At 38.9% G+C, this 104,770-nt stretch overlaps 4 protein-coding genes across 6 annotated transcripts; 2 read left to right on the top strand and 2 right to left on the bottom strand.

Moving 5' to 3' along the window:
* The first annotated feature begins 23,001 nt into the window (after positions 1-23,001).
* LOC129770111 (uncharacterized) lies at positions 23,002-70,266 on the top strand. Of its 2 annotated transcripts, none has more exons than XM_055772746.1 (6): positions 23,002-23,530; positions 39,243-39,383; positions 62,088-62,238; positions 62,300-62,517; positions 69,338-69,537; positions 69,626-70,266. In XM_055772746.1, exons 1-6 carry the CDS (start codon positions 23,428-23,430, stop codon positions 69,881-69,883), a joined length of 1,071 nt encoding a protein of 356 aa, XP_055628721.1. In that variant the 5' UTR covers positions 23,002-23,427; the 3' UTR covers positions 69,884-70,266. The 2 variants fall into 2 exon arrangements, with proteins under 2 accessions (XP_055628721.1, XP_055628720.1); XM_055772745.1 differs by having other exon boundaries at positions 23,004-23,530; positions 62,300-62,580.
* Positions 70,267-78,217: 7,951 nt separating this feature from the next.
* Positions 78,218-79,645, bottom strand: LOC129766691 (uncharacterized). Its single transcript, XM_055767279.1, has one exon. The coding sequence runs from the start codon at positions 79,643-79,645 to the stop codon at positions 78,218-78,220; it is 1,428 nt and encodes a 475-aa protein (XP_055623254.1).
* A 3,746-nt stretch (positions 79,646-83,391) lies between these two features.
* On the top strand, positions 83,392-84,060 carry LOC129766690 (uncharacterized). The gene has a single exon (XM_055767278.1). It carries the CDS (start codon positions 83,392-83,394, stop codon positions 84,058-84,060), a length of 669 nt encoding a protein of 222 aa, XP_055623253.1.
* Positions 84,061-91,721: 7,661 nt separating this feature from the next.
* On the bottom strand, positions 91,722-94,232 carry LOC129767536 (PR domain zinc finger protein 5-like). 2 transcript variants are annotated; one of them, XM_055768542.1, is made up of 3 exons: positions 93,715-94,232; positions 92,410-93,671; positions 91,722-92,340 (listed from the first exon to the last, which is right to left on the bottom strand). In XM_055768542.1, the coding sequence occupies exons 2-3, from the start codon at positions 93,664-93,666 to the stop codon at positions 91,768-91,770; spliced, it is 1,830 nt and encodes a 609-aa protein (XP_055624517.1). In that variant the 5' UTR covers positions 93,667-93,671; positions 93,715-94,232; the 3' UTR covers positions 91,722-91,767. The 2 variants fall into 2 exon arrangements, with proteins under 2 accessions (XP_055624517.1, XP_055624516.1); XM_055768541.1 differs by having other exon boundaries at positions 92,410-93,657.
* Between the last annotated feature and the right edge of the window lie 10,538 nt (positions 94,233-104,770).

The raw sequence follows: 104,770 nt of genomic DNA, 5'->3' as shown, positions 1-104,770 counted from the left end.
CTGAGAATCAAAATGAAATGCCTTTGATGTTTAAATAGAAAATGGCAAATGTTTAGTCCATGTTCAAAGAAATAACGAAACTTATAAAGAACAAGTAAATAAATTGGACAAAAGCCATTAGAGCGATTCTAAAGATCGATTCTTTGATACAGATTAAATCAGTTAATCGATTCCTACGCCGTTATAAAATCGATCCATTAAGATCGATCTTTTTCTAAAGATCGCCCAATCCTAGCCAGGACTCATGTTTACTCTCTTGCTTTACTTTGCTCGCAGATGAGAAAATTATGTCTCCGTAACAACAAATTACATAAAGCTAAGGATTCTATCCTACACCTAATACATCATTCCAACCGATCTCTACTATAATTCAAGAAATTTAATGGTTCTATAGGTATGAAACATTGTGTACAGTGTTAATGACCACCAACATCGTGTAATCATCGACGAAAAAGGAATTTCAACAGAACACAGCTCATGTGAATCTGAAACATGGCATGGCTGAAATAAGTTGAATGAATGCAGTGTTGTTTCACTTAATCAAATCATCTCTGTCGACGGGTCGTCTCCTAAAGCTGGAAAGATGATCGAAGGCATATGACGACGATCAACTCTTGCGAGATAATTATTATCAAATACTTCTCGAGAAGGACAAGTTTTCAATGCATTGCTCCTAGACTTGTTTCCAATTTAAAGAGGCTGGTGTTAAACACATCGCGACCAATTATCTGGGCACTACGTCCTTATGTGTTCATTCGAAAGTGGTAAAAATAATAGTGGATAATGCATTTTTGCACCTGCTGCTGGGGAGTCTGCATCTTGACCGATCAACTTAGTTTCTATACTGGAAGATCGAATTCCCCGAAACTCGTTGGTTTTGTCTCACTCTGCACAACAAAACACCTATGAGCAAGTTGATCTGTTTATGTATATGCGTGTATATGGTTTTCGCGATAGCTTTCAATCGGACAGACCATAAACTATAGCTTGGGGAGGCTTGACCATCAACACGGTTCGGGTGCGTTGACAGCCCCTACACACAATGACCGTCTGCATTGCTATGCGATTTTATTTTTGCATCAATGTGGCAATTGTTTGTAATAACCAATTGTTAAATACTGTACGTAATAGTGCGTAGTTCGCGTTGGCGACGGAGAATCAGAAATCGTTATACTGATTACTATTGGTTCATGATTTACTCGATAATCAAAACGTCCTCCGAAATAAAAGATGACTTCATTTCTTAATCATAAAACATGGAAATTTTAAATAAATCTAATATAAGTCAATTATAATAAATGGTTTCCTAAAAATAATGGCAGGATTTAAAATTGAATCATAACATAGAAATCGGTCAAAAAAGGGTTTAATAGATGGTTTTGGGATTTGATGACATTTATGATTTGAAAAAATATTATTCAAATAATCACCATGATTATTTTTTTGCCTTGGTGTGTACGCGTGTTCCAATTTTCGATAACTCGGTGTACCATTTCTTCTGGAATGGTGGCTCGAACTTTACCTTAAGAGTTGCTGGATTGTTGATATGAACTTCAAAATTAACATAGTCACACGTGTATCATTTTGCGATATTATCGAATTACTGAACTAACAGTGCGGTAAACCCATCGCAACTGGAGCTGTATGGCACCATTTTGTTGAAAGAAAAATGTCGTCATCATCGATTTCATCAATTTTTTAAAGAACCAATTTGATCAACATTGCACGCAACGGGTAAAAGTGTTTAAGCGAACCGAACAAATTCCTATTGTATGACTTCAATTCTGTTGGCTACTTTCAGTTTAAGTGAGTTCCGAATCGTTAAACAGTTTACCAGAATCGAGCGAACTGAAGCACTGAACATAGATTTCAAGCTGTGTAAACGTCAGCCATTCCATGCCAAACCGATATAGTGACTCTCAGATTTTCGTGAAAATTGCCATGTGCATAGTTAGAAACCATAACATTGTCTTATCAAAATATTGAATCCAATCAAAATGGATATCGTATGAAGTTTCTTAAAGTACGGGAAAGATGTATTGCCTAAATTCAATCTAATTAATATATTAGATACAAAAGCAATCATCGAAACTGATTCAAGTCTCCGCGTATAACATGATAGGCTTGGATTAGAAATTATAATAAGTGTTGACAATGTAATCATGTTACAATCGCTATATATCAACCATGTTCAATGTAGTTTAGTCGCATAGGAATATTGAACGAAGACTGAAAACTTTAAAGAATCATAGCTCAAAAAATATGTATACATTATCAAGATTTACATGTTCTGAAAACTTTTTTCTATTTAGAAACATGTCAAGAACATGTCAAACGCGAAAATCCACCCTCAAAAATGTTACGAATAAAACATTACATTATACAGGAGTCTTCATACAAAAATGCCATGTATTCTAGAAACTATAAAAGATAGAAAGCTGATGTCTTCGAAAAAAGTTCATATTTTTAATTTAATTTATTTTCAACTGGCTCAGCAACGTTAAGCATCAATGAGCCGTGTTTATGTATAGGGAAAAGCCTCTGTGAGTAGAACTATGCAAATGTTCTTTCTCATAAAGGCATAAAAACCCTATGATTTTTTCAAGAAATAGAACAATATAAATAATTATACAACAATTCATTATGAAATATTATTCAAGACTTCTTCTTGAGGATTTTTTATAGAGAAAACCACCTCCTTGAAGATTGCGAGCAATTGCGTGCATCTGAGTATTTTTGAGTTCTGAGGAAAATAGTTGAAGAAAAATGAAAACGTTAATAACCATATATTATTGATAAATAATAAAAATATTCATAACAAAAAACAAAAAAGTTGGAGAAGTAAACGATAATCAAAAATAAAAGAAAAATACACACATACTCATACTTGAAAGTGTATGGATTTGAGGAAGTAATAAATCAACATAATTGCATCGAGATTACGAGTAGCCAGAACGTCACGGATCGAAACATTGAGTGGCATTCCCTTTTTGCGAAAATTTTCTATTAAAGATAACCTTTTATTTTGAAATTCAGAGCAATACCATACAATGTGATCAATATCGTGGTAACCTGTACCACAAATACATAGGTTACTATCACTGATGTTAATTCGAAAAAGATGTGCATTCGAGGAATAATGATTAGACATGAGTCTGCACACTACTCGAATGAAATCACGAGAATAATTATATCCTTTGAACCATGGTTTGAGGGAAACTTTAGGAATAATAGAATACAGCCACCGACCTTTATCACTACCATTCCAACTTGTCTGCCAACATTGAAGTGCACGTTCACGAGGAAAATGGAGATATTCATCAAAAGTAATTGGCCTATGAAATAACAGTCCTTCCGTAGCGCCCTTCTTAGCAAGAAGATCAGCTTTTTCATTTCCTGGTATCGAACAATGAGAGGGAATCCATACAAAAGTGATATTAAATGATCTACTTATCAAAACACTTAAAAGATGTTGGATTCCAGACAAGAAATACGAAGAATATCTAGACCTTACCGAACGAAGTGCCTCTAAAGAGCTGAGACTATCAGAAAAAATGTAAAAATGTTCAGGGGACAAGGTCTGAATATGTTGTAATGCAGTGTATATTGCAGCCAATTCCGCAACAAACACCGAACAGGGTAAACTAAGCTTACGGAATATGGAGAAGTTAATATTAAATACCCCAAAACCTGTGGAACCATTAAGACTGGATCCATCAGTAAAAAAAAATTTGGTTGAGTCAATATGTCTATATCTTGACAAGAAAATTGCAGGCATGACTATTTGGCGGAGATCACTGGAAATACCACTCACATAAACTTTCATTGACAAGTCAAAATTAATAGAATGATTGAACAAAATTGAAGGAATGGTCTGGAAACCAAGTAAAGCAGATGGGCTTTCCAGGGTCAGAAATTCAAGATATAGCAACATTCGCTTAGATTGAGTGCCTAAGGTTAGCATTTTTTCAAAGTTTGTTATCATTATCGGATTGAGTGTTTCACAACGTATCAAAAAACGAAATGATAACTCGAAAAAGCGCACAGAAAGAGGAAGGATACCAGCTAAAATTTCTACGCTCATTGTATGTGTTGACTGCATACATCCTAGAGCAATACGCAAACAGCGATATTGGATCCTTTCCAGTTGCATAATATGAGTACGGGCAGCGGACCTGAAGCAAAAACTTCCATACTCCATAACAGATAGAACGGTTGTTTTATACAACCTAATCAAATCGACGGGATGCGCCCCCCACCAAGTCCCTGTTATGGATCGGAGAAAATTTATTCGTTTCTGACATTTTTGTTTCAAGTAACCTATGTGTTTACCCCATGTGCCTCTAGAATCAAACACAACTCCTAAATACTTGAATGACGGCGAGTGCCTAATTGTTCTATCCAAAAGTTTAAGTTGCAATTGTGCGGGACGGTGTTTTCTTGAAAACACAACCATTTCTGACTTTTCAGAAGAAAACTCAATACCCAATTTACAAGCCCACTCAACCAAATTATCAAGAGAAATCTGCAAGGGATTATACAGATGAATACTGTCTTCGCCTGTTACCGATACTACACAATCATCTGCATATTGTCTCAAAGTACAGTTTCCTGATAAATAAACATCGATGTCATTAACATAAAAGTTGTAAAGGATTGGACTAAGACATGAGCCTTGAGGAAGGCCCATGTAGCTAATCCGTAAAACTGACGAAGAACCATGGGAAAAACTCATATGGTTTTCACGCATTAGGTTAAACAAAAAACTATTTAATTTTGGAGAAAACCCATTTAGATGAAGTTTTTCAAAAAGAACCTCAATGGAAACTGAATCAAACGCACCCTTGATATCTAGGAACACTGATGCCATTTGTTGCTTACTACACAAGGCTATGCCTCTGATGAAAGCAGAGCAAGACAATCATTAGTTCCTTTACCTCTACGAAACCCGAACCTCGAAGGTGAGAGGAGGTTGTTGGATTCTATCCAGCTGTCTAAGCGACATAGAATCATTTTCTCTAATAATTTTCGAATGCAAGAGAGCATTGCAATTGGTCTATAAGAATTATAATCAGACGCAGGTTTACCAGGTTTCAGAATAGCTATAACTTTAATCTGTCGCCACTCATGCGGAACAACGTTCTGCTCAAGAAAAACATTGAACAATTTTAACAAACGTTTCTTCGCATTATCAGGTAGATTTTTCAATAAGTTGAATTTGATCCTATCTGACCCCGGCGCCGAATTGTTACATGACAGAAGTGCAAACGAAAATTCAGCCATACTGAACGGAGGCGCAATATCATCAGATGTCTCCAAGAAGGGAGGTGGAGCAGGTGCTGAGTCTGGACATATCTTCTTGGCAAAGTCAAAGATCCACCTTTCAGAATATTCAACTTGTTCATTTGAATGAGTTGAATTTCTCATTTGTCTGGCAACTCTCCAAAGAGTGCTCAAGGAAGACTCTCGGGAAAGCCCATTCACAAAATTACGCCAATAGCCTCTCTTTTTGGCTTTTATGAAGCTTTTGAATTTACGCTCCAGATAAATGTAATTGTCGTAACGTTCGCAGGAGCCTGATTTACGCCAATTCTTGAAAGCATTCGATTTTTCTTTATAGAGATTTGTACAATCTTGATCCCACCACAGATTAGGAGAACGTCTGCGAAACGAATTCCCAGGAAAACGTTTCGTTTGGGCATCAATAGCACTGTCATGAATTAAACCAGCTAGAAAATTATATTCTTCTAACGGGGGTAACTCATTAACTAATGCCACTGATTCTGAAATAATTGAAGAATATCTCTTCCAATCAATGTTTCTAGATAAATCATGCTGAACATTTATAGTTTCAGACGATTTAGAATAATTTGAAATAGAAACGGTGATCGGCAAATGATCACTTCCATGTGGATCTTGGATAACCTTCCAATGACAATCTAATGATAAAGAGGAAGAACAAAGGGATAAATCTAAGCGACTTGCGCGGCCTGATGAAGGAGCAATTCTTGTTATATCACCTGTATTTAAAACTGTCATGTTGAATTCATCGCAAAGATCATAAATAGAATTAGCTCTTCGATCATCAAAAGATTCACCCCAGCCAATGCCATGTGAGTTGAAATCTCCCAAAATAAGATGAGGTTGTGGAAGAAGCTCAATTATATTCACAAGGTTTCGATAATTAAGCATTGTACTTGGTGGAATATAAATAGAAGCAATGCACAAATCTCTACCCTTGATGCGTGCCTGACACGCAAGAATTTCAATTCCTGTGACTAAAGGCAGGGGAATCCTGTAAAATGGATAACATTTTCTAATACCTATGAGAACTCCTCCATAGGAATCATCACGGTCTAAACGAATAATATTGAAATCATGGATGTTTAATATATTGTCCGAACGAAGCCATGTTTCAGATAGAGCAAACACATCGCAATTCAAAAAATGGAGCATTTGCTTGAAAGAGTCAAGTTTTGGAAGAAGACTTCTACAATTCCACTGTAGAATAGTAGAATTCTCTGACTCATCCAATAAATTAGGCATCGAAATTAATGAAGGAGAGGAGGGGCCACTTTGCAACCATTTGTTTAGCTAACTGACTGATAGCAGGAAGCCAAGCAGAAATGAGACATTTCAATGAATCTGAAATTCCGAAAATATCAAAGATCCATCTAACAATTGAAGAAAAGCAAATACCTCCTGAAAATGATTGGGGTTCAGGAACCGATCGAGATGCAAATCTGGGATGACTGCCGGAATATACACTCGATATTCAGCAGTGAACAAAGAATTATTTACAACTGCGTTAGCGTATTTACAATCCGAGAGCACAACACGAAGTTTGTCTTTATTAACTTTTGTAATCTCCAAGACACTTGAGTAATTAGATTTCAAGTCTTTACAAATTTGGGTCACTCTTAACGGTTTCCCTTTGGGACGGAAGAATACCACCCAACGATTTTTCGATGAACCCGAAACGTTCTGGTATTGTCGTATTCGAGAAAGATTCTTGGGAGGAATATTCTCAATGATTGGATGTTGAGGAGAATTAATTAGATTTTGAACCGAACTGAGTGAAACAGAATCAATTGTTGGCTGTGTCGAATTTAACTGTGATTGTTTTTTATTTTTCTTCGAAGGACGAACTTCAGAAAAACAATTACTAGGAGAAGCTACGATGCTCATATCAACATCAGAGGGATCGTTCCCCTCCATTTAGATAGAATTGTGTAATAAAAATGAGAGCAGAGAGAGCATAAAATGCCTAACACTCACAGAAAATAAAACTATTATTTTTGTATATATAAAAAAAAATAAAATAAAATTAATTAATTAATTAAACAAAAACTTAGCTGTTTTATATTTTCCAGAGGCAGGGTATCTTCAGAAATCCTGCACCAAGGTTCAATACAGCGGGAAGCTTCACACACACACACCGAAAAACACTTGAAAATTCAAAATTCGTATATCTTCTTCGGGGAATTCCACTCGCTAAACAAATGGCTCCAATAACTTCACAACTTCTTCGAGAAATAGTCTTCAAAACACTGAAATGACCTACAAGAAAAAAAAATCACGAAGAAAATCTGCAATATTCGTTTTGATGAAAATTATACGTCACCTTTATTCCACGGCTTGCTGATGTATATAAGTTCATATTTTGATAAGATCTATAATGTTGTTGAATACACTATATCGCTATCTACACTTAAAACAAAATTAGAATTAGTAGTATGTTACAAAGAAAACATGAAAAAGTTGTTATCAGAAAAAAAATCCTCTGTAAAAGTGCCTACCCCCCGATGTATGGATAACTTATTGAAAATTGTAAGAGCTATTCATATAATTTTTTTTGAGAATTTGAAAAAAAAAGTTTTTAATTGATGTCTTTACACCCACAACGTTTCACTGCAATCTGAAATGTTGCTGCCAATTGCCAGTTGAGCTGGCATGAAATTCGTCATGTATTTCAAAGTTGCGTTTGGAGTTCAAATACGCTAAATAGGTACACACAGTCGAATTTGGTCAGCGGAATATAGTCAAGATTGTAAATGAAACGGATAGGACTGATTTTGACGTAGGACTACGTCTTTGATTTCTATATACGGGGGTCACTCTACGAAAAATGTAACGTTTATTAAGAGTTTTTAAATGCATATTACGCAGAATCGTTCTTACGATATATGTTATAATATATACTATTAGACGGCAAATTTATCCACAATTTTTTTCGCCAGAGACATCAACAGTGGAAATAATAAGACAAGTAAACAATTTAACAAATAAAAGAGGTATGTTTTGCGAGCGGGTGCGAAGGTAAATCATTCGGTATGCATTCTTTCTTCCAACTTCGCTCCCATGAATGTTGTATGTAATACAAAATTGCGTGCAATGATTCTTTCTATCTAACAAATTAGCAAGATGTAAAAGTAATCAGATGTTAGATTTCATGCATCACTGAAACTTCATGCGAGATTTAATCAAAACTACGAGGAAAGTGTCAACCATACAGTGATCGTTCATTAATTAGGAGGAGGCAGCGATTATCATGCGAAGATTTATTGAGATATTAATATTCTTCATGACTCATATTCATAATTCTCAATGATTCAATTCCTTCTATGATAGATTGAGCAGTAGAGCCAATACAGCATGATTGTGATAGTCTGCAAACGAACACTATTTCACAGAAAAAGCTACTTCTTTCGATGCCTAATAATAAGAATAAGACAATGGAAAGAAATCACAATACCATAGCTACCCAAATGAAGCAACTTCATGATTTCATGTGTATTTTACCTCAAAATATCATGATATCGTGAGAATTTTCAACTTTTTTTTCGTTTCTTGCCCATAAAATTCATGTTCAATGTAATCAATGACGATATAATTTTGTACCGATTCACATATACTTCATCTACCATTCCAAACTGTTATGTGTCCCACTGAAATTCATTAATCATTTTCAATTAGACAGTTGAACAACCTGCCAGAAGCTTATTGTCTTTCTTTGTTCGTTATAAACCGTTTGAAGGTTATAAATACAAACAACGAACGGCCCTTCTCAGGGCTACTTTTTAGAGTTTCAAAAATTTTTTTTCATTTTCATTCAGTTTGTCATAGTCATGTCAGCTTCCTCAAAACAAAATTTATCAGTCTGTGCAACCGAGACTGTGAGAGGATAGATTAAAGGAAAAACATAAGTCATACAAATAAATATTCAAAGATAAATCATTTTATCAAATAAAAATAAATATCTTTATTGTCTGAAAAGTGTCATCAAACAATATCGTTGATTTTTTCAAAGATATCGTCATTTATGAACATGCAAGGCAATGATTTTCCATTAAAATACATCAGAGATGATTATGATATTCCTGAATTCCTTCTAGGTAAAAGTAAAGGGTTATTTATTAGTGACTTGACAGTTTTGTGTCTTCGTGTGACCGAACCCATAAAACATGTTAATGGTTTATCAAAGTCGATACGTTAGTTAAAATTAAAATTTTCATTTTGGTGAAGTACACGTACGAGCAACGCTTAATAATTGTTAAAAATTACTACCGAAATTCGGAGTCGGTGCTTAATTTTGTTGCCAAATTAGAATCCACATTTTCGCTGTTGGATGTTGCCGTGTCAATGAGAAGCCACCCCGCACAAAGCAATGAAAACATCGCAGGTGCAAGTAGTGAATCCATCCGAAATGACTCAAATCAAAAATTTCATTATGGCGGATTTTGCGAAAAGATCTTAGGATACATCCTTACAAGATTGTTTCAAGAACTGAACCCACTGCCTGACAAGATTGACTCAAGAACTGAACACACTTGACCATTTGAAGCGCCGAAACTTCTTCTATTGGGCTCTGAAGAATCTTGAAGAAAATGATGATTTTTATCGTAAAATCATCTTCTGTGATGAGGGTCATTTCTGGATAAATGGCCAACAATGGCCACAAGCATAATATACGTTATTGGTCAGATGCAAACCCACATGTGCTTCAAGAAGCATCATTGGATCCGCAAAAAATACTGTTTGAACATGTGGTTTTAATGCTGGAGGAGTGATTGGGCCGTAACAGTCGATTCAATCCCTATAACTTTAACACCGAACAAATTTTCATATTTTGTAAATCGATAGAATGTTATCGAATCGAGTTATTTCACGAACGTCGGCGAATTGATTATTTCGGAACATTGCTGGAATTTTCCAAAAGTAAACTCGAAAAGTTATTCTGAAATTATTAACTCGACTGTTAAATAGAGCTAACGAGCAAAATCCTGTTCAACTTGAATCAAATAATAGAACCCAGTGTTTAATTTTAGAAATTTCTAATTTTTCATTTACTAATTGCTCTATTCATGACTATATCTCTCGAAACATTACATTACTTATCATAGTTTTTTATTTGAAGTAATAATACTTCATTAAAACTCGCGGTCGTAGTCTTCAAAGGCGAAGTTTTCTAAAAAAAAATAGTTTATAATAATTATAAGGTTTCGAAAATGAATAAATACAAAATTGTGTTTGTTTACGGATGTTTCCAGCATTTTCAATTGGTCATTTAACAAATTATATGCCTGGGGAAAACATTGTTTAAATTGTTCCTAGTTACATTTTTTTTTGCTTTATTACAAGTTATGGTGGAATAACTGGATGTGTTAATATTAAATAACAAACAATCGGAATGAAAATATTAAAACGGAAACTTTAATGAAGAAGTATCTACTCTTTCAACTGACATGTTTTATTGAGGTAAGCATAAACACATTATAAAATGATCAAGAAAAAATGTGGAAGGATATTTAATACATTGCTTTTGGAGGTGGCACTATCCTAGACCAGCTGGCGGGCACCTATGAGTACCTACGCGGGCGACCGGTAGACCGCGGACTACCGTTTGGCCATTCCTGATATAGACAGTGAAGGAGAGTGGAGAGCCCTCCAGATTTACGCCATTGAAGTGAATAAGAAACATGAATACCACTCAAACATTCAGCCAAACAAAGCCCTTTAAATCTCCAGGATCATACGGGAGTTATCCAGTGCTATTACAAACTGACAAGGATTTCTCTGTTTGCTTTTCTGACGGAGATGTATGGAGCTAGCGAATAGTCCGGGTTATATTTATTCCCAAGGCTAGAAAACGTGACAGGACAACTCTGAAATTGTATAGGCGAATCTGTCATTTCGAAAATCATAAATATTCATATCAAATTACACTGATGGGCGCAAAAAAAATCCACTCCCATTTGAAGTCAAAGTATCAAAGTATTTCAATTTTTTTCAAACTTTTCGGTGTTCCAGTCAATATTACGTAAACGTAGGTAATTAGTAGAGGGTTTTACCATTTCTCGTTGAATCATTTAAGAAAAGGTGGGTACTTTTAGGATATGATATAGAACATTCACTTGCGTAAATTTATTTTGCCGTGTTTTCTTCATCAATGCACCCGTCGGGTTTGACACCTGGTTGTTTACATCTGACACACACATACTAAAGGGTGTGTCACATCAAATTGCATCACGGAAAAAACGCTGTAGAAATTTAATTTTTGGGAATTATATCTTCAGCTTTCGCTTATAATCAGATAAGAGTGTATAGATCACGTTGGCCATGCTTCACTGTCAATTTTTCGTAAATTTGGAAAAATGTCGTCGAACGAAAAAGAGCGTCGTGAATTAATCCTGTGCACTCATTTCGAGAATCCGGAGTTGTCACATCGGGACATCGGTAAGATGCTGGGAATCGTCCAATCCACGGTCAGCAGAGTACTAAAACGATACTTCGAGAACCTAACCATCGACCGGAAGGTGAAAAACGGCAAAAATGGATACTCCGTCAGTGAAAAAGATCACAAGCGCGTAATTAAGCAGTTTAGACGTGATCCGAGAAGTTCGGTCCGGGATGTCGCCAATAAGCTGAATTTGTCAAGTTCATTCGTCCAGCGGACCAAGCAGCGGGAGGGCCTGCGTACATACAAGGTTCAGAAGGCTCCTAACCGCGACGGAAGGCAAAACATGGTGGGGAAGACGCGAGCCCGGAAGCTGTACACCGAAATGCTGACGAAGCCGCATTGCCTGGTAATGGACGACGAAACCTACGTCAAAGCGGACTTTCGTCAGCTTCCGGGCCTGTTGTTCTTCTCCGCAGAGGACAAATTCAGCGTTCCGGAGGAGATTCGCAAGCAGAAACTATCCAAGTTTGCCAAAAAGTACATGGTGTGGCAAGCGATCTGCTCTTGCGGAAAGCGGAGCGCCCCCTGACCGGCACGGTATACGGGCAGGTTTACCTTAAGGAGTGCCTACAGAAGCGCTTACTACCACTATTGAAGCAGCACGAGGGCCCGACGATCCTCTGGCCGGATCTCGCTTCGTGCCACTATTCAAAGGACGTGTTGGAGTGGTACGAAGCCAACGGGGTCATCTTCGTGCCAAAGGAAATGAACCCGCCCAACGCGCCGGAGCTTCGCCCAATATTGGGCGATTATGAAGCAGGCCCTCCGGAAGAACCCAAAAGTTGTCAAATCGGAGGCGGACTTCAAGAGAAAATGGATTTCTGTTCAAAAAAAACTACAACCTGACGTTGTACAGAACCTTATGGACGGAGTAAAGAGGAAGGTGCTAGCATACGGGCTTGGGCTCGAAGTATGAATAAAAAGAAAATGCCAAAAGTTGTTTAATAGTTTTTATTTTACTGTCTAAAATTTCAAAAGGATCGGTCTACTGGGCGAATTTCTACAGCGTTTTTTCCGTGATGCAATTTGATGTGACACACCCTTTACATGGACTGAAAAGTCCCGAAATTTTTAATGAAAACAATCGTTTTTTTTTGGGCAAAACTGTATTTATTCCTCAACATAGTTTCCTCCGAGGGCAATACACTTGGTAGGGCGAGTTTTCTATATTTCGATTCCCTGTTGAACAAAACGTCGAAGTCTTCGAAATATGTCTCTTTGGACGCTTTGCAAACTGCCTATTGGACTCAGGAGAGTGGTAGTGGATCCATATTTCATCCATTGTCACAATATGTCAAAAGAAGTCCACTCCATTACGTTTAAACAACGCCAAACCGGCTATTGATTCATCAACGCGCCGCTATTTTTGAACGACGGTCAGCAAACGCGGCACCCATCGTGCGGATAGCTTTTTTATGTCTAAAATGTCGTGCAAAATGTATCCACTCGTTCTTTGATATACCTATGGCCTCAGCTAACTAGCGTACACTTTGATTTACGATCGTTCAAAACGAGTCGATGTACTTGTTTTACGATTTCTGGATCTCTCTTTTGGCCTTCCAGAGCGAGCTGTCTCTGCGGTGCTTGTACGGCCCATTTTAAATTCACTAAATAAATAAACTGTTGTTCTCGAAAGAGTAAAAGTGACATTTCGTCAACCCCTGCATTAATTGTTCAGGAGTTTTTCTCATCAAAAAACAATGTTTGATCAATATACGATATTCCTCTTTTTCCATTTTCTGTACGAATGCTCAGGTAGTGAAACTTAACACGTTGAGTGCCACGGTTTTTTATAGCGACTTTATGAAAATTTTTAAACGTACTAAGGCCATAGTTTCTTATCGGGGGAGTTTCACTCGTGCAGTCGTCGAATACAGACGTTTGTTTTCGGTAGAAGTGCTCGTTTAAGAAAAGTGCCATCTCATAAGTAACCGGAAAAAGATTCTCCTTTTAATAAGAAACAAACAGCACAACACGCATAATTTGGAAAAAAAATTGTAATCAAGTGAATTAAAGTGTGCTGTAAGCAGAATTCCAATGTTGAAAAAGTGATATGCCATGTATTTTCACGTTTCGAGGTGTATTGAAATTTTTGTGCAGGAGAACGGGTGCTTGTGTTTGGCATCGGAGTTTTTGGAAAATATAACGGGATGTGTCTTCTGCACTAGTGAATTCGGTAGAATATGTATAAATATACCTGCATATACTCTAGACAAACTAAAAGATGCGTAGTTTGGTGCTCTTAAAAATTGGGCGAAGCCATTTTTTTTTCGCTTCGGGTGTGTTAGTGAGAGTTCGGTTAGATCGTTTCGGCTCGTTCCTAATCGTCGCGCGTTCGATTTCATATTGTGCTAAATCTCTTCTCAACGCGTTTGTTTGTGATTTACATTTCCCCTAGCTTCGTCTGACCGATTCAGAGTTGCTAATGAATATTTTCTCGTGCTTTTAAACGAATTTAATTTTGATAAGTCCGAAACTCCTGCATCGTAGTGGTGGTGAGAGAATTACTGTCATGGCTTGCTGGGCGAGCGGATACGCTAAGTATTATGTTTTCTTCATCTCTCTAACATGTGTCGTTCGATTTGCAGTTTTGTTCGATGGTAGATTCGAAGTGGGGAAAGGTGTTCTCATGTATATGAATGTGTTTTTTTTTCAGTTTTTTTCTGTTGCAGCTTTGATTTTTATATGGTGCGTCATCTTTCGTTAGGGAGTTGGATTCTGAATTCGGATTATGCATGCAGAGTGGGAGCTGGGGTGATGGATGTTACTGTTGGATTCGTTCTCCGGTGACAGCATGCGGTCTCGTATTGAGAGTTGAAAGCTGGATTCTTTTTTTTTCTTTTTAGACTTGAGATTTGGTGCTTCAATTTTGAATTTTGGTTTATACGGGGACCTTCTCAGGTTTCCCAAAAATAACTTTCCGTCGTCGCGATCGAAGTGTGATATAGAGAGTCTCATTACGAGCGTCGCCGCTTGGTGAGGGCGAGATGATTTGTATGCAAGGTTATATACACCTCATCTTGTTTTCACAGTGAGGTTATGTTCGTGATCAGGCTCAGAGTAGGTGTGACGAATAACGGAACATATCGCCAAACTCCTCCAAGGCCAACGATCGGTTGGCCTTGGAGGAGTTTTCTTGGTTACCTTCTCAGGTTTCCCACAATTGAATCTCCGCCAGCGCGATTGACTTTCGATGAAAAGTACCTGCAATGAATACTAGAATATATTATTATAATATTTTATATAAAATGTATCGATTTTACAGGTTTTCCTTCTCAGGATACCTAAAGATAATCTCTGCCGCGTGTTGTAACACATAAGATTTTCGGATTTTTGTTTTGTCGAGAGGTCAATTTTAACATTTACATAATCACATCACTTACCGCAGTGAATCCTGATTTTTCTTAACCATTCCCACTAACAACTATCCCTTCCATGATAAACGCTAGGGAACCACGCTATAGAGGCGACCCTTCTGGCCTTCGGGCGGCGAATATCATACTAACGTTCTTCCCTTCCTCTGGTGACTGTAAGGACGTGGCCGGCGTCGTTATTGACCATTTAAAGCTCGAATCACCGAAAATTGCACAACGAGAATGATTTGCTAGTCCCAAGCGTCATTCTGTGTGTTCTTTGTGCAATTTGGTTGGTTCAGGTCAATCACGGAGAGCAACTACGAATTGTACAGTCTACCCAAGCTCAAGCTAAGGCCATAGTTTCTTATCGTAATGGAATGTATTTTTGTTCGCTTATAAGTTTATATGCTTCTATTAGTAACTTTTATTATCATATGTTATACAGTCAGTCACCGGTGACTGACGCAGCCTGAGCGAAAATTCGGTGTCCGTCACCGGTGACTGACGTGGCAGCAGCGGCGTAGTGAAGGTAGACAGCGTCCCCGGCAAACTGTGAAAAAGGCGCCCCCAGAAACACCACTTTTTTGGATTTTTCCACTTGTTTTGAGATTGTGTTTTTTTAGAGATCTACTCGCTCACCTACCAATGTTCACTTTGAGCAGTTTTTTCGTATTTAGAAGGATAGAAATATAATTACCAGCTTCGCTTATTCTCTAGTCAAATCTTTGCCTTGCATGCTTTAGTTGAAGCAAAATGATCCACAATTGCATCTAAATCAAGATCTGCTAGTGATTCTTTCCGGATCGAAAGAATTGCCAGGTTCATTTTAGAACACAGATAATTTTAAATTATTTCAAGCTTTCTGAAACTGCGTTCGCGCGATGCCACTGGAAGCTTCAGGTAGCTTCGTAGCGCTGTCTCTATGTTAGGATACACTGCTTCGAGAGAATATCTGAGAATAATATTCAAGATGCCTAAAGGCGTCGAAGAGTTCAGGACAGGGAATAGGTCCTTCATCTGCGTCTTGAACATTTTCACCTCTGATGTAAGTTCCTCTGTATCAACGTCTGAAGAATACTTCCGTCCGAAATTTGACGCAGCCTGCTTCGATTAATCGATGCTAATAGATGGTAGTCCGTCTCCCGCTATTAATGAAAATTCCAACTGCAATATTCTTTTCTCGAATACAGAGAAAACCTCTAGCCGAAAACTATTTTCACTCGTTTGGGGTTTCCATTTTTGTTTGTTTTCCGTGGTCGTGTAGCTTCAAAAATGTCAGGGATACTAAGTTGAATACATTTTTCTTTCCGTACTGAATGACATGATTAGATGCATACTTCTTCATCTCCTCGAATGATGCACGCGAGGCTTTAACCCTTTATAGGGCCATGCAAACCAGACAAGGAATCGACTCAAACTTCATACTTAGCTTTGATAAGAAAAATAAACTATTGAAACAGTTGAAAAAATTGGTGGCAATATAGGTGGCACTATTTGCCGCTGCCTTGTAAGTTCACTTTATTGCGATGCAAAAATTAAAACAATATTTCTAGTACAGCGAAAACAAACATTTTTTTATATACAGCCATTCCATGCCAAACCGATATAACGGTTCTCAGAGGACCACCCTAAAATGGAAATGGCCACCCTAATAAAAAATACGAATCTAATGTTTTGCGATAAACAACAAACTTACAACTTTTGACAAAAATCTGAGAACCACTATATCGGTTTGACATGGAATGGCTGTATAGACTTACAATGAAAAAATTGAAAATTTGAATTTTTCTTCAATTACACCATTTATTTTATTGATAAAACTGCATGATTTTACCTAGTAGATCCTTAATAGAACGCTTACAGTGAAAAACTTATCAATTTATTCCATATTCAACGAACATTTCTGCCGGCGCTTTAGAATCGCGATTTTTCCACATAAAAATGTCTCTCAAATTAATGTCGTACATTTTTAGCAGCCCTGAAAAAATTTAAGTAAACACCACCGTCAGCGTCTTTGCCTCGCAACGGCAAATTATTGCGAGCGTAGAACAGAATAACGTCGACTGCAATTTTCAAGATCGTACGCCATTTTCTATCTCTTTTTGTATCCCATCCAAAAAGTCAGCGGAAAATCAAATTGGCGATCTAACGTACAAATCTACACCTAGGCAGCGCTGCGGTGAAAGTGATGATGATTTTTAATTTTCCAATGTGAGTTTATGGAAGGTTTGTAGTTATTTCCATAAATCACATTTTCAGTCATAAAAGATCATTTGATTGCGATAAGTTTGGAAGAAATTTAATTCTGCCCATTTTTTTTATATAACATGTTAATCTCTTACCTCTTCCAGTAGTGAAGATTGTATAAATGTTGACAATGGTTAAATCAAAGAAGGAAATTTGATGGATGTTTTTTTACTCAATTGAAAGATGAAATGAGGGGCTCAGAATGAAAGAGGTGTAAGTAATTTGATCGATTTCTCTTTATCAACTTTTTCTTTAGTTTATAACTCAACTGCAAACACGTTCCAATTTGAGTTTGCTAAAGTGTCCTATAGATAAGGTTCTGACCTATCTTCCGCATTGTCAAATACAGCAGGGAATGAGTTTGCAGCTATATTATGACCAAAAGAGAGAGTCGATGTAGAGAAATCGATGATGTCACTTATACCCCTTTCATTTTGAGCCCGTCAAATATAATACGGGGAAAAACTTGCTATTGAAAATTATTGGATTTTGGCGCCCAAAAGGGTCAGCGACCCGGCAAATGCCGAGTTTGCCACTTGCACACTACGCCGCTGCGTGGCAGTCAACGTGTTAAACAACAGTATTTTGTGAACAAATAAACGAAATGTCATGAAACTTCACACATAAGCTAGTGACAGATGAACCTCTCGAAATAAATCTTATTTATTTTTAGTAGCGCCATCTGTTGAAAAATCCCGGGGCTTTTCAGCCCATGTAGTATACTATATCTCTGTTCAAATAAAAATGTAATGGTCGTAAAGAATAAAAATACGTCAACGCATGGAAAGGGAATACAATTTTTCTATCAGCCTATGCTATGTTCTGATAAGATTTTTTCATTATAATTAATAAATTAATCTAGCATGTTTTTATTTAAATTTATATTTTTTATTCGATCTTTCATCGTTCAACCATTCGACGATTCAACAGATGGTCTTATAAGATATCTCTCGTCCAGCTCTGTAGCTTCTGTTTCTACAGCTTCAACACCGACGTAGGTATTTTAAACCTTTTTCCGATGCTGTTCCTGCTACCTTAGATTTGATCTTTTATTTTGGGCATATATAAAGTGTTCTGGTTCCCGAATCAACCTGAGTGAATTTGGGTGTTTCAGTTCGTTTTCCTCAACTCAATAGTCAATAGCAGAATATAGTTCAAAAACCAGTAATTTTTTTGTTCATCGAGTGGTTCCAATGATTCAATTTTCACTGTTTGGTTTCGGTCGTAGTTGATCTTTTCTAGGTTATATTCAACAACGTATTCCAGTGAAAACCATCTTCTTGCGAGCAAATTCAGCATTTTCAATGGTTTCAATTTATTGTCATTTCAAAGCTTCAATATTTCCAGGATTAGGTTAATCTCTGTTATTCACTTTGAACCGGGTGAGAGATAATTATAAATGTCTAGGCCGCAATACGTTTTCCGTAGTGGTCTAGTCCATGTTAGGGAAACGCTTTGCGGTCTTCACAAATATATAGAAAATTAGCACATCTACCGTTCTGAATCATATTTCGGACGCTTAAGGCATATGATGCAGAAAACTGGTCTAAACTTTATGCACAGGTATTATTTGGTTGATATATTTAATAAATTGGTTCAATATGCTTTTAAACTTTCTATTTTAATAAAAAATATAAAAAATATAAATAAATTAATAAAAAAAATAAACAAAAGGGATAAAAAAATAAAGCCATAACTAGTTTTGGAACGTGATTTTTCAAAATCTGTAAAATCTGTATGAAACTCAAACAAATTGCAGTCTGTATTTACAGATTCATGGTTTCAAAAAGTCCAAAAAAAATCTGTAACCATGCCATGGATCGAGTTTATGAGTGGCATACTGTGAATAAGATCCAATCTCTCCCTCCTGGAAAGTAGTATCATTGTAAATAAAATAAAATAAATAAAAAATGATAGCGAATACAAACCTTCTCTTTTTTAGTAGCAGATCCGTCCTGCTCTCACGGCTGTATCGAAAACGCGAGTCCCTTTCGGAAAAAAATGAGATAAGTTCAAAAGAAATACATGCTCAGCACTATTCATTTTATTTCAATTAATGAGCATGACAAAATTCATATTCACTGAATTTCTCAACACTTTATATCGCCTAAAATTAAATCCAGTTGCATTACTTCAAAGAAAAGAAAAAAAATCTTACTGCTCCATAATGAAAAACATCCATTCGAACGCATTCTGAAAATTTATCAAATAGAAATGATTTAGCAACATTTTTTACGCTGTTTAACGCAAGTAAAATTACGTTGAATAAGTGTTGTTCTTCTGAAAATTTTCCGTTTAAGATGAAAGATACGATTTTTCTGTGTAAAATACGGTTCACGTTTTCGATCTCATTGATCAAATAGCAGGTTTGATAATCATGAAACAGACTCTGATCTGAATCTTAGAATAATATTATCAGGAGAATAAGAAATTATAATATGCCTTTAATTGCAACGTGCAGTATCAAACCTTTCCCGCTCCTTCTCGTATCTTTAAAAACTGTAGATGACTGTAGGACGTAAACGCTCCTCAACCTAATCGAAATACGAGAATCTTCTCGCCCACGCGAGAACATTACCTCTTGAATATCAGGTGTATCTGACGATTTTTTGTTTCTACTGATCTTTGTATGGCAGACGCTCATACAGTAACTGAAACCAGATTGCAAATCAACGTAATTCTTCAACCAGTTTCAATGAACTCGAACCTATTAAAAATTAAAAAGAAGCATGTATACGAAGCAACTTGTTGCCAACCGGTTGATATGCAATTATAAATTCATTGGAAGTACTTAACACGTCGAGTTATCAATAATGTGAGCAACTTTTTTGCTGTCGACATTTTTTTCTTTCTACTCGCCCACATTTATGTTGCACCTTCTTCGATGATAATGAATCAAGCAAGTCGCAAGTCATTATGATGAAGCATAGAAAAAGTTGTAAAGTAAAATAAAGTTCGAGTTTTCTATGGAACATTGACTATGAATTCACGAAAAAATACTTTCAAATGATTTTCATGCTTAATTACTTCAGATTTATGCTTGTTGATTTTGGCACTATTTTGTTATCATTTGGATTATTCATAGAAGTTCCACGAGTCTCGCGGTAAAGAAGGTCCGCTGCATCAGTGACCGGCTTAATGCAGCAAGGGCAGACGATACTGCGGAGGGTGCCCTGGTGCTCCACAGGCTCCGTTATCGGCAGGATTTAGACCACCCCTACCATTCATTTCTCGGCACGGGTCGCTTTACACCTTAGATTAGGGGTTTATCCATTACTTTCTTTCCATAATAACCATGGATAACAGCTATTACAACCATCCTCCTTTACTGGAGCTTTGGACCCACTGCTCTGGTTCTCAATAATTTCAGGTTCTTATTCGGACATGCTAAAGTCTGCTTCATTTAATATTGGAACAAATTCTTTTGCTCATTGTGGCGCTCCTAGTGGACGGATTTGGAAACTTTTTTCACCCACGTGTCGGGAAATTCATTACCTTTCACCATGTATTTATGTCATAACACCAAACGATAGCATTTTGTAAACAACCGCCATGGAAGCCGAACGGAGAGATAAAATTGTGCACAGTTTTCTTGAAAATCCATTGTTGTCGGCATCTAAGCTAGCTAAACAGCTTAAAATGCCCAGAAATACCATATGGCGTGTTATCAAGCAGTACAAGGAAACATTGACGACGGCTCGGAAGCCGCATTCGAAGCGTCGGAGTGGAACTGTCGACCGGAAACTGCGTGGGAAAGTCATCAAGGCCGTCAAGAGGAATCCCAATCTTTCAGACCGCGATTTGGCCAATAAGTTCCAGGCCGCTCACAGTACGGTGCGACGAATTCGTCTCCGGGAAGGAATAAGGTCATTCCGAGCCAGCAAACAGCCAAATCGGACGCTGAAGCAGAACAATGTGGCCAGAATCCGTGCTCGAAAGCTGTACGACCAAGTGCTGACCAAGTTCGACGGATGTATTCTGATGGATGATGAGACCTACGTGAAGGCGGACTTTGGGCAAATCCCAGGTCAAAAATTTTATTTGGCGACGGCTCGGGGGGATGTACCTGCAAAATTTAAGTTCGTGTTTGCGGATAAATTCGCCCACAAGTACATGATTTGGCAGGGGATATGCAGTTGTGGACAGAAAACCAAAGTCTTTCTCACTGACAAGACAATGACATCAGAAGTCTACAAAAAAGAGTGCCTACAGAAACGGATTCTGCCGTTTATTCGTGCCCACGACCGTCCAGTAATGTTTTGGCCGGACCTCGCAAGCTGCCATTACAGCAAAACGGTTATGGAATGGTACGCAACGAACGGGGTCAGCGTAATACCGAAGGACCTCAACCCCCCAAACTGCCCCCAGTTCCGGCCGATAGAGAAATACTGGACAATCACGAAGCGGAGGCTTAAGGCAAACGGGAAAACTTGTTAGGAACATAACTCAAATGAAGAACTGGTGGAATCAAATCGCCAAAACGGTGGACGAAAAGGGTGTGCGCCGCCTAATGTGCCGTATTACGGGAAAAGTACGAGAATTTCTTCGAAACAGCAATGAATAATTTTTTTAATTTTTTTTTATGAAAGAGTAAAGAAAATGCTACATTTGTATGAAAAACGAATTATGAATTCGTTAATAAATGACTGAACTACACGCAATTGTTTGTGTTCCAATATTAAATGAAGCAGACTTTATTATTGGGATCCGTCATTCACAGGCGGAGTTATTTTGGCACTTAAAAATTTTTGTTAGGCAGTTTTGATGCATCCACCTCATAGTACGTACCTGGATCAAGTAATTACTACTCATAATAGTACATTTTTCCCTAATGGTCGGGCGACATTTATGGAATTATTCATTGAACAGGGGTTTCAAATGCTGAACTGGCCAAAATGAGGATTCGTACGAGAAGAGTATGCAAAAAACGTGCAGTATGAAAATGTTGAAGAGTCACACAAATTTCAGAATGCTAAACGAGTTATTTGCATTGATTGATTATAAACATGTATTATAAACATGATGTAATGCATGCAAACTTAATGTTAATTTAGTAAAAGAGTAATGAATTTTCATCTGGTTGTATGGCTATGAAACACCAGTCTTATGGTTTTTTGAATGTCCAAAAAAATTACCATAACAATAGAGGTTATGAAGCAAGTCTTAAAAACGAAGAAACTTTTATATATCTTTATTTTATATGTCTGGAAACTCACAAAATGAGCATAAAAGTTATTGAACTCCTAACGACATATCGATCATTCTACATGATGTCGTACTACATACTACATCAAAAATATCACTCGTAAAAACTACTACATAATTCACATAAAAGTTGTCCAAATTTCACTTATTATCATACTATTTTAACGTGAATTATCAATTTGATCAATTTTTTCCAGCGATTGCATTTTTCGTACACTCCGGATATTTAATACATTGTAGTGACTCTCACCGACCAACCAAATAAACAGAAGAAAACGAGCGTCTTTAAACTCGACTAAACTGTCTGACCGCCAACCATATGGATTTCTTATGCTCTCCCCAAGCATGGCATGGCAGCTACCTTCGTCACGGCGATGCCTTATCGAGGCGTCTCGGGCTTGAGAGAGTTTGGCCTTCGCTCAGTTGGTTCCAAGTAGTTTAACCATATGGGACTCCAAACCGGCGAGCGAGTGCATCAGACAGGGCTCTTGTCGGCGTGGTATAAAACTCAATGTTTGTAAGAAATCACGTTTAATATCACCTTGATCTTGAATCGGTATAGTTGCGGCTGCGAGACTCCTGATGAAATTGACCAGGAGATAGTAACGGGTTCGCGAGAGCTACGCAACGTGTGCGCCTTGAGGTGATAGTGGATTAATGAAGGCAGTAGTGTTCAAAGTGTGAAATAAAAAACTACCGATTAATCACTAATAAAACGAGCTAGCCCAACAAGCGGTTTAGTGGGTTGCAAAAAGTTGGAGTTGTAACTCCACGTTTTCCCCCAGCGGACCAGTGGACCAAGTGGCAGTGACTTGAGCGCAGAAGTGCGGAGTGAAATTTTTGCTTTTCTGTGTTTTGGCGTTTCGTACGATAAACACAATGATAAGAAAACGACCAGTGATATCGATGATACTAGTGGCGGCATCCGTCTGCTGCAGCAGTTTGGCCCTCGGAGCCCAGCCCGAGAAAGCAGAAAATCGAGGTATGGCAGCATCCCACCGTCAGCCGCACCTTCGTTTGTGCGTTCATTTTTCTCTGTTGGAACAGATACTCAGTAATGTGTGAGATTTGGAGCATTAGCCCAAACAGAAAAAAGGTTGTCTGATCACGTACGCGAGGAAGAAAATATCAAATGGAAAAGATGTGTTATGAACACTTGAAATGCATAATGTGGGTTGCACAACTCGTTGAAGGAAAATGTTTTCTACTTTTGTTTTTCTCGGATATGCAATGCGCATTGAATTCCGATCGCTGTCCAAGCGTTATCAATTGGAAAAGTTGTTTTGTTTTCGCTCGTAGTCGTTGTTCGTCGTTCAAATTCAATTCAACTATTTACGCATAGTGTTTCTATCAATACTAGTTATGAGTGCTTGTCGAAGTTCGTAAGGATATTCATACTCTAGTTTCCGAAAAGAGAAATGACCCTTGATTTGAGCCACAACGTTGCTCAAGTGGAGTGCATTTTTTAAATATTCCATTAGCATATTTCAATATGATGTGATGACTTCATTGAATATTCAACACAAAAGAGCTTGTGCAAGAGGCCTCGTGAAACGAATTTCAATCGGAACTCTTCCTTTTTGATGTGCTGAATGAAATGAATTTCCGAATAAGTTACGGTCATACGAAATTATGTTGAACATTCATGTCGATATGTTTTGGAGTCGAAATCAGCTCTATAAATTTGTCTACGTCGATGCAATTTTATTTATCTTTTCCATATGTAGGGTAGGGCGGGGCTAGTCGGTCATTTTTGAATAAATTTGGTTATAACTTTGTAGTACGAAGTTTTGCGTTAGAATGTTATGTACCACAATGAAGCTTACCTTTTACCCTTCCAATGAGAAATAACCAGATAATCAATTATTTGACATTTTTCTTTTATTTAACGTCTTTGTATTTCAGAATAAATTGACCAACTAACCACACACACGGGGTAAATTTGTCAATAATAGGCATGTTATTTTTGAGCAAATAATAAGCGTTTTTCCATTAGAAGTTTCCTTCATTATAAATAAATTAATTAAATCAAAACATAAACAGTTAAATAAAGCAAATTAATGAAAGTTTCAAATTATCATCGTTGAAAATTAGTCAGACAACCTTTTCTAGCGATTTCGTCTCTCTTCCACTTTGTGGCGAACCAGAGATTTTGTGAAGACATTTTGAAGACATTATGAAATATGTGAAGAAATTTCAGTATGATAGCGTACGTGGATTTTTAAAAGATATTATTTCCATGAAATTCTAACTATTGGCCGAAAATATCGTCAAAAAAGTAGGGCTTTGGTATCAGCGAACGAAGCGGTCTGAATACATATTGTCTCTAGAAAACATTAGTTCATTTGCGCTCGAAAATTCGAATGATTGTGACATTGAATTTCTATTATTGTGGCCCTGATATACAATAGAGTAATCTAGATCTTTCAAACGACCACTTCACAAATCGAAGGTTTTCCGGTTACATACCTTTTCTACAATTAGTTTCATGGATATGGTTTGAGTTACAACCAAAATTTTAAAGCTGAAATCAACAAATAGAGTTGTCACAGTTCTGTTTGTGTGAAGAATTTTCCTCCGATATTATAGTGAAGACATTTGCTCGTACCATGTCAAGACTTTTGAGAAAAAAAATACCTGGCATCCCTGCGACGCACAACCGCTTGCATTCTTGCTTGCATTTGTTTTGATGACATTTGTACCGTTCGCCCCGAAATAGCCTCCAGGTATGCTAAATTACTCAATGCATTATTGTGAGTTCTGATATTCAATGTGAGCGTATATAATAAAAATGAAAATTTTACAACAAAACATATAAATATGACAATTATATTGCAAGTGGTTTGTGTGGTGGTTGACTCGTTTCAAATACACAGCATATGCCTTCTATATTTGTTTATAGCTTGCGTAATGAAACACAGCATACCTGAAAATATATGCGTTGCTCCCAAACGATCAATTTGTGTGACCAACTAGCCCCTCTATATATGAAAAAGAATATTCATGAAAATTCAACAAAAATAGTTTTAAAAGCGATTTTCATTAACGCTTAAAGCTAATACGTACAATAAAGCTTTGTTTTACGTTTGAGCCGATTTTTTTCATGGTTATTAACCAGTTTTAGAACACATTTTATAATGCGTAAACCGTGAATGGTTTTTGGCGAAATCGGAACCATGTCCGTATTTTTTAACCTACTTAATAAAAAGTTTTTCCGATTTACTTATTTTTTTGTATCAGCAATTCGCTATTTTTCATCCATAGATCATTAGTTTTTTGGACGCTCAGATTCCAAGATATCGTCTCTGACCAACTTACCCATATGACCAACTAGCCCCGCCCTACCCTACGTCACATAAATGACTATAATTATGATCGTGGTTAGTTTTATTTTTTCAACTATAGAGGCATTTCGCGCCATCTCGCATATGGCATTAGCAGCACTCTCAAAGAGTTTCATTAAAATTAGGGGTGAGGGGGCAAAGTGGTCACCTGCTTGTTTGATAGTATAACTATTGACTATTGACCCCGTATTGATAGTCACCTTATGTTTGAAGAATTTAATGACTTTTGGGTCACCCTGTACTTCAGTAGTACTGTCACATGCCAAAATATAAATAAAAACAGAAATTGCTCTCACGACAGCCATTCGGCCGTAGTTCTGTGCGCATGGTATCTAAGGAATTTCTCGTGAAATTTAGTTTATTCAATCTGATATTTTGAACAATCTGTCAGTTTAGTCAACTGTTCACATATTCTAGGAGAGGTGAACACATATTTCGTTCAATCTCAGCGATAAATTAACATAGAAATTACTTTGATTTTTGGGGGCAAAGTGGTCATAGGTGCATAACGACTTACAATGTTCTGTTTACTAAAGCTAATATACCTCATCACATTCTGCTCTTGAAAAGGTTCCTTTTGTGGCTTTGACCCTGGAAAAATCAGCAATTCTTTTTTAGTCACTCCAACTAAACCAAGCCACATTTTACGGAGCGTTATGTGTTTCTTACAAAGTTTTTGTATGCATCAGAAACATTAAATTTAGACTCTAGGTGAATAGACCAAGCTTACTTCATAAATGTACCTACTATATCGAATATGATTTGAACAAATTTGGACGAAAAAAACGCATAAATCTATCACATTTAGCTTGATATGTGCAAGTGACCACTTTGCCCCCGCTAGGTGACCACTTTATCTTCAAGCAAAAAAAAAAATGATCGATTTTTCACATTTTTTCTAATGATGAAAAATGTACTATTTTGAATTTTTATAGTGAAAACCGTATGTAATCCTGACCAACAATGAGTTGAACTATAATATTCTAAGAAAAACGGGAATTGTAGCTGTATGTGGACGCTGGAAATGGGCATATTCCTTTGAATGACCACTATGCCCCCACTTCCCCTATGTGGGTTGGAATCTTTGCATGCTTAATTTTTTCAAAAAATCAACCTTGATATACTTTTTGAAAGGGCAAAATTAATTCTGCCTTTTTCCAATTGTGTTTACGAATGTGACCTAGGAGTGACCTTTAGGGAATTTATCCGAATTATTGAAGAAAATATTAAGACAAAATCGTAGTGTGAAGAAACAGTGAAAAAATGCATTTTAAGAGTTAAAAAAGGGTTAAAACCAGTCAGTTTAAGAACGGCTGAATTTTTATACATTAATGACAATATACTTGATCAAAAGTGCACCCGTGGCCGAGTGGTTCGATTCCCGTTCTGGTTGGGGAATTTTTCGTCAAAGAAAATTCTTCCGGCTTGCACTGTGGTCACGCGTATTCTAGAGCTTGCCACTCTAGAGTACATTCAAGGCGTGTTATTCGGCATAGAAATCTCAACCAAGTATTAATGAACGACGCTAGTTAATGAATACGTTGAGACGGCAAAAGTTCCACAGGGAACGTTAACGCCATTCAAGAAGAAGAACTTGGTCAAAAGTATTCCTCACATCGCATATTTGGCCTAATGTGAAAAAAAGTTTCTTGTACAGCAACTTTTTCGTATAAAGTAAAACTGTTGTGATTTTTTTTTAAATATTAAACACTTCAATAAAATTAAATGATCATTGTATGTTGAATAATATTCTTATAAACAACTTAAAATTAATAAACAGTCGTACATCCGATACAAAAGGTTTTGCATCCTCAATAAAAAATCGTTCTATAATCTGCGGTGTTGCGTACTCATCATACCTACTGAACCAAAATCCAGATAAATTTTACATAACTGGCTTAAAATCAACCCCCTTTTCAAACTAAGCCGGGGCTTGCTGAAGGGAGGGCCTGCTTTAGGGGATTTCAAAAAGACGTTTAGTTTTATGTTTTAGGATGGAAACAATTATAGAGCTTTGTAAAATCAACAGAAAACAAAAACATATTGAGCAATGCCATGAAATTCCATGAAATGTGATTGTTCCGAGTTCGCTCAATCCTTTTCTAAATATTCCATATCGGAAAAACTTTAGATCCTTCTTTTTTATTTCGGCCCTGTGGGCCTAAAATGTCCCAAATGTTAATATTTTATATTAACTAAACCTTTCTGATTTTTCTTTCTATAGAGGTTGTGTAAAAAAGTGTGAGCTTTAGACACTGTGGTCTCGACACCTACAAAACAAAAAAAAAAACAAAAAAAAATCGAAGGAATCCCTTAAAAATATTTGATGTGCAATTGAGTATGTTTCAAAAAGTTCACTTAAAAACTGCTCTCTTGCCGATAAGGAATCGAAAATCGGTGCAACGTTTTTTTTAATTAATAAAAAGCCAATTTTTTAGACATACAAGCAAACCTTTTCTTGTACGGGGGATAAGGACCGCATAAAAAAAATCGTGCAAAACTTCACCAGTAGCTTCAAAAACCCGTGTTCGGTACACATTTAAAAAAAACTTTTTCTGTGCGGTAGATAGGGACCGCATAAAAGATGTTTCCCCCAAGAAAATAACTCAAATCCACGCCGTTCACCGTTCAATTTCCTTTTGTTTCCCTGTTTTGCGATGGGACAGTTTGCCTCTTCGGTTGCGAGTGGCTGTTTTGTGCTTTTAGTTCGTGTCGAAACGTGATGTTGTTAGATATCATGTCATACAAAAACTTAGAAAAACTTAGTGCATTTGATGGGAGGAGGGAAATGATTTTAGAAGTGGATAATTGAGACGCAAATATGCTTTTTTCGCATTGAAATGCATATTAACCATCGAAAAAAAACTAAATGGACGATAACTTCGTCAAATATGCTTCTTTACATATACTGCACAAAAAAAACCGCACAAGAACAGAAAACCGTACAAAAAAATCGCACAAAAACAGGTTTTACTGTTTACCCAAAATAATTTTTTAGCACATGTTTTGGCATTGAAGCATTAAAACTTTTCGAATACTTTGCCACATACAAGGCCTAGACCGAAAAAGATATAGATTCACGTTTATGTTCTCCTTTTTACTCTTAAAAAACACTTTCCAACTTCGACCTTGGCTCTCGATTTCCGCGTGACATCGTTTGGACTTTTTTTTTCTGAGTACAATCCCAAGCTAACGTACAGTCTGAGAGAAAAATATTCCTTTTCCCATACATACAAACATTTTAAGCTTTTGAAAAAACTTGTTCATTTCACTCTTCAGCAAATGAAAAGGCATTTTTTTCTAGCAAAGATGAAACGTTTTCTGCCAACGCTTGTTTGGGTGTACAAGATAAATATACCAGGTTTGAGCAAGTCGAATCAAATTTTATTTCGAGGAATCCCTTTGAAATTCCTGTACAAACAGAATATCCCAAGAAAGTGTCACTAAAGTGAAGTGAATATCCGGTAACGATGACGACCACTCTTCGCTAGTGATGAAATCGGGAAAAAATTCTGCATACCATGCCTGTATCTTCTTTGCCTTATGATTCGAGGAACATTGACCTCCATACAAGATAGGAACCTGAATAAGCAAATGATTCTTCAAAACCGGATCAATGTAATATCCTGTGTTTTTTTACGGAGTAAATTCGCCTTTTCGCGATATGCGATACTATGAGTTCTAACACGTTCTAAACCATTCTACTGCAAGTCTATCTCTCGGTTTATCCGCGAGACTTTTGAGAGACACGATCATTCTTCTGATCATGACAGTCCTGTACTGCCGTTCTGCGCATAGTTGTCCCAAAATCAGCAGCTGAGTAAAACGCATTCAAAGTTCTCTAGCATATTTGTCTACCAAAAGCTTTAAGCATTCCGGTTTAGCAATACACTGGGTTTTTTATAAGCATAGAACTATTGTTTTTACGAAATGTGAGAAGATCTTCTCATTTGAATCAATCAATCTTGGATACAGGCATCAAAATGCATGGTGGGACAGTTATGCCTAGAATACCAAAATGGGACAAATGAACTTGATGTTGTTTTTTGAAATACTGGGAACAAGCAATACATTTTTAGTGTTTTTTTCCGATAGATTATGCATAAAAATATTGTTTTATGAAGAAGGGAGTAATCTGCAATACTTTGCAGAATATAAATCTCGTTGTTATTAGGCATTCGCTAACAAGGTTCACACGTATTCTGTTAATTTTTTTTTTATTTGTTTGAGAATTAGTTCATTCTTCTAAACCAAAAATAAGTACATTAGCCCTGCTGAAAGCGTGACATAAAATTCTTGTATTTGAACCGACTTATTCGATATGGATCTAAAAAAAAATATGTGGTGGGACAGTTATGAAAAGAATATCAACATGGGACAATTAGGCTTGATGTTGTTTTTATAAAAGCTTGGAACAAACTATATCGTTTTTTGTGTTTTTCTGACTTTATGCCGTTTTATGTAGAAAAGTGAAAATTGTCAAAAAGTAACATGGGACAACTATGCGTAGAACGGCAGTGTAGTAGGAAGAGTTTTTCATCTGAAAATAAAAATACATATTCTCCGTGCACGACCAAAGCATTATATTCCTACTTCTTACGCGCTATCACTCCATGTACTAGGTGTTAGTGTTTCTATTACAGTACAAATCCAAGTCCAAGGGTGTCTCTGAAGATGCTGTGCATCAGAATTTCAAACATTTTCTTCTAGTTTCCTCGGCTTACAATCCGATCTAGCCGGATTTTGTTTGATTCACTCCTCCATGCGCTTGTTCTTTATTTCGTTTAGATATTTTTGTCCACTTCCTTTTAACACATCAAGATAAAAATGAGTTCATAGAATATTCGCAAACTGTTGCAAAGCTGAAGCGTTGATTCTTCACAAAGTTACAGCATCTCAATAATCACTTAAAAATTTCGACTTCGCGTATTTTCCCCTTTTTGTCGAGTGTATTCAAAGCCCTTATAAAATAGACAAAGAAAGAAGGAAAGGTAAAACTATTCCAAATGACTTCTATCGTAATGATTCAGATTCCGAATGGCTTTCTAATCCGCACACTTTATCATTATATTCAATATGATCACAAATCCAAAACATCATTGGCATATTCAATAGATGCGACTGATAGTTACTATTTAGACAATTTAGTGTAGTGGCAGATATAGTACCCAATTGTTGACATAAAATGTCAAAAATCAAAACAGATAAAACAAGAAAAAAGCGAGATGGCCGGAATAAAAAACACATTAAGAAGATTATTCTAAATCTGCACGGATCAAAAGCTCACGATTAAATTTCTTACTGCAGAAGTTTCATAAGAGTATGTTACAAGCCCCAGAAAGAATGGTGCAAGGATATTCGATATTTGATGTCTGACTTAAGATTATAATAGAACAACAATGAAATAAAAAGCTTTACAAAAATCAATAACTAATTTCTCTCGAAGAAATGCTGCTGTCAAAATGTGTCCGGATATTAAAACCTTGATTGAAGAAGTGTCCGTACTTTAAATCACGGCACAATGAAGAAATTTACAAATTTTGAACAAATATAACATGATTTTGTGGATTTCTGTGATTCATAACTTACATGAATGCCTTCAAATTCTGTTGGAATAGTACTGTTCCATGCTATGCGATAGCCATTTTTTTAGTAGCTGTTGTTATCCTCGTGAATGCTTAGGTGGCCGGATTCCGATGCATTACAATATAGACGACAACTGATTCGTTTGAAGTAAACACTGACCAGGAAAATACTATATACGATACAGCTATTTGCCATCATAACCACGATCGACCCTTATGTTGCTATACCGGTTAAGAACTATTATGAAACACCTGAAAAACAAAAAACAAATGTCGCATGTTTTTAAACGACACAAAGCGTTCTCATTGGAATGCGCCTGACTTGGGGGTTGAAAAATTGGGTTGGTTCTTTTATCAGAAAATTATCTTGGGCCCTCATTCTAAAAAAGATAGCAAAGACCTCTGCATTACCTCGATATATACATATTCCTCACAGAACTATGGTAGGCCGCCATCAGTTTTTTGATATCATCGAGACATTGCCGGAACCGCGGCTAATCTTAGGTTACTTAAACCTGATGGCAACCGTTTCATGTTGATTTATGATCTGTGTGACCATTTCAAAATGACAATTTGGAACACTGGGGAAGCAACTAGGATAGCCATCCCCCTGCACGAACAAACACTCTAGACATATCTCTCTGATCTTCTTTCTGGGTAATCCGGGATCACCACCTACGTGCGAACGTTCACGATGTTCAAGATAAATCTGCTGTGTATGAGCATGTGGTCGATTTGAATCGCTGTCCGTTGATCTGGTGATCTTTAGGTTGTTTTGTGGATATCTTTACGATGGAACAAGGTGTTTTCCTTCATCATTCCCTGGGAGGCTGCGAAATTAATGCACTGTTGGTTGATGTCGTTTGTCGGTATGTAGGATGTTCGGCCCAACTACCAATCTATACATTTCCTCCCTTCTAATTTGAGCGTTCATGTCACTAATGACTAGTTGACGTTTTTCGTAGACTTGCTCAAGCTTTCTTCTTCTTCTTCTTCAATGGCACTAACGTTCCTAGAGGTACTTCGCCGTCTCAACTATTACTTGCGTCATTTTTATTAGTACTTAGTTGAGATTTCTATGCCAAGTAACATGCCTTGAATGCATTCTGAGTGGCAAGCTCTAGAATACGCGTGATCACAGTACAAGTCGGAGGAAATTTCATTGACGAAAAATTCCCCCGACCACTTGCTCAAGCTGTAGATCCCTATTTCGGTTCTTCCTTCGTGTGGGCAGTGCATGTTCATGCGATCTACGGTTCAACGTCCCGAGCTCCAGTCGGTGACCATTATTTGTCGCGTATGTCTTTGCCGATTATTCCTACACCCAAACAGAAACACGTAAACAAGCGTTAACAGAAAAAATATCATCTTTGGCAGAAAAAATGCTTTTTCGTGCGCTGAAATCACCTCGCTAATGAACATATAAGCATCTTTTTCAAGAGTTTGAAAAAATGTTTGTATGTGTGCAAGCGGACCTCTCTTTCTCTCAGACTGAACGCCAGCTTGGAAAAAAGTCCAAACGATGCTAAACAACGGATCGAACCAAGGCCGACTGAAATGCAAGGCCATTTTACACGATCACGCAAATCACATAGCTACACCCAAAATTAATTTTTAGCACATGTTTTGTGATCCCGATTCATTACTTTAATTAACCCAAAAATTAACAGAAAATGTGATCGCTCTCAAATACTGGTATAACATTTGTATAATATATATGGTATAGCAATATAAGATCAAGATGAGCGTGCGAAACAAGAGACACATTGCAAATAAGCTTTCCGCATACTTTGCCACACATGGCCCTGACCGAGATGAATATAGCTCTCCTTCATGCTCTTCTTTTTACTCTTAGAAAACACTTTCCAACTTCATTTTACAATGAGGTGCAATATAATCACGGATTTATGCAACAGCACCAATGGCTATGTGGATAGCGTGGTCGTGTAAAACAGCTTTTTATTCCAGGCGGGCTTAGTCCGTCCTCTGTTGACATCGTTTGGAATTTTTTTTTTGTGCGATCCCAAAATAGATGAAAAAAGAAAAAAAGAAAGAGAAGTCTGCTCCCATACATACAAACATTTAGGAGCTTTTGAGGCAGATGATTTTATTTGCTCATTTCATTTGCTTCGGGACACGAAAAAGCATATTTTCTGCAGAAGATGAAATATTTTCTGGCAACGCTAGTTTGGGTATACATCCAAAACAAATTTTTAACGCGTGTTTTGTCATCTCGATTCATTACATTAAATGAGCTTAAAAATAACAGAAAAAGCGCTACCGCCCTATACTGGTATATTATTTGTATAATATATGCTACTCTCCCATACTAGTATAGTATTTGTATAATATACTAGCTGACCCGGCAAACTTCGTCCCGCCCATTTACTTGATTAATTCTCGAGTAATGCAGAAATTTGTGTTTTATTTGTATGGCAGCCACCCCTAAGAGAGGGGGGAGGGGTATCTAACCACCATAGAAACATTCATTGCACCCTAAAGTTTCCATATGCCTAATTTGGTTTAATTTGCTTGATTAATTCTCGGGTAATGCAAAAATTTGTGTTTCATTTGTACGGCAGCCCCCTCTAAGAGAGGGGGAAGGAGTATCTTAACACCATAGAAACATTTATTGCATCCTAAAACCTCCACATGCCAAATTTGGTTTCATTTGCTTGATTAATTCTCGAGTAATGCAGAAATTTGTGTTTCATTTGTATGGCAGCCCCCCCATTGAGTGGGGGAAGGACTGTCTAACTATCATAGAAACATTTATTGTACCCTAAAACTTTCACATGCCAACTTTGGTTTCGTTTGATTGATTAATTTCCGAGTAATGCAAAAAATTGTGTTTCATTTGTATGGCAGCCCCCTCTAAGAGAGGGGGAAGGAGTATCTTATCACCATAGAAACATTTATTGCATCCTAAAACCTCCACATGCCAAATTTGGTTTCATTTGCTTGATTAATTCTCGAGTAATGCAGAAATTTGTGTTTCATTTGTATGGCAGCCCCCCCTTTGAGTGGAGGAAGGACTGTCTAACCATCATAGAAACATTTATTGCACCCTAAAACTTTCACATGCCAACTTTGGTTTCGTTTGATTGATTAATTTCCGAGTAATGCAAAAAATTGTGTTTCATTTGTATGGCAGCCCCCTCTAAGAGAGGGGGAAGGAGTATCTTATCACGATAGAAACATTTATTGCATCCTAAAACCTCCACATGCCAAATTTGGTTTCATTTGCTTGATTAATTCTCGAGTAATGCAGAAATTTGTGTTTCATTTGTATGGCAGCCCCCCCTTTGAGTGGGGGAAGGACTGTCTAACCATCATAGAAACATTTATTGCACCCTAAAACTTTCACATGCCAACTTTGGTTTCGTTTGCTTGGTTAATTTCCGAGTAATGCAGAAATTTGTGATTCATTTGTATGGCAGCCCCCCCTTAGAGAGGGGGGAGGGGTCTCAAAATATCACAAAAACCTTCCCCGGCCCCAAAAACCCCTACATACCAATTTTCATGTCGATCGGTTCAGTAGTTTCCGAGTCTATAAGAATCAGACAGACATACAGACATCACTCCATTTTTATATATATAGATAGATATGCCATAGCAATATAACAGCAATATGAGTGAGCGAAACGAGAAACACATTGCAAATAAGCACACATTAAATCTTTTCGCATACTTTGCCACATACACGGCCCGAGAAGGATATAGATTCATGTTTATGCTCTCCTTTTTACTCTTAGAAAACACTATCCAACATCATTATATAATGAGGTGTAATATAATCACGCATTTATGCAACAGCACCAGTGACTATGTGGACAGCGTAGTCGTCTAAAACATTTCTTGCATTCTAGCCGACCTTGGTTCGATCCCAGTTGACATCGTTTGTACTTTTTTTTGGGTACAATTTCAAGCTGAGGTTCAGTCTGAGAGAAAAAGATGTCTGCTCCCATACATACAAACATTTTAAAGTTTTTGAAAAAGGTGCTTTGTTAATTTCACTGTTCACCACACGAAAAAGTATTTTTTTGCCGAAGATGAAAAGTTTTCTGCCATGTTCTTTGAAATGTTCTCTGGATGCACTAGTGGTGTTGCACAGATACGTGAGAATATTACACCACATTATAAAATGAAGATGGATAAAAGAAAATCATAAACGGGAATCTGTATTATTTTCGGTCGATGGCCGTGTATATGGCAAAGTATGCGGAAAGAGTTAATGCGTGCTTATTTGCAATGTGTCTCTTGTTTTGCTCGCTCATATTGCTCTTATATTGCAATGGCATATAAGAGGGCGGTCCGATAAGTACTCAGCCTCATCGCCAGTCCGTGTGTGGAAACGGGCGTGTCCGCGGATTTTAGGAATAAATGGAAATTCCCCCGTCGGACCACTGTGAAAATTTAGGCGACCAAAACCCAAAAAATGAAGTTGCATAAAAGCACAAAAATCCTACAGTCCCTTATTCTAGGATGTTCAAGGCATCTAGGATCACGTGTTTCACCCCATTTCGCGCTCGCATCATTGCTCTGGCAACGCGATAAGATACCAGTTTCGCATGCTTGCCGGTGCCATTATTTCGCATTTTTTGAAGCATTTGAAGCATTTTCAACGGAGAATTTTAATTTGTTTGGCTGTCGGTTATTTGGGGGCTGTCGGTTAGCTTGGTTTAGAAGGGATTGGTAGTAGATTAGATGAGGGACCCACTTGCATGTATGTGCCATTTTAAGAGCAGCGCCCTGCAGACGGGTAACTGCAGTTTCAGTCTACCAGATTCAGTATCACACATCACAGTTGCTCCTTTGGGACTCGCGCCGGAAGTCCGCGCCACAGGAATGACCCCAAAAGCGCTGTGAGAAGGCAATATGGTGCAAGATTTGATGCCACGTACCAAATCTCCGCTGTGATGTAGACATTTAGTACTACAGTGGAATCCGTTTATAATGACATCGAAGGGAATCAATAAACGCGTCATAATAAGCGGACGTCATACAAAGCGTTTTGTTTCTTACAAAGAAGTTGAAATGAAAACTAAACTTCGTTTGTAATTACGTCATAAGAAGCGGTTTGTCAATATAAACGGAGTCATACTAAACGGATTTTACTGTATTATTTCCAATGCGCAAATTTTGTTAGAAGAGCATCCCAGTAAATTTTGCTCATTTCTCGAATAGAGTTGGCGAAGAACACACCCAAAATCTTCACTTTATCTGTTGTATTAAGCCACGGCACTATTCGCAATTTGTGGACCCACTCGGTCGCTTACAGCTCAGCCGTCTGACACCTCTGTCGTCAAAGACCAATAATATCGTACACTGTATACATTGTTCGTAACGAACTTTTACATATCGGTCAAAAAATGGGGTGATTGCAACATTCTTCATTTCAGCTTTCGAATATTCTCCGAAACGACAAATTTGGGTTCGTGATACTCCTGTACAGGGAATTGAGAGTTTCCGGGCACGAAATTTTGCGGTGGATGTTTTGCATCTCATTCCGGTTTGGTGAGTTCTTCACTTTTTAAACATGTAATCCAGAACGTTTCATAGTTTTCTGGGCAAAACAGAATTTCATTTTTTTTAGCGGATGAACATGTTCGGCTGGCGCTCGAATTCTGCCAAAATTTTCTCAGCTATATCTCTTTATTTCCTTCAGTCATCGCATGGAACACGATGGTATTTGCGATTCTTCTTCTTCTTCTTGCTTATCGATGAATTGATGAAACAGCAAAAAACTAAAAAAGAAGAGAAAGGAGCCAATTGTAGGGCTTCTTATCAGATCTACGCACAATTTCTAGTCCTGCGGTGCATCAATTACGTGCAATGGCAAACAACGGAATTATTTTCGACTTCACTGAAACGCGGCGATTCAAAAGTATTTACTCGGTTTCACACCGAACAATTAGTTTCACGTTGTTGAAACTAAGCATGTGAGTCATGCGCGGCACAGCCTCGACCCAACCTTCCGCGTAACTCACGCAATGGTCTTTTTACCTCGCTTTCATTAACTGTCCCCGATCGATTATTTGTAGGAAGCGTAAAAGCGCCTCAACGACACGCCATCGACCACTTTCGGCCCAAACGCGCACAAATGAACCGTCGTCGACTTATGAAGGGCATCAAGATGAAAGTTAGTCGCCCAGCTTCGAAGATATTTAATTAGGGATTCATTATAACGCAGTGAATTTCAACCGCTCATGGTGTGATTGAACGATGTACAACGATGGAATCTTCGGCCGAATTGTGAAAGCCCCCTGCGTAAACGATTTGACAGCAATAGCGGAAGTGTTTCACGTCATACTGATGTAACGCAATCGGTCAACTTACGGTTAGGTGAATCGAGAAAGTGAAGTGACGGTTTCTTCCATTGAAGGTGAATATTTATGAAGCATTGCTGCTGTGTGTAAGAAGAGAAGAGGGTTAAGGTGGTATAAAAACATTCGGGGAAACTGAACCACTAAAGAGGAGGACTGAAGAACATTAAACGCGTTACGCATACGGTGTGGAACGAAAGTAAAATCACAAAACGTCATGGATGGACATAGCCAAAGAGCGATTGTTTCATCAACTTGATGGATGTTGAATGTATGAAGATGAAATTCTTTTCTGGATTTCCATCTATGTATTGTATCCTCTATCAGAGCTGATGTAAAGTGGGGTTTCATATTAGTAAGTAAATATATCAAAAAACTAAATACGTTCAATGCTATTTTTTTCCTCGCAGTGCAATTGGGTAACTGGTTTTACATCAAAAGCGCATCTATAATGAAGTACTAGAAGCAACCTTAAAATTCAGTGCATGCCATGCCAAGTTGTAAAACATTTAGAGTTATCGAGACAGTCTTCGAATTTTGTTGAACTTTCACTTCGACAATCAAAATCATTATTATCATAGTGTCTCAATTAATTCCTGCGTCACCAGAGCACGGTGAGACGTCTCTATAGATGCACAACCATCTCGAACACGCTGGCTAAATCTTTGGAGAACCCACCTAATTCATTTTTGATTCGTTTGAGGTTCTCGCCAGCCACATACGTGAACACGTCTTAAATCGAGTTTGGCAGTTCTTTCTATTTTTTTTTTTTTCAAACATCTCCATCTACCGGATTCCATGACCGGCACATGCACAACTTGTTTGCAAACAAGTCTGATGTATGTTTTCCGCTACATAAAGCATCATCATGCCCCACGGCAGCAGCAAGGGGATGCATCGATATGCATGTACGTGCACCACGGGTGCATTTTGGTGGGATAGTGCGGAAGAACTACTGTTATTGCTGTTAAAGTAAGCTGAAATGGGCCACCGGCTGTGTTGGCGCATAGACACTTGAATCGTTATGTGGGACATCCGACCCATCTTCATCTTCAAGTTAGTTAGTAGAATGTACACAAGCTCTCTCCCTGGAATAATTAAAAGTATATTATATACCTTAAGTTGTATCTATTATCAAAAGCATCAATTATTGTGATGATAACGGATACATTAAAAATTCATCCGTTCACAGCTTCAATTATTCTTTTAAAAACATCTAGACGAATAGATCGTCATCTATTTCTCGAATGGAATTCTCACGTGTTCAAAGGGTTATCGGTTTATATGAATCGATTTTATCCACAATTCCGTGAACATAAAACCCATAATGATACCGCTGTCGCTATGTTCACAATTTGAACTATCGCATACTATCAAATGATCGAATGCTCTCTATTCACTACAATCCATATAATTATCCACTTCTTCTTTGTTCACAGTTTCAGTTGATTCCTCTGCTATCTTGGAGAGTATGATGTGCGTTGTGAGGACAAATCCATGGGGATGCATACGGCAACAGGCCGCTCGGATGTTGGACAACTGGGACGATATTCTCAATGCAAAGAAGCGTGAAATTATGGGTAAGTTAATAAATAAATAATTACATAGCATGTCACACTGTGAAACGTAGACTGGAAAAATGTACCGGGAATTGACCATTCAGAAAGCCCACTCAAAGTAAATGTTGAAATTCTCTTTGTCGCTAAGTTGGCACAACTATAATCTATTCTTACACGAATTTTCAATACAGTGTGAAGTCTATAATTTATTAACATTCTTGTTTTTGCCCGTTCATGTCAGGAATGTTTCACGGTTTTTACAATGAGTTATAAAATCGTACAATAAATATGTTGCAAATTTTGAAACACAATACAATTTCATGTCTAGATAACTGAACATGTTACAGAAAGCCCACTCCGAACCGATCTTATCAAACACACGTGCCTAACTTAACCACAGTAAAGTTATTGAAAATGCGTTTTAAGCATACTTAACAACTAAAATGATGCGACAAAAATTAAGGCCGGTTTTAAATTTCATGGTAAAATAATTAAAAACAAAAAAAAATCATACCGTGAAAAGCGTCTAGGGTTAGTACTTGGTCGTGTAACCTTCTCTACGCATCACTTCACGCACCCAGTTCGGCATGGATTTCACCAGTTTCTGGCACGTAGTGACCGGGATTGTTCCCATAGGTTCTCTATAGAGTTCAGATCCGATGATTGCGCTGCCCACTCCATGACGTCGACTTTGTTATCCTGGAACCACTTTTTGACGGTCTTGGCGGTGTGCTTGGGATTGTTATACTGCATGAACTGCCATTTCAGGGGCATCTCCCACTCAGCGTGAGGCAGCTTAACATCTCTTAGGATTTGGGTGTAGATATACTGATCCATGACCTTATCCACCCAGTACAGGGAGCCAACCCCGTACCAGGAGAAGCACTTCACACCAAAATGGTCTCTTTTCCACGTTTGGTGATATTCTGTGGCATGTAAGTGCAGCCTATTGGGCGATGGACCCAAGTTTTTCCGTACAAGCCGATGAGGTTTATCTTCATCTCATTCGACCACAGTGTATTTCACGAACTCAGCCGCGTCTTCAGATGCATCGGCGTCAGCGTCAGGACCTTCCGGGCTCCTGCGCCACCAGCCGCCGCCGAACAGTCCGGGAACTCACTCAGTCCGTCCCGGATCTTTTTCGAGGCCTTGAAGAAATCTTTTTTGGAGACTCGCTTCATGGCAAAGCCATCCTTCCTTGGGCGTCCAGTCGTTTCGATTTTTTTTTTGTTGTCGTGGAGGGCATTAAATGCAAAGCTTTGTATCCTCCCAAGTACTGTGCGATTTAGCGTTGGCTGCTGCCTGCCTTGGACATTCTGCGGTTGACCATCCGCATTATTTCCGTGCAAGCATGTGCGCGACCTATTTTTCGCTGACTGCAACCAGAATTCGAGAATTAAAACCTTACATACTTTTTGTTTACATGATAATATTTAAATACTTTACATAATAAATACTTACACAAAATACCACCGAGAAACAATAAAATTTCTTCAAAAATCGATAGAAACAGCCGAAACGAGGAACTGGTCCTAAATTTTGTCGCGTCATTTTAGTTGTTATTAATGATTACAATGCTTTTTTAATGAATGGCCATTGTTTTAACCACAATTATTATAAATTTTTCCGAACAATGTAAATAAATTATTAAAAATGGATTGAAGCACTGAATTGGATTATTGGATTTTTCTCATAGTTTTGTCACATTTTTTTTGCTTGAGCAGTGGTCTTAATTTTTTGTCCGATACTGTATATTCTAGTAAATCCCAGTAGTATCCTAGTGAGCAACAGGAACACGAAGCCGGCGATAATCATTAGAGATAACTTCAAACTGAATCAAACCCCAAACCTTTTCGTGCGAAATGAGACCAAAAAGATTAAAATATTATCGTCTTACACCCAAGAAGTACAAGTCGAGTGAGTTAGCTAAAACCGGAACGATAAACAGGAAACCATTGAAAAAATAAGAGCATGGATGCTATATGACTCGATGCTCACAAAATTTAACTATGTGATGATGAATGACGAAATCTCTGATATGCAAGTAACATTAAGCCATTTTTTACTGTAAGTTTTCTTTAGCTAAGATATGCTGTGCACATAAAATAACTGTCACAGTGTTTCAAAAAATGGTCGCAAAGTGGTAGACTGCGGTATTTTGACTGAAAATCATGATTTAAGCTTGTTAGGGATCGCTGTTAAGCTTTCTGTGTCGCATATTGTTCGATGTAACACAACGGATTGGCGATGAAACGCACAACACTTGCAAAAAGACCTGAACGCTTCGCATGTTAACAAATCAACAAGCTAAGGCATGGCCCCTTCCAACTAAGTTTAAACCGTTTAAAAGTCAAGGTCGAATGTACATTTAAGGAGGTCTTCTTGTATGACATTGACTTTCCCAGTAGAACTTCTACCCTCTCAACATACTTGCGTCATTTTTATTAATAGTACTTAGTTGAGATTTCTTATGCGAATTTCACGCCTTGAATGCAGAATAATAATGTGCGACGTTAACCACTCAACCACGGGAGCACACTAAGTGTGAGAAGGTCACACGGTAAATAAAGAATATTATCTAGAAATTGAACACCGATTGCTAGAACAAATTCTTCGGAATTCAAGTATTTTTCATTAAGATTTCGGCCAACAAATTTCTGGTCAAAAATAAAACAAAAAGTACCGAACAACAAGTTTACTCACTTGTTATGGCTCCGGATAACGGAGTTCTATTTCGAGACCTCAAATTACAACTGAAAACGGAAGCTTTGACGTTTTCGGTCGACATACCTCATTGTTGAAAAATTTGTGAAGCTAAAACAATAGAACAAATGTTTAGTTCATAAAAGTTGTTTCTATATCATCTCCTTAGTTGAATACACTTTCACCATCGATTCTTCAATCTACGTATCGCACACTGAAGAGTATACTACGAGACGAGTGTATAATACTCGTCTACAGCTGCAATAATTTCTTCATTTGATGAAAAACACTTTCCATGCAGATGTATTTCAGTGTTTGGAACAAGTGAAAGGTGAAAAGAGGCATATTTGGCTTCTGGGGTAGATGTTTCAAGCGTTCGTACTTCAATTAGATCATTTTATGGTATGCAGGGACGCGTTCACATGATGATAGATGATTTTTTTGTAGTTACTAGAAATCTAATATTTTGTGACGATTTATTTTTTATTAGTAGGTTCAGAAGATTTTTCTAATGGTTGTCTTATGTTATTTTACCTATTCGAAGGCAACCGACAAAATGTCTTTTCTAGAAAAACGGATGCCACAATCTTCTTGACGATTTTAACCGCTCTGCTTAAGCCAGGACTGAACAACAGGGTTAAAGAATATTGTCGTGTTTCTACGTTGTCAGTTACTCGATGCGAGCGGGACGTCAAACGAACTGAAGACTGACAAACGTTCCCATACCACAAAATTTAACATTTGATTTGTATGTATTGGGCTGTGAAAGTGGCAGCATATTGGTCATTCTATGAAATATGCCCATTTCCTGCGTTTAGGTTCCAATTTTTCGAAGAATGTTGTGGTTCAACTTATTGTTGTTCAAGAGAGCAAACGAGTTTGATGATAAAAATTTAATTAACATTTTTCATCTTAAAAAAAGTAGAAATTTTGGCGTGGAGGTGAAGTCGTCACTAGGGTGGCAATAAAGGGTGTGTCACATCAAATTGCATCACGGAAAAAACGCTGTAGAAATTCGCCCAGCAGACCGATCCTTTTGAAAATTTTAGACAGTAAAATAAAAACTATTAAACAACTTTTGGCATTTTCTTTTTATTCATACTTCGAGCCCAAGCCCGTATGCTCGCACCTTCCTCTTTACCCCGTCCATAAGGTTCTGTACAACTTCAGGTTGTAGTATTTTTTGAACAGAAATCCATTTTCTCTTGAAGTCCGCCTCCGATTTGACAACTTTTGGGTTCTTCCGGAGGGCCTGCTTCATAATCGCCCAATATTTCTCTATTGGGTGAAGCTCCGGCGCGTTGGGCGGGTTCATTTCCTTTGGCACGAAGGTGACCCCGTTGGCTTCGTACCACTCCAACACGTCCTTTGAATAGTGGCACGAAGCGAGATCCGGCCAGAAGATGGTCGGGCCCTCGTGCTGCTTCAATATTGGTAGTAAGCGCTTCTGTAGGCACTCCTTAAGGTAAACCTTCCCGTTTACCGTGCAGGTCATCACGAAGGGGGCGCTCCGCTTTCCGCAAGAGCAGATCGCTTGCCACACCATGTACTTTTTGGCAAACTTGGATAGTTTCTGTTTGCGAATCTCCTCCGGAATGCTGAATTTGTCCTCTGTGGAGAAGAACAACAGTCCCGGCAGCTGACGAAAGTTCGCTTTGACGTAGGTTTCGTCGTCCATTACCAGGCAATGCGGCTTCGTCAGCATTTCGGTGTACAGTTTCCGGGCTCGCGTCTTCCCCACCATGTTTTGCCTTTCGTCGCGGTTAGGAGCCTTCTGAACCTTGTATGTACGCAGGCCCTCCCGCTGCTTGGTCCGCTGGACGAATGAACTTAACAAATTCTGCTTATTGGCGACATCCCGGACCGAACTTCTCGGATCACGTCTAAACTGCTTAACTACGCGCTTGTGATCTTTTTCACTGACGGAGCATCCATTTTTGCCGTTCTTCATCTTCCGGTCGATTGTTAGGTTCTCGAAGTATCGTTTTAGTACTCTGCTGATCGTGGATTGGACGATTCCCAGCATCTTACCGATGTCCCGATGTGACAACTCCGGATTCTCGAAATGAGTGCGCAGGATTAATTCACGACGCTCTTTTTCGTTCGACGACATTTTTCCAAATTTACGAAAAATTGACAGTGAAGCATGGCCAACGTGATCTATACGCTCTTATCTGATTATAAGCGAAAGCTGAAGATATAATTCCTAAAAATTAAATTTCTACAGCGTTTTTTCCGTGATGCAATTTGATGTGACACACCCTTTATATGTTGGAAAAAAATCATCATCGAATTTGAAGAATATACCATGCACATTTTGTTTATTGGCCCAAAATTTCAGCTCAATGGAACATAATTTAGGAGTACTTCAAAGCGCTCAAAGTTTTGTTTTTATGGAATATGTGAAATCGGGGTTTCAAAAATCTTGGAAGCCAATTGTCTTCAATGCATGAAACGTCGAGATCTACTGTCATCTCGAATTTTTGTTGTCAAAAATAGACACTCTGGGACTCACGAGGCAAAACGCAGGGTACCATTGAAAATGATTTTCATACTTCTTGCGAAATGTTGATTTGCACGATAAAATACGCTATACAAAACCGGTTGAAATTGGAGTTTTTTTGAAAACCGAAAAATCACCCAAGGGAGGAGTAAATGGAATCAAGGTTTTAAAACAAAAATTTATGTCGAATGTCCCAATATTTCGTGAAACGTCGAGATTTATTGTTATCTCTAAAAAAAAATTTAGTTAAAAATTAACTTTTTGGCACTTAGTCAGTCTTCCGTCAGAAAAGTCGAACTTTGACAAAAAATATTGGAATAACAGTATATCTCGACGTTTCATGCTATATATATACATTTGGCATCATAATTTTTTTTAATACCCCGATTTCGTGTGGTGTTCAAACGATTGTGTCTCATTTACCCGAAAGACAGTTACCTGAACGACAGCTACCCGAATGCGACATTTATCCGAATGCAACATATACCCGAATGTAACGTTCATCCGGATGCAACATTTACCCGAAAGTAAAAATGTATCCAAAATCTCGTATATTGCGTGGGTAGAACAAAAACGAGAGAGAGCTGCGTTGCGCACTATATTTTTCAAGGTTATTGAAAAGATATATAGTTTGACTTTTATATTTATTAAACTATTAATTTTGTAAGAATAATCAACTTTCGAATTTGATTATAAATACTATCCAGTCATTTGGATCACAAGGCGGCCCCAAGCTTGGTCAGATCTAACTAAATGATCACCTCAAACTAACCGAGCAATCGGTGGAACACAGGTTTGCTTGCGAGAGGCTGCCGCTTCCGACGGTAGGTTGCTTCCTCATCCTCTATAGATGGGGACTTCGTCCCCATTATGTTGACTTCAGAGTAAATTTCATTACGAGAAAATAAATACATAATAAAATTGCACTGCGGTGGCGTTAATAAGTAATTGCCATTCTTCTCTTGCTAATTCTTTTCACATTTACAAGGCATTTAAGGTTTACTATGTTTATGTTAAAATTGCCTGCTTAATTCTCGAAATATTCCATAGTCCGTGATCATTTCTAAATGAGCTCTTAGCCTCAAGAGGCAATACGGAAAGGAAAGAAAACGGCATGTTAATTGTACCTATTAGTGCACCCGTGGCCGAGTGGATAGCGTCTCACATTATCATGCCAGTGTTCTTGTTCGATTCCCGTTCGGACCGGGGGATTTTTCGTCAGAGAAATTTCCTTCGACTTGCACTGTGGTCACGCGTATTCTATAGCTTGTCCCTCGGAAAACATTCAAGGCGTGTTATTTGGCTTAAGAAATCTCAACTAAGAATTAATAAATGACACAAGTTAATACATACGTTGAGACGGCAAAAGTTCCACAGGGAACGTTAACGCCATTCAAGAAAGAAGTAGAATTGTGCCTATACTAATTTCTAAAAATGACACAGTGAAATCTCCAGCACCTCAAATTTCATCATTACAATTTTCGATTTTTCGTATTTTTGTTGCTCTCTCATGTTGTTCCGATTTAATGATGTTTATCAACAAAGTATTCGACAAAACTCATAATATGATTAGTCAGAATTTAACCTTCTTCTTTCCGGTGAATATTACATTCGGGTAACTGTCGCATTCGGGTAAATGGTCATTCAATGTTGCATTCGGGTATTTGTTACATACAGGTGAATGTCATTCTGGTATGGATTACATTCGGGTTTGTGTTACATTCGGGTAAATGTGCTTTGAGTAAACGTGTTTCGGGTTAATGTTATTCGGGTGACTGTGGCACAACCGTTCAAACGACTTACGATTCCTCCAGTTAATTGCTCTGATGATCGATTTAGTTTTTTTTATTTACAACGATTCTACATCCCATTAGGAGTTTGAATTCACGATGTTCCGCCAATGCACCCAGTTCATGGCTTCAGTTCTTTAAGCCTCGAGCTGTACTAATTCTTGCACTGCCTGGTTCTACAGCCTTGCTCTCTGGACTCCTTTTCTCCCTCGATGCTAGAATCATCTTTACGAAACTATTGTCCTGAGTTCTAGCTACATATTCAACACATGCCATAGTTGTGTCAGTTCATTATTCGCCTACTCCCCACTCCGTTTTCCTGTAAACCACCGTTAATTATTCTGAGCAGGGCTCGACAAAGTCATATTCAACTGAGGGTATTCAGGGGACTATGAAGAAGCCTTCATATTCAATTGGAAATGAGTTTTGATTTCTTCCAGCAGATTCTCCGTCAACATTACTCAACAGTAATTCGGATGTTTAGTTACTCAGCCCTATTCTGTATTCCGGCGGATTTCCATTTCGTTCTAAACCGTTATTCCGTTCGAGTTATGATTTTGTCCATTTATTTTTATGTCCATTTAATGTGAACGAAATGCAAAAACTACTCGAACGGAATACAGAATGGAGTTTTATCAAGTCGTTCGAAATATTTCGAATCGATCGGAATACAAAATAGGGGTGACTATCTCACTCTACGACTCGACTATCTTATTTCTTTCTTCCCCGTCGAATGGACTTCATTGCGTATTGTAGTGACTCCCCCCAAAATGAATTCGTTTCTCTCTCTCATGTATCACGTATACATGTATCGATATTTGAGTTCAACGTGGTTTGGCATACAGGTGAACTTGATTTGTTTGTAACGTGTAAGGAAATTACTCACACATACTAACGCAAGTACTTTTATAGCATACCTATTAACTGTCTAAGTTCGTTGGTTTAAGTTCACGGTTCACATCGGTGAGTTATCCCCTATATCAGAAATCAAGATTTCGTTTCACTTTATGTGGACGCTAAAATAAGATTGTGTAAGCGGGTAATGATATTCGAAAAACCAAATCCGGATGGCATTTGAAAGTGATACTCAGTTGAAAAAGTACAACATGCTCGAACTGGTATCCATTTGAATGATCTTCACGACTTTTAACGAGCTCAAATGTCTTAAACTTCTACGACACCGAAGGTGAGGAAAACAGCTCTGTCCTCCCGGTGATGAACAAAAGTGCTGGTGGTCATTATTTTTTTTCTCAATGAAAAATTCGCTAAAAATTATTGTCGTTGGGATTTTCTAAGGCGAAAAATCGCTGGTTACGTCTTCCCTCGGAAGGGAAGTAAAGCTGTTACCCCGGTACATGAGATGTTGGGTCTGAAAGGTAGGGTACAGGTGGAGTCGTCTCGATGATTGGCACTTAATTGACGGAAATAGGCCGACGGGTAAAAAACCGTAGATAAAAAAGGTCTAAAATTGATTTATTTTATTAGTTTCAATTGTGATTTTACTCACACAATTTAAATTATTGATATTTGAACGTAACCTTAATTGGACTTAAAGTTGTTAAAAGGTAAAACATATAATTATTTTTAGAGTGTCATGTCTTAACTTTCAGTACGAACAAATACTCATGCCTATACGAATAGGATATACGGTTAGAGCAAGATGCAGCTTACCCAATTTATCTATATCCTAAATAGAAAGACAATTGATAAGATACAAGAAGGGAATGAACGTCGGAAAACCGGAATAGGTTTCATGCAAGATTTGTATTTTTAATAATTTAATCATTCCTCGCCAGAATATAAATCCTAAGTCTTCGGTTGTTTTATTGCGGAATTATTATTTCGAAACAACCGTGGATCTGTTGGCAATCTCCAACGCGAACAAAACCATAAATATCGTCTTACTGTTTGACTAAAAAAGACTTTTCTTTATCGTTCTTGACTCATTGAGTAAACGCTTCTTCACTGCGATATTCGATTCTCATTCCAGCTGGGGAATTTTTCTTCTAAAAAAGTTTCTGTGACCTGCGCAAATCAGCTCAAAACTAGAAAAGGCACATACGAGGTCTGTTCAAAAAGTATCGCGATTTTTGATTTTCCACGGGTTACGTATATTCGATTTTCATTTTTTTTGTGTGGCGTTATATTGGTACTCATGTCTCCCAATTATGCCGACAAGTTCGGCCCCTTCGAATGTTCAGTTAATTTTTGAAAGTCGCTTCGTTTGCACGTGTATTGGCTCGTCTTCGATTTTTGCGTATTCCAATTCAGCAGCTGCAATTGGGATCGTGGGAAACCCACGATTCGTCACCAGCTATGACTCTCTGGAGCAAATTAGGTCATCGCGGAGTCCAACAGCTCATTAGAAATGTTCATGCGATGCTGTTTTAGGTCGAAATTGAGCAATTTTGGGATGAATTTCGCGACGACCCGTCTCATGCCCAAATCATTGATCGAATGGTACGATCTAATCGACATGTCTAGGTCCTCAGCAACTTCTCTAACGGTGATTAGACGATTGGCCAATACCATTTTCTTCACTTCATCAATTTTTCGTCTGTTGTCGAAGTGCTCGGGCGTCCAGCACGCTCTTCGTCTTTTACATCTTATCCACCTTATGTGAACATTTTGTACTACCGATAAACGTTGCTTCGGTCCAAGGTAGCTTCTCCGTACGCCACAGTCAACACTCGGAATGCATCCGAGTACTTAATTTCGTTTTTCACACAAAATTTGATACAGGATCTTTGATCCATTTTTTGAATAGGTAAACATCGAAGACGAGCCAAAACACGTGCAAGCAAAGCAACTGTCAACAATTAACTGAACATTCAAAATGGCAAATTGCCGGCATAAGTGAGAGACCTGAGTACCAACATAACGCCACTAAATAAACGAAATTCGAATAAACGTAACCCGTGAAAATTCTAAATTCGCGATATATTTTGAACATTTCTCGTACACATAGTTCAATTCCGTATCTAAAGGGTGTGTCACATCAAATTGCATCACGGAAAAAACGCTGTAGAAATTCGCTTCAATAGTGGTAGTAAGCGCTTATGTAGGCACTCCTTAAGGTAAACCTGCCCGTTTACCGTGCCGGTCATCACGAAGGGGGCGCTCCGCTTTCCGCAAGAGCAGATCGCTTGCCACACCATGTACTTTTTGGCAAACTTGGATAGTTTCTGCTTGCGAATCTCCTCCGGAACGCTGAATTTGTCCTCTGCGGAGAAGAACAACAGGCCCGGCAGCTGACGAAAGTCCGCTTTGACGTAGGTTTCGTCGTCCATTACCAGGTAATGCGGCTTCGTCAGCATTTCGGTGTACAGCTTCCGGGCTCGCGTCTTCCCCACCATGTTTTGCCTTTCGTCGCGGTTAGGAGCCATCTGAACCTTGTATGTACGCAGGCCCTCCCGCGGCTGACAAATTCAGCTTATTGGCGACATCCCGGACCGAACTTCTCGGATCACGTCTAAACTGCTTAACTACGCGCTTGTGATCTTTTTCACTGACGGAGCATCCATTTTTGCCGTTCTTCACCTTCCGGTCGATGGTTAGGTTCTCGAAGTATCGTTTTAGTACTCTGCTGACCGTGGATTGGACGATTCCCAGCATCTTACCGATGTCCCGATGTGACAACTCCGGATTCACGAAATGAGTGCACAGGATGAATTCACGACGCTCCTTCTCGTTCGACGACATTTTTCCAATTGACAGTGAAGCATGGCCAACGTGATCTATACACTCTTATCTGATTATAAGCGAAAGCTGTAGATATAGTTCCTAAAAATTAAATTTCTACAGCGTTTTTTCCGTGATGCAATTAGATGTGACACACCCTTTATGTTGCACAAAACTTATTTTTCTCTGACAATGGCCAAAAATTCCGTTTGCGGCTGATATTTCAGCAGTCAACACACGGAATTACCCATACAAGATAATCAAGAGAAACTGATCGTTGAGTCACCATTGTTGAGATTGAAAACAAAATGAAATCTCAATACAAATACCTTTACTATCTTTTTAATTATGTCACATGTGTTTTTGGATACCAAAAACAGGATTCCTGACCTGTCTCACCAAAACTTTCCTTCGTTCAAGCTTAATTCCATCCTCTCTGTGAATGAAAGGGAAATCGTGTGAGCAGAGAAGTCTCCGCTATCCGTATCCATATCGAACCTATGAAAGGGCAATAAAACTTTCCCGAATCATATTGAACTTCGCTCCAATCACAATTTCCGTCTTGTGTGTTTTTGCTATATTCGTTTTGACGCTTACCTTGAATTTCGAACTGGCAGCGCCATTATTTAAATAATCGTGAACATGGGAGATACAACGGATTGGAATTTCGCATCGGGGAATTCTCGCAACCGAGCCTCTTGTACGTGGTGGATAACGATTCACCAAGCCCAATGGAAATACGTTGATCCCGCGATGGGTTTTCCAAGCAACGAAACATTAATCTAACCAATTGTTCCCTTCCTCTGTTCCGCTCTGTCAGCAACTTATCAGCAGCAAATGATCTTCTTCGGTAGTCGTCTTCTTGAAATCCGAGGGAGGAACATAAGCATAAAGGTGAAAATCGTCGCGAAAAAGCGAAAAACAACTCCCGGATGGCATTTGAAAGTGATACCCACAGTGGGAAAAGCACGACATGTTCGAACTGGTATCCGTTTGGATGGCCCTCACGACTTCTAACGAGCTCCAACGTCTGAAACTCCTACGACACCGAAAGTGAGGAAAACAGCTGTGGAAGGAATGATGATCATCATTGGGAGCTGGGAACAGTTTGAAAAGTGAAAGACATGAGCTTGGGTGCATGATCGAATGAAGATTCATGTGTTTACGAAAGGCATAAGTATTCGTTGACAGCGATGGTAAACATCGTTTGCGCTATAGCGAAATTTCCTTTTTTTTGCTTGGGATGGTTGAGAATGGATATGCAGACAGGTTTCCCGTATGGGCAAGCTATTTACATCATTAGGTATAAACAAAATGTTTTCAGTCATTTATGCAAGTAACAGAAATCGACACTTGAATGGGATGCCAGATAATGTCCAGCTGTGATGTTAATTCGCTTGTGCCAGGGACGTATATCCAACACGTGAAGTGACAAGGCTTGTAATAAACCACCATTCAGGATTTGTCCATCTTCACTGAATGAGCTAAAATAATAAATGCACGATTTTTAGAATCCATTAAATTGTTCACTTGTCAAGTTGTATTATAATTTGGCATACCTCAACTATCCTTTCCAAAATATGCCCATATTAGTGAGATTTTCCAGTTCAAAATAACGTTTTGAAAGTGGGGTTAGGTTCCTTTCCCAGATCCTTCAATAACATGCGTTTATTTTTTTCTCAAGTGATGGGTTACTCAGTGCAAATATTTGAACGATTCACGCAACATACAAGACTACATGGGCAATTTTGACAATAATGTCTTTGCATCGCTGCTCAAGAAGAACTAGAAGAAAAAGTTCCTCTTTAGTTCATGTAACATGTGGCAAGTCAACGGAAGAAGCATTTTTGTACTCATTCAAGATGAAGTGTCCAATATGCAGATCCCAAGCAACACAGTTTGTATCAAGGATTGAATGAACTAAAAAACAGTACAGATATTCGTGAAGTGCCAGGATCAAAGAATTCTCTGCCAACTTGGAAGTGTTTCTCGTGTTTGATACTATCCAAAACAACGCCAACGCCGAACAAATCAATCAATTTTGGAAATCTCAAAAGTCTTTGGCGCTCTCAATTAGCAGATCAATACTTTTATCATCAGCATAGCATACCTACAGCATACCTTGTTCCATGTGACAACTATCGGGCCGGGCAATTTGGCGACTGCGTGATTATAAGTTCAGCCGGGACTAATACAAGGCTCCCAATTTGTTGAGATTGGCTAACAAGACTTGTCTGGTTGTCTGATCGAGTGCCGATTTGCAGCCGCTATTTTGGAACTCTTGAAGGGATATCAGGAGATGATAGAAGAGCTGAAGGTAGAGATAAAAACTAGCCTTGTCGCTGAGTTGAAGCAAGAAATTCAAGAAGCTTCATCAAATTATCTATCTCTGTACTTACACCAATTCCAGGTCATCTCCAGTTCAAAGCAACCAACCTTACACCCCCCCCCAACCCCCCTATGCGCGCTCCTGATGAGAATGCGTGGGATTCAACGAAACGTCGACACTATGTGGACTTTTAATTACGATACTCATCGTCACTCAGCTGAGCTATTCAGTGGAACTAGTTTCGCTTCTGAAGTTACGTCCTCCATAAGTGTTCCCTTGAACAAAAACTTTACTCCTAAAAACGTCCGGAAACTCTGTACAAAATCAATCGAACTTCATCTTATACTACGTTCGTGCGACTAGAGGTTGTTACAGACAAAATTTGATCGACTTAAACTTGACGCATCTCCTTTAATTGAGCATTTTAAATACCTGAATATCCCACATTTTTATAGCATTACTAGCTGGCCCGGCGAACTTCGTCCCGCCCGAAATTTTGAGTTTTCTTACTATGAGAAAGTTCATGGGTGCAATCGCAGAACTGTTCATTGATTGATCTTCTAATCGACCCCGTTGAATTTACCTTTTACTATAGAATTCCTAGTATTTCTAACAAAATTCATCATTATAATATCCGAATATTTTCAGACACAATTCTCGTCCAAGATTTTTCAACCCCTTGCAAATAACATGTTTCTCCGATACATGGAATAAATTTTTTATACAGAAAATATGATAGAATAAAGACAGCCCTAAATCGTTAAATTCCTTCCTCGAGTTCTGCTCGTATCAACACATGCGGCAATCCTTTTTTTTTTGTATAGATAGAAGAAGATATAAAAGTGCGTTTTATCACATTAAAATCCATTTCCAGTTTCGAACAAAGTTCAATTTCGCTAGTCCAAACATCAAACGGATTAACAGCCCTTGTCACTATGTAATTGTGGAACATATGGGAATTTAATTTTCCGAATGTTCCCTTTTTCCTTCAGAGTTTTCCGAAAATTTTCAATTGTCATGTTTGGTTCGAATATTTTTGGTTTTGTATTATTTCTATGGGACCCCCTCACCATTCCAGAGAAGGGAGGGGTGTCATACCATTATGGAAACATTTATTGAACCCTAAAACCTCCACATGCCAAATTTGGTTTTATTTGCTTGATTAATTCTCGAATAATGCAGAAATTTGTGTTTCATTTGTATGGCAGCCCCCCTTAGAGAGGAAGGTGGAGAGTCTATCCATCATAGGAACATTTATTGCACTCTAAAACCTCCATATGCCTATTTTGATTCCATTTGCTTGAATAGTTTTCGAATTATGCAGAAATTTATCTTTCATTTGTATGGCAGCTCCCCCTTAAAGAGGGCGGTGGAGTGTCTTACCACCGTAAAAACATTTATTGCACCCTAGAACCTTAGTTTCATTCGCTTGATTAAATCTCGAGTAATGCAGAAATTTGTGTTTCATTTGTATGGCAGCCCCCCTTAGAGAGGGGGTGGAGAGTTTAACCATCATAGAAACATTCATTGCACCCTTAAACCTTTACATGCAAAATTTGGTTACATTTGCTTGATTAATTCTCGTGTAACGCAGAGATTTGTGTTTCATTTGTATGGCAGCCCCCCTTAGAGAGGGGGGTAGAGAGTCTAACCATCATAGAAACATTTATTGCACTCTAAAACCTTCACATGCCAAATTTGGTTTCATTTGCTTGATTAATTTTCGAATAATGCAGAAATTTGTGTTTCATTTGTATGACATGTTTCTCCGTTACATGGAATGCTTGATACAAAAAATATGATATAATAAAGACAGCCCTAAATTTGCTCTTATCAACACATTCGGCGATCCATTCTTATATACATATATATATATATATATATATATATATATATATATATATATATATATATATATATATATATATATATATATATATATATATATATATATATATATATATATATATATATATATATATATATATATATATATATATACATATATATATCCGAAAATTTTGAATTGTCATGTCGGAATATGTTTGGTTGAAATATGTGTTTAATTTTTATGGGACCCCCTCTCCATTCAGAGGAGAGAGGGGTGTCATACTTTCATAGAAACCCAAAAACAAAATCATTTGCTTGATTAATTCTCGAGAAATTTGAAGCATAAATTTCTGCATAATTCAAGAATTAATCAAACAAACGGAACTAAATTTGACATGTGAAGGTTTCAGGAGGCTAGTACACCGATTAAGTACGGGCCGATAAAAAGATCAATGGGCTTTCCGATAGTCATAAAGAACCGCGGAAAAAAACCGCATTAAAAAACATGGGTGTACAATAATTGTCTGGAAAGCGATATCAAGCACAATCTGTCTTCTTTCTGCACTTTCCGACTTTTTTCCAGTTAGAAGCATTTTTTTTAAATTTCCGATGTCCCCTATACACACTTGTCATTTCTTACGTTTCGAGCTGCGGAAATCGCTTTGCTGTCAAAACAAACTGGTGAGCACTCCAACTCCAACTCCTGTTTGCTGACCGGTTTTGTTTTGTTGTTCCAATTAAATACAATTTGCAACTATCCTCCCTCACCGCTCTTGACGTGCCCAATAGTGTACAGATAAACTCTTAATACTTTGTAATTATTGTAACAATTTTTTTTGTTCGTTTCTCTAAAGGTGTCGGTTTTACCCCGACAGGGTGTCGATCTCACCCGCACTCCCATTTATTTTACCTAAAAATATCAAACTCAACTGTTAATTTGAGTTCTACTCAAAAATGTTCAACAGATACTGTAGAATGATTCATGAATAGTTGAAGAGAGGCTCTATAACGATTTGTAGGTGAAGCAACATGGTCATGGATATATGTGGGAATCCTTAGGGTGTTGGTTTCACCCTGATTTCCTCTACTTAGTTCGTGTTTGACTGTTGAAGTAAGCGATCGCACAATAAAAACATTGTTCAGAAATGTTATTATCCCATGCATCCCGTGCATCCCATTCTCAGTTATAGGTTATAAAGAGGAAAGTACTACAAAATGTAAATGCATTACTGGATTACCTGAAAAAGTTGTTATCGGATGAGCTGGTTATCTTCGATAAAATAGTCATGATAACTGGACCAGCTATAACGGAAAAGGATATCAAGACTATTATACATGTGGAGGAGAGATTGAGTGTCATTATTAGTTTTGCCTTCGGCACTAAGATTATTCTAATTATCAACAACTGCTTCACAAACTTCCTTACACAGTTTTTTATTGGCATTCGCGTCGGAGTACAATTAAAACTTCTCTGATAGGAACATAGGTTGGTCTTCCTTGAGCCTCAAGGGCATTCAAAAGATACTCCCTAGCTGCGTAATTATTCGTACATTGCCAAACTGCGTGATTGATGTCATCGTAACCGTTTCCACACCGACAGACATTGCTTTGAACATGATTTATTCTGGGCAGATGCGCATCTAGTAGTGGTTGGACGTAAGTCTACTCATTACGCAAATGAAGTCACGACTTACGTCCAAACCTTTGAACCACGCGCTCGAAGAAAGATTAGCTAAAGTTGAATGTAACCACCGCTCACGACTTCCAGTGTCCCAATCGATTTGCCAACTCAAGAGGGAACTCTAACGCAGTAATTGGAAAAATTCATCGTATGAAATCTGTTTATCAAACAATTCGCCTTTTCATTACCAGGAATTAAGCAACGAGATGAAACCCATACAAAGGTTATCCTATAAGATCTTTCGATCAATGCACTCATCTACTGCCTCACTCTTGTGAGGAAATAAGATGGGTGCCTACTAGTTTTCAACGACTTGAGAGCCCCAAGCGAACTGAGACTATCCGAGACAATAAAGTAATGGTCTGCTGTAGGATTGGGCGATCTTTATGAAAATATCGATCTTGTTGAATCGATTATCCGAACGGCGTAGGAATCGATCCACTGATTAAATCGTTACCAAAGAATCGATCTTTGCCGAATCGAAAAATTAAAAGCTTGTTTCCATTTATATGCTTATCCTATATGAATACTATCGTTACTTTGAACAGGGAATACAAATTTCATATTTCTATTCATAAATCAAAAGCATTTTCTCTTGTTTCACAGCATGAAGGCCACAGCCACAGGTCATTCATCTTGTGGCGTCAGGTAGTCGTTTTATTTGATGAATTAATCGAAAAAGTATTATAAGAAATTGAACAACAGCCTAGAACTCAGCTAACAATGATCCCATGAAGGCCAATCGTGCCATTCATCTGTCATTTAGTCGAAGCCGATTCTCGATTTTGGCGCCAGATCTAGAAAACAACCTTTCGCCAGTAATTGATGTCAACATCAGGTTCATTGATCCTATGCGCAGCCTGTTACAGTTCATCCCCTCAGTAGCTGCCGTTAGTTCTGTCTCTGTCAGCATTTGTACTGAAGTAAATAGTAGAAGAAGCGATCCAAATACTGACATTATCTTTAAAAGAAATGTTAGCTGGCCTTTGGTGAGATAAAAAACCGATGTACACTGAAAAACAAATCTACAAAAGGATCGAAAAGATCGAAAACAAAAAATTTATTTTCTCGATTTTCTCGAGTACAAAAGATCGATCCAAAAAACCAGAAATCGGAATGGAAAAGATCGATCTCCTGAGAATCGATCCGAGATCGCCCAATCCTAGCCTGCTGGCTTGTTGGAGATCATACCCAATGCGAAGCCGATTGCTGCCAGCTTAGCAACACAGCGTTCGTTATATGGGCATCGTAGAGAGAGGAAATATTGTAATGTAAGCTTCGCAATAATAAAATTGTCGTTTGTCAACTGGACTGCTTTTCAACAGGGTGTGCGTTAACTAGGCGGAGGCCCAATTTTGTTACTTGCGAATCTGCTTAATAAACGAGCATTCGTAAACCCTTCATTGGCAATATACTAAATGGCATTTCACTGAGATAAGTTCAATTGGCTGTCAAATACGATATCGCAATTATTGAATAGTTTGATTGAATTACAGAGCCTTTAAAATGAATAAAACCTTTTGTCTTTCAAATTATATAAACTGCCATATTAAAGACAAGAGAGTTGGCTTTAGACTTTTACTTGATTGTGTGTTTGCGCTCAAAGGCCGAATGGCAGAAAATAACAATAAAAAAATAACGATTTTGTACCGCTGTTTGTTTTTTCTTTCATTTTTCCTACTACATGGGCTGAAAAGTCCCGGAATTTTTAATAAAAACAGTCGTTTTTTGGGCAGAGCTGTATTTATTCCTGAACATAGTTTCCTTCGAGGGCAATACACATGGTATAGCGAGTTTCTAACATTTCGATTACTTTTCTATAGTACGAAACGGATAAGTCTTCGAAATATGCCTCAACTCTGTAGACTGCTTATTGGACTCAGGAGCAAGGATGGAAAACAAGGGAGCATGATGAGATTTACGATTAATCGCAAACTGCACAGATCGTAATCTGTGCAAACTGCGACTAACTATTAATCCTCTCCCATCATAACCAAATGATTTTCTCTTGGTAACTCTGAGTTGACTAAAGCATTTCTAGACTGAAACTAGTTCGAATAATTGAGTTACTCTACTTCCTCGTTCTGTTTACAACTGTTTACAAGAATTTGATCCATGGGAATGAGTATCTCTATGACGTACGCTTTACGATTCTCGCTCTCTCGTCCGGGAGTTCAATTTTCCTCACCGAGCGCGTTTACTTCGATGAAACTATGTGAGGAAAAAATGCGTTACAGCAAATAGGACGACATTAATGTTTAATGTTCCACAGAGGATTTCTCAGATGGTGTTTAAATTCATCTACAAGAGACTACAAACAATAATCCCCCTCAAATCACTAATTTTATGAGTTAATGTAAATGCGTTATTGGCCAAGGCTATTACGATATCGAACACGAGGTCTTGCGAGATATATTTTTCCGCCAGCACAAATACAGAACACTCCTTTCGGGCCCGAATAAACTTGTGGCTAGAAGAGACCTTAATTACCTTGAACTAATCAAAAACATAAATTAGCGCAAATATGTCAACATGTGTTTTTTTGTGCAAGCACGTAAATATTTACTCATTAAATGTTAGGACTGTGGAACTCTACATAATTTGTATGCAGATAAATAGACTATCCACAATTTGTGGGGGGAATACTCATACAACTCAAATGGGTAATGATTATCTGCTATCACAAAGCTGAGAAACGTTTTGACGTTTTGTTTTACTACTGATTCATTAAAAAAAAATTAAGCTTTATTTTAAAATGTTTTCTTATCAAGAGACTGGCTCACCATATCCTAGGCTAACCTCAAGGATATTTTTTATCCATTTTCGGCGAATAATCAATAGAGTGCCGTGTTAAGAAACATCAGAAATAGCAAAAACAACATCACGAACATAAGGTGTTGGTTTGGTTATTCCAGACGATATTGGAATATATTACTTCTGATCATCTTTAGGAAGGTTAACGACCTTCAAAGGATAAATTTATCTTGGGAACATTAAATTGATGTTCATGACTTCCAGTCGGACGTTTATTCGCTTTCTATCGGGCGCAGCTGGGGAATGATGGGAAGGTTGGTGGTCTTTGCGACAATGTTTATCTCCAGCCGATCCATCCTCCAGTGATCTTTTGGCATAATGGGCTGATCCCAGATTCGGCATAAAGACCACATCACCTTCCCAACTCAGGCAAGTACTTCGTACTATATATTTCCTCGTTCACCATATGACTCGAAAGAAGAGCGGCTTGGACATTCCCTTCACGTCTGTCAGAGAAGGACCTTCTTCGGGAACTTGATGTGAATAATATATTCGACGTCATCGCTTACCTGGGGAACGTAAAGTACCCGGTCCCCTGCCATTCTTTGAATTCTAGCATCAAGTAGACGAGACGAGACGTTTTTCATTATGAGTACGAAAAGAAGTTTTTCACTTCTTTCGCAGGAAAGAAGTTTTTCACCAGCACCTCAAGCAACTCCTTCTGTCTGCTGCTCAGATACGGCCGGTCTCGTCTGACGCTTCCGCATAAAAATGTCCATTTTGGCCATATTCTTCTCCACCGTTTGGCCGGTTGCTTCGATCTCCCGGCTTAAGGAGCGACAGAGAGATAATATTGTAAATACCAGATCGGTTATATCTGGCGAACACAAAGTGCCTCAGGGTGTCCTACTCCTTCGCTGTGGGGTGGAGCTTACAATATGGAAGAATCATCAAGTTGCTTGACAGTGCTGCTGCTGTGAATCAACAGCATTGAATCTTTTTGTTGTAGACTTAACAAACGTGAGATTTAAAGAAAATTTGTTCCTATAAATTATCTTTCATCGACATCCAAAATTAGTCCATTTTTTTAATGCATACATTAACACTAAAATCGATGAAAAATGAATTGAAATTTTCGAGCATTCCATTCGGTAATTTGAAGAAAATTGTAGAATTTGAATCGTGCTTGCCAGGCGTAAATGCTCTGATTGAGCGAGTGATTTTCGGGCGTAAATAAAATCTAAACCACCGAAAAATCACAACTGAGTGCCGATACTCAGAAAGAAATAATACTGATCAGTTTAGACTCGCTGAACTATGGTTTATGTTCACATAACGTATATACATAACGTTTTGTTTTTTGTGTCCCGCGTTAGACCTCTGACCATCTGGTCACTTTAGATTAATCGTTTGTGGCTTGCACTCACGACAAACCTTGAGTCGTAGAAGTAATGCTCCGAGAGTGCTTGCAGTGGGGATTCCTCTTTCATATTGCTTTTTTGAGATCTTGGTAGCTCACCGTTCCAAGTATTCTCTTTGAGTACATATGAAGAATAAAAGAGCATCGCCTGCTGGGGGTGATTTAAAAACATCCGACTAGAGGGATATACTTATTCATTGATCGTTGAATGTGATTTTTTACCATCACTGCTCAGGAGTGTGGTAATGGATCCACGTCGTTTCACCCATTGTCACAAAACGTCGAAAGAAGTCCACTCGTTTACGCTTCGACAACGCCAAACCGGCTGTTGAAGCATCAACGCGCCGCTGTTTTTGGTCGACGATCAGGATAAATTTTTCATGTAAAAAATGTCGTGCAAAATGTATCCCACTTGGTCTTTTCAATGCCTACGGCCTCAGCTAACTCGCGTAACTTCACTTTACGATCGTTCCAAACGAGTCGATGCACTTGTTCTACGATTTCTGGATTCGTAGCCTATTTTGGCCTTCCAGAGCGAGGTGCATCTGCTGTGCTTGTACGGCCTATTTTAAATTAACCAAACGACCGATAAACGGTTGTTCTCGAAGAAACAGAAGTGGAATAACATTTCGTCAACCACTGCATTAATTGTTCAGGAGTTTTTTCCTATCAAAAAATAATGTTTGATCAAAATACAATATTCCTCTTTTTCCATTTCCTATATGAATGCTCCCGTAGCGACACTTAAACAACTGTAGTTTGTGAACAAATAACAAAATATCATGAAACATCACCTAGTGACAAAAGAACCTCTCGAAATGAATCTTCTTTATTTTGAGTGGCGCCATCTGTTGAAAAATCCCGGGACTTTTCAGACCATGTAGTAAATTAGCGAAGTCATACTTGTACACCTAATATTTGAAACGGATATAACAGGCGATTCATTTTTACAACGCGGGGATAAAACGTGTTTTTGCATGATTCAAGAATGGATAATAATAATCTGCGGAATCTGCTTTGTGTAGTCGATCTTATTTGAACCTGTTTATGCAGTCCGATTTCTGCAGCCCTAGAAATGAATCATATGATTTTGTGTGTATAAAATCCGGCGATAAATGTACAGGCCTTCGCATCAACTTTCATTCGTCAATAATCATGCAATGGAAACAAAAATACTTTGTAAGATACATCTGTACTTAATAAGAGCAGTTATAATCAGTGCGTATCATTAACTTCGAAGATTGTAATGTCCAGTGTGCTTATCAGATTAACTCATATCTTTTACATGTTATTCTTATAGTGATGTACATTGATAAAAAGAAACACAAAATCCGGAAGGAGAAACTCTTATCAATCCGTCGAGTTGTTTCGTGATGCACAACAGATATTTTGTTCCCATTACTAACATTTGTACACGCTACTGTGTACGCGAAGTTGTTTACCTTTAAGTGCAACAATTAATCTCCTAGCGTAACAAGCATATCTCGCACCCCTAATATGGCTAAGTTGGGTCTAATTGCATGTGGCAACAAAAAAAAGTCGGTTTTCACTTGCGAAAGATAAACGGTTTAGTTTGTTGCGGTTGGCTCAAGTTCAAGTTTATTCCACATGTTTGAGCACAAACTAATGGGTGTCCTTACAAGTCGTGAAATAGTGTAGCAGTGGGGAGATTTCCTTGTGCGGTAACATGCACGTAATTGTAATTGGGACAAACTGTAAAAACTAGTTACGTTTAGCTGTGCGTTTACCTGCGCCATGTGTTTGACGAGTAAAAGTGGTGTAAACGCATCAATCCAGTTAGTGAAAGATAAGCCCGAAGCCCGAGGGCAGATTGACCCAGATAGTTTGGCAAGCCGTCGTATTTATCTCATTTCAATTATCCCAACCGAAGACTAGTTTTTTTTTTATCTGTCACTAGAAGATGACTGCTCTATTAGACAGAAATTGGAACAGACTACATTCATTCCATGGGGAATCAGCATAACTGGTTCGGAGCGGAACCCATATTCATCCGATATTTTCTTGTGGTTTCAGAGGAAGCAGATAAAAATATGCCAGAACGGGCGCAAAATCGGGGACTCGGGAACGACAACCAGAAAGTCAGGATCACACCTTCCAACTTGATGGCACAGATTGAGGATGGACTTGAAACAATATCCGATTTTGTTTCCGATGGTGTGGACAGGTGAGCTATATGGCATTGTTTTCTCGCAATCTTGTAATAAATATTATGTACTTCACTGCAGCTATGTGTCCGAAAGTAAAGCTGACAACGAAGAAAAAGGCAGCGGCAAGCCCAAAACACATCTTCACCATATCTTGCACAAGCTAGGTAACGTCGGTAGCAACAGTACCCAAGAGAGTCTTGCACGTTCCGTGGCGGAGTTTGAAGATGTGCCTGCCGTGGCGGATGGTTTGGTGGATTATGGATTTGGCGATGGGCCGGAGAAAGCTATTGGTAGAGGCAAGCGAGAGGGTGACCCGAGTCTAGGTTATGGTGGTACTGCACATAGTAGTCAATCTGGAGGTGGGTCCGAATCAGAGGAGTCAGAAGAGAACGAACAAGAAACCGGTCGCCGGAATAGCGGCGAAGGAGGCTACCGCCGTATGATTTTCGACTTATTATTATTATGGGAACAGTTGTAACAACCACCCCAATTTTACAAGCAAACTGGTTGTGCTCTATCTTACAGTTTTACCCTTCGACAGGTGTCCAAATTAGTGTTTCTGAAAGCCCTTTTAAAGATGAAATTTCAGTCAATCCTCAGCAAATCGAATACCGTTATCTGAGGTAGAAGCCGAGAAACAGTCGGTCTGATTTGATTTCATACTAATCGAGTCTATGACCTCCTATTAACAAAAGCATACAATCTCTTCCGGATTATCAATATAGCCCTTGATTCGGTAACAGACCCAAATCTCCAAATCTGTTTGTGTTATTTTGTGTTGGGATGTTCATTGTAGATTAGAAAAATAGATTAGAAATCATTCCCGATTCCAATTGCCCACCCGTATCCTGAGAATAATTACTAGAGGGATAACTATTTTTCTTCTTCTTAGATGGCACTAACTTCGCCGTCTCAACATAAATATTATTTACGTCATTTTCATTAGTACTTAGTTCAGATTTATATGCCAAATAACACGCCTTGAATGGATTCTGAGTGACAATTTCTTTGACGAAAAATTCCCCAGACCAGAACGGGAATCGAACCCGAACCCCCGGCATGATGATGTGGAACGCTAACCACTCGGCCACGGGAGCACCAGGGATAAGTATTAACGATCTCAAATACCCTGGCAAACGCAATTTTATGAGTCAGCTCACATTAAACATAGGTACATTCTGTCCAACTTTTATAAGCCCACTTTCTGTACCTTCCACAGTACATGGGTTTTTTGAGTCAATGTTTTCAAACTTAATGCAGTACATCAAGTAGCATTTATTCAACACCAAATAATCGCAGAGTCTTTAGGAACTTCAATACAGTGTTTGCCTCTAATCTAGCTATCTTAGACAGACCTGTAATACGACACGAGTAATTGGATATTTGATTCTCTCATTGGACATTTTTGTAAGCATTCGTTGAGCAAGTTTCTACAACACGATAAATTTTTAGAAGTTTTTTCAACCATTTTAAAATCTAGTAAAATGGTTGAAAAAACTTCTAAAAATTTTGCACACTATTTAATGGTTCTAATCTAACAAATGTTAGATTTTCAATGATTTTCCTGTTCTAACGTGTTTTTTACATTGTGTTGTGTTTGTTGATATGCCCAATTACAGGTCACAATCGTCGCTAAAGCGACACTGAGTGGTGCCTCGATATGTTTAATTAGAGGCAAATCACTGTATATTAGATTGGGGAAAAAGAAAACCATTATTTTATCAAAAAAAACCATTTATGCTCGTTGTAAAAACGACATTTCACACTACCAAACATTTTTTGCTGTTTTTTTTTTTGTTCCATTCAGTTGTGAGTTACAGGGTGTTAACAATCTCATTGTTGCTGCACTCCACGCTGGGAGTATAGTGCCTTCGATAGAACCTTCATCCTGGGCGATACCCGTGTCCAGGCCAAATTTGGGACAACTCCTCTCATCTCGTTTGTGAGGTTCCGTCTTCAGGAACATCTAGGTCTCCCTCTAATGCGATGTCCTTGCCGGTTCCAGTCTAGTGCTTATCTGCAGATTTCAGCACCACTCTTCCGTAATGTGGGGCCCACCCTCCACCACATCCTGGATCTCCTGGATCTCCGGTAAATCGGCATCTGTTGGTAACGACGATAGAGGTTGTCTGTTGTCTGACTACCAGGCTCGAGTCGTATACCTCAGGCATCGTTTCACGAAGACCTGAAGCTTCCGCGCATTCTCTGCTGATACAGTCCACGTTCCACAAGCGTAAAGCAGCACTGATTCTACGTTAAAATCCGCATTATAGTAGCGTGACTGGTGACCTCCATGTCTTTCTTAGATCCGCAAAGGCAGCCCTCGCCTTCTTGATCTGGCGCAAATATTGGCTACCAAGACATTGGAAACTCTAGACTCTCTTCACTGCTTGACCAAATTTGTAAGTTCTGGAAGGTGTGATCGTGTTGACATCCAAATCTTCCGTCTTGCTGACATTACCTTTCAGGCCAGCCGCGGAAGGGCATGCGGCCAGGTCGTCAAGTTTACGCTGCATATCAGAGCGTCGCGTCGATACGAGTGCAATGTCTTCAGAAAAAGCAAAGTCGTTGAGGTGTTCCATCCCAAAAGGCTCCCGGTTCACGGTCGATAGTGCCCACCATGATCTCGTCGATGAGGATGAGGAATCGTCGATGACATCTATCTTCTCCTTGACCCGGCAGAGGATTATCTGGCACAGGACTTTGTGAATTACGCACAGCAGCATGATGCCTCGCCAATTTTAGCATTCAGTCAAGTCCCCTTTCTTCGGAAGCTCGATAAGGATGCTCTGCATCGTGGCGATCGGAAATGTTGCGGTTTCCCAGCCATTTACGAATAAATGATGCAAGATTTGCGGATAGTGCGGGGTCAGCTTGGAACATATCGGTTGATATGCGATCGACCTCCAGAAATTTGTTGGATTTCGTACTTTTCATTGCTGTTTCTATCTCTCGCAATGACGGCGCCTCTTTGTTGACGCCGTTGTTCGCGGGCACTTGATAACTGGTTAATCACGGGCACTTGGAGCAGCTGCTCGAAGTGTTCGAGCCAGCGTTTCAGCTGATCAGTGGGGTCGGCTATCAACTGACTAGTCGCTTCTTTCGCAGGCATCTTGGTACTCCGTTTAGGCGTCGTGATACATCGTAGAGGAGGTAAAGGTTACAGGTTGCAGCGGCTCTCTCCTCTTCGTTAGCAAGAGAGTCAGCCCACACTCGCTTGTCCCATCGACACGAGCGCTTTATTTCTAGGTCGAGGGCACGATACCGATGACTGTATCTTTTCCCCTCCTGGAGTCCCATGACGCACTCGTAGTCTGTGTCTTCGCGTTGAAGTCACCCATCAAGATCTTGATGTCACTGTTTGGAATCTTATCCACGACGGCATTTAGTTGACTGTAGTAGCTCTCCTTCTCCTTTGGATCGGCGGTGTTGGTGGGCGCGTAGCTCTGGATTATTGTAAGGCTACGCACCCGTGTTCTGAATCTGGCTACGACCACCCTGCTACTTATTGGCTCCCACTTCAAGAATCCACGTGAACCCACACGCTTAGCAGGAAGCCAACTCCACGATGATGTGGAGCGTGGTCACCACATGTGCCAGAGTACAGTGGAACCTGTCCCGAAGGTAGCTGGTGTTCTCTAAAATCAACCAAAGGACTTCACTCAGCCCAAGGATTTCGAGCTTCTTGCGCATCGCCTCGCTAGCCAGTTTACCTGCTGCGCCAGAGTCAAAACATTCCATGCTCCAATTCGTGTCCATTGTTTCATGCTAAAAGTCGTTGCTGTTGAGTCAGACGGTATTCTTCTAAAGGTGGAAACAGAATGCCGCGTTGTGCGTTGCTTCTCATCAGCTGTCATTGCTTGCGTTTTGTACTAAAACATTCGCCCGACGCAGTCTGTTGATTTGCAGTCACAATCTAGCATTCGCGTCACCATTTGTCATGTAAACAAAAACAACATAGAATTCGTATGAAAATCTTGTTCTTGTTGTGTTCATGGATCAGTTAAATGTTTTTAAAAACAACACATTGACATATCCGCGCTGGCGGCATTGAGCTTCGTTTACTAGTTTGAGGGAGCGTGAAAGAATAGCTGATTTTCAGTCGGAATGAACACGTTTTCAAAATTAAAATTATGAATGAAAATTAGCTTCTCCATATCAAACTAGTATTTAAATGAGAAACATTTTTGTTTGCAGGTGGGGAAAAAGTCTCATACGAAAATTGTTTATGAAGACAACTCTATATTATGATGAAAAAATTCAGCAACAATGTTGGAAATGTTTAGCCATATGGTTGAATGAAAGTCAGAACACGTGTTTCAAGTAATCAAATAACATGATGTGAAAATTTTTATTCAAATTTTAGAATTTTAAAACCGGCTTCGTGTCTTCTAATCTGATAGAGATTACACTAATGAGTTCGGGACCCAAATTATGGCCCTAATTTGAAGTTGCCATCAGACGTCGACACCGTGCCACTGTCATCGCGAATTCGGCGCAAGCAGTTTAGAACAAATGTTAGCGTTTAGTACAACGATGCAAATGACGCAACGCGTTATTGTGTTCGACTAAATGGAAACACACATATTTAAAATGAAGTGTCAAAGCACAATTGTCGCAACGTGACGCATAGCGTGGTATTCTGTTTCCACCTTAACTTGGGTTTCCGTAATAGATTGTTCATTTTGGGTACAGTGGGTTATTAGCCCAAGGACCCTGTTCTCCGCAACGGTTCTGCCCTCTAAGCCTTAGCTTCGGGGAAAACCATTTTGCATTCAGCCGCTGGATACCAGACAGACGCAGCTTGAGCCGCACTTCCATGGTGAACATACGATCGGAATTTGTTGTAGTTTATTTGGCACCACCCAGCCTGCACTGCGAGAAGGTGAACTATCTTACAGGCCGGTGTTAACAATGGTCGTCAACAAAGAGAAAATTCGATATATTTTACAGTTTTTCTTTGGTAAAGGTGAAAATGAAAGCCAGGTCGCTAATATTGTAAACAGTGTTTATGGTTCCGATACTGTAACAGTTAATTACGTGCAATTTTGATTTCGTCGATTCCACGATAAAATCATGGAAAAAATCGGAATTGACCGGCATTTCAGTAGTCGTAGCATCGCCTAAAGATCCCAAAGATCAAGCTAAAGAACGACTATAAAATAGTTCCAAGCCATTTGCGCTAAGCTGGACTAATAACCAAGTTCGATGTTTGGGTGCCACACCAATTAACACTCAAAAAAATAATGGATAGAATTTCCATCTGCGAAGCCTTGGCCAAACGAAATGAAATTAACCCATTTCTTAAACGGATGGTGACAGGGGATAAGAAACGAATTACATACGACAATATTGTGCAAAAACGATCGTGACCAAGGCGTGGTGAAGCAGTTCAAACGGTGGCCAAACGGCTAGGAATGAATAATTATGGAATAATTTATTATGAGTTGCATCCTTATGGCCAGACACTAAATTCAGATCTCTACTATCAACAACTGGACCGCTTGAAGCTAGCGATTGACCAGGAGCGGCCAGTATTGTCCAACAGAAAAGGTGTTCTATCAGAACAACATAAGTCCACACACGTCTGTAGTGACTCGCCAGAAACTCCGGAAGCTTGGTTGGGAAGTTTCAAGCCATTCAACATATAGTCCGGACCTGACACTAAATGATTATCACCTTTTCCTCGCAGTGTGAAATTTCCTAAGTAATAAGAAATTGGAATCAAGCGAAGATTGTGAAAATCTATTACTATAGTTTTTCATCAATAAGGACCAAGATATCTAGGGGAGGCTTCATTAAGCTACCTTTAGAATGGCAACAAATTTTATAACAAAAGGGCGCATATTTGACCCGAATCGGACAATCCAAAGTATAGCAAATAAAGTTTTGAATTTCCCACAAAAATAAAGGATATTTTTGCCCAACTTAATACATATTTTTGCTGCCCATTTGCTGAATGGATATTTTGAATTTCACACTTTTTGATCAAGCAAAAGCATCAAAACCACCAATTTTATGATCTTCATAATCAGCTCCCTTACCATTTCGGTTAATCAATTGAATAATTCGGTTAAAAGTACCGTTTATCCGATGCCACAAAATCGCAGTCTTGAGCTCATCTGAAACACGCTGAAACGTAAATTGATATTTTAAATTTTCCATCCAAAAAGGAGCCGGATACAATACTTGTTGTTTATTTTGAATGACTCAAGCCAAATAGACATGATATATCGCATTGGTCTTGTAGAACACGTTTGGTTTGATAAACAGTGGTGACAGATTTCTTACAATATATGAATAGGCATGGGTCGGCAAGATGGCGCCGAATAAGTTGTTCTAAAATCTTGTCGGAAGTTTCATATAAATTCAAAGAGTATTTCTGGTAGAATAAATCTTTAATCGAAAGTTTTGGTGGCCCAAAAACGGCCCAATTGAATAGCTTGTTTATACTTGATAAATTGAAAACGGGCGGAGCTTAAATTGCAATATTTTCTCCTACCACATTGTTCGTAGAGCGTAGAACGCTGCGTTTGCTATTTCTATTCCATAAAAATAAATCATGTTTTCTGATTTAGCACCATTACTTAAAGACGTAGTCCAAAGCGGCCGCAGGTTGAGTATAGCTGATTTAGACGATATGAAGTGGTCACCTTCAAGCTGAAGCTTGCTTGCTTGTTTTTAGCTTTCTGGTCATGCTTTATGTGATGCATGCACATCATGATCATCGTCATTCATCATCATTCGAAGCGACATATTTTGATCCTCGCATCTGAACCACAATCATACCAATCATAAGTGATAAAGATCCTCCATAGATTCATCCCGTCATTGAACTAACGCTTTTGTTAGTGTGTTTTAGCAGCTTTTAAATGTTATTCATACATGCATGATTATGCAATCATTACCACTGCTGTTAACGCTTTAGTGTGCTTGTTCTAACACAACCAAATAACTGCTTAAAACCCCGAAGTAGAATTAAACTAAACCTTGTGCTAACCGATCTGTTTAGCTAACACATCGCGATTATGTTTACTCTATACTAACAGTCTTGTATCTTCTTCCTCCGTGAACCGTGTATCGATTCAAAAACGACTCCGAACATTACCAAAACAGGCAAGCGCAAGGGAAAGAAGAAGAAGGCCTTCATGAAGCTGTTCATCCTGGGTGCTGCCCTCAAGGGAAAGATCGAGCTGCTGCTGAAGATCCTGTCGTTCCATCTGCAGCTGAAGTTCTTCGCCGTTGCCGTCATCGGTTTGCTGATTAACATCGCACGTTTCTGGATCGATCTCAAGCGACAACCGCAGCCCCAAAAAGTACCAATCAAATAGTCCCAACCCCAATCGGCTTCCTTGCCTGCAACAAGTAGTTTATTTTACTAAAGGAGTTCTATATGAATTACAGGTAATCTACTACGAGCACGCCCAGCATCAGCACCACTACGACGACCATGGCGAAGAATACGGCGGATACTGGAAGCGTTCGTTGCCCGGAGTCCATGATGACGAGAGTGGTTTCTACGCTCAGGATCGAACCGATAGCATAGAGAGTGAAAACCCGCACTACCGGGCGGGACAGTACACCAAAGCGCCAAACACTCCCCTCCATTATCCCTACGATCCACACAACTTGGCGTACCAGCAGCAACGACCATATGCCTAGATCTAGGATCTGAGAGAATACCTGAATGTTGCAACAGTGGCTCTTGCAACCTTGCCGATGGTTTGGCATCCCAACCGCAAATTTCATTTCATCACATCATCAACTCATTCATCGTTCAGTAATACAATTGTACAAATTCTCTCGAGCCGAACGCCAAATGAACCGCGAGAGTTCCTGCGAAGCTGGCAAAATCGAATTCCAAAAAAAGCGGCAAACGATAAATGTGTAGTTTCGTCGTAACGATCAGCTTTTTCAGACGTGTGTTCAAAAAATATTTGTTAGTGTTATAAGATATTTATTTATTTATTTATTTATCTATTTATAATCTGAACCAATTCTGTTTAAAAGTTAATAAATTCGTTGGACCGTTTTCGATAAGTGTATATGAAGTGAATTCTGATTGAACTTATTGTTCGGATAAAAGAAATAGTGAACAACTGTTCTTCTTTCAAAGTAACAAAAGGTCCACCAGGGTCATATACAGAGATGTAACAATTGGGGCGATGCGAAACTCTACGTATAATTTGTTCTTGTTCTGATGATTTTTATCTACTTTTTTCGAATGGATGCAGTCCGATAATGTCACTTGTTCATTCCTGGCCGTCAATCCGGGCTTGGCGATGGTTTGGGCCGGCTCACCAAGTTTCGACCACGACTTTTTTTGCTTTAGGTTGTCGTACGTGATCCATTTTTCATCACCAGTCACCATCTTCTTCAAAAATGGGTCGAGTTGGTTCCGTTTCAGCAGTGCATCGCAGGCGTTGATTCGGTCTAAAAGATTTTTTTGCGTCAACTCGTGTGACACCCATACATCCAGCTTTTTTTTGGAATCCAATCTTCTGCAAATGGTTCCAAACGGTTTTATGGTCGATACCCAGTTCCTGGCCAATCGACTCACATGCCGGTCTACTTGGATAATTTCAACGATTTTATCGCTTTCCACGACGATTGGCCTACCAGTACGGGGTGTATCTTCGACAGCCACTACACCAGAACGAAATCGATCAAACCAACGCTGTGTTGTGCGAATCGTTACAGTATCGGGTCCATAAACTATACGATTTTTTTCGGCCGCCTTCGTTGCAGTTTTACCTCGCAGGTAGTAAAAACGTAAAATATGGCGAATTTCTTGCTTGGCGGACTCCATTTTTGACGCGCTATAACTTGAGACTGAAAAGGACAATCACAACACTGTCAAAACGACACTTGTAGCACAGATTGTCGATAAGTACAACACAAGATATGTTTAAGTGGTGCCATATATTGACAATATACGACATTTATTTTTTCCCAACCCAATATAATATTAGTACACTTCCTCACTATGATGACTGAGAGCATCGATCGAAAATCGCAAAATCGCCTAACAAAAACATCGGCCAAAACCTACTTTTTTGTTCCTGTAGAAGGTTCAATGCAATGTTTTTTTCCTACATCACAATGTGTGATCTTTTACCAATGTAACTAGCTAACCTCTTGCCTGAAATATTTTTTTATATGAAATCCTTCGAACATTCACGTTTTCTCACTAAACATTCGCTTAGTGTTCCAATCGCAGAGCTCTCCATTGATTGATTTTCTAATTGGCCCTCCACAATTTCCTTTTACTGTAGATTTCTACCAACACTCGTCATTATAATATAAATTTATTTTTGAAACACAATTTTCGCTGAAGATTCTTGATTCACTAGCAAATAACATATTTCTCCGTTACATGTTCGATACAGAAAAGTAAATTTTCATTAATAATTTTTATATTCAAAACGCGTTAGTCCAGCTGAGAATTGGTAGCCATTTTCATTGTAGGAATTTTTTTTTCGAGCTTTCACTCAAAGCTTTTCAAAAATTTAAATCTTTAATGACTTTAAAGATTTAAATCAAGAGAAGAAAACAACGAAATGAAGAGAGCTCAAATCGAACCATTCCTTCCTCGAGTTTTCCACTTACCAGCACATTTGGCCTTCCATTTTTATTTATATACAGTCAATCGCAAAATTGAGTGTACAAATGCTACTTGACGATACTTTCCATTTATTTAGTATAAAATATTTTGAATACATTGATTTTTTTTTCTGTATTATAGTGACTTTCAACACATTTCGGCTGGTTCGTCACTTTTACTTCCATTTGTGCAAGAATGTCGGGAGTAAGAATTGAACTCGTGTTCTCTACGTGAGAGGTATGGATGTTATCACTACGCCAGATCGCCTCCACAGAATACATTGATTCTTTTGATGCATATTAATTATTCACACATTTAAATAGCTGTGCTGCAATAAAATTCCGCGAAAAGTTTTCTGCTAATTGCTTACTAACTGCTTACGAATTAGCCTTGTAAGTAAGATCTTTGCGAATTAGCGTACTTTCTTTCGTCAGTGATTGGTGTCAACACTTAGCCACTGCTTGGGCAGTGTTTGTTTATTTTTTTTTTTTTGGCGTTTGAAAAAGTTTTTATCAAAATGGCAAGTTAGAGGAAATAATAAGATATTGTTACACGTACAATGATAATAAATATGAATTGTCATGGAAAGACATTACAGGAAATAGCAGATATAGTCGGAAAAACCCACTGTACAGCAAAGAAAATCACAAACAAGTGGAAATACGAAGGAACCGTGGAAAATTTATTGAGTAGAAGACACAAACGTATCCTATATTCCGATGATGAACGAGTAATTGTGCGAACATTTCGAAAGAACTCTAAAACAAACATTCCTAAATTGATTACCGTAGTAGCCGGCATCATTGGAAGACATGTCAGCACAGACACTGTCCGGAGAGCAGCACACTGGAACAAACTGAGAGGTCGTGTTAGCCGTGAAAAGTAGGGATTGTTAACCGGTTTTACTGTTACCGGTTTCACCGGTAATACCGGGCCATTTTTCATTACCGAATTACCGGTAATTTTACAATTAATAACCGGTAATTTCGGTAATTTTTATTTTTACACTATAAATAATATTTGCCTTTATGCCGCTTTGTAATATTACTCGAGATTCAAATAAGATTGAAAAAACAAACCGATTCAGTTCAAAAATCGCTACTCGATCTGAAAACGAAACACAAGATAAGCTTCAGTGATGAGGAACTGACAGCGATGAAGGAATTGGTTGATGCCCTCGAACCAGTGCTGGTCGCTGTTGAACCATTAATGAAGCTGATGTCAGATTGCAATTTATACTAGAGCAGCTATCGGAGCAACCATCCGAAATTCCGAAGCAGCTGCTTGAAGTCCTGATTGGAAGGATTGCAGAAAACGTTTCGAATATGCAGATTTGTTCCCGTATATGAATAATCATTCTGCTCGTGGTCGTAACACAATTCATGATGATTTTGACGTCTTCTATCAAATGTCACGGACTGCATTGATCAAACAGGCATTTGAAATTGTTCCTAACTAAATCAAATTTGACGATGATGATATTGATTCAGTAGCTGGACAACAGGAGGAAAAAATCCTGCGAAACCTGCAGAACAGTTGAGCATCAACTTGAACGACGATTGCAACAATCAAAAGTATCAACGTCCAGTCCAAGTTCAACGTCAATTAACGGATTGATGAAATCCCTCGGACAAGAGTTTTCGTACAGAGGGCATCTGAGACAAATGACAATCAGGGTTGGCACATTTAATTCTGTTTTTTTTTTTGTAAAAATCTGTATATCTGTATTCTTAGCAAAAAAAATCTGTATAAAAAATCTGTATAAAAATCTGTATCGAAAACTTAAGGAAAAAAATTAAATGAAGGTTTATTTTCATTTTGAATTTATTTTTCTTATTTATGGGTCATAAAAAGGTTCTATTCTTCTAATTCTCTGAATTATATGTTGTTTATACATGGTTCTGTTGAACTTTGCTTTCAAACTTTTCGTCAATTTCATCCTTGAAGCTTCTCCTTGAGCTGATACATAGTTTTTCGCTTTCAAAATAGAGTCTGTAATTGTGGAGGCAAACCGATTTCCGGTCTTTGTTTCGTTGCAATTGTAAAGCGAAAATACTCGCTCTACAGACGCAGATGAATGTTATCAAAAAGGCGCCTTTTGGCATCCAACAGCTGGGACCAAGTTATTTCTGACTCACTCAATTTTTGCTCAATAGGATTCGTCTTGAGTAGCCTGAATTCGTCTCCCAAGCCTTGCCTATTACTTCAACAAATTGTGGAATTTGGCGTATCAAATTATTAAGGTTTTGTAGTTTGACGAAAATTTGAGGGGTTTATCAAGGTCGCAGTTTTGATTTCATTGATGAGCGATAGAACAATGTTTGGGAACAGCATAACCGATTTGGTCATAGGATCGTTTAAATGAGTCAATATATGGTGGATTGATTATAGTCATACTTGACTTGGAATAAAAAGTATAGTTTAAGCTCTTCGAATCGCTCAAGATTTCGCATAATAACTGCCTCCAACAAAAGCCATATTGTTGCGTTGTGTTCTACTTTTTTGTAAATCAAGGTATCAATGTATGCGCTGTAATAAATTGAATATTTAAAATTGAATTTAAAAAAAATCTGTAAATTCTGTATTTTTGCTGAAAATCTGTAATTCTGTATATACAAATTCTGTATCTGAAATTTAGCGAGAAATCTATAAAATACAGAATATTCTGTATATGTGGCAATCCGGATGACAATGGTATTCGATGCTTTTCGTACTGTACGCCCAACATAATTGGATTCTGAACGGACGTTTTCCTCTTTTGGAAATTTTGTTAATGAGATCCGATCTAGATTAGAAGACAACCAAATTAACATTCTCTGTGTCCCTAAGAATTACTTTAACACTAGGTTTACACGTTATTTTGACGCATTTCGAATTTTATGTGGAAAATTACAAAAATCAGCTGCATTTATATTCCATCTCCACATATTCCACTTTTATAAATTGATCGAGGTAAATGTATATTGATGTTTATTTTCTTTTTTCTTCCTTCAAATTGACGCATGTTCGTAGAGATCGGTATATAAGAAACGTCCGTAAACCAAGTGTTAATCAGCAAAAACTTGCAAAGTGTTTATTTGTAAACTAATCATTATAAATAAAAGCCGTTCCTTCAAGTAAATGGTTTATTTTAAGATATATTTTTTACCGATAATTTCATCAGTTTGCTAAGACATATGTAAACTGACCTAAGGAGTTCTGGAAAATAAGAATACAAAAAAAAAAGACAGCTCAATATGGATCATCCCTTCCTCGGGTTTTCCGCTTACCAACGAATTTGGCCTCCCATTTTTATTTATATAAAAGATTACATATTTTTGAATTTTATAAGGTTTTGAAATCGAAGTTACAGCAAATGCTCACACTTGAAAACCACCCTTGAATAAAATCTCTAATTTAATTTCACTGGACATATAATGATTCATCTTGTCACTGCCCATGTTTGTATAGCAGCCGCTCCATGCCAAACCGATATAGTGGTTTTCAGATTTTCGTCAAAAGTGGTAATTTTGTTCTCATCACAAAACATTACACTCTTATTTTTTTCGTTAGGGTGACCATTCCATTTTAGGGTGGTTCGAAAATCAATGATGTCCACTTTTTCCCCAAAATGACTTTATTAAAAAAAATCATAACTTTTGAACCACTGAACCGTTTTAGTTGATCGACATATCAGATTAAAGCCAATGGGGTAGCCTTTTATTACAAAATATTTAACCAGCAAAAAATGTATTTTGTTTCCGTAATTATTGATTGTAGTCGTTTTTTTTATGTTTTCATGGCTTTGAACTAGAGCGCTATATTTGTTTATATTTTTTCTTGAAAGCTGAGGATTTTCTACACAACATACCTCGATATCTGAGATGCTATTTTTTTTTTTGTTTCTAAAATATGTTTTTCCAAAGTTATCCGATGGCTCGAAAAAAAAATTCACCTTTTTTCCATTACAAAAATTTATAACATCTGAACTACTGGACCGATTCAGATAATCGACATATCAAACTGAAGCTCATGAGTCAGCTTTCTTTGAAAAAAATTACTTTTTGGAAAAATATTGATTTTCGTTTATGTAATTATCGTTTGAATCAGTTTTTCATAGTTTTCTCCGTTAAAGATAGAGGGCACTATATTTTTTTTATAATTTTCTGAAGATCAAGATTTTTTACATAACATATCTAGATATCAGAGATGCTATTTTTTTCGTTTTTGAGATATGATTTTTCAAATTCAACATGTTTGAACCCTTAAGTGCATGATGATGTATATGTACATCAGTGTTTTCTTCCTTACATAATTTCTAAACGGTAATTCAAACACAGTTTTTTAATTTTAATAGGTATTTAAAAAGGAAAATGCATTTAATGGTTAAGACTTCGTTCAATATTCCTATGTAACTAAACTAGGCCTATGCGACTAGAATCCAGTTTCCCCACACGTGTGGTATTTTTTCAAAGAAGGTTAGCTTATTGGCTTCAATTGAATATGTCGATCATCTAAATCGGTAAGTTGTTAGCTCCATATTGCCCAGTGATCTTGCATTATTTTTTTGTAGTTGCTGGAAATGCTTGAGACGATGTGTTGGAACGGTCGTATAATCTGGATCTGGCAGACAGTTTAAAGATGAGCCAGTCAGAAAATGCCCTGGAGTCAATACGTCTAATTCGGTGGGATCGTCGGATAATGATGTGAGAGGCCGTGAGTTCATATTGGCCTCAACATGGGGAACTGTGGAATAGTCTTCAAAAGACAGTTGAGTGTTGCCAATTGTTTTCGACAAGGTTGTTTTCGCTGTTTTCACGCCTGCCTCCCACAGGCCGCCAAAGTTAGGTGCTCTTGGTGGAATAAAGCTCCACTTCATTCCCGAATTTGTGCAGTTGTTAGCTATTGTTTGCTGATGATTTTTGTTTTGTAGGAAATGGTAAAGTTCAGCCAGTTGGTTTTTTGCTCCTTGGAAATTGGTTCCATTATCAGAGAGTATTTCCGCCGGTGTACCTCTACGAGCGATGAATCGACGTAGGGTGGCTAGGAAGGACTCTGTCGATAAGTCGCATACGAGTTCAAGGTGGACTGCCTTCGTTGCAAAACAAACGAAAATTGCAATGTATGCCTTTCTTGAACCTGCTCGGCGGTGTACGGCCTGAGATAAACTGGACCACAGTAGTCTACTCCGGTGATCGTGAATGGTCTGCCAGGGATAGTGCGTGCTGTCGGTAGTTGCCTTACAGGCTGTTGTATAGGAACAGGGTTGTGGCGAAAACATCTGACGCAATTATGAAAGATTTGCTTCGCGAGTGTCGTACCTCTGATTGGCCAGAACTGCTGACGCATGGATGCCAGGATCATGCGGGGACCTGAGTGTAGGGTTTGGGTGTGGAAATGCGCTGCGATGAGACGCGATAGTGGGTGTTTGTATGGCAGAATGTATGTAACAATTTGAGATAAGATTTTTTCGACACAATTTGATTCTTTCTGAGGGATTTGATCTCCTCAGAGAAAACTTCTGATTGCGCACATTTGACCAATGAATCTTTTGCAGTTCCTAGCTCCGATGTAGTCAGGAATGGTTCTACGATTTTGCTTTTGAGTCGACACATGTTAATAAAGCGGAGGACGTAGGCGGTAACTCTCACCAGACGCTGAAAGGATGAATAACGTTCGAACAAGTGGAATGGTTCGGGGACATTTAATGTCAGCACTGTTTTACGTCGTTCAGTAATTCCATCGTCAGGTGGGTGTAGCTGTGTTTGTTTCGGCCATTCGTCTTCCTTCTTATGTAGCCAAGCTGGACCCACACGCCAGCTCTCAAGTGAGACGAAATCGTTCGGCAGTAGCCCACGTGAAATGTGATCAGCAGGGTTTTCAGGTCCTTTCACGTGGTTCCAAGTGTCTCCGTGTGTGAGGAGTTGAATTTCTGCAGTGCGGTTGCCTACGAATGTTTGCCATGTATTGGGTGGAGCTCGAATCCAGTGCAGGACAACCATCGAATCTGACCAGAACCAGCAAGGAATTCCCTCCATTCCTAGCGCTGCAGAGGCCTTAGCGTAGAGTTTCGCTCCTAATAGTGGAGCACATAGCTCCAATCGCGGAAGGCTGAGTCGTTTTAGTGGTGTTACGCGTGATTTCGAAGCGATGAGTTGTATGTTTATTATGCCATCCTCACTGGTCGATGATCGAGCGTAGATACACGCACCATAACCTGCTTCAGAGGCGTCGCTAAATACGTGAAACTGCACGTCCTTTTGTTGTGGTGCTAGAAAGCAACGATGTACTTTAAAGTTTTTCAAAACTGCTAGCTGGGCATAACATTATCTCCACCGTGCTGCGATTTTATTTGGCACTGGATCGTCCCATCCGATACCTGCCGACCATAATCGTTGCATCTGGATTTTTGCTCACGATATAACCGGTGACACGAGCCCGAGCGGGTCGTAAAGTTGGGCAATTGCAGAAAAGATTTTTCGTTTCGTCCAATCATCGTTGTTAGTTGTGGCTCGTACATCAATGCATAGTAAGTCTGGTTCCGTCTCCCAAACGACTCCCAGAGTTTTGACTGTCGTTTCTGACACTAGATGAAGTGTTGTTGATGGATCGGTTTCACCATGATTCAAGTCTTCTAGAACGGCACGTTGATTTGAATTCCATTTTCGTAGGGGAAATCCTGCTTCTGCCATTATTGATTGCATTTCGTTTCTCAGTGGTATAGCATTTTCGACGTTATCGGCTCCCAATAGGAAGTCATCCATGAAAAACTCGTTTTTCAGTGCCTTTGCGGCTAGTTTATATTTTTCTCCAGCATCGTTAGCAAGCTGCTGAAGAACCCGGGTGGCCAAAAATGAGGATGGAGACAAACCGTAAGTTATTGTCTGAAGCTCATACTGTTGGATAGGATCGGATTGATTAAATCTCCAAAATATTCGTTGGAGAGCTGCATCCTCAGAGTGGACACGAATCTGGCGATACATTTTTTCTACATCCGCTACAACAGCGACGGAATGTTTTCGGAAGCGAACCATTAAATCTACCAATTCATCCTGCACAAACAGACCCGTTAGAAGAGCATCATTGAGGGAGTAATTCGTTGATGTTTTTGCTGAGCCGTCGAAAACTACCCTGACCTTGGTTGTCGAACTGGATTCCTTAAAAACCGGATGATGCGGGAGAAAACAGACCGTTCGCGTTTCATTCATCTGGACCTCGTTGTTTACCAGTTTCATGTGACCCATCTTTAAGTATTCTCCCATGAATTGATTGTAGCATTTTCTTAAATCTTCATCTTTTTCCAGACACCTTTCCAGATGTTGAAATCTTCTGAGTGTTGTGCTTTCCGATTCGCCTACTAATTGGTGGAAGTCTACACGTTTTGGATAACGTACAACATAGCGACCTGATTCATCCCTGTGCACCGTATTTTGAAAATGCATTTCGCAATCTTCTTCCTCCCGAGAGCGGAGTTTTTTACCCGGCAGTTCTTCAATGACCCAGAATTTTTCAATCGCTTCATCTAATGGATCTGTAAACGCTGCGTTGCAGCTCACCCGTGCATCCTGTCTCTGCCGATCGACTTCACCAGCAGCCACCCAACCAAAGACGGTGTTGATAAATATTGGCAATGAGTTGCCAACCTTTCGCACCTGGATCCGGCCACCATCCAAACGATGAAAATCGTAAAAATATTGCGACCCAAAAACCATGTCAATCGAACCAGGAGTGGCGAATCCTGGATCAGCAAGCTCCGTATCTGGTGGCGGTTTCCACAGTTGAAAATGAATCGATGTGGAAGGTTGATCATCTGTAATACGATTCATCACCAGAAAATCCATTGGTTGATGGAAATCGAAAATTCTCGAAGCAATGGTTGCAGATACCTCACAAGCAGTTTGATGATGCGATCGCCCTATGCCAGAAATTGCTACCCTCTTGTTGCGTCGCGGAAGTTTAAGCAATTGGCAAAGATTTTGTTGGAGTAGTAACCTGCGATCTAAATAGTTGATAGGTAGTATCCTGGAGCAACCTTAGTAACCGTTGTTCGTTTACCAGGATAAATAGATGTAATAAAATTTTCATTACTTGTTCAGACTTTGACCAACTCACACGTTGTTTTTATTTCCACTCACAAGTGGTTATGGGCCCAGTTCTGGCCATAGCCTGAATATTAAGAGAAGCTTATTTTCGATTCCGAAACCATGATCCCGAGAGACACGCCCCAGAGCAGTGGTGTTGGAAGTAATACGAGCGGATGTACGAGGACGGCAAACAGTGGCGCAGGATTACCGGCTGGTGGTGATGGCGTGCGGCCCGCAGGTGTTGTTCGTGCCTTTGGAAACCCTGTAAATCTTTCGAACATGGAGAAGCTGCGTGGACGTGAAAACTATGCTTCATGGGCTTTCGCAATGAAGATGACCCTAATAAGAGAAGGCTCCTGGCGAGCAGTGAAGCCAACTCAAGGTCAAGAGGTCGATCCCGAGATGAGCGAACGAGCGTTACCTGCGATTTGCCTAAGCTTGGAGAAGAATAATTATAGTCTGGTGAAGAACGTTGAAACGGCAAAAGAAGCGTGGGAAAGCTTCAGAAATCGTTTCAGGACAATGGACTAATTCGTCGTTTCGGATTGTTGGATAAGTTGACGTCGGTGAAGTTGGAGGAAATTGGTTCCGTTGAAGACTACGTCGACGAACTGGTAACAACTGCTCAAAACCTGAGTGAAATCGGATTCGAGGTAAATGATCAGTGGCTGGCATCGCTATTATTGAAAGGATTGCCAGAATACTATAACCCCATGATCATGGGACTGCAAGCCTCAGGGATTGAGCTGACGGCCGACACCGTGAAAGCGAAAATACTTCAAGACGTGAAGTGGCCGTTGAAAAGCTCCGGAACAGAGGGCGCGTTATACACCAAGCAGAATCAAAAACCGAGACAGTCCAAGACCGAGAAGAAGAACGGAAATTGTTTCAATTGTAAGAAACCCGGACACTTCGCAGCAAATTGTCCGCAGAAGCAACCAACAAAGAACAAAGGCATGGTTTTATACGTGATGCTAGCTGTTTGAAGAGGAAAAGAAGAAGAATGGTACTTCGACTCAGCTGCAAGTAGTCATATGACCAGATGTGAAGAAGGTTTCAAGAAGCAAGAACGTTTGGAGCACTCGATTGATACAGCAAATAATCAGTCGATAAAGTCCGTTGCAAAAGGGTTTGTCGAGCTAGATCTCAAAGAAGGAAGCATCGAAGTTCAAGACGTACTGCTAGTTCCTGACTTGGCTACAAATTTGCTATCCATCAGCAAGATTTGCAAGAAAGGTCTGAAGGTCGTTTTTACGGCAACGAAATGTGAAGTTTTGAACGACGATGGCGATGTGATTGCTTCAGGGACGGAAGAAGATGGTCTGTATCGATTGAACCAAAAGAAGGAGAAGTCATTCCTGATGATGGATTCGAATATCTGGCATAGACGATTGGGACTTATCAATCAGCAGAGTATGGTGAAGTTGATGTCGATGGCAGATGGTATTGTGTTGAAGAAGGAAGCTCTTCAAGATTGCATTGCTTGTCTCCAAGGAAAGCATGCTAGAGACACTTTTCACGCAAGTAGCACGAGGGCAGAAGGCCTACTGGACTTGGTGCATTCAGATGTATGCGGTCCTGTTGAAGTTCCATCGCTTGGAGGAAGTCGATTCTTTCTAACTTTCATCGATGACGCAAGTAGAAAAGTGTTCGTGTACTGTCTGGAATCGAAAGGTCATGTGGCAGAAGTATATGAGCAGTTCAAGTCACTCGTCGAACGGCAAACGGGCAGAAAGTTGAAAGTACTTCGCACGGATAATGGAAAGGAATATGTCAATTCAAGAATGCGAAAAAATGTGCACCGAGACGGAGTTGTGCATCAAACAAGCTGTCCGTATACACCAGAACAAAATGGAGTAGCCGAGCGGATGAACCGCACTTTGGTCGAAAAAGCAAGATGTATGTTGAATGATGCTCAATTGCCAAAGAAATTTTGGGCAGAAGCTATTTCTACAGCGGCATATCTAGTGAATCGCAGTCCGTCCAGATCCTTGAGTTTGGTTACACCCGAAGAAGCGTGGTCCAATCGAAAGCCGAATTTAAAGCATTTGAGGGTGTTTGGATCTCGTGCGATGTTTCATGTCCCAAAACAGAAGAGAAGAAAATTCGATGTGAAGTCCTGTGAAGGTGTTTTCGTCGGGTATGCAGACAATTCAAAAGGGTATCGTATTTTCAATCCTGATTCTGGTGATGTGATCATTAGCCGCGATGTGGTGATTTTGGATGAAGGACGACCATCAAATATGCTGAAGAAAGATCAACTAGAAGCTATTGAGTTCATGGAGTTGTTCACTTGGGTTGAAACGAATGCCGGCGACGTGCGAGGTGGCGTTCCGCCAAGAGTTCAAGATGAAGTTGCAGTACCGATGAATGCAATTGTGCCAGATCAGGCTAACATTTCGGATCATTCTGCAAATAATGTGGTGCCTAATCTTGCGCTCCCACCGCAATTTTCAAGATCAGCTGATGAGCAGCAAGGGTTGAGGCGCAGCGGTCGGGAGCGCTCATTTCCTGGCAAGTATTCAGATTTTGTGTGCTTTAGTTCAACTGCTGTACAGAATCTTTCCGAACAGTGCGAACATGATGATTCCGACAATGAGGGTGTTGCGGACGACGGAGATCCAACGAGCTACACTGAAGCATTGAATCAAGCGGACCATCAGCACTGGAAGAAGGCCATGGACGAAGAAATTCGAGCGCTAGACGAAAACGGTACATGGGTTCTGACTGATCTACCGCGAGGAAGGAAGGCGATCAGAAATAAATGGGTTCTCAAGACTAAACGAGGTGCTGATGGCGATATCGAAAGGTACAAGGCACTGCTAGTTATAAAAGGATGTTCCCAACGCGCTGGTGTTGACTACAATGAAGTTTACTCTCCGGTGGTGAGATATTCTACCATTCGTTTGCTGATGGCGTTGGCAGTTCAACACGATCTCGACATCGAGCAGCTTGATGCAGTAACTGCATTTCTGCAAGAAAAGCTCAAAGATGAAGAGATATACATGGAACAACCTGAAGGCTACGTTGGTGATCCCACGAAGGTTTGCAAGTTGCGAAAAGCTTTGTACGGACAGAAACAGTCAAGCAGGGTGTGGAACACACAACTGGATGAAGCGTTGAAGGAGTTCGGACTGATTCGTTCCAGTGTAGATCAGTGCCTGTACTTCACTTTCAAGAAAAACGGAAAGATGCTATTCGTAACAATCTATGTGGATGATTTTCTAGTGTTCACGAATGATGCAGAAGCCAATAAGAAGCTGAAATCTTTCCTGAATTCCAGATTCAAAATGAAGAATATAGGCGAGGCGAAGTTCTGCCTGGGACTGCAGATAACTCGTGATCGAATGAACGGAAAGCTTTTCCTCGATCAGAAAAACTACATCGAGGATGTTTTGAAAAGATTCAACATGGAGAATTCGAAGCCTGTTGCAACGCCAATGGATTCCGGCAATAAACTAGACAAGTCGATGTGCCCCTAGACCCCAGAAGAAGTAGAAGAGATGAAAAAGGTTCCCTTCAAGGAAGTGGTTGGTTCGTTATTGTATGCAGCACAAGCAACCAGACCGGACATAGCGTTTGCAGTTAACTTGGTGAGTCAATTTTCTGCAAACCCTGGAAGACAGCATTGGGAGGCTGTAAAACGTATTATGCGTTACCTTCGTGGCACATGTGACGAGAAGTTGATGTACTTGAAGAGCGGCGATTCCCAGTTGACCGGTTATACAGATGCGGATTGGGGAGGAGATACTGATACGCGCAAATCAACAACGGGATACGTGTTCAAGAAGATGGGAGGAGCCATCTCGTGGAATGTGAAGCGGCAGTCATGCGTGGCTTTGTCATCTTGTGAAGCGGAGTTCATCGCATTATCTAGAACGACACAAGAGGCGTTCTGGTGGCAGCAGCTTCTTCGGCAGATTGACGGTGAGCAGACAATAGCGATATTTTGCGACAATCAATCCGCAATATGTATGACTCGCAACGACGGATGTAATCCCCGGACGAAGCATGTGTCTATCCGTTACCAGTTTGTGAAGGATGTTGTTGAGAAAGGTGACATCAAGCTCCACTACATCCCTACGCACGAACATCCGGCTGACGGATTTACAAAGGCTTTGGCGAAACAGAAACATATTCAATTCATGGAATTGACCGGGATCGTAGGTTAAGGTAGTAGGTAGTAGGTAGTATCCTGGAGCAACCTTAGTAACCGTTGTTCGTTTACCAGGATAAATAGATGTAATAAAATTTTCATTACTTGTTCAGACTTTGACCAACTCACACGTTGTTTTTATTTCCACTCACAAGTGATTTTCTGACATCAGTTAGCCTGGGAACCACTATCCAACATTGCCCTCGCGAAGTGGGGCCTATTCCATTTGTCCTTCACCTTCAACAGCACGGTAAGAAGAAAGACGTGCGTATCATGAGAACCCAATGCCAAGTTTGTCGAAATTGATGTCACCGAACTAGACCCTGATCCACCGGAGTTCGATGCATCTCCAGATGCTGATGGGTTATCCATTGTGGGAGAAGGAGAGGAACCAGAACCAGGAAAGCCAGGATGCAGGAGTGTGTGATGCTTTTTCGAGTACGTTCTACATCTGAATTTCGAAGGACAATCCCGTGCCATGTGGTTTCTGCCCAGACAATTGGAACAAAGTCGTTTTGAATTCGCCAATTTCAAACGCTTGTCCACTGTAAAATTGTTAAATTTGGAACAACGTGATATGAAATGCTGTTCCCCACACGAGACACAACTTGGACCCTTGTTGTCGGTCGCCGAGTTGACCGACACCTTAGCTGCATGTGTTTTAGTTGAATGTGATGGAGCCGCCGAGTGCACGACGGATGTGCGTTGATCAACATTGACTGCATCTAACACTCGTGTCTGTTTCTTCAGGAAGTCCACCAGCATCGCATAGGATGGATTTTCGTGCTGCGTCGCATGTGCCTCCCAGTGCTTATGTGTCACGTCGTCGAGTTTCGAAACTAATACCTGCGTCAACATAGCCCCCCAACCACTTGTCGCCTCTCCTAATTGGTCAAGAATTTTTGTATTGCGCTCAAAGCAGTCTATTATGTCGTGAATGCCGATCGCTGATTCCTTTTTTATTTTAGGATATTCCAGAAGTGCGTTGAGGTGCCGTTTTTTCAATAGATAAGTATTGGAGAATCGTACAACCAAGCCATCCCAAGCAACCCTGTAATTTGCGTCACTCATCGGATAAGCATCGATTAGTTTCAGCGCATCACCCTTAAAAGCAGCCCGCAGATAATGAAATTTCTGTATATTAGACAACTCAGACGAAGAATCAATTAAAGCGCGAAAAGTATCATGGAACTGTAGCCAGTTTTCATAGTTCCCATCGAACTCAGGCAGGCTAATTTGTGGCAAGCGTACGAATGTGTGTGCGTTACTCCCAGCGCCAGGTGTAGAGAAAGTACTTGAGGATTGCGCTGCCTGTTCTACTAATTTTCGCGGTAGTTTGCTCTCCAACCCTGCCCTTACCTGGAAATATTTTTCCTCAAATTCTGCCCTAATCTGACGGTGCTCTTCTACATTCTTCTACAAGAAAGTCGACGATGTTGTCCCTCACGTGCAATTTTGGTTTCAGCTTCTTTCCCTTTCCATCATAGGAAAGAAGCTGAAACCAAAATTGCACGTGAGGGACAACATCGTCGACTTTCTTCGCCGCACGGAGCAATTTAACCTCGAATACCGTTCTACAAACGAAAGCCAAATCAAGCTTCGTATGGAGAAACATCATGGGAAAGTAGCCGGTACGATTCCTAGGAGAGCAACAAGAGTAGCACCCTTCGAGAGACAAATGAAGTTTTGGACAAGTACTCAACTTGTGAGCCTGTCAATCAGGCCTTGTATTTCAAATTCTCTCGGTTGTATCGATGTGACGAATATTGCACTCGTCCAAGCCACAGGTTGAAGGCACAAATATAAATCCAGCGCAGAATAGGCCCAGCTAGCCAGAAGTTGAGAGCCACTATCCCAACTCCACTACCGGTAGTATAATCCACGCCGCCTTTCTATGAGCTGTAATATACGACAAGCGAAGCACCTTCCTGATTCGAAAAATTTATTTGGACAGGTACTCACCTTGTGAGCCTGTTAAATAGGCCTTGTATTTTTCGAATAAATATCCGTTGGAACAACGAACCAAAATTGTTATCACTCCAGTAATCCGCGTTGGTGACAAATCCTAATTCTGGTCTTCCAGTAGATTGCTCCAGCCAGCCATACACCGTGTCTCCGCTCCAAATTATTCAGCCACCGAAATGTATACCGGAACAGAAAAAACAGGAAGTGGGTTATATCTATGGTATAACCGCAAGGGTGACGTAGGACTATCGTTGATTTAGAGATCATTTGTATGAAGTTGAATCTGAATTCATTCTGAATGAATTAATATTTGGAGAACTTCGAAAACGAGAGCGTTACGTTGGAGGCACAAGGTTTTATGCATCCAATATTGGATACGGAAATATCCTACTGATGGGGAAGAATAATCTTCAGAAGCTATCCTGTTGATTGCGATTGATTGAAAAATCACAAAACCTAATGTATTTGGTCACAGTGTTACATGGATAGAAAACATTAAAATAAACTCTTTCATATGAATGTAATTTTAAATTCCCAGAGGAACTGGCAGATTATTTTCAGTAACGATTAGATATTTCCACATTTTCCTCGATACTGGAAGCCCACCAGTGGTTAATGCTAACTCGATAACCATCTGTTAATAGCACTTGATTGAAACATATTTGGTCACAGTGTTACATGGATAGAAAACATTCAAATAAACTCTTTCACATGAATGTATTTTTAAATTCCTAGAGGAACTGGCAGATTATTTTCCGGATCTTTCTCGATCCAAACGGAAACAATTCCGTGCGTGTATGTGTGTGTGTGTGTGTAGCGGCTGCTTCGAGATCTTCCCGGGGAACCGTTTGTAGCATCACTCTCCTCCTGATGGATTCCCTTCTGGCCTAAGGTGCACAAACAGGCTCTTGGTGACACCGTTCATCCGCGCTTTCATGATAAATGAAGAGCTTCACCACAACAGCGACAACATGCTCCAATCGCTGTTCAATTAGAACTGAGTGGATTTCCGAGCGGCGCTCGCTTATATACCGATTGGTGATTTCAATAGCCTGTTTTGAAAGCAAATTTAAGACTATTGAAACAAGTTTTTGGATCAGAAAGTAACAAGTATAGAACGCGTAGACATTTTATCTTTCGAATGAAGTGTTTATCATACCATTTCGTTCAGTTGTTTAGGAGCTATTAACACTCAAAATCTCGGTCTTCGGCGCAACGCTTTCGTTTTCGAAACTTTGATTTTACACCTCGGTATAGAAATGAAAGACGTAGTCCTACGTCAAAAAGACCACGTAGAACGTACAATTTAATTTTGTTTTGTTGGACAGACTCTCACCTTTTGAGGCTGTTCAACAAGCCTTGTATAAATTAAATTCCAAAATCCAAATCCAATTTCCTGTTCCAAATACACATTGCGCGAAGTGATGGCGCCTCAACAATACAGACTATTCATTTGAATACGCTCTTTGAATTCGCGCATCAAGAATGGCGCATTGTTCCTGTCCATCCTATTGTTCCGATATCCGAAGCAGTTGGGACTTCCGGAATTGATCCTTGAAACACTGAATCCTGGTCACGGCACCAAATGTTGCGACGCATAAGTGGTCGTGTTTCAATTTGTGCCGGATTCCGTGACGGTCCCCTTTTGCTAGTAGCTTTTGTTAACTTCGCGAAATCTCTCCCAGAGTATGAAGCGAATTTAGTTGTTCGATTTTTCAATTAAGAACACTGTTAGCACCAATGACTACACATTTTATTACAATTTTAGACTATACACTATCAGACTATTACTACATTTAATTGAACTTCATACATAAATACATATAATTTTTACATTTAATTTACGGTGGCCGAACTGCACTCTAACGGAGACAAAAAACGATTAAATTCAAAAAGTGCCCTAAAGCTCTTGCAAAGCACAATGCCTGCTTTATTCCATTGTACGCAATTATTATACGTATTGCGTAAAATCTAGAGTTAAGCTTTTACCCATATTATCGCAACTATAGTGCATTTCAGTTGGATCTACTTAAACGGCTCACATCTCTCATTGAACACTATAGAAACGTCAACAGCAAGAACAAAACTACCACTTTTCATGGAAATCTGAGTACCACCATATCGGTTTGACATGAAATGGCTGATAGGAGACGCAAGCGACAAAATGGACAAAATCGATTTTTTGGCCGTTATGCATTCTACGCAATGTAATACGTTTTCTCAACATGTAAACAAACATTTGTTGTTCGAAAACATTTGAGCAATGCTGAAAAAATGTTTTCGAAAAATCACTGTACGCACAACACACGTAGTTCCATACAGCTTTGATACAATGATCAACTATTATCAGTATTATGTGCTATGAGCTAAATCTACATTTGAAGCACATTCTTTGTAGTGTCCAAACATGGCTTTCATGATAGTGTCTTATTACTTAGTGTTTCTTAATAGATGAATATAAGAAACCATTGAAACGCTTCTCATATAATTACTATTTTCTGTACACTTTTCTTTTTCTGAAAAAAGAGAAGCAATTGTGTTTTTTAAAGTTATATTTACCTAAATTTCTGCATTTGAATCTTCAAGTAGATAATAAAACAATCATATTAGTAGTAAAATCAAAATAATATTAAATTAATAATAAATAATATTTATTAGCATTATAACTCCTCGAATTCGACATCGAATTATTCCACATACAAATCTATTTTTCTTCATGAAAATATTAGAGGCGAATGAACTGCAAAGTTTAAAGCCTCTTAAAAACAAAGAATCAATCAATCTTCATGAAAATCAAAAAAGTTTGGAAGTATTTACTCATACCGTTGGTGTAAGTCACTGCACCATCTTTACGCGATTGATCGTGATATCTGTAAATCATGTTGCTAAAATTACCAACATTGCAGATTGCCTTTACAAATTCAATTAATTGAAAAAACACGAACCTGCTGTTCTTATCATATCTCAGAGTATTCAGGAAAAAAAGTACTATCATAGACTCGCAACAAATCCAGAACAAAAAACTTTTCGAAACATTTCACTAAATTTCTTCCAAACCTTTTTGATTTTATTCGATAACAACAAAAACTACCGACGGAGACGTTTTGACTAAGGTAAATGATTTTGGTTTGTCAAGTCGAAAATATGACAAACACTTTTTTGAATGCTCTAATTCAGCACACCTTTGTCAAATCAGGTATTCGAATGTTTCAAAACATATAAATAAAATTGTCTTTTTCATGATTTACAGTAGTTTTATAGTATATTTTTACGGAATCACATGTTTTAAAAGGATTGTAAAATACATCTTCTATTGGTTTGTTTATTGTGTCCCTCGCGCATAGCAGAAATAACTAAACAACACTCTGTGTTGAGTGTGTTGAGGGGAACACTTCTAAAATGCCCAAGAAAAGGCAATATTCTGAATAAAGTCTAAATTATGAATGGATCAATATGATGACAGTAAACTCAAGCAATGATAAATGCAACATCTACTTGAGAATTCGGATGTTTTCATTCAAAAATGGTGATTTCTAAAACCGGATAAACCATGATCAGAGATGGTCAAACCATGATCATAATTTCCCTTTGATGAAAATAGTTAAAAAAACATAAAAATTTGAATAATTTCAACGCCTTATGGTAGTATTAGCAACTAGAGACTTGGGCCTTTTCAACAAACCCAAACTCGTATGGATTATATGTAATTTTAATGAAAGAAAATAGATTTGCATTTACTAGTTGCGTAAAAACACCCCAAATCGGACAAACCAAGATCATTTACCCTATTATCGGAAATGTAAATACTAACACTACAGACAGAGCAACCTGGTGATTACGTCTAGTTATGCGAACAAATGTTTATTGAAACGATTGATTGTCCGTATAAATAGACGCAAGCGTTTTCCAAATGGAAAAAATTACAGGAGGTTGTGTCCAAGATACGACCGCATTGAAGACATAGAACTACGCTGTTATTTTATATAAGTCGCTTGTTTATATCTTCAGATATAATTCGCTATACGCTATATTCGTTATACGCTTTGGCGCACAATCTTAACGTCTGCTTCGCCATAACGTCAGTTTAATGCATTGATGCATCCTCAAAGGCACCAACGAAGCCCTTATGATGACGGAAAACAAACAATGTTAACTGCTTGGAAAAAGACTGAATTATGCCACACAGCTTGTACCCTGCTGTAACACCCTTCCATGCGAATTCGCTGATGAGTTTGTCAAGAGCGACCGCCTTCACCACCAGCGGGGAGAGCTTGATTTGGTTGCTGCCTGGGTAACGGCGTTTACATGTTCGACCGAGGCGCCGAAATCGCCTACGTCGCTGTTGTTCGATGCGGTGTCACACTCGCGAAGGCTCGTTCAGTGCGAGCGCTTTTCACTGCACCAACATCGCGTGCATCATTAGATGACGCTTACCTCGAAATTTTATTGCCCCTGGCAATGCGTTCGTTTTTTTTGCAGGGCTCGAGCCTGCCTTCCTCTTCTTCTTGCTGTGTCTGTGATGACTACGCGAAGTGTCCAATTTATGACGCGGAAAGATCGTGTTTACACGATACGAATAACGCCAAAAACGAACTGAAAAAACCACACGACGATATCCAAGTTGGATTACCACTGGTGGGGTCCAATCTTAGATCGAAGCGCAGCGAAAGCAAAGTGAACTGGATTGCTCAACAGTCCGATGTCCATGAAATGAAAGTTTGCCTCAGCGAGATCCACTGTTTATACTCTAAGCAAAAATTTCCCTTCATTCTTCTACTTTTTCTTTGTTCACGGAGACTTGAAATCCTACGACTTCCCCTCCGTTGGTCGTCGATAAGTTGCTCGTTACTGACTGCTTTGTTCGGGAAGGCACACAAATGTACAAGCAAATGTATGGGAAAATGAAAACGCTAAAAGTTTTCATGATTTTTAACCATTTACAAACCAGGGAATTCTAATGTATAGCATATTAAACAAATCTTACGGAATTTCCGATTCGTTTAGTATGCAAATCGCCAAAATCCTTTCGCGGCAAAAATAGTTATTAACGTTAACTTTATTTCATAAAAACGTGACCTGTTTTCTGATTTGGCACCCTTAATGAAAGACGTAGTTCTACGTCAAAAAATATGTTTTAATCCGCATAATCTCCTAGGCCCTCTTTTTGCCGATAATATCCTTTAACTGGACAGATTATTTTGGAAATTTGCATGGTTACGCTTGTAGACAAAAAACCAACAAAAATGCGTTTTCCCAACACTAATGGTGTTGGTGATTACGTCTCCTATGCAAACATGGGCAGGTCAGATGTCGTGTAACTGCGACCGGCAACCGAAATAAAATTGTTCCCAGTTGGGTCATATCAATACAAATAGGATTTTTTTTATTAAGAATGTAAATGCCAATGACAATAAACTTTCCGTCTGACCTTCGTCAGTTTCGTGACTGATTGATGTTCAACTTGGAAGCAGTTAGTTTTTAACCCATGATAGGGTCATCTGAAGTCAGAACAACGCGTGAGATTCTGTATTTCGATCTATTCGAAATACTTCGAACGACTTGATAAAATTCCATTCTGTATTCCGTTCGAGTTGTTCGAGTCATCGAATATTGAATGGCAAAACGTTCGAAATAGGGAAAGCCAAATTATAACTCGAACTAAAAGATGGTTTCGAACGAAATGCAAATCCGGCGGAATGCAGAATAGGGGTATATATATTTTTTTCCATTTTTCGTACATTTTTTTATTGATAGCAGCTTAACAATTTAAATAAATTTCTTCCTCTACTTCTTCACTTATCACATACTCAACTTCCTCACCACCCATATCCATATCTTCACAATCCTGCCCCTCCTCCAAATGTTCCTCCACAACATTTTCCCCGAGCTGCATTGGCTCCACTTTCGCTAGGTTCGGAAGCAGCACATCAATCGTTTTGCCGCACGATGCAATGTGTTGTTTTTTTTCGGCCATGGAACCAAATGTCACCTTGCAAACCCGGCACCGTATGATATGTCTCCGACCCGCGCGCTGTTGTCCCACTAGAAGCCCACTCTTTGGTTTGACCCGGGCGTTCGATTTAATTCCATGGCTCATCAGCATATGTCGATTGTAGTGAACATGGAATTTAAAGTCTCTCTCACAGCAAATGTAATCTTCTCGATAAGTAATACACATGTGCTCTTCGAAAGCTGCTTCATTCTCGAATGCAATCAGACATATCGCGCATTCGTGCCGTTTCGGGTTTGCGTGATGTCCCTTGTGTTCCTCGAGGGCTGCTGCACTATCGAAAGACCGAAGGCAAATGTCACAATTGAAGTATGATTGAATCTGTAAAAGATATAGAAAATGAAATATAATGTTGACTGTATTAGGCTATGATTTGTTTCTATTGCTTACATTATGCGCTCGTTCCATATGCATCCTTAGCTTATCTTTTCTACCATATGTTATTTCACAGTGTTGGCAATGGAATCTCACCTCCTGGTGAACGGTGGCAACGTGGCGCTTCAGATGTTGCTGAGTTTTAAAGGCGAAATCACACGCTGAGCATTTGAAATTCCTTTCTTGCACATGCGATTCAAGATGCTGCTTGAGCAGTTTATTGTTCTTGAATACTGCTCCACACGTTGAACATTCACACTTTTCGCCGGTTGTGTGAATGTACCGGACATGGTTCCTTAGTTCGGTTTTCGTGTAAAACGAAGACGAACAGTACTGGCAATCGAATTGTGTTACGCCAGAGTGTCTCGCCAAGTGCACTTCCAACGAGTACTTGTGCTTCAAAGATACACCGCATATATCACAAATATGTTCCTTATGAATACCCGTTTTAAGATGCTTCTGAAACGTGTCCTCGTCGGGAAAGACTTTCAAACAAGATGGATGAATGCAGTGTTTGCCTTCCAAATGATCATATCTCTGATGACGTCTTTGGTGTGCTTTGAATGCTTCCTCGAAATTGGTTCTGAATTTACACTTGCTGCAGTTATGAGATGTTTTGCTAACAGGTACTTGTTCTCCCAATAACCGATTCTGCTCTTTTTGAACCTCTAAACTGTGCCTTTCGTCATCATTGCTATCACCGGAAAAGGCGTCTGTGAAATCTTCCAAATGATCCGACTCATACGGTACTTCTTCAACACCCGCCTGGGATTCCTTCAATGAGACCGGAATCAATGAGACAGGCTCAGCTTTTATTTCAACGACTTTTCCAGTGTCATTCTTTGTTCCACTCAAATCTTCAATCAGAGTTTCTACTGAGAATAAACTACTACACTTATCTTTTTCCTCCAGAAACTCAGCCTCATAATCATCTTGTGCTTCCGGCTCCGATTGCACCACAACCGTTTCCTGTTTAACGAGATCGGGCATCGAAGAGATTTTATAATGTTGATACTCTTCCAGCATATCTTCTACGTGCAATTCATCTGCGTTACATAGATCCAAGTCTTTGAATAGAATAGAAAAATAATCATTATGCTCATCGAATAGCTCTATTAGGGGGCGTTTATTCCCCAGTTTCACTTCAACAAATGCCACCAGGAAGCGATGGATGTTTTTGATCTTCTGTTTGTATTTGTAGAAAAAGTCAAACACTTCTAGACACATGCAGCAGACCTCTGCTGGAAAATAATGTGATACATTCTGAAACATAAAAACTTGATTTCAAATTAGTCTTCAAAAGTCACCATTCCACTGTACCACTGGAATCTCGAAGGTAAGTTCCTCTAGTAAATCGCTCAGCTTTCTGTCACTTGGCGGCCGCTGTATATCCACAGGAACGAGCTCATCTGGATGCTTCGATTGCAAACAGAGCCGACACACCTCGGGAAATGTCGAGAGATTAAACACTACCATTTTCATGCAGAAGATTAATAATACAAGCTAGAAATGCTTAAGTAGCCTGATAACTTCAGCACCTCTTTTCGTAGCTGTTTGTTTTGGTTTATGTTTTGAAATCCAGGGGTTAGACATCAAATGAATATAGGCTACCCAAAATCAAAATCAATATGGCGACATTTGTTTACCAACATATCATTTGCGAGGATTGAAATCGTTGAAATCACGGAGATAGTAAAAATAAAGAAAAATGCGCTACTTTATTTCTAACTGCATGAGTGATTTTCATATTTCGGTTTTATATGGAATTCTTCACATTCAACATGGAGTTTAAAGTTAGCCACTATTCTACTATATAATCGGACCGAGTTGTAAACAACAGTAAAGCAGGGTTCAGACGGTGCGAGTAAGCATACGAGTCGGTCTAGTCAGTTACTGCAGTGCAGCCACTCACATCGTGTGAACACATCATGCCAGTTAGTGTTATGTGTGATTCGGCGTGCGAGCTACTTCAAAGTTTTTTGAATTTACTCGCACTCGCATCCCTCAAAACGTCAAAAATGGAATTTAGCACTTGAATCAGGGATGCCAAATGTAAAGAAATGTTTCTATTTTGAGGATATTTGAAAATATGCGAAGATATTTATAAACTTGAAAATTATTGGAAAAACAAATAAAACCCTCATAATTCCTAAACGAGATCGTTGTTATTTTGTTTTGCACACTGGCGGCACACGTTTTCTTTTTGAGATAGTTTTCTTGGGTATCTAGATATAAAATCATTATCGGGCACAATTTTCATTCAAAATTCACTCACAACTTGCAAAAAAAGTATTGTTCTAAGAAACAGAATACATATTCGATTTAAAAAAGTAGATTTTCATTCATTATTTTAGTTTTTTTTAGGCCTATTTATTACTCCTGCAAATCTACTATCATTTTTATTTCACAAATTGGTACACGAAGCTGCTGTCAAGGCAAAATAAATCAAATTTAGAAAAATCTTTTAGACTGCCATTTGTAGCATCACATACTTTCGGAATTAATTTAGCTATGGATGATTTCGAGATTCTAAAAAATATCGACAATAATCTGAACGATATTCCAGAAGAAAGGCACATCATTTCTAGTTTCACTGTTGTAGGTATAGCAACCCTCATGAGTGTATCTTGGCGTTGTATTTGTGGAGCAATTAAATCCAACAGTTTTTTCACTTTTTCAGGTGTTATTCTCAACACTGCTCTGTACTCTCGGGGATCATCATCGTAGAGTTCCTTCAATATTGTATTTGTTGCTCCTTTTCTTTGCATCCAATTCCTGGAGCGAATCCTTTTTTCTTTCTGCTTTTTTGGATAGTACCTTCAGTTCAAAGAAATTCAGCACAAAGTATGTATTTTTAAACACGATCAGCGTGTGTTTCGTAATAAAATTGTGTAATGATACATTCAACTGAAAACCTAAGATGAAAACTGCCAATAAAGAAGTCGATTTCGGACCAATCATTTGACAAATTCGGACCTGATTGCTGTTTCTGACTATTTGATGGACATTTGAAAAATCGCCTGGCATCCCTGGTAAACCCGTGCCGTAGTATCTAGTTTCTTGCCAGTAGCTCACATTGTGTGAACGGACAAGGCGAGTCAACCATTTGTCAAGCGAGTTCACCGGGTCAGTAGCTGCTCATTGTGAAGTCAGCTACTAGCAACGTATAAATGGGCCTTAAGCCGGGTTCAGACGGTGCGAGCAAGCATACGAGTCGGTCTAGTCAGTTACTGCAGTGCAGCTACTCACACCGTGTGAACACATCATGCCAGTTATTGTCATGTGTGATCCGGCGTGCGAGCTACTTCAAAGTTTTTTGAATTTACTCGCACTCGCATGCTTCAAAACGTCAAAAACAGAATTTAGCGTTCGAATCAGGGATGCCAAATGTAAAGAAATGTCTCTATTTTTAAGATATTTGAAAATATGCGAAGATATTTATAGACTTGAAAATTATTGGAAAAACAAATAAAACCCTCATAGTTTCTTAACGAAATCATTGTTATTCTGTTTTGCACGCTGGCGGGGCACGCTTTCTTTTTGAGATAGTTTTCTGGAGAATGTCTAATATAGAATCATTATCAGGCACAATTTTCATTCAAAATTCACTCACAACTTGCGAAAAAAAGTAAGGTTCTAAGAAACAGAATACATATTCGATTTAAAAAAGTACATTTTCATTCATTATTTTAATTTTTGACGCGTGTGAATAAAATTTTAAAAAGTCTTCTAGACTATCATTTAAAGCATCACATACTTCCGGAATTATCTTAGCTATGGATGCTTTCGAGATTCTAAAAAATATCGACAACAATCTGAACAATATTCCAGAAGAAAGGCATATCAATGTCATTTATATTATCACTCTTGCAGGTACAGCATCCTTCATGAGTGTATCTTGGCGTTGTATTTGTGGAGCAATTAAATTCAACAGTTTTTCCACTTGTTCAGGTGTTATTCTCAACACTGCTCTGTAATCTCTATAAAATTGTGTAATGATACATTCAACTGAAAACCTAAGATGAAAACTACCAATAAAGAAGTCGATTTCGGACCAATCATTTGACAAATTCGGACCTGATTGCTGTTTCTGACTATTTGATGGACATTTGAAAAATCGCCTGGCATCCCAGGTAAACCCGTGCCGTAGTATCTAGTTTCTCGCCAGCAGCTCACACTATGTGAACGGACAAGGCGAGTCAACCAATTGTCAAGCGAGTCCACCGGGTCAGTAGCTGCTCATTGTCAAGTCAGCTACTAGCAACGTATAAATGGGCCTTTAAGGCTAGACGCAAATTGAGAAGCGTATAGCGCTCGTAAGCGAACGCGAGACTACCAACACGACTCATACGTGCCACAAACGTAGCGTGGTGGAGCGCATATTGAGTCGCAGTTTGGTGTAAATAACATGCCACTCGCATACAATGACTGATTAACACAGAGTTGCGCGATATATTTATTTACTAACACAATCACCCGACCAGTACAGCCATACAGTGTCAAACCCACGGCGCTATATGATTGTTCACCAACACAACTACCACAACCGGCATGACCAGCACGAGAAACTGTGGTTCAGGCTAGGCGCAAATTGAGACGCATATAGCGCGTGTAGCTTCACGTGACATAGCGCCTGTTTTTGTGCCTAATGAAAACAGATAGAACAGCGCATATTGGGCAGGCGACGCGAGATAGCGCAGTGCTCGTAAGACGCGACTCGCGAGACGCTGTGGCTGAACCACCGTTTCTCGTGCTGGTTGTGCCGGGTGCGGTGGTTATGTTAGTAAATAAATATATCGCGCAACTAAGTGTGAGTCAGACATTGTATCCGAGTGGCGCGTTATTCACATCAAACTGAGACTCAATATGCGCACCACCACGCGACCTGTGTAACACATATGAGTCGTGTTGGTAGTTTCGTGTTAGCTCACGAGTGCTATTCGCTTCTCAATTTGCGCCTAGCCTCAGCCACAGCGTCGCGCGAGTCGTGTCTCACGAGCGCTCCACCATCTCGCGTCATCCGGCCAATTTGCGCCGTTCTATCTGTTTTCATTAGCCACAAAAACAGGCGCTATATCGCGCCAAGTTAGGCGGCTCGCACACCGGAGCAACAAGCAACTAGCAAGCTGCAATACGCATTATGCATCAGGCAACATATTTGTTGTTCTTCGCATACCAGAGCAATAATAACGCCTGACATTATGCAAAAAATCTACTTAATGTCGAAACTTGTCAAATTATGGGCGATAAGTTGCTCTTCAACCGACACGTCGTGTTGCCAGCGATATGTGTTGCTCTGTAAAGGCGATAGCAATACCGTATTGTGTCGGTGTGCGAGATCACCAAAAATCAAATGGAAAAATGCATTGGCGATAATATTGCTTATTGCATGTTGATAGTTGCTAGTTGTTTATTGCTCCGGTGTGCGAGCCGCCTTACTCGCGCTATATGCGTCTCAATTTGCGCCTTGCCTAATTGATAGAACCAAAATGTCAGTGAACCGCAGCAATATTTGGTACACTGGCAATATGAGGAATTTGACGTTTTAGTCATACCCCTGCAATATGAGGGATTTGACGTTTTACTCATACACTGAGAGGAAAATTTAGTAAATATGACGAATTTTTTGGTACATGTTACCAATTCTCTAGTCATTTTCTACCCTACTAATCATTGGTACATGTTACAAAAAAAGAATGGTAGGCACATATGTCAAACAAACTACAAATTGTTGGTCCAACTTTGGTGCAATAACAGTGAAAATTTTGCTTCATATTTGTGAGAGGTCATCAGTGATAATGACAATATTTTTTAATAATTATTTTCAATTTGAAAAATTGTATTTGATTGCGTTTAATTCTACTTACTTAGAATACATTATACTAATAACTTTTTCTATAAACAGCATCAATAATTCTCGTTGGAATCATTCTATAAATTGCGTACAAGAGGCAAATTTTAATCGCAGCCTCAACCACCTCAATTTGATGAGCATTTCCGAAGCAAGTACCCGTTCCTCTTCCTGCTGCATCGCTCTGATTTGCATTAGCTGATTAGCAGCTGATTAGCAGAGTGACGGTAGAATTAGCACGTTTCATCCATATTTTGTTCTCTCGTGTTCCTATGAAGAAAAGAAATACATATGTTAATGATATTAAATATGCAATAAATTATGTATGTTCACCTTAAGTTTTTTACGGTCGATGATGTGTTGAAGAAAGATTCCAATCCTAGCGACAAACTCGCCGTTACCTTCAATCCCATAGCTTGGATGGTTTTTGGTAAACAAGTATTACGAGTCTGGGATCATGCCAGCTGTAAAGACAAGTAAAAAGGTCAATAGTGTTGTAATGTATAGAATATAACTGATGTTTATCCTTGGCGGGAATATGAAAATAGTTTCCCGACCGAGGTGACTGATGTAATGATGTAAAAAAACGAATACTTATCTCCGATTTGTTTATGATGAATGATTGTACTGCATATAATTTTAAGGCCAACTAAAAAGAAAAAAATGGTATTAGGTCAATTATGTTAATATGGATCAAAATTTCTTGTGATATTTTCCCCGCCAAAAATATGAAAACTAATTCTCGGGGGAGATGAATACATAATTGAATTCAATAAAAACAAAGTGCTTACCTCCGAATCGCTTCGTCTCCAAAAGACAAAAGACAAAGTGCGCACATCACAGTTGTTAGGTATGACCAAGGCGGTATAATAAGGTGGAACGTTATGTCAGAACTGCTGTTCAGCCATTACTTGAGTTCGAATTGACAGCGACCAAACGAACGGCTAGAGTTTTCCGAGAAAGAGGATAACAAATGGCATGCAATGATGAGTGCATACCGCTATGTGTTTGCTGCGCATAAACGTTGGTTTTGTTTACGCAGTTGGCATCATTATTGTGTTTCTGTGACTGCTGCAAGTTGTTGTCTGCATTGTTGTTTTACGGAACGTGAGGGTTGTTGATGTTGCTGCTGGGATTGGCAATTCAGCGATTGTGGGAGCTTTGCTAGTGGGTATATGAAAGGGTCACTACCGGCGGGCTTGTGCCGTACTGCTCTAAGTTCCATTCGCTTTGGTGGAATTAGTCGTTGGCGACCTATTAGGATTGAGTGATAGCGATACGCTGTGGATATCCATGCATATCATTTCCCGGCGACTGCTGCTTTAGCTGGAGACTCACCTGATCATACGGGTTGTGAGACACAACAGCTAGTTCGATTGAAACCGGCCCAGCGTATGTATATGTTGGTGTGGACCGCTATGTAGCATACAAATTAGACCTGCTTTGTTTATAAACAAAAATAGTCGCTGTCACTTTTTATCCCCTCTCGCATCTTCCATGCCTTATCATCATACTGTCGAAAACGAACCACCTGTCAATTCCAGCTCCTTGGGTATGACAATAAAAACAAACTTACTAATGGTATGAAGTAAAATATACGAATTCCTGGTAGGAACATTCATTGCGTCTGACATCTTTTTTACGCAATTTTAGTAATATTTACAAAAAATGTGTATATTTTACCAATGTTTTTGCTACTAATGATTTGGTAGCTGCTTTTACTAAACTATTTCTCCAGTGTACCCCTGTTGAAATCGAGTGCGCCAAGTTATCCCATTCAATTTTTCGAAGCTGCACTCTCCGAAAAAATTGTAAAATGGTATATGACGAACTTTTTGGTAATAGCTGATTTACACATTGACCAGTAATTGGCGCCAGTTACTTGAACGTCAACGGCACGCCATATTTAGATCACCAGTTGACTGGTGCTGTGCGTTCATACACATTTTCAGCAACTGGACACCTTGGCTGTCACTTTATCCTCGATGACGAATGACAGTGTCGACGTCTGGTGGCGATAACCATTTTGGGAGGCAAATTAATCATTATCGGTTTTGTAGGCCCGGAGGCAGTTTTAAATTGTCAAAATTTGAATGAAAAATTTTACTTCTTGTTAATTTACTAATTAAAACACGTCGTACTGAACCTTCATCAGCTGTTTTTATATAAATTTCCTAATATTCCCATGATATCATTGTCTATTATCATTTTCGCTTCGCAAATCGAACACATGAAGCACAATGCCGTCAACGCGAATGAAGATTCTTCCATGTATACGTTGAGGGAATTGAATTTGATGTTCCTTGTACCATCGAACCATCCAGTGTTGGCAAATGTACAAATTTATCCGGAAAGGTATATTTTTTCAGTTTTGTTTGTTTTGTTCTGTACGGTAAGAACACAGATTTTTCTCATAATGCACCGATAGGAACTGTATTTAAACGGTTTTATTTAGCTTACCCTGTAATTTGTATGTTTGTATGTTTGTACGTTTATATGTTTGCAACATGTTTGTCTGTAGCGCTTTACCACATGAATAGAAATTTGAGCCCCTTCCTGTTGACCGATTGATCTGAAATTTGGAACACACCTTTATCTCTGCAGTCATTATAAAACTGGGTATTTCATTATTTTAAAACTCCAAGATGGCTGCCGCTACAAAATGGTTGATTACATATTTTCCCAAAATCCTTCAATATGGGTATTAAATGAAAGGGCTTGGCTAGTAGAACACAATTATTCATGAGGAATGCAAATCCAAAATGCCATTTTCTAGCGGCGGCCAAATCAAATTTTCCATGAACATGGAATACGCAGTTTTATAATGACAGTAGAATTAAAGGTATGTTTCGATGTTTGTTGGGATTTTTCATGATCTACTGTATTCTACCAGTCGAGCACCTTCATTTGATACCCATATTGATGGGCTTTGAAAAAACATGGCGCCATTTTATGATGGCGGTCATTTTGGATTTACATTTTTCATAATTTTCCATAAATTTCTGAAAATATTTATCCGCCATTTTGTAGTGGCCGCCATTTTAGATTTGTATTTTTCATAAATAAATGTATTCTACTAGTCAAGCCCTTTCATTTTATACCCATATTAAAAGGGGTTTGAGAAAATATGTGAACCACCGTTTTGTTGAGGCGATTTTGGATTTGCATTCCTCATGCATAACTGTGTTCTACTAGTCAAGCCCTTTGATTTGATACCCATGTTGATAGGGTTTTGAGAAAATATGTAATCCGCCATTTTGTAGCAGCCGCCATCTTGGATTTTTTAAATAATGAAATACCCAGTTTTATAATGACTGCAGAGATAAAAATGTGTTCCAAATTTCATACCAATCGGTCAACAGGAAGAGATAAATTTCTTTTAATGCGGTAAAGCGCTACAAACAAACATGCTACAAACATACAAACATACAAATTACAGAGCAAGCCAAATAACACCGTTTAATAATTGTCTTCACCATAGCCGAAAAAGATTTTTCTCCTTCCAGTACAAATAAATATGTGGCAACACTGAAACTACCTGGCATTTCGATTTCACACAAATGTCTAATATTACGCACTGTTTGGAAGCAATTGTCATTTATCTATTGGCGCCAGTATCTAGAAAATTTTCTATTCGCTGGCGTGGCCAAGTACTTGTGCGATACTTGCGCAAGTAACTGGAGCCGGGTGTTTACAAGGCTCTAATAACTAGACTCTAGTGATTGGATTCTTCTACTAGCGCGTTGACTGGCACCGTCTAAATCAGCCTTAAATATCTGAGACGAGACTAGACAATAGATTCCGGACTAGCTTTCGGACCAGCTGCTGATTGGTCAATTCTAAGTGGTTGCCAATAATATTTGAAAATACTCTTCTACATAATGTACACTTAGAAAAATCCTCGGTCGAAAACTACCAAATACATTTGGTAATGCAAAATTAGTAGAATGTACAAATTTTTTGTACATATTGTCAGCAAACCCGCATCCCTACCAGAGATTAGTATATTTTACTCGATAACATTAGTAAGCTTGGATATTGTCGTATCTGAAAACTGGTGAGAAAAGCGCGTATTAACCATTTTCATGGTTCCCATAAGGCAATACGGAGGTATAATAAGGATATAATTCTGATACGTGCATTTTCGACGAGAAAATGTAGCCGATATTGGGCTTCCGAATCATGGTTCTGCTTGACATGTGTTTATTAGTACGGTCGAAAATGACTATAGATTGGTAGTATTTACAAAGAAATTCGTTATTTTTCGTAATTATTATTTATTTCTCTCAGTGTACTCATGGTAAATATTCTCAAACTAGATAAAGCCAAGGCGCGTAGAAGTATATCCTAAGATGGGCCAACTTGCTAAAACCACTCTTCAGCCATCTTGGAAATCTACTGTGTTTTGTTTGTAAACAAAACACAATACGCTAGTGCCGAAGCTCGCTCCTGATCAGTCTGTCTCTTTCACGCTTCAAGGAAATAATTCCCCTTCTGCTTTCTTCCGTACTGTTTTCATATACCGCTCCCCTAACCAACTTAAGGCCCATTTATACGTTGCTAGTAGCTGACTTCACAATGAGCAGCTACTGACCCGGTGAACTCGCTTGACAAATGGTTGACTCGCCTTGTCCGTTCACACAATGTGAGCTACTGGCAAGAAACTAGATACTACGGCACGGGTTTACCAGGGATGCCAGGCGATTTTTCAAATGTCCATCAAATAGTCAGAAACAGCAATCAGGTCCGAATTTGTCAAATGATTGGTCCGAAATCGACTTCTTTATTGGCAGTTTTCATCTTAGGTTTTCAGTTGAATGTATCATTACACAATTTTATTACGAAACACACGCTGATCGTGTTTAAAAATACATACTTTGTGCTGAATTTCTTTGAACTGAAGGTACTATCCAAAAAAGCAGAAAGAAAAAAGGATTCGCTCCAGGAATTGGATGCAAAGAAAAGGAGCAACAAATACAATATTGAAGGAACTCTACGATGATGATCCCCGAGAGTACAGAGCAGTGTTGAGAATAACACCTGAAAAAGTGAAAAAACTGTTGGATTTAATTGCTCCACAAATACAACGCCAAGATACACTCATGAGGGTTGCTATACCTACAACAGTGAAACTAGAAATGATGTGCCTTTCTTCTGGAATATCGTTCAGATTATTGTCGATATTTTTTAGAATCTCGAAATCATCCATAGCTAAATTAATTCCGAAAGTATGTGATGCTACAAATGGCAGTCTAAAAGATTTTTCTAAATTTGATTTATTTTGCCTTGACAGCAGCTTCGTGTACCAATTTGTGAAATAAAAATGATAGTAGATTTGCAGGAGTAATAAATAGGCCTAAAAAAAACTAAAATAATGAATGAAAATCTACTTTTTTAAATCGAATATGTATTCTGTTTCTTAGAACAATACTTTTTTTGCAAGTTGTGAGTGAATTTTGAATGAAAATTGTGCCCGATAATGATTTTATATCTAGATACCCAAGAAAACTATCTCAAAAAGAAAACGTGTGCCGCCAGTGTGCAAAACAAAATAACAACGATCTCGTTTAGGAATTATGAGGGTTTTATTTGTTTTTCCAATAATTTTCAAGTTTATAAATATCTTCGCATATTTTCAAATATCCTCAAAATAGAAACATTTCTTTACATTTGGCATCCCTGATTCAAGTGCTAAATTCCATTTTTGACGTTTTGAGGGATGCGAGTGCGAGTAAATTCAAAAAACTTTGAAGTAGCTCGCACGCCGAATCACACATAACACTAACTGGCATGATGTGTTCACACGATGTGAGTGGCTGCACTGCAGTAACTGACTAGACCGACTCGTATGCTTACTCGCACCGTCTGAACCCTGCTTTAGTGACGAAACGGCCTCACCTAGTACCATAGACCCGTCTTGGATAAAGCATAACAGAAAAATATAATTTGTAGCAAAATATGCAACAGTTTTGTCATACTATTGTAACCTGTAAATATTCATTCGTTGAGGAGAAGAATGCAGCGAGAGCGAAAATACTGCAGCTGCGTACGAGAGCTAACGTGGAACGACACAGAAAGGCGAGGAACAGGCAAAACTCGATCTTCTGCCCGAAAAAGCGCCAGCAGAAAGATACGGATCGCAAAGCGATGGTACATCTGTACTAAGATTGGGCGATCTTGGATCGACATTTAGAAGATAGATTTTTTCCTGTCCGATTTCCGTTTTTAGATCGATTCTTTGTACTGCAAAAAATCGTGAAAATCGGTATTTACTTTTCGATCTTTCCGATCTTTTCCATCGTAGATTTTTTTTACATAGGTCTAAGTCTTTGATTTCTATATAGGGGGGTCACTCGACGAAAAATGTAACGATTCATTAAGCGTTTTCAAAATATTACTCAAACGTTACGTTATTCTGACATATGTTGTGTTATATACCATTGGACAGGAAATTTATCCATCATTTTTTTGCTTAAAACACGAACAGGAAACATAGTAAAAAAGTTTGACGATGTATGTTTTTTC

The sequence above is a fragment of the Toxorhynchites rutilus genome, chromosome 2, assembly GCF_029784135.1.
Source record: "Toxorhynchites rutilus septentrionalis strain SRP chromosome 2, ASM2978413v1, whole genome shotgun sequence".
In the NCBI taxonomy this organism is placed as follows: Eukaryota; Metazoa; Arthropoda; class Insecta; order Diptera; family Culicidae; genus Toxorhynchites; species Toxorhynchites rutilus.
Note: the sequence above shows the minus strand (reverse complement) of the source record. Positions and strands in the feature narration are given on the sequence as shown.

Excerpts from the sequence above, each read along its gene's own strand:
- LOC129770111 (XM_055772745.1), top strand. The coding sequence starts at position 23,428 with ATGATAAGAAAACGACCAGTGATATCGATGATACTAGTGGCGGCATCC. Across the intron at positions 62,239-62,299 it reads GTTTCCGATGGTGTGGACAG|CTATGTGTCCGAAAGTAAAG; the intron begins GTGAGCTATATG and ends ACTTCACTGCAG. Across the intron at positions 62,581-69,337 it reads ACATAGTAGTCAATCTGGAG|GCAAGCGCAAGGGAAAGAAG; the intron begins GTGGGTCCGAAT and ends TTACCAAAACAG.
- LOC129766691 (XM_055767279.1), bottom strand. The coding sequence starts at position 79,645 with ATGGATTTTCTGGTGATGAATCGTATTACAGATGATCAACCTTCCACA.
- LOC129766690 (XM_055767278.1), top strand. The coding sequence starts at position 83,392 with ATGAAAAAGGTTCCCTTCAAGGAAGTGGTTGGTTCGTTATTGTATGCA.
- LOC129767536 (XM_055768541.1), bottom strand. The coding sequence starts at position 93,876 with ATGAAAATGGTAGTGTTTAATCTCTCGACATTTCCCGAGGTGTGTCGG. Across the intron at positions 93,658-93,714 it reads TTACCTTCGAGATTCCAGTG|AATGTATCACATTATTTTCC; the intron begins GTACAGTGGAAT and ends TTTATGTTTCAG. Across the intron at positions 92,341-92,409 it reads ATATGGAACGAGCGCATAAT|ATTCAATCATACTTCAATTG; the intron begins GTAAGCAATAGA and ends TATCTTTTACAG.